Below are 144,179 nucleotides of genomic sequence, written 5' to 3' on the forward strand. Positions count from 1 at the left end.
ATCTTTTTATCTCTCATCTAATTAAGTAGATGTGTTCAGTATGACACCAGCAAAGGACTAGTTGGGATTTTCCTAGTTAGATAACCTGGATTTCAGAGTTCTTTTAGGAAAGACAAGAGGCAACAATTATTGCTTGACACCATTGGGGTTGGTCAGAGGCAAAGTAGTCTACCTGTTCTGATATTTGAAGATGGTTCAAGTTAGGGTTGAGGTTAAAGAACCAATTATAAGTGACATGCATACGGACCTGATTTGTAAGTTATACAGATGCCGTCCAATCTATATCCTTAAAGGAAATGTATTGCTAGATGTTTGCATTTGTGTATAAATATACTATTCCCTCCCCTCCTCTTTAAAATTAAGAAGCACTTTATAAGGTCAAATGTAGTGACAACTTCAAAAACCGGATTAAATATTCAAGTTGTCTTGTTACAGGCAAGAAGTAGCTGGGAGGGAATGAGTTTCAGTGGAAATCTCATTAAACTGAGGCAGAACATCGATGGGGGTGGTTCTCAAAGTTCTGCACGTTGGCAAAATAAACATAAGTATTCCTGTGAAATAGATGTGTTTGTAACATTTATTCTATCATAATTTGAAAGTGGTAATCCTTGCAGCTAATAACTGGGCCCAAGGTAGTCTTGTTCTGCAGTTGATTTGGAAAACATACACACAAAACCAGAACAAATATTTATTAGGCATTAACGCAGCACTCAGTTCTTAGCGGAGCTTTTCACCTACTTGAGTCAAGGTTAATGTATCTGTAGCAATAGCAAGAGTACAAGATAATAGAAGGTTAAGTACTAAATTACGTTATCCTTGACGTACTTTTCTTTGTACACCCTTGGAAATCTCCTCTCTCATGACTTTATCTAACAACTATGTAGGTCAGTGTTTCTCAGTCCTGAGTAATATAGAGATGGACTGCTGCAAAAATTTCTTACATTCCCTCAGTATGGAATGAAAGTATTTTTATAAGCATTTTACCAAAACATGTATTGATCTAAATATGGACACAAATCACCTTATGATTCTTAACCAACTATAAAAAAACAACTCTACAAATGAAATACAGAAAAGCTATACAGCCAATAGAATTTAAATTAATTTAGTGGCCTGGATGATGTTTTGTTGAAGCGAATGCTACCACGCAAAGCCTGAGCACGGCCCTGCCAGCTAAGGGGCAGCTTCCTTTGCTTTCAAGAGGCCTTTCTTATTATTAGTTACATGACAACTCAGCTTTCACCACTTCTGTATTCAAACTGCTGTGAAACTATCCCTTTTACACTTCCTGTGGGAATATTTTTTTTTGGCCTGTGATTTTTACAGATACGTCAGGTGTGCATTCTCTGCTTGTGATTTTTTCTCACTATTCGACAACAAAGCAGTACTATGGATTGTCAACTTGATTGAAATACAGATGAAAAGGTGAGAAATGAAATCGTGGGTGATACGTGATTTAAGGTAGCCATCCAGATGGGCCCAAATTTTCTTGTTACTTTTAAAAGATTGTCATAGATATGAAAACATGAAATCCTCCTTAAGAGATATAAAAAAATTCTCATTAAAAACTGAGGCCAGGGCTTCCCTGGTGGTGCAGTGGTTGAGAATCTGCCTGCTAATGCAGGGGACACGGGTTCGAGCCTTGGTCTGGGAAGATCCCACATGCCACAGAGCAACTAGGTCCGTGAGCCACAACTACTGAGCCTGCGCGTCTGGAGCCTGTGCTCTGCAACAAGAGGCCGCCATAGTGAGAGGCGCCTGCGCACCGCGATGAAGAGTGGCCCCCGCTTGCCACAACTAGAGAAAGCCCTCGCACAGAAACGAAGACGCAACACAGCAAAAATAAATAAATTAAATTAATAAAAACTCCTACCCCCAACATCTTCTTTAAAAAAAAAAAAAAAAAAAGGCTTCCCTGGTGGCGCAGTGGTTGAGAGTCCGCCTGCCGATGCAGGGGACACGAGTTCGTGCCCCGGTCCGGGAAGAACCCACATGCCGCGGAGCGGCTAGGCCCGTGAGCCATAGCCACTGGGCCTGCGCGTCCTAAAAAAAAAAAAAAAAAAAAAAAAAAAAACTGAGGCCAGCTGTGGCAAACACAGCTGTGCCTCCCAGACCCCGCACAAGGAAGCATTAGTGTCCCAGCCACCAGCAGATCACCTCTAGCTCTCAGTCCCTTTAGGGTTTGCTCAGCTGTAAAGAGCTGCCCACATTCAAGGACTGATGGAAGTAGCAGTATTAAAACGTGGCTATTTCATTTGAACTGAGACAACTCTGATGGGTCACGTATGCTCCAGACTCCTTATGGACTTGGCTGAGACTTTGCCAGCCTGCACTGCAGTTCCATTTTGCCCACCTGATCCTGCTTTCCCCCTCTGTCCCACTAGTTATAATCCCTAATAAATACCCCGAATGCCAAATTCCTTCTTACTGTCTGCTTCTGGAGAATCTAGTCAACTAGAGAACCCAAGAATCTCTCTGAGGACCCCCTGGAGCAGTGAGACTGCCTCTTCTGTGCCCCGATTCTTCTCTCAAGGCTCTAGTCTGAAAGTTCAGCTTCCAGTTGTTTATTCCTGCTAGCACTTCACATTCAACGGGTCCAAAGCTGATGCAGAACTGATCTCTTTAAGCTTGTGCCTCAGAACAACTTGTGGTTTTCCCCCATTTTATAATTCATTTTATGGCACCACCATCATATTCCCACAGGATCAAAACTGCAAGGTAATTTTGCTTCCTCACACACCTTGCTCTGTATACCCAGTCTATTAGTCACGCTTTGTAACATGTGAAGGACTTTACTCATTTCTCCAGGGATTCACTTTCCTCTAAACAAGGGATGCTGCTGAAATCATAATGGACAGCTTCACTTTGCTCTTGGGATATCTAGTCTCTTTAATAGTCTTGAGTTTTCCTTCCCTCTGAGTCCTCCTTTTAAGACAAAACCCGTATTTTTCTCATAAAGGCCACATACACAAAATTGCAACCCACAATCATCTACTCATTTTACAGCACAGTATATTGGCTCACATATTAAATAAGAGAATACTGCTTTGGGAGGGTGGCAGCAGACGCCACAGGCTTCACTGCTTCTCCAGCATTTAAGATTAGCGCAGCGCAGTCATTAGAACAAAACATTATTTTGTCCCAGTTTAGGATAAAATACATTCAACTTTCTTTTCCTTTTTATCTTTTTTTTTTTTTTTCCACACTGTGTGGCTTGCGGGATCTTAGTTCCCCAACTAGGGTCCTCAGCAGTGAAAGCATGGAGTCCTAACCACTGGACCGCCAGGGAATTCCCTCCTTTTTATCTTTTTTTTCCATGCGGAGCACAGGCTCCGGACGCACAGGCTCAGCGGCCATGGCTCAGGGGCCCAGCCGCTCCGTGGCATGTGGGATCCTCCCGGACCGGGGCACAAACCCGTGTCGCATCTGCAGGCGGACTCTCAACCACTGCGCCACCAGGGAAGCCCCCCTTTTTATCTTTTGTACTGGACTAAAGAGTAAAGAAAAACCAAGTCTTGATAAATGCCAAAGTAATAATTTTATAATAGAGACTAAAACGTGTGAATGTTACTGTGCAGTTTAGAAGTCTATGAAAAATACCTATTTTTTAAAGCACTCAACTCACTGAAAGATGCTGACGTTTAAAATTGAAAGTTGCGTTGTCAGTTGAAAATGAGAAATTGAGATGTTTGTGAGGGAGGAATTGTCGGGAAAGCAGTAGAACATTTCCTGCCCGTGGGTGCAGTCTTGAGGATTGGTGACAGCCATGACAAATCCAACAGCCATCACCACAGCACCAATGGGAAGCATGACACAGGACATAATCTTATCTGAGTGTGTCCTCGGTTCTTCAGACAGTTTCAGATAACATGCTGATGGGATGATAAAAATTAGGGGAGCTGCACAGAGCACACCCTGCGTATTCAAAACAAAAAATAAGATAATGTTATTGAATGGAGCGTTCCTTGGACAGTTTTAAAAAACATTTACAAAATGTATTTGTCATCATGCATGTTAAAAGTTTGATAGGTTCAGTTAAATCAAACAGAGGAAAGAAAAATAATTCCAAGAAAGACTTAGGAATAGGTTTTTCCCTTACTGATGGTATATTTACAAATGAGAAAAGCAAAATAATATAATAGTATATCAGGCTTAAATAATAATCAGAAAATAATATAAAATAAAGCAGATGGTAAGACTGACTCCTGGCAAACTCTTAAAAGTTCCCATATTTTCAGTCACATCATATTTCCTTATACTCTTCATTTCAGGGCTTCCCTGGTGGCGCAGTGGTTGAGAGTCCATCTGCCAATGCAGGGGACATGGGTTCGTGCCCCGGTCCGGGAGGATCCCACGTGCCGTGGAGCGGCTGGGCCCGTGAGCCATGGCCGCTGAGCCTGCGCATCCGGAGCCTGTGCTCCACAACGGGACAGGCCACAACAGTGAGAGGGCCCGCGTACCGCAAAAAAAAAAAATGTAACTTTTAATTTTTACAAAAACAGCAAAAGTCTGGAGAAATATCAAATGAGGGGGACAAATTATGAAGTCAGACTAGCCAGGCAGCATCTAAAAATCTGGGGAAGAATAGAAGGGACCACACTTCATGGAAAATATTTCTGCAGTCAGAGATATAAGAATGAGAAAATTCTAAGAGGTACCATATTCTAATTGAAAATATATGGACAATATAATTTTGCTATTCATAGCACATGAATACAAATGATTACCTAAAAGGTACACAGCATATAAAGGATTAGTTTTCATATGGCCAGAGTTAAATGAATTATGGATTCCTTAGGCTCCATCATGTCACTTGAAACTGACAATGTTTTTCAAGTTATAAAAAATACTGTAGAACTCAATCTGTGCTTATAATAATTATCCTTTGATTTCTATGAAATAATTTTTGAAAACAATTATATATGTACGTGTGTGTGTGTGTGTGGAGAGAGAAAGAGAGTCTCTTCTCTTCGTAGGAACAAACATGTGAAGCTACTTCATCTGGAACTGTGGAGTGTGAAAGTGCTATCAGGATGAATACTGCCACCAGCTGCTGCTAAGAAGCTGTCATCAGTCAGCATTTTCAGACTCTTCCAAACCTAACTTGCTGGGCAGTGCAAAGTAATGGGTGTTCTGTTTATGCCATAATTTTTAAGGGTTGAGAAAGTAGTGGGAAAACTGTATAGCTGATGTTTGTACTGGAAGAAGTCCAGTTGAGTATCTTGTCTTGATAGCGGTTACTTTCCTAATATTTGAGAGCTCCATCTTGCTAGAGATTGTTGTTAGGACCTAAGATCATCAGTAAAATGATAGAACAGTTCCATCTGCTCTATTCCCTATAAATGAGTCCAGCTAATTTGATCTATCTAATATAGCCTTGCCTGAGGTTACACCACTGGCTTTGGGATAATTTTTGAAATTTCTTGACAGGACATAAATACCATAACAGTTTATCAAGGAGACAAGAAAATATAGCTTTAATTATAAAGGGTGGGGGGAAGCACTAACCTTTGATAATAACACCACAGATGCCAGCGCATTTTGCAGTTTGCAAGAGGGAAATAACAAAGTGTTGAAGATCTTTACTGGCAATACAGATTGGAAAAGTATCTGAATTCTCCTACCTGAATAGAAACCTCTCATTTGATGCAAAGAAGCTGAAAACTAAATAAAAGAATGCTTATAGGGCTTCCCTGGTGGCGCAGTGGTTGGGAGTCCGCCTGCGGATGCGGGGGGCACGGGTTCGTGCCCTGGTCCGGGAAGATCCCACATGCCGCGGAGCGGCTAGCCCCGTGAGCCATGGCCGCTGAGCCTGCGCGTCCGGAGCCTGTGCTCCGCAGCGGGAGGGGCCACAAGAGTGAGAGGCCCACGTACCGCAAAAAAAAAAAAAAAAAAAGAATGCTTATACATATTGAAAATTTCTACTTTGTAATCAATTTGGACTTGTGAAATGTGTTCCTATACCTTAAAAAGAAACTCTAGCTCAGAGGTCTTTGGCAGCTTGGACTATGGCTCCCTCACTCTGTATGTGGGCTCTTGTGGGTAACTGGTTTGCTGTCCTCCTTCCAGTGTAAGCTGCACACAGTGCTTGTTGGGCTGGTTACTCCGACCACAAGCACCAGCTGCTTCATCTCTTCTCTTTGTTCTGCTGCACGTAGAAACCCATAGGACCCAATTACTGCAGATGCCTCTTCTCTCTAAGAGCAACGTCAGTGCCAAGATGCTGGATTCTTATTACCAAGAATGGAACCTACATTTATTTTATTTGTTTCTAAAATGAATCCTTTAAAATTGAGGGTGCATTTGCCTTGGAAAATATGTCGTTGTCTGCTGCCATGAAAACAATAAAATAAAAGGGAAGCTAAGTTCTAAATGGGGTTTTGCTTTTTATTAAATAACTAATATAACCCTGAATAATTTATTCTGTATTATTTTAGTTATACTAAGTAACAGCATTCCCCTAACTTTGCAAACTGAAGGTCTGATTCTATTACACATCTCATTTGTAAAGGTCCATATTCCACTTATTCTTTTTTTAAAAAATAAATTTAGTTATTTGTTTTTATTTTTGGCTGTATTAGGTCTTTGTTGCTGTGCGCGGGCTTTCTCTAGTTGTGGCGAGTTGGGGGCTACTCTTTGTTGTGGTGCGTGGGTTTCCCATCGTGGCTTCTCTTGTTGCAGAGCACGGGTTCTAGGCCCGTGGGCTTCCGTAGTTGTGGCACATGGGTTCAGCAGTTGTGGCACATGGGCTCAGTAGTTGCGGCTCGCGGGCTCTAGAGCACAGGCTCAGTAGTTGTGGCACACGGGCTTAGTTGCTCTGCAGCATGTGGGATCTTCCTGGGCCAGAGATTGAACCCGTGTCTCCTGCATTGGCAGGCAGATTCTTAACAACTGCGCCACCAGGGAAGCCCTCTACTTGTTCTTGATCCTACCACTTAAAACTAGTGTGACCTATTTAAGTGTTCATTAACAGATGAATGGATAAAGAAGGTGTGGTATCCATACACATACACACACACACAGAGAAATATTACTCAGCCATAAAAAAGAATGAAATTCTGCATTTTGCAATAACATGGATGGACCTAGAGAGTATTATGCTTAGTGAAATAAATCAGAGAAAGACAAATACTGTATGTTGCCACTTATATGTGGAATGTAAAAAATAAAACAGAGTAGTGACTATAACAATAAAGAAACAGACTCACAGATATAGAGAACAAACTAGTGGTTACCAGTGGGGAGAGGTGAAGGTGGAAAGGGCAGCATAGGGGAAGGGGATGAAGAGATATCAACTATTATATGTAAGATAGATAAGCTACAAGGATATATTATACAGCATAGGAAAATATAGCTATTATATTAACTTTAAATGGAATATAAACTATAAAAATATTGAATCACTATGTTGTACACCTGAAAGTAATCTATTATAAATCAACTATACTTTAATTAAAAAAAAAACTAGTGTGACCTATTTAATCACTCCAATCACTCTGTGCCTCAGTTTCTTCATCTATACAATTAATACAGATTAAGAGGATAATGCATGCAAAACACTTGGCACAGAGTAAATACTCCCTACATGTTAGCTCACACTGTTGTTCAGAAGGGGAACACCACATGCTTTAGCTACTTCTAAAGTGTTGCATGACGTGGCTTGCATTACTGACAGAAATGATGCTTGATCTGGCTTTATGAAACATGACAAATGCCCACACAAAACGGAGTTGAACAAAGACCTGACTATGATATTGTGCTAACCAAAATACTTTTTTTGACTGGAAAAATATGCACTCAAGTGGTCTGGAAGAGAATGGAGATCTTAGATTTTATGAATTCCTACAAAGTGCTTTAAAACTAGTGTAATTGAGTTATCAGATCATGACAATTTAACACTCTGTTTTTTATGAATGTTTATATAACCAGGTTTTAAAAAAATCTAAGGATCTAGAATCATGTTTTAAATTTTTAAAAATAGTCCTCCAAGCCAGCTCAGATCTTGACTTAATAACAGATATTCACCAGATATTATTCTTTGACTACAACACCAGAATTCTGTCTTAACCACAAAAAATGTCAACATAAGCATAACAGGGAATATTTAATGTGATTATGTGCTTATAATTTTATTGTGTGAGTGTGAGGGAGAGTCACAGTTAACAGAAAGTAATGGTCAAATTTATAAAAATATATCATTCCTGAAAAATAAGCAATATGTGTATGCTTGCTTAACTTAAAGGGAACAAAACATTCTTAGGCTATCAAAAGAGTGAGTGGCAAGGCACTTGATAAAGACATTTTCTCTCATATGACAATCCTACAATAGTCTAACAAACAAACAAACATGTGAACTCAAATGAGACATTTCACAAAATAAGAAATAACAGAGCTGGGAGTCATGCCGATCATGTCCTCAGCATAATTAGAGGGTTACCATTACTGTCAACCCCAACAATTTCTTGTAACACTTAATTTCCTGGTGCTACACTAAGAATGTCTCTTATGTCCAGGGGCATTTGTAGAAATAGTTCCTCAACTGTGCTCCCAAGGGCAATCGCCCATGCAGTAATTGGAGCACTGTGTTCTTAGCACTGTGCTATATACTGTGGAAGATGGAGGAGGCAGCTAAGTACCATTCTTGTCTCCAAAGAACTTGCACATAGGTAGGCAAGGCAAGCTTATGGACAGTCCAAACAATACATGATACAAGATAATACATAAATCAAGTTAGCACATTTAGGTAGCACTCATCCCTTCATGTAGACCAAGGTTGGAACATGAAATGATTTTGAGTGAACCTACTAGCCTTTGGCCTATGTAAAATTAGGACGTAGGTAAAAGTTACTTTTGATAATGGTCCATCTCTCCTATGAGCCTTCTTTCCATTGTTAGTGGAATAGATGTTTCCCTAGTCCCATGCGGTTTTGGGGGAGCTGCCTACTCCCTACTTTCCATATACTCTGATGCAGGAAAATTCCCAATAGTGTGTTCCTGACTGAATCTTCCACTACCTTTGCCTGGACCTTCAAATCCAAATGGCACCTGGAGGGAACAGGGTCTCGGGCACTGACAATAATACCTTCCCCTTCCCCTTCCCCTTAACTCTCAGTGGAGTGAGCAAATGATAACTTGGGATTCCATCTGAAAAGCTTGCCCTCCCTGTGGGGGCATGATTGAAAAATGCTAAGTGGTGTGGTTCTGAGTAGAAATTTCATTAGGACTGTAGAAGGGGAATATGAAAGACTCTAAAGTGGTAGATTCACTTCTATTCATGTTTCACCAAATGCCATCATTATCCTACTTCCACAAAGTAGAACCAAGGAGTCATTCTTTTTTTTTTTTTTTTTTTTGGTCACTTTTAAAAACTGACATATAGTTGACACACGATGTTAGTTTTAGGTGCACTACATAGTGAACTGACATTTACATACATTATAAAATGATCACCAGAATGAGTCTAGTAAATCATCTGTCCCCGTACAAAGTTATTACAGTACTATAGACCATATTCCTTATGCAGTATATTACATATACATGGCTTATTTCTTCTATAACTGGAAGTTTGTATCTCTTAATCTCCTTGACCTATTTCACCCCCTACCCCCTCCCCTCTGGCAACCACTCATTTGTTCTCCATATCTATGAGCCTGTTTTCATTTTTTAAAAATCTTTCTTAGATTCCACATATAAGTAAGACAATACAGTATTTGTCTTTTTCTGTGTGACTTATTTCACTTAGCATAATACATTCTGGATCCAACTATGATTTCATTTTGTTTTGCCCAAGTAGTATTCCATTGTATATACATACCACATCTTCTTTATTCATTCATCTATTGATGGACATTTAGGTTGTTTCTATATCTTGGCTACTGTAAATAATGCTGCCATGTACTTCAGGGTGCATATATATTTTCAAATTAGTGTTTTTGTTTTTCTTTGGATAAATACCCAGAAGAGGAATTGCTGGATCCCAAGAAGTCATTCTTGATGTGTCCCTCTATCCCCCTGTCCTCCCAGTTGAATTGGTTACCAAATTCTGTCAATCTTTTCTCAAAAATGTCTTTTAGGAGTCTACTTATACCTCTTTCTTCTCTTCATTGCCTATATAGCAGCTGAACTTTTATTTGTGAGATTGTAAGCTCCACGATAGCATGGATCTTTTCTGATTTCCTCCCATCCTTGTATCTCTGATGTGTGGAATACAGTATACTTGACCCTTGAATAATGTAAGGGTTAAGGGGTTTCTGAGCAGTTGAAAATCCGTGTATAACTTATAGTCAGCCCTCCACATACTTGATTCCTCCATATCTGCAGATTCAACCAACTGAGGTTCATGTAGTACATATTTATTGAAAAAAATCTGTACACAAGTGGACCTGTGCAGTTCAAACCCATGTTGTTCAAGGGTCAACTGTAATTATTCAATATATATCTGATCAACAAATAAACAAGTTAGAAAATGCACTAAATTTTAAATCTTTGTAATATTTGAACAGAAAGGAAAGGAAAATAATAATTATGGGAAAGAATAAACATAAGCCAAAGGATAAAATGAAGAATTAATATGGCTTACTCATAGGTCAAAAATAAGATCGACTAGGGCTTCCCTGGTGGCGCAGTGGTTGAGAGTCTGCCTGCCGATGCAGGGGACATGGGTTCATGCCCTGGTCCGGGAAGATCCCACATGCTGCGGAGCGGCTGGGCCCGTGAGCCATGGCCGCTGAGCCTGCGCGTCCGGAGCCTGTGCTCCGCAACGGGAGAGGCCACAACAGTGAGAGGCCCGCTTAATGCAAAAAAAAAAAAAAAAAAAAAAAAAAGATCGACTAGAGCTGAGGGCAGATTCTGGGAAGTTAACGGTAAAAACCTTTCCATAGAAGATTTGGGTTCAGATCATAAAGGCAACAGATTTTATGCTTGTTGGTAGGAAAGTGGAGATTTTTAAGCAGGATGGTGATAAATTGGAAGCAGAGCTTAAATATATGCTAGTTGAAGTAAAACGCCAGTACTAATTCAGATGTGATATGATGAGGACCTAGATTTGGGAAGCAGCAGTAGAGATTACAAAGGAAAGTCTAGAGGCAGAAAAAAATACTTCAAAGAAAAAAAGAAGAACTTGCACCAGGGTAAGTTAATGCGGGGTGTGGATATAAGTCTCTTCATTACATATTTTAATTAATCTCTCTAGACCTATCTTCACTCTGCATAGGACTTTCCAGATCCATTGAATTTATTGTTATTTTTAGTAATATGTATGTTCTACAGAAAATAGAATATGAAAAAAGCCCTTTAAACCAATACCTTAATTTCAGCACTATTGACATTTTGGATTGGATAATTCTTTGTAGTAGGGGTTACCCTGCACATTGTGGGATGGTTAGCCACATTCCTGTCCTCTACCCACTAGATACCACTAGCACCAGCCTACCCAGTTGTGGCAACTAAAAATGTCTCTAGACATTGCTAAATGTCCCCTGCAGGTGGAGAGGGAAGGGCAATATTTCGCCCACTGGAGAACCACTGCTCTAAAAATATAGTCCTATAAAGTACACAATATCATCTTTATAAATATTTACTATAATATAACAAACACATTTTCATTCCACTTTAGAAAGTGACACCTTTATTAAGGGGAAACACATCTCATGTTAAATGTAAACATTATTTTAAAAGGGATTCTTAGAATCTTTAAATGTACTTACATTGAGCTCTAAAACTATTCCAAGGCAATCGATCAGCAATGACACAAGTGTAGCCACAGTAATGATAACCACTGTTATGATAATGTGGAGAACTGACGAAAGAGTCCCACCAAAAAACACATTGGCAATTACCTGCCAAATATAAACAGATTATTTAGAGAGGGAGTCTCAGAGTTGTGCAGGACTTATTAAGAGAGTATTTTATATTATAGTAGTTAGGACTGTATAAAATACTACGAATTAGGCAATCAATCAAATCTTAAGCCAAAGCCATATGAATGAATGTTCTATCGTTTCAAAAGTATTTACACATAGACACACACACACACATATCAATAACAAGTATTCTTTGTTGAACTATTAGATAGGCAGTGGATTACATTCCAGACTCAGAACATGGCATACTAATGTGTGAATAAATATATTTCTCAAGTGTAAGAGAGACCTTGGGAAGTTACCTTATCCTTCCTCCTTGAGTCCAACAAGGTTACCACTTACACAAACTACAGATTCTATTTAGATTATTTGAATGACCTCTAAGGAAGGGGTTAGCACAATATCCTTTAATAATAATGGGTGTGTAATATCCTTTACTAACAGGGAATTAATTTCATATAATCTAAATCCTATTTGATACAAGCCAAGTCTATTTTATCTCGCCTTTCCTCAACAAAAATGGAAAAGAGTTGATTACCATTTTCCATTGATACTCAGATCAGGAAATCGATCAACAGTTACTAATTTACTGTGTCCCACAGTTTGTTATGACTTGCTAAGAGAAAATGTCTAGGAGATGATTCCTATTCTCAGAAATTAACATCCTAATTGGAGCGATCCAACCAAACTAATGAAACAAATAGTGATCAATTTTTGACAGATTAAAAAGATCAAATACAATTCAGAACTAGACAGTGATTTAGTTATCTAGATCTGATTCCCTGAGAGTAATTGGCTTTACAGTATTCCTGAAATGTGCTTGTCCTACCTTGGTTTGAGGTAGGACTTGAAACATGGGTGGGATTTAGAACAGAATTATAGACCAAGGCAACAGTGTGAAAAAGAGCAAAGAGGTAAGAACAGTAAAGATACCTATGGGGGACAAGGAGGAGACAGCCTGAATAGGGTGGTAGCTTTATGCAAAAGAACCATGAGACAAGTATTGGAAATGGTGGGAGAGGGTCAGATGCTGGGGGACCTTAATGACTGTGATAAGTAGCATTCCTAGTTGAGTAACAGCCCCCCATTGACTGGATACTGCCATAACTCTGTTAATAATTAAATGGGGATACTAATCACTCTTACTCATTTATAGTTTTACAATTGGTAATGTCCCTGCAAATATTATCTAATTTGAAGTTCATTCTTATAGATGAAGATCACTGAGTGGGGCAGGCTAGTGAGAGTATTTATTAGGCACAGACTGGCTTTGTGGCACCCTTGTACTTGGCTGGCTACTTTACCTGTGAATAGAAACAGCTTTGATTATATTTAGGCTAACTGTATATATTTGTGTGTGTGTGTATGTGTGTGTGTGTGTGCAGAAAGGAGAGAAAGAAAAAGGAAGTGAATGGGTGAGGTATATACAAAGTTCCTCTGCCTAGTATTTGCTATCATGGCAGAGATCTCTGTTCAGTTCTGTCTTCCTGTCATGGCAGCTAGAAAGGAAACACAAGTTCCAAGTACTGAAGACATAAGCTATACAGGTGGAGTGACTCTGACAGACCACGAGCAGTTCACCAGAAACCACATGAGAATGCACCATTTACTGTTGCTGATCTAGAGATCAGATTTGAACCTAAAGTACTGGGCAGAAACTAAAATAAAACCATTTCCGGCATCCAACAATAGTTGGCAAAAATTTTAAAGGCTCTTCAATTTAAAAAATATTCATCAAGTTCAGTCTACTGCTCCCTATATTTGAGGAGAGCTGGCCTATGAGTTATACATTTGTAAGTGAGGACAAGTGATAACTGCAAAGGATATACATAGTGCTGAACATGTCCTCATTCCTTTTCCTTGTGCAGTTCCCTATCTGCAGAATTAGCATAAGGTAAGCACTGGTGTGCCTCTAGAAGCCTGCCCATTAGTTAGTGTATTTGAAGCTCTGTAGGCATTTTGCTTCACACATTAGACCCATTGACATGGTGCACTGTGTAAACAGCCTCTAGGAATAGATCCTAAGACTAAGCCTTTTCAGTGTGATTCCTGAAAGAACCACTATGAAGTAGGATCATGTTTTTCTGCTAAATGGTACAGTGGATTTTTAGCTTACTGTTTAAGGGATTCCTGACAAGCCACATTATCCAATTTTACACAAAAAGAATTAGTTCTCTCTTACCTAATCTTCCTCTACAAATTCACGTGGGCTATATAACATAACTTGGAGTTGACTTTATAAGTGAAATATATCAATATAGAGATATAAGTAAATAATATACTCTCTATTATTTTATATGGTATATAAGTATAAATAGATAAATATATTTATCATAATAAACATATTTATAAACTTATGAATGAATAAAGGTTTATTTTACATTTATATAAAATAAACATTTATAAATTTATAAATATATAAATTAAATATATCTGTAAAACTAATGGTTTAAATTGACTTTTGGGTTTTCATGAAAAATAAAATATTTTAGTTTTTTAAAACTAATAAAATCCATCAAATCTGTCCTGTGGCGCCTTTAATACATGTTGACTTATAAAACATTTTAGCCAAAAAACAATTTTGTAAAACATGTTTTAAACCTTAGTACTTAATTTCTTTGTAAGAATGAGTAAAATAAAATCTTGGTTTGACTCTATTAAAGGCTGGCATTCACTTTGGAATGCAGTTGTATTAATATTTATACTTACGTTAATATAAACTAAACTATCAAACATGATTTTCAAATCCAACTTTTGAAAAAATATCTTGTAAACATTTGAATATAAATTTATCTTTAAACTGGTTAAAAGAGAGAATTTTATACATTATATTACTTGTCATGCACTTGGGAATTTGCAAAATCAAATGATTTATAAATCGCCCCAAATTAATGCAGTAGAGAGATGACCTAGGTAAAGTGTCGGAAAGAAGTTGTGCTTACCTCTCTAGTCACAAAGCATTCAATCGGGTACGTCAAAATGACAGTGACTCCATAACAAAACCTTCCAAATGTTACCAAGTCATCATTTCTGCAATAATTTTCAAATAAGTCTCCTAGAGAATAATATAAAATAGATTTATTTAATAGATACTGGGTATTTGACATAAATATCTAATAAATGAGATATTGGGTATTTATTATATAAGTGAAGCTACATAAATGTCATTTAATTTAATAGAATAGACTGCCAAATCTAAACATAAATTTTGCATTCAAAAACTATATAATTACTGATGGGTATTAAAAGTAGCACATGTTCCACTTGAAAGCAAATTCATCACTAATAGTTTTTTTTCTTACTCTCAGTGTTTGTTTTTAGAAGATTAGCCTTATATTTGTACCAAGTTCTGAAAAATACTTTTATCCATTGTCTTCTTACACCAGAATCAACTCCCTAAATTCTTGTGCACTGGTTTTATAAACTTGCTTCTGGTCTTTGTTTCTGGTAAGTAAGTGACTTCATTAAAAAAAAAAAAAAAAAAAAAGTCTTAAAATAAACAAATTTCCTTTTGAAATGTTATTCTTAGATCAAGGACAATCCTGAAAGGAACAGTAGACTAGTACATGTAAGGAGCTGAATTTCCTGTATATCACGCTATAGAGTTTAATCACAAACTCAGGGCCACAGCAAGGAAATCCAAACATACGTTATCTTCCACAGTATCTGATGAGCCCGAGGTAAATGCATTGATTCAAAACTGTGAAAATATGGTTATTTCCCAGGCAGAGTATTATATTTAATTAGTTCCAAACTAAACGATGGACCATATATACATTGAACCAATTCTTATTTAGAGACTGTATTTTCTTAGACACCTGTGAGGAAATGCAGGGATATAATGAGGGCACAGATCATGTCAGCAAAAAGTTTCCCAATATAGAAACAAAGAAGATTTGAGACTGTTTATTTCCTAAATATAACATGCTTACATTTTAAAATGTTGGTCACATTTTTTGATGAGACTGAATAGAAAATTAGATAAAAGTCACACACTACCACACTGTTTACAAAGAGAACAAAATAATAATACTTCTGTACTTTTTTCTTCATTAAAAGACTAAATGACCTGCCTCTTCCCAAGACTTACTTTAAGTGACTCTTTTCCCCTCCCCCTGTTAATTGGAGTAAATGTACATTACTTTTTAGTGTTCCTTTTGGGCAGAAGGAGATTAAACCACAAAGCAGTAGTGGCAGAGGTTCATCCAAGGTTGATTGAAAGGGTTCCAACACTCTGAGAAAAAAGGACCAAAGCTCCCTGTTCACTAACCTCCACTAAAAAACAGGCCCTGCACCTTTTCAAAAGTCACTGGGAAATTCAAGAACAATGTAGAGTTCTCACTGCCTCACAAGCTGGAGTTTATGTAATGAAAGGGAAAAGAAGCATCCAGTGTGCACAAACAAGACTAGATTTGCCTAAGGCAAAATGGCCTGAAGAAACAACCTCAGCTTATTCTAGCTTGAGTCTAAGTGTATTTTAGGGAATTACAGCTAGAAAAGAAAGAAAAAAAAAACAAAAACAGACAACCAAAAGCAAAACCAACCTGTCAGCTTTGTTATATAAAGACTTAATTATATCTGCACAATTACTAATGATAAAAACACCAGGAAGGTGTGACTAAGAAAAAGGATTTATGTCTTATAGAAAAGGCATTTAAAACCAAGGTCCTGTGCAGACTGGATCCTACGGGCTATTTGTCTTTGCAAACTATGTAGCAATAGTGATACATGGCAATGTTTTGAAACAATTTTTATCAAGATTTTCAAGGTCACTTCATTACTGCAATCTAATGGCACACACAGGTATTATATTTTTGATGGCACTGGGATTATGTTATTCATCACTCTTTTATGAAGCCATCTTCTTTATTTCTTGAGAAATCTCTCCCTATAATCATAGTCACCTGTAACCTGCATTTGGAACAATGTACCACCCACCCAAGAGTACTTCAGTGTCATCTGAAAAGTAAGCTAAGCAGAACTAGAGGCTAAGAGACAGTTTTTAATGGGCCATATGTATCCAAAATGGGGTAGACGACAAGATGGAATGGAAAGAAAATGGGACTGAAAGTTAGGCGATGTGTTTTTTACTTTGTCAGCAGCCAGCTTGGGCAAGTTACTCCGCCTCTTTGTGTTCTAGGCAGGGGGTAAAACTAGTTATTCCACTTACCTTCCTAGGGTTGTCTGAAGGTCAAATGAGATAACAGACCTGCAAAAGCTGTGAAATGCATGAATCATAGTATTTAGCAGGCTGTCAGAATACCCTAACTCTCACACTACAGAGATGAGTGAATGTAAGGGTCAAGGATGTAGAAGAGATGACCATTCATTTGTTGGGCCTGGATGAACAGAAGAAAAGAGAAGTGAGTTCAGTGTGGGGTCCTGGGATGAGAGTTGGGGTGAGGAGGGAAAGGCCTGGTTTTGTGGGAAAGATGTATTTTGTGATTAAGGCAAGAGTGAAACAACTAAGTAGAAATGTCCTGCAGGCAAGAGGCTGGAGATGAAAAGAAAGTCCTGGACTAGAGTTAAAACAATAAATATCTCCAAGAATTTGTTGAGAGAAAAAAAGCCAACTTGCTTGAGCCAGTTAATGAGGGTTGTGGGGAGAGAGGGAGAGGAGGTAGGAGAAAGTAAAGATGAATCACTCAGAGAGAAAAAAATATTAAGGGAGTGAATGACGGTATGGTAGTGCTCTTTTCTCTGCGGGAGGAAAGAATGTACAGAACTGTTAAGTGATTCAGAGAGGTCCATGAAAATCACAACCAAGATGACTGTTAGCTTTGAAGAGTGGGAGGATATTGGTGTCCTCGAAAGTGAAACTGCAGTGGACTAGTAGAGAGGGAAGATGGAACTCATGTGCTTTGAAGTGACACCATGGAAGGAGGGAGAATGGACTACAGAAGAAGCTTAGCAGTTTAAAAAGGAGAAAATTAGGAACATTAGGAGAGGCAGGAAGGTGGAAGAGAGAATAGGTTCTACTCTGAAGTAGAACATTGGGTATAATTGTAGTTAAAATGAGAAGTGATAGCACCACTCCATATGAACCCCAAAATATGTTAATACTGAATTTTTCATTTTACCTTGGGTGTAGCCAGTAAATGTCATGTATCCACATGTAGCAAAGAGAATACTGATAAATACAGAAATCAAGGTGGACACATGGATGATGCGAGACCACTTAGCTACTGTGGGTTCTTCCAAAGAACCATAAACTAAGAAGCAGTTATGGTGGCAAATAAATGCTGCAATACAAGAAAAAAAAAGCATTATTAAAGCAAGCACCATAGTTCTCCCTTTCCTTCTGAAAATTCAGAGATCTATGCTACTTTGAAATACTAATGAACTGAAGTTCAAATATACTAATTTACTAAATATGTCAGAAATAATCTTTCTAACAGATGTAGGAATGAGAAATTTCATTCACATTAGGCTTATATTTTCCTCATGTCACTCTTGATATATACCAGGCCTAGCCAACTTTCTCTCCCATTTCCCAGTGGCCTTTCCAATCTTAAAGGAAATCTAAACAACACCATATTTTCAGTCCAGGGCTTCCTTTCCCATCTGGGATATAACAGAGTAACTTTAGATGGCCAATTCACAATACTTTGTGTGCAAGGTTTTGAAGAAGTCCATAACACTTGCTAGATTTTCAAGTTAAGAAACAAGAAGACTTAAATGAGTTTTCTGCATGAGGAAGAGACTTGTCAAAATTGAAGCAAATTCTGGTGATGAGTGAGAAAAGTTTGAGCCTAATTTTATGTTGGCACAAACTGGATCATATGCTGCTAATGGGAAGTCTAAAACTTAGGACATCTGCTCTCCAGACACACAGCACTTTTTAAAAAATAAATAAATTATTTATTTATTTATTTTTGGCTGTGTTGGGTCTTTGTTGCTGTGCACAAGCTTTCTTTAGTTGTGGTGAGTGGGGGCTACTCTTCGTTGCAGTGCGCAGGCTTCTCACTGTCGTGGCTTCTCATTGTGGAGCACGGGCTCTAGGTGCGCAGGCTTCAGTAGTTGTGGCTTGCTGGCTCTAGAGCTCAGGCTCAGTAGTTGTAGTGCACGGGCTTAGTTGCTCCGCGGCATGTGGGATCTTCCCAGGCCAGGGGTCAAACCCATGTCCCTTGCATTGGCAAGCGGATTCTTAACCACTGTGCCACCAGGGAAGCCCCACAGCACTTTTTCATGGTACAGAAGACTCCATATTGAGAAAGGGCCTTGGAAACCACCTACTCACCAAACGACATTACACCAACAGCCTGAATAGCATTGGGCTTTGCAAATATCCAGGCATCTTCTGTTTTTGTTCTAGAAGAGAAATCAGTTAATTTGATGAATTAAACAAATGCAAGCATAAGCATAAAAGAAAACAAGAAATGATGTCACACTATAAATTGAACATCTTTAAGTCAGAAATTAATAAGGGGCTCCCATTCATCTTTTTAAATTGTAAATAAATTTCCCAGGAATACCAATGTTACTGTTAACCTCAGTCCTTGAAAATGCATGCCCATGACTTGGAGAGACTCTAGTTTTACATATTTAGAATGGACCACTTAACTCTGTGACTTTATCTACTTATCAATTTAACAACAAACATTTGCTATGCACTCATCATTTGAGATACTCGTTGAGGGAGATTCAAACATTAATAATGCAAAGTTCTTCCTCAGTTAATCAGTGTTGCCTTTTTTTTTTTTTTTTTTTTGGCGGTACGCGGGCCTCTCACTGTTGTGGCCTCTCCTGTTGCGGAGCACAGGCTCCGGACGCGCAGGCTCAGTGGCCATGGCTCAGAGGCCTAGCCGCTCCGTGTCATGTGGGATCTTCCCGGACGGGGGCATGAACCCATGTTCCCTGCATCGGCAGGCGGACTCCCAACCACTGCGCCACCAGGGAAGCCCTAGAAATATACGTACTTTAAATAGCTTGAATAAGTCTCTTTCCTAGTGGAATTAAAATATTTGACAACCTGTCTATAGGCAGGGATTCGTCTCCCTGTTTAACAAATCCCTGAGTAACAGTGAAGAGCACAGGCTCCAAGGTCAGACAGCCTGTGTGAACTTCTGGCCCCAGTGACCTTAGGCAAAGTACTTAACCTTTCTGTGCTTCAGTTTTGATATCTATAAAATGAGGATAATAACAATAGTACCAAATTCACTGAGTTATTGTGTAAATTAAATAAAAAAAATATGTAAAACTTTGGAAGAGGGCTTCCCTGGTGGCGCAGTGCTTGAGAGTCCGCCTGCCGATGCAGGGGACACGGGTTTGTGCCCCGGTCCGGGAAGATCCCACATGCCGCAGAGCGGCTGGGCCCGTGAGCCATGGCCGCTGAGCCTGCGCGTCCGGAGCCTGTGCTCCGCAATGGGAGAGGCCACAACAGTGAGAGGGCCGCGTACCGCAAAAACAAACAAACAAACAAACAACAACAACAAAAACTTTGGAAGAGAGCCTAGCATACAGTAAGCATTCAATAAATGGTCACTAGTATTATCAGCTTATGTATTAACATTGTTATTATTATACAGTGTCATTTAATAGAAGGTAGCAAATGTCCAAAAGTATGGCCAGCTTCCCTGAAAAAGAAAGGCTTCAGTGAGATCCAAAAAAGGCATAAGATAGAAGAGGGGGACAGGGAAGAAGGGTCCTAGAAAGCATAAAGGTATAAATCCATCTATTTCCTAAGTTTGTTATTCATTCTCAGTGTAGACACAAAAATGTCTCATCTGTTTTGTGAGTTAGTGGGATTTATGCATTATATTACTTCTTTCCATATTTGAAATGAGCATTACAGACACAAAAGAACTAAGGAGCATGCAAGGGAGGCCTCCTGCTGTTACAGTCCTTGCTGCTCAGAAACCCATAGTTTGTTGAGTGGGAGCTGCTGCCACCTGCTGCTTCCACTACTCATTGCAGTGAACATTACCAACAGCAGCATGCCTGTCAAATTCCAATGTTAATGTGGAAAAATACAAATTTCGTCCACAGTCCTTAAACATTTTTTTGAGAAAAGGCAGCACTAACAATTGTAGAAGCTTGAAGATTTTTAACTTTCTAATATGTTTTAAATGATCTACTTTCCCTGGTAGGGTATTTCCAGGTGAATAATATTTATTTTTCCTTTCAGTACAGATTGTGGTGGTGCCCTACTTTTTAACTCTTATATTAGTAATGAAAAGGTAGGAGTTTTATTTTTATTTTTCTTCTTTCATTTAAGTTGGAAAGGTTTTTCCTGGTCCATATGGTTCCTTGATATTCCTAGATAAGATGGAGTGTGAAATAGTACCTATGATGATTTTGGATTTTCTGTGTTCAGCTTAATGATGCTGATTTTATAAGATGGAAAATACCAAAAACATGTTACAGATAGGAAAAAATGTGTGTCCAAATCTAGATAAAGAGAAGGAAAGAGACATTGAATATGGTTTTCCAACCTTTTATAAATTAGCCTGGGATTGAGTTCCAGAAAAATGGTTCCAGAGAAAAAAGAAAAGAGAAAGTTTCTTGGTATATTTTATGAAATCTTGATACTCAATGTGGATGAGAAAATGAAGTTATAGACTGCTCTGACTTTAGAATATAGATGCTGAAATAGAAAATGAAATATTATCAAATGCAATCAAGCAATGTTTAAGAAAAAAGTCATGTCTAAGAAGAGTTTTTTCCAATAAGTGCAAGAGTAGTTCAGTAATAGAAAAATCTATTAGTATAAGTCATCACATTAACAGATTAATGGAGAAAAAAGCTTATGACTGATGATTTCAGAATAGGCAGAAAAGCGTACAATCCAGTATTTATTTTGACAAGCTTGCTAAGCACGCTATTATTAAAGTAGAACTTCCTTAACCTAATAAGGAATATACACCAAAACCTATAGCAAGTGACATATTTAAAAGTGAAAAGTTAGAAATATTACAATTAAAGGCAGAAACTAGATGAGGATGTTCACTATCACTGCTTTCAGAAAATACTATTGGAACTCTTAGCTAATGCAATAAAATAAGACAGTGATAAGATATGTAATCATTGGAAAGTGATAAAGTATTTGGACACAATAAAATTACATACACAGAAAATTCAGGGGAATCTACTGACAAGCTATTGGAATTAATAAGAGCATTCAGCAACTTCACTGGATACAAGCTCAATATACAAAAATTAGTAGGGTTGATGTATACAAAAAAGAACCAGTTAAAATGCGTTTTAAATGGCAGTGACAACAAAAACACTAAATATTTTTAAAGATATGCATAATATTAATGGCATGACATAATTTTATTGAAAGACAAACAAATGGAGAGATATACCATGTCCATATTTATGAATGGGAAGACTCAATATCATGTAGATGTCAATTCTCTCCAAATTAATATTTAATTTCAAAGAATAAAACATAATATCGATGGAGAGATTGTTTTAAACCTATAAAGGCAGGCTTCCCTGGTGGCGCAGTGGTTGAGAGTCTGCCTGCTGAGGCAGGGGACACGGGTTCGTGCCCCTGGTCTGGGAAGATCCCACGTGCTGCGGAGCGGCTGGGCCCGTGAGCCATTGCCGCTGAGCCTGCGCGTCCGGAGCCTGTGCTCCGCAACGGGAGAGGCCACAACAGTGAGAGGCCCGCGTACCGCAAAAACAAACAAACAAACCAACCTATAAAGGCAAAAACCATAAAGGTAAAAATTGATAAACCTGATAAAATCAATGGAAGGTAAATATTAATATAAAATATCTGTATAATAAAATAATTCATATTCAAAGTTAAAAAATAAAGAAAAGCTAAAAATTGGGAGATGAAATGTGTCTTGCATATAACCAAGAAAGGGTTATTATCCAGTGTATATTAAATGCTACTGCATATCATAATAAAAAGATATTCCAATGAACAATAGACAACAGGTAACTGACAGAAAAGGAAATGAGAATGGCCAACAAATATGCTGTATGTTGCTCACCCTCCTTCATAATTAGAAAAACTCAAATGAAATACATTAAAAAAATTTTACACCTAATTCAATAATAGCAATGTTGAGAAGTTGCTAGAACAAGATACAATTATTATGGAGGGAACTGTAAACTATAAAACAGTTTGGAGAAGATCTTGGCAATATCTAGTAAAGTTTAAGGCACTCAAAGCTTATAAGCAAACAATTACATTTCTAAATTTCTAAACCATCAGATTGTATGCTTTAAAGCAATTAAAAAGAGTCACCCAGTGCTAATTTTATCAAAATGGAAATATACTGAATACGATATTGAGGGAAAAATAGTGAGTTATATTAGAGAATGGATATTTTTTTACCATAGTGATTATTTATGTATATTTTACAAACATACTAATCAATACTAATACATAAATGCATAGTATAAGTATAGAAGCATGAACAGGAATGATTCAAACCAACTTAAGAATAATAGTTATATCTGGGAAAAGAAAAATGAATCCAACTTAAGAATTATAATTACTGCTATGGAAAGAGAAGTAAATTGACTTTTAAATATGATAGTCTATTGTTGATAAAGACTGGAAACAAATATAGAAAATTATTTCAAAAAGATTTAGCCCAATTTAAAGCTTTCTGAACTTTATATAATTATACAATATTTTCTACATGAAACCTTTTTGGATTTGAACTTAATTTTTAAGCTTAAATTTCCATAAATAGTCTACAACTGAAATTATATTCTTCCTGCTGGAAAGTCATTCAAATCATTCAATTTTCAACAAATATTTGCTGAACACTACCAATGTGGCAATCAGTGTTATGACCACTGGAAATGCTGCAGAGAAAAAGACAAAACAAAGAGGTCAAATATTTTTTATTCTGTATGATAATCTAGAATAGCAGCATACAATAGTGTGTTGGGGAGGAAGACATTTTTTGCTATTCTAGGTTCTTCTGGCTGCTCTAAGAGTTAAATTGACATGAGACAGATTAACAGGAGAAAATCAAACAGAAGTTTAATGACACGTATACATGGGAGAGACCCAGGGGAACTGAGTAACTCGCCAAAATGACCAAAGCCCTCACCTTAAATACCATCTCTTTAGCTAAAGACAAACAAGGATGTTGGGGGTAGTAGTTTGGGACTTCAAAGGGGAGGAAGGCAATTCACATGAAGATGGAAAAGTAAATGTTTGGTAAAGAAATGTCTTCTGGGGGCCATGTGGAGACATGGGACATTCAGTGGACCCTGATCTCTAGCCCTTGCCAAGTTTCTCCACCACACCTAGCACATATTCTATGCAGGTATCTCTGGTGATTGCTCTATTCCAGGAACGTCCCTTTATCTGAATTCTTTTAGGCGGTGAGGAAGAAGGTCAAAGGTACTTCCTGAGTCTTTTGGGTCTTGATTGTTTTCAGCTCGAGATAATCCACCTGCCAAAGAGACACATTTTGGCATGGCAAATTTTGCTCCCCTACAATTGTTTTCTGTGCTGATGGAAATGTTCTACATCTGTGCTGTGCAATATGGTGACCACTATACATATGTGGCTACTGAGCATTTAAAATTATGGCTAGAGTTAATTAATTTTTAATTCTATTTAATTTTATCTAATTTAAATAGTCACATGTGGGGGGAGATAAATTAGGAGTTTGGGATTAACATATATACACATTACTATATATAAAATAGGTAAAAAACAACGACCTACTGTATAGCACAGGGAACTATACTCAATATCTTGTAATAACCTATAATTGTAATAACCTATAATGGAAAAGAATCTGAAAGAGACTACATATATATTTAGATATATACATTTATATGTATAACTGAATCACTTTGCTGTAAACAACACTGTAAATTAACATTTGCAACTAACACAACATTGTCAATTAACTATACTTCAATAAAAAATCATAAAATAAAAAAAATAGTCACATGTGGCTGGTTGCTACTGTGTTGGACAACATAGATCCATTGCTACAACATAGATCCACAACATAGATCCATTGCTACTGTGTTGGAGAGGTATAGGTAACTTTTGTTGCAGAAAACCTAATTAACTTCTAATGGTCTAGAAGAGTTAAAGAAATTACTTAAAGAGGGTTTATTTTTCCTGCAGTGTAGCTTATGCTGTAAGTTTCAGCTACTATTTACCAACTGAACTTCCTGAGAGGCAAGTAGAAGAATGGAGGAGATGAGTGTAACAGTAGACAAGAAGAATACTTTGTTAACTTATAATGAACCATGGCTACTAGAGAATTTGAGAAAGAAAAAAACAAGAAGAAAAGAAAAAGAAGACAAAGAAAGCAAAAAAATAAACTGGGAGAAACAAATCAAAATTGTCATTATGAATACAGACATGGGGGAAAACACAGTACATAGTAGTCATATTGAAATATTATTAAATATGAACCAAGTAAAGACTAATCTGTTATTACAAAGTGATTAAATTATAGGATGAGCACTTTCCTTTTATTTAATTTTAAAGAATAATTCACAATAAATAACCTGTAACAGGAAATGGTTTTCAAATGATTTTTCAAAATCAAACATATTAACATACAACTCTTCAGGAGTATTTCTTTTGTACAAAGAGAGTCTAATTTTCTTCTGAAGAAACCCCAAAATAAGAACTACTCTCTGGTTTCTTTTTGTTTTGCATTCTTCTGTTGGTGCCTGTCAAAGTTCATTTCCCTGAGAACTGAAACCAACCACATTTACTGGTGTGTGTCTAGAGTTTGCAATGGAAGCCAACAGTTTTGAAGTTAGTCCACTGCAGTCGATAGCATCTCTTCAGCAACTGTTAATGTTACCTAGTAATGCATAAACCAGCTCTTTATCCCCATTTGGCTCCTACTTGCTTCTTTCATTTAATGTGATTATTTGCTGGTTATAGATAAAACTGTGATTAATATTGTCAATAGGGGACAACTAGAACAATAATGAACTTAATTTCCACTGTGAAGGAACTTTCTCTCGACTAAGGAAAAACATATGGAATACAGCGAGCTGAAATGGAAAAAGATAATGAGCTTTGGGGTCAGGCAGATTTGGATTAAAAAAATTTTTTTTTAAGAACATAAATTACCATTTTTATTTTCCAATGGTACAAAACAATTTTGTCAAAAACAATTTCCAACTTAAAATAAAGAGTAGAACAAAGTTTTCAAGTATAATTTCCAAGATTAACCCTGTACGAATGATATACGTATTTTAGAAGTTCCAATACTTGCTGGGGAATTTTTTTAAACACTAAACATCTTTGTGATTAAGGCTACTTTAATCTTATCAATTAACCTTCTAACAGCATACTGTGAGAGAACACAAGCAGATTAAAAACACCGTGCTGTTTTCTGCACAAAAGAGACCCAGGTGATGCGGTGACACGAGCATGTCTGGCCTGATCAATAACATGAAAGACTTCATCTTCAGACCAGCCGACCTGCACAGGGGGCCGCACAGACCCGTTCTCTCTCTCTCTCTTCTCTAACTTGGAACAGTAAACATTATTTTAGATCATCTTAGCAAACTAGGGGCAAGCTTACAAACCTCGAGGCTCACAGTCACTCTAGGTGGGACCTCACACACCTGGGGTGTCTGATTTCAAATAAGCCTCGGAAGACCCTCTCATGCTGACCTGCCCCTTTTGCTGCTCTCCAGACGAGAGGGTCAAGGGCCTTCTCACCCTTCTGAAGGCTGTCACCACACAGAGGCCAGCATATCTCTTGATGTCCACACAGGCGCTGGTGGACATTGCCACACAAGGGCCAAGAAGTGTGAGGCCTGGGGGAGCCCTGCTCCCTGGTTTGGAGCCTGCGGGAGCCCTGGCCCTGCCCCTCCTCCTCGCTTCCCCTCCCCTCCTCTCTTCTGGCTTTGCCCCACGCCTCCCGCATCAGGTCAGCGTGTGCTGACCGTGGTGTCTGTGTGGGCGTCCTGGTGGCCATCAGGCCTGCTCGGGGGTTGGCCAAGGTGAGTGAGGCCATGCAGGGCCACGGGTCAAACAGGTGGGCGTTGTGCACTCATGACAAGGAAAGACCTTCAAAAGAAAGTGAAACTAAAATAACAAAGAACTTCTGCCTAAGAATATTTGGCTTTAGAAGGTAAATAAAATAATTACATTTCTTAAAATATAATTTTCTGACTGACATTCCTAAATCCTACATGTACATTACTTCCTAACTGCAGATTTTCAAAAGGCAATTAATAAAAAGACAATTCGGGTCATTCTTAAATAATATGAGCATAAACTTTTTAAAGATTAGTTTATGATTTCCGGTATTTATATACACATTCTACGGAGAGATGGCTATTGAAAACAAAATAAAATAAAATAAAAACCAAAGGGGCAAATGAAGTCTCACTCCTGCAGGGAAGTAAAGCTCTTTCTGAATCAGACAGGAAAGTGAGAAATCGGACCCAGCCGTGCAATGTCTCCACCAGCGACCGTCCGAGAGCAGCGTCTACGGTCATGCCTAAGATACCTCCTTCTGCAAATAACCCTTCAGACACATTCAAAAATGGCTCACTGAGACCTAAATTAAGCTTTTAAGATTTGGTCACTTCGTGGGAAAAGCTGGTTGTGATCTGCAAATGACTATTTTCAATTCTTGACTCTCGTTTTGTTATTTTACTCCTTGTAACGGTAAACGCAAAACTTAACTTTCATCTCGGAGACAAATATAGAGCACACAGTCAAATAAATAACACAGAGAAGAGAACATTCCTCTGGGCAGTTACAAACACTCGGGGTGGGGATGCTCGGCGGTCACCATGTCAAAGCCCTCTCTCATGGCCCTGCTCTGACTGTGTCGCTCTGTGTCTCCTCTGGGGTTGGCGTGATCTGCTGGGAGGGAGGGGCTGGCGGGGTCCCCCTGCATCCAGGAGGACAGCCACTCGCGCACAGTGACCGCGTGTGCCTCCATCTGGCGCTGCAGGATTTAAATTTTAACTTTATGATATACTAGCAGGGTGACTTTGGGCAGACTACTTAATGACACTGGTCTTAGTGTTTTCTGCTGTAGAACAGAGACGATATTAATTGTATTTTGTATATCTGACACAAAGGTTATGAGAAAATGAATGAGAGAGTGTGGTATATAGTGGACAATCAGTGTTAGGTGGGACCTTCTTCTGCTCTTTTTCCCTTTCCTCATGTTATCACTAAAGTAACAATACATGTCTTAGTCTGGGTGTAAGGACCTGCAATTTCATGAAATGCAGTGTTCATCATGGTATTCATATTCTTTTAGAGAATGAAGGGACCTTGAGAAAGGTAAGCTATCTTATTTTAAATAAGCAAACGATAAATCTTGATAACAGATGATACAAATGCAACCAAACGGGCAGCCGTTTGGTTTTGATTATGGTGAGAAAGATGAAAGGATTCATTTATGCTTTAGATATTGACAGATAAATGTTCGGTATTCCATCCCACCCACCATACCCCATACAGTTTTCTGCACAGCTGGGTCTGCCAAATTAGTGCAGTTTCCAGCTGCAGAAAACCCCTTGGGTAATCTCAGGGCACGTGGAGCTGCTCACCTCACTCCAGGGTACAGCTTAGCCCAGCTATCAGTTCCCCAGCTAAGCTGTAGCTTCTCTGTGCTGATATAAATTTTGCTACAGTGGTGTGGAGACTACCACCAGTGGAAGATAATTCAATGTTTGAATAAAAGAGGGCACTCATTAAACCTTAAGATATTGGACATCTAAAATGGATAGAGAGGCAAATTGCCTGATTATTTAATCACCACTTGGATTACATCTTAGACTTGAAAGGAAAAAAAGTATAAAATTAACCTTTTACATTTTTAAGATTCTATCTATACACACATGTACATAGATTAAGGGTTATTCTTGGTGTTAAGTTACAACGACATAGAGGGAGCTAAAGATGTGAAAGAGCTAACTCACTTTGCTAAACCCCCGTGTGTAAAGGACTCAGACACACCAGAAAGCTACTCAGGATGCTCCAGCAAAAGGAGACAACAAAGAAAAAAAGAAAGATATGAGAAACTCGAAGTAGGGTGTCTAACACAAAAAAAGAGGTGAAAGGAAGTCCTAGAAAGACAATGGGGCAGCAAACTGAGAAATCACTCTATCAGAAAGGAGCAAGAGGACAAAGGCTCTGAGACTCCTCTCTAGGAAAAATAACAAGATTGGTAGATTATCTTATATGTTCGAGCATTTGGAAAAGGAGTAACAAAAATAATCAAAGTCAAAAGCTAAACTAGGAGAAAATATTTTTAAAAGACACATTTCACAAAGGACTCATTACCTCCAAAATATACAAAGAACACTTCAGACTCAACAATAAGAACACAAACAACTCAATTTAAAAATGGCCAAAGATCCACTGATGCCCTAATAGACCCCTCACCAAAGAACAGATCCTTTGAGTAAACAGGTATATGAAAAGATGCTCCAAACCATATGTCACCAGGGGAGTGCAAATGAAAACAACACTGAGATACCACTACACACCTTGAAAGAAAGAAAAAAAAAAGTACAGCCATTAGACTGGCCAAAATCTAGAACACTGACAACTCTAAATGTTGGTGAGGATGTGGAGCAATACGAACCCTCATTCTTTGCTAGTGGAAATGTAAATTGGTACAGCTACTTTGGAAGACAGTTTGATGGTTTCTTATAAAACTAAACATACTCTTATCATAGGATCCAGCAATCATATTGCTTGGTGTTTACCCAAAGAATCTGAAAACATACGATCCACACAAAAACCTGCCACACCGATGTTTATAGCAGCTTTCTTCATAATTACCAAAACTCGGAGGCCACCAAGATGGCCTTCAGAAGGTGAATGGGTAAATAAACTCTGGCACATCCAGATGATAGAATATTACTCAGTACTAAAAGGAGATGAGCTATCAAGCCATGAAAAAACAGGAACCTTAAATGCATATTACTCAGTGCAAGAAGCCATTCTGAAAAGGCTAAACTGTGGAGACAGTAAAAAGATCAGTAGTTACCAGTGGTTAGGGGTGGGGGAGAAGGGATGAATAGAGGAAACACATAGGATTTTTAGGGCAGTGAAAATACACTGTATGATAATATAGTTATAGATACATGTCATTACACATTTGTCCAAACCCACAGAATGTACAATACCAAGAGTGAACTCTAATGTAAACTATGGACTTTGGGTGATTATGATGGACTAACCTAGATTCATCAACTGCCACCAATGTACCACTCTAGTAGGGGATGTTGATAATGGGGGAGCCTAGGCATGTGTGGGGCAGGGCATTTGTGGGAAATCTCTGTATCGCTCTCTCAACTTTGCTGTGAACCTAAAACTGCTTTGAAAAAATCAAAAAATATTTTTTAAAGCTAAACTGAACATCCAACTAAACATGATTAAAAACAAAACCAAAAGCAAGTCTCAATTCTAGAAAAAATGTAACGGAAGGGAAATATAACTAACTTTGAAACTTGCTTAAGTCTTTACATATTATGATATGGAAGAAGAAGAAAAATAATTAGAAAGAGCTAAATCCTCATCTACTATATGACAACAGTGAGAATCCAGAAATAACAGTTACAAGCACATTACCTAGAAGTAAAAATGTAAATGCCAAAAGATACAGCTGAAATAGGAAAGGATTTGGTAGGAGGCAGCTCTATTTCATTAAAAGCAATTTGTAATATTTGATGTTGTAAAAATATGTGAATATTCTTTTGAGAAAAATAAATCCAAATGAAAGCAATATTGGGAAGAGGCAGGATCTTTTAAAATGTCTTACAAAACTTCAAATAAATCATGGCAACATAATGAAGGTTTATTATAAGGTTCAGATCATTTAAGAAGCAATGCTTCCAGTGTTTTAACATATTTTAATACTGACAGAAATACAGATTGGCTTGTAGCAGTTTGCAAATACTTTTACAAGAATGATTGCTTCTCTTACTCTGAAAAATCCAGACATGCTTAGTTATAAAATTTTTAGAAGCCTTTTCCTTATGTGTGCGAGGTGGGGAGGTTTTCGGGGCTTAAATTCATTTTGCAAAATCATCTCAGTTTGGGTTCTTGGATTCAGGTTTTGCAACCTATTTTGAAAGACATACTTTTCCTTATCTTTATAACAGTAGATTTGTAGTAATAAGCAAGTAGGAAGCAAGTCCCACCAACTACATCTCCAGTCTTCACAAACTGGAGAAAACAAGCTGCATAGCGATTGTTTCTGATCACCAGAACATCTGACCTCCGATCAGGAGGATCGGACACCACATGTGTCTGTTGTACCTGAGCAAACTCTTTTCAGCTAAACACAGGCACCTTCCAAATCATACAATCTCGGCAGAGCCTGCGTTTTTGTTAAGAGAGCCTTACATATTAACCTCTTCAACCAGATACATCTGGGAGTTAAGTGCTCTGGCTGGCACACAAAGGCTCCACATTTCCTGTCACACCACAAGCTATTAGTGACATAAGCAGATCTGCCCACTTCCCTAGCTCCGCATTGGCTGACAGCTCTCTGCCATTTCCTCGCTCCCAGCTCACTTTTCTTCTGAGTCTGTTCTATAGACAGCTGTGGTCCACAGGAACACATACAGCTGTTCAGGAACATTCTTCCTGGGTATCATCCTAAACATCAAAATGGATCCTTTTGTTCTTAAACGCAAGTGCTCAAGGTTTATATTAAAGTAAATGTAATTTCAGATGTGAGCTCCAGATGATGGTAGTTGACCCTTGAACAATGCAGGGCTTAGGGGCACTGACCCTCAGAGCAGTCGAAAATCCAAGTATAACCTATAGTTGACCCTCCCTATCTGAGTTTCACATTCGTGGATTCAACCAATTGTGATTGTGTAGTACTGCAGTATTTACTATTGAAAAAGAATTCCCAAATAAATGGACCCGAGCAGTTCAAATGCATGCTGTTCAAGGGTCAATTGTATTTACCACTGGGGTTCTACTTGGGTCGTACCTCTCTTCACATTATTATTATTATTATTATTGGCTGTGCCATGCGGCGTATGGGATCCCAGTTCCCTGACCAGGGATTGAACCCGTGCCTCCCTCCCTCCCCACCAATAGTACAAGTGCAGAGTCCCAACCACTGGACTGGCAGGGAATTCCCCACCTTATTATTATATGTTGTCCCTGTACAATCCTGTTCATATCAGACTCTCCTTAAACTCCAAACTTGCATTTCCAAAACTTCTTTTTCCTCTCTCTGCACCCCAAGGGTTACTCAAAACTGATGTTAAAATTAAAAACTTATTTTTTTTCCAGACCCGCTTCCTTTTTTATCCTTGTTAACAACTTAAAAGAAGCTGGGGTTTTTCCTCGATGTTCCCAAGCATTTAGTAAATGCTTACTGGATGAACAGACTTTTTCATTTTCTCCTTTTGGTGGTGAGTTCTGGACCATCTACAATTCTGGTTGTCCAAGCTGGAAACCTTGGCAACACCCTCCTCTTTTTCCTTTTCTTTTCTGCCAACCTTGCCTTTATACTGTTCCAGTTGTCTTTTGCCTGGATGCTTGCCTCCAAATAGCCTCCTCCCAGGCCTTTAACCCCCATCTATCCTCACCTCTGTGGTGCGAGAAGTCCAAAATGAAGACTCGCTGTGGTTACTGTCCTGCTGAAGAACTTTCAATGTCCTATCAACTAAAGAACAAATCCAACTTTCTTGGCACTACATGTAAAGCTTTCCTTCCATGTTGGTCTCTACCAACCTCTCTATGATCATTTCTTTGTTCACTCTAGCTGAACTTTCAACTCAGAATCACCAACATTCTAGTTACTTCCCTAACACAGAAGCTGTATAGGTGGTGGCGATGAGAGAGCAGAGGTCAGTAGATTAGGAAAGCACCATATTCGGCAGTTTTTCAAAAGAGATAATATGGAGACATGACCATTGTTAAAACTATGATAAAATATATATTTGAGGAGAAACATAAAAGCAAGATAGAGTTTTTGAGAAAATTCTCAAGGGATGCACTTTTATTTTCTTTGATAGTTCCCCCAACCAGTGGCAGTGTCCTTCTTCTCCAAGTACCTCCTGTTAACGTTAAATCTTTAGGTCATTATACACCTCACACCTCTGGGCCTCACTCATTTCTGCCAACAGTAGCTTCCCACTCCTCCCTCCTCTCCTTTTTTTTTTTTTTTTTTTTTTTGCAGTACACGGGCCTCTCACTGTTGTGTCCTCTCCCATTGCGGAGCATAGGCTCCAGACGTGCAGGCTCAGCGGCCATGGCTCACGGGCCCAGCCGCTCCGCGGCTTGCGGGATCCTCCCTAACCGGGGCATGAACCCGTGTCCCCTGCATCGGCAGGCAGACTCTCAATCACTGCGCCACCAGGGAAGCCCCCTTCTCCTTTTTTGACCCAGCTAATCCCAGTACATTGTTTTAAAAACAGCAGATCACATACTGTCTTATCTTGAAATATTACCTGCCTTCCCAGGTTGTGCTAAAGGCCCTTCCTGTTTCCATTGCGTTTTGCCATAACTCTATTAAATATTATATTGAGATTAACTGTCTATTTTCCCCATTCACAAACTATAAATATCTGAGGTCATGGACTGTGCTTTCCTCATCTTGGCAGCCTCAATACCTAGAAGAGTGACTGGCATAAGCCAGACATTTAATAAATGCTTAATAGCTGAAAGAACAGGTGACTCGATTTTTGCTCTTTGGTTGTTAATCTGTACCACAGACCAGTCTGGCTTCTAATCGGAAATAACACACAGGCGGCACATTTCACTAAGGCAGCCATTTATAAAATATAATTGACGAGCTTCCCTGGTGGCGCAGTGGTTGAAAGTCCGCCTGCCGATGCAGGGGACAAGGGTTCGTGCCCCAGTCCGGGAAGATCCCACATGCCGCGGAGTGGCTGGGCCCGTGAGCCATGGCCACTGAGCCTGTGCGTCCGGAGCCTGTGCTCCGCAACGGGAGAGGCCACAACAGTGAGAGGCCCGCGTACCGCAAAAAAAAAAAAAAAAAAAAAAAAAAATTGATGATGAGCGGGATGAGTCCTTAACACTGAGCAACCCAGGCTGCTCTTTCAGCTCCACTAACACAGGGACTGGACTGATCTTCTTGGAGAACATATTGTCTTACAGCTGTTTTTTTCTATTTTCACGCAGACTCAAGTCACATGATGGTTCTATTTGTTGCTTCATGTCAGCAATTGGTCTGGGAAAACTTAACACTAGCTCTAGCAGTGCTACAGAACAGAGTCAAATGGTATTTTAGCAAATGAGTGGGCAAATTTTGTTAGCATGGAGGCAACCTTAGGAACATTTTCTTTGCCAGAGATTGTTTTTGTATGAAATTTTTAATGTCCTAAGATCATTTTTATTATCTCATGACTTCAGTCCTCTCCAAGGAGCACCCTATATCATGAATTCCAACTTTTCAAGATCTCCTGGGGGACTTTCACTCCATCTTCTGCCTTGATCTATAACATGTTCCATATCTCCCATGGTAAAAATGGTATCTTTTAGACTTCTTACTGCCTTAAGCCACTGTTTTGTCCTGAGATTTTCATTCATTGAGGCTCTTAAAAAACAAAAGGGTTTGGTTTTTTTTTTGGTCAAATTCACTTAGATCTTAATTCTGTCTAAGCTACTTTCCACCTATATCATTTGACTGAAATGCCTGAAGGTCACCAGTAACCTCCTGTCACCTCAAGTGGACATCTGTAGTTTAAACCACGCAAAGTCTACTCCCTCTTCCTGTGGCATCATCATTGCCTTGATTTCCTTTGGGATACCTTTTCCTCTGCTCAGAGTCTATGTGCTTTAGTTGAGCTGATCCCATCTTTAGCTTCAAAGGTAGGCATGTAACATAAACATAAGCAATTCAATACAAGGCATGATCGCCATGGGTCCTCACTAGAGCCAATCAGAACTAATACTGGAAGTGAGGTTTGAGGTAAAATAAAAGAGAAAGCTCTTTCTATTTTTATGGACTTGGACTTGGACTTGAATAGATCCAAAATAGGATATGAAGCCAAAGGATAAAAAAAGAAAAACTATGATTTTGTTGACTGAGCTCCTAAATCCAACCAAACCTAATAACAGAAACAGCCTTGAACTTTATAGCTGTGTGTGTCAATAAATTCTCTCTTGCCTCAACCAGTTATGGTTCTATGGCTGTTGTCATCTGCAACAAAAAAGGCAATAATTTATTCATCATCAAAAAAAAAATCAGTGGCTGGTATTTGCCAGAACTAATCATTCGCTTTTCAAATATGCACTATTCCTTTGTCTTTACCCATTTTTTTCTGATCCTTCTTTAATCCCCTCTAGTTCCTCTTTATATATACCTATAATTGTGGAATTTCAGGGTTAGAATGAATAAGGGGTATCAAAACTAGTAGGTACTGAGATCCTTGGAAAAGGCACATTTTATATGCATAAATACCTGTTAAAAGTGTAGATACATTTTTTGAAATTATGTTTGGAACACTATACTATTGATTAAAATGCTGTAAAAGAGATGTTATATGAAGGGAGACTAGTTATAGATTTGGACTGCATGCTATCATTTCCATCCTGAATGTAAAGTATTGAATATTAATGAGGCACAGAATGAAGGTTTTCACAGTGATAATGCCTCTGATTGTAGTTTGAAAAAAATGGGAGAAATGTGTTATTGCATTTTGATACTAGCACACTTTCTGGAAAGCAATTAGATTGCCTTGCCACCTCAGTTTTTAGAAAGCAAAAGGTTAGAAAACACAATAAAACTGAGCATTATTTCCAAAAAGAAATGAAAGTCATTGGACTGTGAGATATTTGAAATCATATCAAAAAGAAGAGTTTATGGCCCTATGAGTTATGGAAAAGGAAATTGAATTGTATGTTTTATTTTTAAAACACAACCACTACAAAGGTGTTTCCATAGTAACAAGGTCAATTCCAGTCGCCATTGCAGACCTTCCTCTTTTCTGATACTGGGTTTAAAGATCTTTTTCAAATACCACTTTAAAAGTCCTATGAAAAAGTACAAGGTTTCTGATCATTCATCTGAACAAAAAAATGAGGAAAAACACACATGGAGTATTGAATTTCTCATGTTTTATGGATTATAAGCATTCGTGGCTGTCATATTTTCAGAGAAAGCCTGCCTGACTAGCTACTATGCCAGCCCCTAAACATGGAATTTGATTAGTCTGATTGTAAATCTGGACAAACAGAAGTTGTTTGCAGTAGTATTCAAACAGAAATAAAAGGCAGCACAGTATTAAAAAACACACTTCCTAAACATTTAAATATTGAAAGAGTTAACTAAATAATCCCTGTTATTAGAAAAATTTCAAAGACTCAGATAAAATATGATTATCAGCACTAGAGGAAGGTTAAAAAGATACAGGTCACATTTTGTTTATAACAGAAATAAATAGCTCTTGGCCATAAAAATCAACTCATTTAGCACCACCAGGAAGTGGCTTCTCCTTCCTCTGTATCAAGATACACTGCCTATATGACAGTCATTTGTATCATCTTATCTTCCCCACTAAACTGTGCACCCCTCAGAGTAGAGATACTTTCTCTTTGTGTTCACAATAGTATCTCACACATATTTTATATATAGAAGACACTGAAAAAAATAACTGAAGGATGAATCATGAAAAATAACGACACAACAGTAACTAAAATAACAAAATCTTTGGCCTATTTTTAGAAATGTGTCAGTTAAAATGTGTACTCATGATTTTAATCTCTTCAAACCAAGAGGCTCTAGATCCTTGTTCACAAACTCAAAACCATTAAGTAATAAATCCAGTTGCCTGACCCCTACATCAATTCCTTTAGAATCTCTGCAAGTAGGGCCCTGGCATCAGCAATTTTTTTTTTTTTCAGTACGTGGGCCTCCACTGTTGTGGCCTCTCCCGTTGCGGAGCACAGGCTCCGGACGCGTAGGCTCAGCAGCCATGGCTCACGGGCCCAGCCACTCCGCAGCATGTGGGATCTTCCCGGACTGGGGCATGAACCTGTGTCCCCTGCATCAGCAGACGGAATCTCAACCACTGCGCCACCAGGGAAGCCCTGGCATCAGCATTTTTTAAAGCTACTCAGGTAATTCTAATGTGAAGCCAGAGTTGAAAATCATTTCTTTAAACTGTTCTGCTTGGGCTCAACTGATGGCTTATTTATTTACTTCCAACTTTTAGCTGCTTGCTTTTTTTCCCCTGAATATTCCCTCATAGTACTCTATTTACCAAATCTATAACACTTTTTATTATAACTTGATTTATTCTCTACGTGATAAAGGCTTCAATTGAAATAGTTCTGGCTTATAAAAGTAAAAATTTTAAGCAAAAATTATTATTGTATTTTGTTCAATACACTTATTAGCCTTTCGTTGCTGTGAATTCAGCTTTTGAAAACCAGAGCCGAATACAGTACCAATATTATAGATGTTAAATACACCTAGTAGAATTTAATATGTGCTTTTGTGCTTTTAAGCTTACCTTTCCCAGGCCTGTAATGCCTTTTACACCCTTATCTATCTGGAAAAATTCAGATTCCTCTTTCTAAACGTCCAGATCATATTTCTCTTCCTCTAGGAAGCCTTCCTTAATTCAGACTATCAAGAACTCTCTTCTTCGGCGCTGACACTGCCCCTCATTTATGCTTCTATTTTGCACTCCTAATACTGTATTGTCATTTCTTTTTCTTTTTGTTTTTAAAATAAATCCCTCATCCATAGTTGATCGTGAACAATGTGCAGCAAGTGCCGCACAGCAAAATAGTTAGAAGCCATAGGTACTCAATAAGTGTTTACTAGATGAAGGAATAAATGGCCATATTGAAATGAACCAGGTGTACCTATCACTATCACTATGGACTGAATTGTGCTCCCCACAAAATTCATATGTTGAAGCCCCAACCCAAATTCGTGATGGTATGTGAGGATGAGGACTTTGGGAGATAATTAGGTTTAGAAGAGGTCATGAGGGTAGGACACTCTTAATGGGATTAGTGTCTTTATAAGAGGAGACACCAGAGAGCTTGCTTTCTCTCCCTCTGTCTGCCACATGAGGACACAGCAGGAAGGCAGGCATCCGCAAGTCAGGAAGAAATCCCTCACCAGAAACCAACCAAGCTGCCAGCCTCCAGAACTATGAGAAAATAAATATCTGTTGTTCATGTCACCCAGTCTGTAGTACTTTGTTCCAGCAGGCCAAACTGACTAATACAACTATGAACTGGGATTACGTTATTTGAAGAGAACATTAATATAAACATTACAGATATTTATGCTATCTCCTTTTATTGAAATCCTTAAAAAAAGTTTTTGTTTTAAAGAAAAGACCATATGAAATGTAGTTAGTCTAGATATTTCATACTTCCTTTCAAATAAGTTTAAGGCATAATTTTTGGTATTTTCCTGGTCAATTAAGAAGCCTGACATAAGTCATATATAGTGGAAGATGAAGTGATTTTGCAGAACAATGTTCAGTAGGAAAAAAATAAGTTACCTTGGGGCTGGCATTATCAATTATAGCTATTCACCAGGTTTCTTTTTTTCCTCACAGATAACAACTGAAGACCCAGCATGTTACTTGCACTATGTTAGAGATTGTCTTAAGTTAATTTTATTTGTCTTATGTAGGATAAAGAAAATATTTGAGTTGTCATGGAAACTCCATAATGTATTATTTATTAATTTATTCAACAAATAGTTATTGTGCATTGTGGGAACCCAATTTTGTGTTTAAAGCTATTTTAAGCTAGTTTCATTAAGGCATTCTCTTGGGACTGTGGATACAAACTACCCAGTCCTTATCTGATAAATCTATTCTATAATCAAAGCATAAGAACTGTGTGGTTTAGATCAGTAGACTCTCTACTTTGAATTTCACAGATAAGTAACATTTTTAAAATTTGTGGAACCAATGCCAAGTTCCCAACATTTTATTTGGCCAAATAATAATCTAAAAAACAAATAAATATCATTACCAACTATCACTATTAGTTCACAAATGACAAAGCATTTTAACACAATTAAAGAATATAATCTTAGTAGAGAATAAAGGGTGGTTTTCAAGGTGACCACATTTCATTAAATAGAGAAAAACATCCACTATATTCTTTATTCTTCTCATTTCAACCTAGACTGGTGAAAACTTTGTTAAGAACAAATCCATCTGTGAGATAGATACAGAAATTTCTACCATGTACCATTTCTCCCCCTTCTGCCATCTACCACTTCTCTACTTTGTTCCTATTTCTCACTATTCAAAATCCCGTCCTTATTTTAATTCTTTAGGCAGGCCATTAAAATAATAAGCAAACTCAGTTTAATCTCATCAGCTACTACTTAAATGTAATCATTTTCTCTCATTTTGTCAAATACTGAAGATAAATGATGCTTCTGGTACCATATAACTTTATGTTTCTGCATTTATATCATATGAACATCTGAATGATAGGTATAAATCAAATATCAACCAATGAAGCAACAAAACTTACATGTGTGGACCCAATGAAACTACCCTTGCCATTACAATTCCAAGAATCAGAGTTGTTAAAACTGTAGAAATAAGAGAGATCTGAAAAAGAAAATGTAAAGATATATGGTCAGTTTAGAAGAGAGACAATTTTATTGAAAATATTAGGTGATTCGCTTTTTACTTGAGTAAACTTATGTACAATTTTAAAAGTACAATTCTTTAGTAGTTTATTCTTACAGATTGGTATTGATAATCTAAGGCAGGTAAATTTTTATCAGATCATAGTCTTAGTTCTTTTCCCCCCAAATAGAACAAGTACCAAATATGACTATTTCATAAAGGGAAATTATGTTTTCATTTTTCTTCAGGTTTTATTTTAGTGTTGACTTGTGCTTTTTTCTGTCTATAATTGCTTCTTGCTTCTGTCGTTATCCTACCCTGCCCCTTCCTACACAACGTCCCCCCACCCACTCACACGCATTTTCGGATGCCTCTGCTTTTTCCTTGCTGCTTTCTAGCTCTACTAAGTCTAGTTTTCCTCTGTGGTTTTGTCCTTTGGTCTGTGTTTCTAGAGTCTTCTCTGCTACTTCCTCTCTCTTCTGTCACTATTTTAACTGGTTACAATATAAACTGGTCTGTGTGTATATGTGTCCTTTGCACTCTTAACATTAAATCTGTGTTCTACTCTTAATTTTTTAAATGGATAAGCACAATTTAGAAATTTTTGTCTGATAATATAAAATTGCTTTTATTTCATTTGATTGTCATTAATCTTGTTTCCTGGGTTGTTAGTTTTTAACTAGAGAGAAGGTTCTATTATAAGTCCTCTGATCCACTCAGATATTGGAAAAGAATCCGGTCACATAGCTAGAAAGTGGCCAACGGGGAACTCAGATGCTTAGCCTGACTCCAGATCAGTGTTTCTAACTACTCTGTTTTGCTCATGGGAGATTTATTTAAATACATCAATATGACATTTTTAAGGGACACTTAGGGTCAAAATGTTCAAGTATTAGTAATATGATAGAATATTAGTTTTCTTTTCATAAATGCCTTGCCTTTTGCTCTCAGAAGAAAGCATTTATGCCTACATTGAGCATGTGGAATGGAAAACAGTTCAGACATTTCAGAAAATTCACCAAAAAAGTCCCTTTTAATACACTTTAGTTTATTTCTGGATGCCTGCTATGGAATGAAGGATCATGGTCAGAAAACTCTGGAATATCATCCCCATTCTCAGCTCTACCTGGAAGAAGGGGCTTCATCACTGTGGATACACGCGAAACATCACAGTGAAAAGTAAAAATAATTAACTGTTGGATTTTTCAAAATAGAATGTAAAAACAGATGAATAACTTAAAAAGATTCTTTTTTCATCAGCATGCTTGGCATAATGAGGATGCAACACCAATAATATTCTGGGTAAAATACAAACACTTCATGAGAGTAAGGAAATAAAATGCAGCCAGATAAAGGCTAATGCATGCAGATAAGCATATGTGGTGAGTTGAATACATACTTGGTTGGTTTCATTAGAAATAAATCACCATTTCTCTTTAGCAATAAGAATCATAAATATTGGCCAAATTCTCAACAATTAATCAAATATTGACATTTAAATTCACTGGATAAAAAATGGGCACAATAGATGTTGTAACTTACAAAAACATTTTAAGCCAATGAAGTGATTCATTCTTACTTCATTAAAGTTAATATAATTTTAAATTGTTTAAATGACTATCTACAAAGAATGATAGAAAATAGACTAGATTTTTCAGTAAATAGACTTGGTTTAAATAGAGTTCTTTATATTTTCTAAAATTAAAGTGTGCTGTCCGTGTCAGAGTATCTACCTTAAAAAAAGAAAAGGAAGGACCTATTTATTTCATAGTCATCAAGTATTTAACCATCAGTTCCCCCAAATAAGATAAAATATCAAACATAGTTTACTCCAATACAATTATAAGTAAACTAAAAGAAACTAAAGATGAATACTGTAATCAAGAACTTGGCCATAGAGATAGTAGTTTGACAAAATTAATTCAGGTAACAAAGTGCATTTCTTTGCCTATTTAAAATGTAAAAATTACCTTTCCAAGTTTCGCTATATCTCGATACAAGGACAAAGGCAGAGTAAAGGCAACAGTGGAAAGCACAATAATGAAATGGTGACCAATAAGCAAGTTTTCAGGATCAACTAAAACACAATAAATATTATAAAGTGTTTATGAGTAACACCAGTGACACAAGTAGTCAAATATTTAATTTAAAAAATGACTTAATTAATACAAAGCGCTACATAAATGACAATTTTGAATAAATAAATTCCATAGAACCATGTAAAAACAGAAATAATCCACAAAAAATGTAAATACAAAATAACTTAAGGATGAACCTATAATTCAAATTATAATATTTTGCATTCATATTATTTTAGTAGCCTCTGCATCAGTTTTCCTGCTTCTTCCTTCCTTTGTCCCCTTAGTGTGTATATATATATATAGATAGATAGATAGATAGATAGATAGATATAGATATAGATATATATTTTTTTGCCATACGTGGGCCTCTCACTGTTGTGACCTCTCCTGTTGTGGAGCACAGGCTCTGGACGCACATGCTTAGCGGCCATGGCTCACGGGCCCAGCCGTTCCGCGACATGTGGGATCTTCCCAGACCGGGGCACGAACCCATGTCCCCTGCATCGGCAGGCGGACTCTCAACAACTGCCCCACCAGGGAAGCCCCCTTGGTGTATATTTTTAACCTAGAAACTACAGAGATCCTTTCCAAAGGCTAAAGACATTATGTCACTCCTTGTCCTAAACCCTCTAATGGCAAAACCCTTCATTCATAAAGTAAGCAACATGGGGACATGGTATGTTCTGTGGCTTTTTTTCCCTAACTTCTGTATTCCAGAGAGACTTGATCAGTACAACTTAAAATTTCAAACCTCAAGGTTTTGATAAAAATATTCACTATATTTTTACCCTTCTATTGAGAAAGAAGTGATTTCCCTGAAGGAAAAGAGACAAAGCAACTTTTTGGATAGGGAAGTTGTCATAGGGAAGCTGCTGAAACCTGATATTCACTGCAGACTCTTGGCTATCAAAACAAGGAAATAATAGAGAGTGTGTGTGTGTGTGTGTGTGTGTGTGTGTTTGTGTGTGTGTGATCAAATACAAACCAAATTTGTAAACATAAAATAAAACATACTTACAAGGATTTATATATATATATATATATATATATATATATATATATATATATTTAAAGCTGTGCTAATCACAGTATTCACTTTAGGAGCTATGTATCTATTCCAATGAAGACACTATTGTTTAAATTTTTAGCTCATATTGAATTCCTTCAGAGATCATATGATTATACTTTTGAAATGTCCTCAGTGGTACCAAGTCTTTGTGCATTAATTTCCGCAAAATCTAAAATCTGTAGAAGCCAAGTCTGTCAAATAAGTAAGTGAATGAGGTAAAAAACAAAAACAAAAACAAAAACAAAAAAGAGAGCTATTACTCTGAAAAGTAAGACTAGTTTTCTTATATGGCTAATAAACTAACGTACAAGGAAGTTCCAAGGTGGGAATTTCAAAATGGCATAAGTTATACACACACACACAAACACACACACGTATATACCAGAATGGAAATATTAATCGTGGGTTTTTGTTTAACTCAGTCATAACTAAACAATCATCATAACGTTGTGAGTCAAAACAATAAAACAGGAAAGTCAAGTTCCAAAACCCTTGAACTCAACTATTTACATATTTTTGGTGAACATAATATGAATTAAATTATTTGTATATCTGGTCTATTTACCCTTTCAAACTGTTTGCTCTACTAATATAGTGTTATCTTATTTATACGGATGTCTGAAGTTACATGTATCCTTAAAATTCTGGAAGTATAGATTGAAAAGGAAGGAGAAAAGGAAAGAAGGAAGCAAGTGTTGGTAGGATTATGCCTACTTGGTTGTCCCAAGAGAAAGAGACTATGCTATGTTTTCTAACATTTTCCTCATACATATGTATTACTTCTTAAATAAGAAAAAAGAAAGAATTTTTTCTAAATTAATAATGCTCCTTTGAAAAACTGAAAAAATAGCAAAGGAAACAAAAAATTCCCATGAATCTCACAATTAAAAGATAACCACAGTTTATATGTGAATATATGTTTTTTTTTCCTTATTTATGGAACTAGAAAATTTACATAATTTAGATCATATTGTATATATGGTATTATATTCTTCTCATTTTCCTTAACATTCTATCCACTCACCTAATCTCAGTTTATGAAAACAGGATTTGGAGGTTGGGGGCTACGACAGCACCTACAGATAATAGCTAACAGTGCTGGGTACACCTCCTATATGCTAGGCACTGTCTGCGTTGTCTCTCGTTTCACACCATAATTCTATGAAGCAGGTGATACTCTAATTCATAATTTAGAGATGAGGGGCTAGAACTCAGCGAGGGCATTAACCTTCTCAAGGTCACACAGCTAGCAAGTAGTGGGTCAGTGATTTGATGCTCAAATCTCCCTGGTTTCAGTTTCCACTAAACCCTGTGAGAGGAATAGGCACAATTTCCAGTTTTACATTTTGTTTTATTTTGTTGGCATGTTTCTAGGATGGGCGATCCACACACTAAGAGAAAAGGGATTTTTGTATCAATTTGAAGGATAATAACAACTATAAAGTTAGGTGACTATGAAATGGGGATTATGTGGCTTGGACGAGGAACTCTTCAAAGCAAAAAGACTCAAGATCTCTGAATTATTCAAATAGCCATGATATGGTGAAAGGATGAACAGGGAGTGGCGTTGTGGCACATGCTGAAAAGGTCTGCTTAAAATGTTCACAGCGGCTTTTTCAGAATCAAGCCAAACAGGCAACAACCCGAATGTCCCTCAACTGGATGATAGATAAAATGTTTATATCCATATAATGAAATAATCCTCAGCAATTAAAAAAAAGAACACGTTACTAATAAACCCCAAAACATGGAGAATCTCAAATGTACTATACTAAGTGAAAGAGGCCAGACCCAAAAGGCTAGCTCCTATAAGATGCCATTTATTTGACATTCTGGGAAAAGCAAAAGTAGGAAGAGAAATCAGATCAGTGGTTCTCTAAGGCTGGAGATGAGAGAAAGTTTGACTACAAAGGGGAATGAGGAAAATCTGGGGGGATAATGGAATGGTTCTGTATTTTGATTGTGGCTGTGGTTATATGACTATATGCATGTGTCAAAACTCATAGGACTATACATTTAAAAGGGTTAATTTTACTATATTAAATTATACCTTAATACAAATAATGGGGACAAAGATTAGCTTGCTTATTTAAGAAATGATGTAGCATAAACACTACATGAAAAAATGATACTACAGAGAGTTAGTGATACATAAGATATTTAAAATATAAAGTATTTTAATTATATAAATAATAATTTTTAAACAGCTAAATTAGAACTAAACTATATATAAAAGGAGATTAATACTTTAGGATCAGATTGGATCATGAATATTACTGGATATTTGAAGTCATCCAATTCCTCCACTTGCAAATATTTTATTTTTAAATTATTATGAATCACATTAACTATGAAAAACTATATAAAATAAATAGACTGACTTACCTCCAGGGATTCTTTGGAAAACTTTGCTCAAAGTATCTCCAGTTATTATGTTGTAACTTATCATAGCTAAACACATAATTAAAACAATACAGTCACCAACAAGACATCACATATTTCATCTTGAATATTTTGAAAGTAATCAGTTATCACTTCCCAAATACTGGCATAGTCTACTTTCAAATATATATTGTGATTACAAATATGTACAACTTTAAAAATAACTAGACAGCAGATTTGTGGGAGAATATCAGTTTGTATTACAAAAAGATTTTCACTTCACAAATTGATTCTTTCCAGAACATCTTTAAATAATAGTGAGTTTTGGTAGTCATTTAAAACACAATTTGTTTTGTTATTAAAGTTCAGTTTCCAAATACTCTCTAGGAACACATATTTTGCTCAAAGTGAGGAACAATAATAGAAAACTGTCAAGGCTCCAAAATATCACCTTATTTGAAAAAGTAAGATTTTGGAGAAATATATTCTTAGCTTTCTGTAGAGACATAAGAAACTAGTTTGAACAATAGCTTCTGTATTACTTATTTTGAAAATGAAGTCAATTTGGCCACTGATGAATGTTAACATTTTGCTTATTTAAGAAGTGCTGGGTGCAAACGTTAAATAGCATGTTGGCCTTGGATATGACTTCCACAAATCCTTAGGTTTTCAAAAAAATTTTAGCCTTAGAAGAAATCTATCATTCTATTTTTCATCAAACTAGGGAATCACAAGCATTAACTCAGAATCACGCTCACTTTATTTCAATGAAGTACTCAGAAAACTGACCAAAAGGAACAGAAAACAAGGGGAAAATGGCTAAAGATAAACACTTAATGTGGAAAATATTTCAACTACTAGTATTCTTTAATGACTTTAAAACTATTTTATTCAGAAATGGCCATTTATGAAAATATTTACAATATTCAATTTCACATTCATCCTTACCTATGAAAGGATACAAAAACTGTAGAACAGAGAGTAGGAGATATCCTGGAAAGCCAAAAGTTTTATTGACCAAAGACTGGTAAGTGTCTGTCCCAGAGAGGGCCCCTCCTTTTATCAATAAAACAAGGGAAAAGTCTGTGGTAAAAATAACCATTAAACAAATGTCAGATTACATTTAATACAATTTTTTTTTTTTTAGTGTTTTGACTTAAAGAAAAAAAGAACTTTAAAGAAGAGTTTAATGCTACAGTAAATTAGCATGGCAAGTCTTACTTTCTTTTCATAAAACTGTACTGTTTCCAGTTATATATTTTTCAATCGAGATGCAAATAGACTTCATATATCCATGCAATGAACTGGACAAATGAGGGTATGCAGACTAGAGTTAAAGCTTCAGTTTTCCATTTTACTTTCTTAACCTAACCAGTGTGATGACTATTAACAGGATGTGGCTCAATTGTCCAAGCAACAGAATGTAGGTAATCCAATATCTCATAGGCATTCAATGTGTGAAGACTGAGAATAAAACGTGCTGGAAGCATTCAGAACAAAAAATAGATTTAGGAGAATCAGATCATTTGTTTTATAACAAAGTACAACTAGTAACTTTGTAGTTATTATGGTTTACTTTACTATATTATTATTATAGTTAAGAGAGCACTCTAAGAATTTTTTTGTGAAATTTACATTTTAGAGATTTAAGTTCCACTTTTTTTGAAAAAAAACAGAGATGGCCAATTTTCTTTTTGTTTACTTATTTATTTATTTGGCCGCATCGTGTGGCTTGTGGGATCTTAGTACCCTGACCAGGGATTGAACCGTGCCCTTGGCAGTAAGAGCTCAGAGTCCTAACCACTGGAATGCCAGAGAATTCCCAAGTTCCGCTTTTAGTGTTGAAATTGAAGACAAAAATATACAGAAAATATATAATTAAAAGTCTCTTTCATTTAACCCAATGTTTTTTGAACACCTAGTGAATGACACTGCAGTTGTATTGGGTACACAGCTACACAGAGGGTGTGATTTTTGCCTTTTCTTTTTTCTTGCTCATGCTTCCATCACAGGTGAACTTTTTATCTAGTTATTTGGAAATGTACTAGAATACAAAGAAGAAAATACAAATCATTGCAATGTTGTTTCCACCTTGATTCCCCACCCCCAGTTCATTGAAACTTCTTTTAACAAGTTCATCAATGAGCTCCAAGTTGATAAATCCAATTGATACCTCCTAAATATTAATCATATTTGCTTTTTCAGTAGCATTTTATCCCTGTTTACCATTCCCTTGTTTCTCAACCATCCTTCCTTGGCCTTTCTGACATCACTTTCTCTTGGATTTCCTCTTATCTTCTGGGCCATTTAGTTTTTCACGTTTCTTTAACTCTCTTCAAACCTTGGATTCTTGGGCTTTTTCCTTACTCTTCAAGATGTCCTAATGTGATCCTATTCATGGTCATGCTTTCAATTTTCATAAAGATGTTAGTAACTCCCAAATTTGTACCTCCAGCCCAGATTCTTCCAAAACTCCAGATTTCTACATCTAGCTGCCTAATAAACATTTTACCTTGAAGACCTCATAGGCATCTTGATTTTAGATGTCCAAATTATAATTTATATATTTGTTCTGGAACCTGCTTCTGCATTCATATTTCTCCGAACTGTGAATAATATCGAGAGAAACTTGAGAATCACACTAGACGTCTCATTATCCATCACCTTCTATTTTCCTTTGGTCACTAAGTCCATTAACTACTGCATCATATATTATTCAACTATATCTCCTCACTTCTAGTCTCTAACCTGTTTTATTCTAGGGCTTGGGACTTTATCATTTCTTGCTCGGATTACTGCAAAAACTCCTATTAGTTCTCTCATCCACCATCCCCTCCCAACTAAGACTTTCTTGACCTCCCCCCTCTACCAGATGAATCTGACCACAGCATAAATCTGACCGTGTTTTCTGCTTAATATCCTCCAGGGGAATCCTTTGATGCCTTTGGATAAAAAAACAACACTTTTTCATTTTTTTTTTTTCAGAAAAAAACTGTTTATTAGCTGTGGGATCTGGGATGAAGGACTCTGAGTTTCATCTGTAAAGTAAGGCAATACTCCAACCTTGAAAAGTCTATGAGGATGATGATGTTTAAATGCCTACCACAATGCCTGGCATGCTATGGAGGCTAAATGAATGAGAATTCGTGCTATTTTTAGTTATCTTCTATAGGCTGCGTGTTGTGGTGGAAAAACATTGTATTTGGAGTCTGATGATAATGATGGTAACGATGATAACAACCACAAAAACACTAGCAAATACTTCACACCACTTTGTCTGCCAGACCTTTTTCTAAATGCTTTATATATATTAACATGTTTAATCATCACAACAGCCCTAAGTAGGTGCCATTATGATCCTCCATTTGATGGATGAGAAAAGTGAGGCACAGAAGCTTAAGTAAATGGCTAAATTTCACAGAGTAAAGGAGAGACAGGACTCAGACCCTGGTAGTCTAGCCCCAGAATCCATGCATTTAACCAAAATCTCAACTCTGTTGCCAGTAACTGCAGACCTTGGGCAAATCATGTTAACCTACTGGTCTCAATTTCCTCCTCCATAAAAAGTAGAACATGAATACCTACTTTATGGAGTCAGAAGGATTAAGTATAGTGGCTGCATTATGCTTAGCATCTACCCAGTCTTCAGGAAATGGTAATGATTATCATTACATGGGAGCCTTCATAAATGTCTCTGCAAACCTCTCTAACTTCACCTCTTTCCACTTACCAACATCAACCCTATACTTTAGCCAGGCTGAATCACTTACATAGTTCTCTTTTGCACTTCCACATTACCATCTGCTTAGAGTACCCTTCCATTTTCTTTGCTCACTCACATTTTTTCATAAACAGTCAGTGAAGCTGTCTTTTCCTCCCCAAAACATGTCTGCTCCTTTAAGGCTGGGTTAAATGCCAGTATCCCTATTGTCATGCACATATTTGTATTATGGTATTTTTCATGAAGTATTATAATTATGTGTGTTTTTTTCGGCCTAACATACTACATTGTGAGCTTCATGTGGGCAGGAATAATGCTATAATTGCTATAGCTATCATTGTTATAATGGCAGCAGTGTCAGTAAATATCTGTTGAATGAATCAGTGATCAATAAAGCAGGATTGCTAGGTGTCTATATATCTGATTCAAATGTAATGCGATAAATGACTTCATAAATATATTTTAAAATATTCTGCAAGCACAAATGACATAGTAATTCATCCTACATCCTTTGTTTAAAACTAGGAAAAGCTTCACAAAAGAGTTGAGTAGTGCCTTGAAGGATAAACAGGATTTCACCAGGTAGAGAAGAAAAAAAAAATGTCAAGCAGGGGGACTATTCATGGGAAGTCAGTGTGAAGGTATATTCTATATGTGGGTAATAGAATAGTCCAGAATGGCTAAAACATAAGTCCCAAGCAGGGCAGTGTCAGTGACAGGGTGAAAGAGAGGTCATATTAGTGGGAGATAAGACCAGAAATGCAGACTGTGGCCGAACCATGAAAGAATTTAAATGCAATAATTTTTTTTCTGTTGTCATTATAGAGTCTTGGAACGTTTTGACTGGGGGAATATCAGATCAGGCTGAGGTTTCATGAAGATAACTTTTGCAGTAATATGGAGGACGGATCAGAAAGCAAAAGATAGATGCTAAAGGCAGGAAAACTAAATAGCAACTTATTGGCCAAGGAAGAGAATCAGTGAGGACTGGAGTAACAGGGGGTAACCAATTTCACAGATGTTGTAAAGTTTTGGTGAAGAACTGTATGCTTGGGATGAGACTGCTGAATTGTACAACAGTTAAAAATGTATTACTTAAAAGTAACAATTTGCTAAGAATTTAGTCAATAACAAATGCTATACGGGCTATAGATAAAGCTCTCAAAAATTTTAGGAATCTCAAATATCACTATAACATTTTGATCTCCTTTTAAATGTACTGTATGCAAATTTTAGATAATCCATGAATGAGTGTACGTTATTTAACAGGAAAATTTTCTTTTACATCATTATGTATACTTGGACAATAAAAATTATTTTACTCTAATCAACAAATATGAGAACCTTAAAGTAAATTAAAATAAAATCATTTGTTGTAAATATTTACAATTCTTTCTTGTTCTCCAACATTTCACAAACATGAAAACAGAACTTAGAAACACTACTTGTTGAACTGGACATAACTCATTAAAAAGACAAAGGCCTTAAAAAGACAAAAGAATAATTGTAGAGACAAACAACTGTATAATTACAGTGTCAATTTAAAGAACAATTCAATATTATAACCCTACTTGTAGATTTTGCTCTTAAAATCCTAATTAAGGAACAAAATGAATCACAGTCTATAATTATTTTTTGTGTCTGTGTGGTCATCCTTAATTTATCAAAATTATTTAAGGATTTTCATCATGCAGCCAAATTACTGAGTAACTAATTTCTGCTGATTAGTTGCAACATATGACTTTGCAAAGGACTGCTCACAGACATTGCTGTAGGTTTATGTATAGCAAGAGAGAGTTATTCACATTATGATCTATGTATGTATAATGTGACTTGGCTTTAAGAAACTATTCATTCTCCTCAATTATTGATTGAATCCTTAGGTGATATATATTTTTAAATGCTTTCTGTCTACTGGTTTACAATGTGTGTACATGTTCATAACGCACTTAAACAAGCCATGGTTATTATGCCTGGGAGGAAATTAATTATTTGTCAGTACTGATTGACTGGAAGACAGGAAATTAAAAACGACAAGGGTAAATCCTTGAATAGGGTTTTTGAGTGTGATAAATGTGCTCATAAATAAAATACACTTTTTAAACACCAACAACTCTGAATAAGCACAGAGTCACAGATTCCACATTACTAAATTATGGGTCTTAAGCTACAAATTAAGAGCTGTAGAAGCTAAAAGCATCTTAGGTTTAGGGAGTGGTGGGTGTTGAGAAGAAAGCAAGGAGGAAGGGAGTTGAGGGCCTCTGCAGCTCTGACTTTGATATCTGCTGCATGCTTTACTTTCTTCCTCAGCCTGAGGAAAAACAGCTGAGTTACAGGCTGGTTTTGGAAGCCTGAGATTTTATGAGGGATGGCATCTTAGTCAGAGTCTCTAGAAGTAGAGCTGAGACAGAGATTCTTGGGCAAGAGATTTGAGGGAGTGCTCTTAGGAGACAGGGAGTGAAAAGATAGGGCAGGGGAACAGCTCACGAGGACTCGATCTCGGGGAGAGCAGCTGCAGCCCAAGCCCTGCAGTGGTGGCGCTCTGGAGCTCCAACTGCCCCGCACATTGGTCCCTCCCGGAGGCAAGGAGGACAGCTCTGGGGTTCCCGTTAGTCAGTCTTTGGGGAAAAGGTGGCTGGGGTTCATAACCTCACAGGAAGGTGATACTGTTAAGGCCCAGGTCGCCACTCTGGAGCAGGGGACAGCTGAGGTGTTTTGGACTACTTGGTAAAGGGCATCTGGGTGATCACACATAGCAGCCCCCTAGCAGCAACCACTGCAGTGGGTGTCTGTTTGTGATTGCTGCCTCTTCCACAGTGATACTAAGGTAGAGGAAAGACCTTGTGTTTGCCTTGAGGTGAACTGGTTGGGGGGGGGGGCGACGGGGCAGGGGTGAGAACAACAGGAAGAGAAGATGATTAGGAGTTGTAAAGCCTGCACTTAGACGGGGGAATGGGTGTGAATGAACATGTTACACGGAAAGCAGGAAGCAGAACAGAAGCAGCGATACAGAAGCACCTTATTGCTGCCCTTGAAGACAGTGGCAGGCAGGAGGCTGGGCAGGCGGGGTGAGGTGGGGAGGGTGTGGGGACCCCTGCTGGTTGAGCACCGGGCCTCTTGGTGCCACCTGCACAAACAGAGCTCAAAAAGGTTGTTCATCTGTGTGCACCTGCCCGAGGTTTTTGTGGGAAAGGAATCCCTGATGTCTGCATTTTCAGAGTACGGTCTTGGCCTTAATCAGTCTTTAAAGTGACTCCTCTATCTACCACGTTTGGCATAAAGTGAAAAGGCACATGAAAAGGATTTAGGCTTGGTAATATATAATGCTTTTCTAATCTGTTCAGAGGATTAGCAAGGAAAGTAAATCTCCTCAGACACAAATGTTTAAATTCTTTAGGATTATTTGATGTACTTTTTAATTAGGAAATTCAATTACAGGGCATGTGTGTGTGTTTGTGTAAAACAGTCATTGCACAATTTAAGTTGCAGGAATAAGCAATTACTTAGCAGTTTACCTGTAACATATGAAACCCAGAATAAAAGCAATATTCCGAGAGGAAAGCCAGCTTGCTTCATTGAATAAGGCAATCCTAGAAAAAACATAAAATGTCCACCCATCAAATTAATAAAACATATGGAAACAGAAGTTTTCCCCCAATTTCTGTATATAATAGGCTAAGTAAATTGACATATTTATATGACATAGTTGTAAACAGTGTATATGAATACTAAAATTAAATGTTAGCATATTAACACCTATTTCAGAATAAAATGTTGTAAGTTAAGGGCATGTCAAGTGAGCAAGTTTATGAGGTGGAAAAATAAGAATAAGAAAGCATCAAATGAAAAACAGATGACAGTTCACACAAATAATGTTCCCTTCAGGGTGAGGGGGACATATGACCCAGAATATGTGGAGAGTAATGACCCAGAGCTCTCCTTATGTGCTGGCCAGGAAAGCAGAGATGATAACAAGAGGATAGAAGGGTTATGAGATATGAGGAAAGACCAACCCTGGGGTCAAGATGGGCAACTCTGTAGGAAAATGAGAAGGCAAAAGTATTTTTTATAAAGCTGAAAGGAGTATGTAATGTTATTTCTTATGAATCTTTTCTGGAAATGGGCAATTTTAGATTATGGACAATGAAACATTTAAAATAAAATGTACTTAAAATAATTCCACCCAGAATATTTATTCTCTGAAAACTCTCCCCTTTCAAAAATCTGCTGAGCCTAATTAAGAAGTACTTTTTAAGTTGACATGAATCAGCTTAAAGTGTTCATATCAGGAATTAACTCTGGAATTCGGCCTACACCTCCATGGTACATGGAGGCTGAATTTCAAAAAAGTCTTTACGCCTACTTGTTACTACTTTGCCTCAGGTTCCTACAGTTTATTTACCATTTGAAAAAAAAATTGTCTGTATATGGAAAGTAAAATCAAGAAATACATCAACTTGTGAAAGTTAAGAAAAGTAACTCAATCCAGATGACTGAGACTAAAATGTCATAACTTTACAGGAAAAAGTAATATTCTCACTGAGAATATTTCTCAGTGAGAAATCCTCTCAATGAGGATTTTGTTTTGTCCTTGCTTTTTCTTAAATTGGATGTTTCAAATAACAAAAGCACTGAAAAAATAACTGCCTTTATTATTATAATGCAACACACTTAATTTTTTCAGAACTTTTCCTTTGCTTCAAATTGGGAAAATATGAGAGGCTCATTTCTTTCACTTCTGATTATTTGGCTCCTTTGTTTTAAAAAATCATTTAAAAAACCATTTCTATTTATTGGTTAAATTATATTTACAATTGATATATCATAATAAGTTTGTACTTTAAAATTTAACACTCTATAAATGGGTAAGGAGATATTACGTGGATTTGATTCTTCACGATTGTTATGTTTTCACATTAAACTTTTGTATCTCCAATATTTGCAAGTATCTGGAAGTTCTACACCTATAGAAGGTTATAGAAAGGTGATTCAAGTAACGGTTGGCCACTCCAGGAACAGGGGAAAAAGTAAATTAGGTAACATTATCACTTGACCATGCAGCCTATGAAAAAAAAATTCAGCAATCTCCCATCTGCAGCTCCACATTAATCTATCACACATGGAGGATGCTCTCAAATGTGGAAAGAGTGTGAATCACCACCCCATTTTTAGTATAAGAGAGACCGATGTGTGCACATTGTTACATTGGAAAAAAAGGAAGACTTTTATGAAAATACAATTACCAATTTTATCATTTAAGATTTTTTCCTTTAAAATTAACCTATGAATACTAGCAACATAATAAGTGTCTTAAATTTGGCCTTTTCACTGAAAATTAAAAAAAAAAAACTTACCTATTATACCAGATCCTATAATCGAGTTGACAACATTAAAAACAGCAGCAGACTGACGACAAGTTTTCCCTTTGTGCTTATGTTCAGAAACGAGGGTTTCTCTGTCATCTAGATGGCTCTATTTTAGTATATAAAAGTGCAATTAAAAAAATATTTAACTAGCTCAAAAATTCAGAAAATTGTAAGACAAATATGCAATTTAGGAGACTAACATGATATTAGTAATAATAATAAGTAATGCCAATAACGATAAGAAAATGAGGATAATAATAGAGTAACAACAATATCTAGTAATTCAAACAGAGCTTGTGAACAAACTCCATCCTAAAATGTCCTGATTACAGCTGCACCAAGTTCGTGGACTACTGCGTGAAATCCTAGTACTTTAGGATCTCTTAGGGAGCAAAGGATGTGATTTTTGTGAAATTAAAGGGGTTACATTGAAAAGTGCCCGCTATGAAAAAAAAAAAGATCAAGTCAAAATTTCTTTTTTCTCCTGGAGAACCTTCTGTGGTGCTACATCAAGACGCCGGGTGAAGGTAGCTAAACGCTGTTGCAGGGTGAACGAACGAATGACCTGCCTTCAGAACCAGCCCCAGTCTCGTTACCTGTGGTGGGATGACGGGCCGCTGCCCCTGGTAGCCCATGGCTGCACCCGGGTCCTGGGCAGGTGGAATGTTCGCGGGCGCGGGTACTCGACTCGCCGGAACAGCCTCCTCCGCGACCTCCAAGCCCGGGGTCAGCGCGCGGCGGGCGAGTTGGGTTGAAAGGCTTCGCGGGCGCCCTCGGGCCCACCTCCTGCGCGGGCTGCGCGGGCTGCGCGGGCTGCGCGGGCTGCGCGGGCTGCGCGGGCTGCGCGGGCTGCGCAGCGCGGGCTGCCGCCTCAGCTCACTTGGACGCCGCGGCCGAGGAGATTTCCCTCGGAGGTTGCGAAATACGCCTTCCTCCTGAGGCGGAGACGCTACAGGGTGTTTCTGATTCGGGCAGCCCTCTTTCCCCGCACCTTGCCTTTTTTTTTCTTTTTTTTTTAAACCTTCAGCTGCGGCCTCTCTCCCCTCGCCTCCCACCCACCCAACAGCTGCAAAGTACAATATGCTACGTCCACGCTGACTTGCTCAGATTGTACAGAGTTAAGCTGGCCTTATAGTCCATTCCCAAATTAGCTGCTCCTTGGCCGGAGTCTGACGTCCAGCTAAGAACGCACTAGCACACCTGTTCCCATGGAGCGTCTTTTCTATTGCTTCCTCCTGCTGCTCCCTACACGGATTTCCGTCAGAGCTGACAGATGAAAATGTAGGACTGTTAAATGAAAATGTGGAACTGTTAAAAAGCTTTTCTCGAGTTTTAGCAAATTTGATTACTGAGCATGCTTTGGTCAAATGTTTCCGGGTGACTTTTCAGAAAAGGAGACTTGGAGAAAGGAAAGGAAGATGGAGTCAGGTAACGAACCTTAAAAAGGTGGCGGGATGGGGTGTCAGCGGATGGGGAAGGAAAGGCACTTAGAGTATCTGAGCTACAAAGAATCTGAAATGACCATCTGTTCACCCCTCTTACATTACAGGTGAGGAAGCAGGCCCAGAGAATATTCAATCACAAAGAGACAGAATACGTAGAGAAGAGTTTCAAGGATAGTTAGAGCGGTAATATAGCACAACATCTGCTTCTCAAATAATTCAAGTGGTTCTTTTTTCATAAAGATTTATTTAAAATTATGAAGCATTTAAAAAACATAGAAAAACCTAAAGAGAACTATAAACTTCATATACTCTCCACTATCAAACTAACAAATACTAATATCTTGTCATATTTTCTTCAAATTGCGAAAATAAACAGTTAATGTCACAGCAGAAACCCCTTTGCCCTTCCGAATTCCTTTCCCTACATTGCTAGACTCATCCAATTCATGAGGTTTGTGTATATCTTTTGTATTCATGCTTTATATTTTAATTCATTCATTTGTAACCATAAACGGTATATAACAATGATTTGATTATTTTCAAGATTTACAAAGATGGTCCCATACTGCACTATTTTCCTCCTAGCATTATTGTTGTTTACCCAGTGTACTGTTTTCAAGATGTATTATATAGATTCATGCAGATACACAGTATATTCATTTTATCTGTGTCACTGTTCAGTTAACCATCCTCCTACAGAAAGACATTAAGATTGTTTCTAATTTTGTACTCTTCTGGAGCATATTAAATGACAGTTTCTCTAGAAGTAGAATTATGAGGAAGTAGTTCATGCATATTTTCAACTTAACTAAATATTTCCAAACTGGTCTACAAATTGATAGCCCCAATTATATTTCCACCAGCAGGGATGGAATTCCTGCTCTGCACTGTTAACATCAGGACTTAGTTTCTTTTTAAGTTTTGACGTTGTGATGAGCTTTAAAATGGTATATAAATATTGTATAGATTTGTATTTTCTTAATCTATAATGATGTTGAGGATCTTTTTATAATGTTTAATGAATATAATTAAATATTTTGGTTATCCTCTTTGTTAATTTCTTTTTTTTTAATCTTTTGCCCATTTGATTTGATTGTTAGTCTTTTTCTTATTGATCTGTAAGTTATTTATATATGTGGGGGGCCAACTGTATGTCAGTTACATATTTTGTACATATCTTCTTCCAGCTTCTTTCTTTTAAAATTGTGCTATTTTTTTCATGCAAAGTTTACAGTTTTGAAATATTTAAAATTAGTAATCTTAATCCTGATACAAGTACATTAAAAGAAAGAAAATTATAGCCCTTTCACTAAAAAATATAGATTCAAAATCCTTAATAAAATGTTAGTAGATTGAAACTAACAGTGTATGAAAAAGCTAACAATATTATGACCAAGTTGAGTATACCCCAAGTGTGAAAGGATGGGTTAACCCCCCAAAAACTATAATTTCCCACATTAACAGATTACAAGAGAAAACTATGTAATTGTTTTACTAGATACAGAATAAAACATTTGATAATGTTGAATTCATGATTGGAGAAAACCTCTTTGTAAATTAGAAACAGAAGACAACTTCCTTAAACTGATAAACTATAGCAGATATCTTCATTAATGGGGAAATTTTGGAAGCATTTCCATTTAACTAAGAAATGAAACAAAAATGCACATGATAATGACCCTTATTTTACATGATGTTGGAGTCCGTAGCCTAAAGCTATAAGAAGAGGAAAAGAATTTATAGGTATGAGGATTGGAAACGTAGAAATAAAGCCGTCATTTTGGGATGATGAAATTGTTTAAAAAGAAAAAATTCAACAGACTTTAAAGGAAAATATTAGAAGCAATAAGAGAATTTAGGGAGCTTAATAGATATAAGATTTGCCTGAAAATATATTAATTTTTACAGCAGCAACAAACAACTAGATATAATAATGAAAAAAGAAGCTAATTTATAATAGTGTCAAAGATTACCAAATACTTAGGAATAAATTCAACTAAAGACACACAAACTCTTCAGAGAAAACTGTAACAATCAAAAGACATTAAATAAGGCTTGAATAAATGGAGAGAAATACCAAATTCATGGATAAGTAGACTAAATATTCCAAAGATATCAATTCTGTCCAAGTTGATTTATTGATTAAAAACAATTAGTTTCACCATATTGACCAAAAACACCTGTGGTATAAATTTATAGAGCTTGTAAAAGTTTCCTTTTTTTAATCTACCAAAGAAATATATTTGATTTTTAAAAGTAGAGAGTAAAGTAGAACAGAGAATTTTTAATAAATTTTGTATTTCTACTTTCAGTGATAACTTTATAAATTTTTTCAATATATTAAATATTTGTCTGTGTATGTGACAATGGTGAATTCCTTTTTGTGAATAGAGCTCTCTGGGTGGTTTAAAACATGTTTACAAATTCTTGATACTCCTCGCATCAAGAAGTGGAGTTTCATTTCCCTTCCCTGGGTGTGGGCTGGACTCAGTGACTTGTTTCTAATAAACTGCATATGATGGAAGTGACATGTGTCATCTCTGATACTAAGTCATAAAAGTCATTGTGGTTTCTGCTTTGTTCTCTTTCAGATCACTCACTCTGGGAAAAGCCAGCTGCAATGTCATGAGGACATTCAAGGGTCTCACAGAAGAAACTGAACCCTCTGCCAATGCCATGTGAGTAAGTCATGTTGAAAAATGATCCCTTAGCCCCACTCAACCCTTCAGATGACTGAAGCCCCAGCCAACATCCCAGATGCAACCTGAGCCAGGGCCACTCAACCAACCTGCTTGCTCCTTTCTCTTCCACAAAAATGTTTACTGTTGTTTTAGACCACTAGTTGGGGTCTATTTGTTGCATGATGATAGAAAACTAAGATAGGATTTCTATACTATTTTTTTTGGTGGTTAGTTTTTATTAATTAATTTGCATTTTTGAATTTATTTTATTTTGAATAGTTTTAGGTTCACTACAACACTGAGCAGAAAGTACAGAGATTTACCATATATGCTTTGTCTCCAAACATCCATAGCCTCCCCTATGAAGAACATTCCCCACCAGAGTTGTATATTTGTTACAACTGATGAACCTACATTGACATATCATCACCCACAGTTCGTAGTTTACATTAGAGTTTACTCTTGGTGTTGTACATTCTATGGGTTTAGACAAATGTATAATGATATGTATCCACCATTATAGTATCATACAGAATAGTTTCACTGCCTTAAAAATCCTCTGTGCTCAGCTGATTTATCCCTGTCCTCCCTCCCCTAAATCCCTGGCAACCACTAATATTTTTACTGTCTCCAGAATTTACCTTTTTCTAGAATGTTGTATAGTTGAGATCATACAACATGTAGCCTTTTCAGATTGGCTTATTTCACTTAGTAATATGTATGTAAATTTCCTCCCTTTTTTTCATGGCTTGGTAACTCATTTCTTTTTTTAAAAATAAATTTATTTATTTTATTTTATTGTTTTTGGCTGTGTTGGGTCTTTGTTGCTGCACGCAGGCTTTCTCTAGATGCAGCAAGCGGGGGCTACTCTTTGTAGTGATGCGCGGGCTTCTCATTGCAGTGGCTTCTCTTGTTGCGAAGCACAGGCTCTAGGTTCTTGGGCTTCAGTAGTTGTGGCTCACGGGCTCTAGAGTGCAGACTCAGTAGTTGTGGTGCACGGGCTTAGTTGCTTCGCGGCATGTGGGATCTTCCTGGACCAGGGCTTGAACCCGGGTCTGCTGCATTGGCAGGTGGATTCTTAACCACTGTGCCACCAGGGAAGCCCCTCTCATTTCTTTTTAGCACTAAATAATGTTCCATTGTCTATACCACAGTTTATTTATCCGCTCACCCACTGAAGGACATCTTGGTTCCTTCCAAGTTTTGGCAATTTTGAATATTGATGCTATAAACATCGGTGTGTGGGTTTTTGTGTAGACATAGGTTTTCATCTCCTTTGGGTAAATACCAAGGAGTACAGTTGCTGGATCCTATGGTAAGCTTATGTTTACCTTTGTAAGAAACCACCAAACTGTCTTTCAAAGTGGCTTTTATATTGAATGGTACAATGAATGAATGAGAGTTCCTGCCAGCGTTTGGTGTTGTCAGTGTTCTACATTTTCACCATTCTAATAGTACACACATAAGCACATATGATTGAATACATCGTTGCTATTATTATTTTGAACAAACTGTTATCTGTTAGATCAATTAAGAATAAAAGAATAGGGACTTCCCTGGTGGTGCAGTGGTTAAGAATCTGCCTGCCAATGCAGGGGACACGGGTTCAATCCCTGGTCCAGGAAGATCCCACGTGCTGTGGAGCAACTAGGCCCATGCACCACAACTACTGAAGCCTGCACGCTCTAGGCCCCGCGTGCCACAACTACTGAGCCCGTCTGCTGCAACTACTGAAGCCCACATGCCTAGAGCCTGTGCTCCACAACAAGAGAAGCCACTGCAATGAGAAGCCCGCGCACTGCAACAAAGAGTAGCGCCTGCTCACAGCAACTAGAGAAAGCCCATGCACAGCAACAAAGACCCAGTGCAGCCAAAAATAAATAATAAAAAAAATTAAAATTAAAAAAAATAATAAAAGAATAAAAGTTTTTAATTTACCTTCACTCACTCCTTCCGCAACGCTCCTCTCTTGTTTATGTAGATCCAAGTTTCTGACATATCATTTTCCTTCTCTCTAAATAACTTATTTTAAAATTTTGCATAGCAGGTTTTCTGGTAACAAATTCTGTCAGCTTTTGTTTGTCTGAGAATGTCTTTATTTCTCCTTCACTTTTGAAGGATACTTTTGCAGGGTACAGAATTCTAGGTTGATAGGTTTTCTTCTCTTAGCACGTTAAAGATTTCACTTCACTTTCGTCTTGACTATATTGTCTCTGAGGAGAAGTTGGATATAATTCTTACTTTTGTTCCCCTATAAGTCAGGTGTTTGTTTTTTCCCCTGTTTTTTTTCCAGAATTTTTTCTTTATCTTTGGTTTTCTGTAGTTTGAAAATGATATTTAAGTGTAGTATTTTTTTGTATTTATCCTCTTTGGTGTTTTCTGCACTTCCTGGATCTGTGGTTTGGTGTCTGATATTAATTTGGGGAAATTTTCAGTCATTGTTTTCTCAAATATTTCTTCTGTTCCTCTCTCTTCTTCTGGTATTTCTACTGTCCATCTGTTACACCTTTTGTAGTTGTCCCACAGTTTTTGGATATTCTGTTCTGGGGTGTTTTTTTTGTTTGTTTCAGTCTTTATTTTTTTTTCTTTTCAGTTTTAGAGGTTTTTGTTTAGATATCCTCAAGCTCAGAGATTCTTTCTTCAGCCATATCTGGTCTACAAATAAGCCCATCAAGGCAGTCTTCATTTCTGTTACAGTGTTTTTTACTTGTAGCATTTTATTTTGGTTCCTTCTTAAGATTTCCATCTGTCTGCTTACACTGCCCATCTGTTCTTGCATGCTGTCTACTTTATCTATTAGAATAGTTAGCATCTTAATCGTAGTTAAAAAATTCCTGGTCTGATAATTCCGGCATCCCTCCCATATCAGAGTCTGGTTCTAATGCTTGCTCTGTCTCTTCAGACTGTTGTTTAGCTTTTAGCATGTCTTACAATTTTTTTTTTTTGATAGCCGGACATGATGTACTGGGTAAAAAGAACTGCTGTAAATAGACCTTTAGTAACATGATGATGAAGAGGAGGGAGGGGAAGCATTCTATGGTCCTATGAGTAGGTCTCAGTCTTTTAGTAAGCCTGTACCTCTGGACTGTGAACTCCACTCGTGTTTCTCAATACTCTCCTCACCCGTAGTTGGAACAGGATAATTATAGTAGGCTGGAGATGTGTATTTTCTTCCCCCAGGTCAGTTAAACTCTGATAAAACCCCAGCAGGTTAGGCTCTAGTTAAATAGTTTATCCTGAGGGCAGACTTTGTTAAGAAGTACAGAATGCTCTGGAGTGTTTAAAAATGGTTCCTTTCCCCTTCTCCTGCAGGAAGCAAGAGGAGATTTTTCTCCAGTATTTACTGTGAGAACTTGGTTGAGCTCCTGGAAGTAAAATTCACAAAAGTGCGGGGGCCCCTGATGACTAGGTACCCCTGGATTTTTTATCTCTCAGACTTGTAATGTTAAGCCTCCAGAAATTCATCAGTTACAGCTCAGGTTTCCCTAGCTGGTGCTGGTTCCCCTGGAGGTTTGTGATTCCTTGTATGTGTCTGTTGGTCTCTCTAATTTTGGGGGCAGTGGTTTGCCCTGTGACCTTACTTCTCTGAAGGGTCTCAGAAGAGTCGTTGATTTTTCAGTTTGGTTAGCTTTTTACTTGTTTTTTTTTGTTTGTTTTTGTTTTTTTGTTTTTTTTTTTGCGGTACACGGGCCTCTCACTGTTGTGGCCTCTCCCATTGCGGAGCATGGGCTCCGGACGCGCAGGCTCAGCTGTCATGGCTCACGGGCCCAGCCGCTCTGCGGCATGTGGGATCTTCCCGGACCGGGGCACGAACCCGTGTCCCCTGCATCGGCAGGCGGACTCTCAACCACTGTGCCACCAGGGAAGCCCTTTACTTGGTTTTTTAAGACAGAGTGACATATTCCAGCTTCTCATATGCTGGATCAGAAACCAAAATTTCTTTACGCTTATTTTAATGATCTTTCTTAGAGATCTTTTTTTTCTAGTTTAAAAAGTATTATTTGTTTAATTTCAAAAATACTCTATTCTCAATGAAAAACATGAAGAAGAAAGAATAGAACACATAGTCACTGGAAATCTTTCCATGCAGAGGTAAACACAGTGAGCGTTTAGAGCCTTGAAGTTTACTCAGAGTATACAGTGTTTGAAGTAGAGGATAAGTGCATGTTCACATGCAGGTAAACAGTTTTTTTTTGAGTCTGTCTTAGCCCCAGATAAAGGCCATGGAAGCCAGACTTTCAGGAGTGTTAGAGAGCCTAAATTTGAGCTTTTTATCAGATTGTATAATTATGTAAGTAGTATACTATGCTTATGTAGAATTATTACTTTTCTTCATTATTTGGTTACAGTCCAGACTAGGTCAACTCTAAGAGCACCTGGCTCTCTTAGAAATAATCGGGTAAGGCTGTATCTTGGCAGAAGTCTGAATTTACAAAGCTCTCCCTGATAGCTAACCTGACTTCTTTCTGACATTAAGGTTCAAGTTTGGATGAGACTAAAGACAACAATTTTCAACCCACATCCCCAGGGAAGTTACTTTTTCCTCAGGTTTGGAAAGGAGTCTAGAAGAGGAGTAATTTTGTTTTTTGTAAAAATGAATGCTTGATATGATCCACAGTATTAGATTATTAATTCTACTAGCATTAGTAGAGCCTTAATATGCAGAGTCTGAAACAAGATAAACCTTTCTTTTTTGTTTTTTTTAACTTTCCAAAGGTGGGGTCCTCAATCTTTAGAGGTCTGGAAGGACTGCTCAGATACTTTTGACTAAATAATCAAAGTATGTTCTTTTTAAAATGGATTTATCATCTTACAAAATCATTCTTGTAACTATATTGTATGATCTCTATATTACTCATTATCCAGGAATATCTTATTCTTGTGGTACTGTTATTATTATTGCATAGTTAAGGTACTTCGATGTTTTCTAACCTAATTATTAGAATTCTGTAAGCCACTATAATGATATTTTTGGTTAGGAGTCAGAGTGGATGGGGCACTCAGGAATGAGTTAAAATTAGTGTAACTGTAAAACCTGGTTTGCCCAAGATAGTCCTGGTTTAGGATTCTTGTTCCACTGTAATTATGAATCGCATCATTTTCGTTCTCCAAAGTGTCCCACTTTTGAGGATCAGTTACAACATCATGCTACAAAGGCACCTGCGGATAACAATATCAAAATATTTGCATAGCAATTCATAGTTTTTTTTTCCAGTGGTGTCCAAGCTGAGAAGGGATGGAAGATTTAAAAAACAAGGATTTTTGTTAATTCTTTAGTTAGTATAGCAGATTAGGAGTTGAGGGACTGAAATCAGAAGAACCTAGGGGTCATTCAAAGCTCAAGGGATCTTTGCTAGTTGCTTAACTTTTTGAGCCTTAATTTCCTTATTTGTAAAAAAGGAAAAATAACTACTTCTTTCATAGGAGTAGTTGTGGGATTAAATGAAATAACCTATTAGTGTTAGTTTCCTACAGCTGCTGTAACAAAGTACCATAAACTGGGTGACTTAAAATAACAGAAATTTATTTTCACAGTTCTGGAGGCTAGAAGTCCAAAATCAAGGTATCATCAGTGCCATGCTCCCTCTGAAACATGTAGGGGAGTCCTTTCTTGCCTCTTCCTAGCTTCTGGTGGTAGATGCATCACTTCATTACTCCATCTTCACATGGTATTCTCTCTGTGACTCTTCACTTACTGTTCCCTCTGTGTGGGTCTGTGTCCAAGTTCACCTTTTTATAAGGACACTAACCATATTGGATTAGGGTCCACCTTAATGACCTCATCTTAACTTGACTACACCTGGAAAGACCCAAATAAAGACCCAATAAGGGTCTTTATTTCCAAATAAGGTCACGTTCTAAGGTATTTGAGTTAGGATTCCAACATATCCTAATTGGAGGACAGAATTCAGCCTATAACAGTATTTTTAAAGGTTTTAGTTAATTGCTTGGCACAGAATATGCTCTCAATTAATGTTTGCTGCTGCTATATCCAAACAGAAAAATAATTTGTTAGGCTAAAATTATATATGGTAGAGGGAATTTTGGCTACTGCAGCAGAAACCATCTCTATTCTTCCACCATGACAGAGTCTCTGATTTTTGTCTGGACCATGGCCACTTAGAAAGAGGAATAAAATTCACCTTTTTACTTGCAGCTGGTTGTGGCTAAGTTAGGATCAAGAATGTAGGCAGAATATAAGTTCTTCAAGAGAAGGGTAATACCTTTACCTCTCTTTTGCTCCTTCCTGCCGGCTGGAGTACAGAGACACAATGGATGAAACTGGAGTTTTATCCTGAACCAGCCGCCTGTTGGAAACAAGGCTGAGTAACAAGATAGAAAGGATCTGGGTCCCTGCTGGTTATGCCAGATCTGGATTGTTCAGGTGATGTGAGATGGAAATAAACTTTGATCGTGTTTAAAGTACTTTTATTTGGGAGGTACCTCTGGGTACCAAGACTATCATTCTGATAGTCAGATAAGATTCATTCAATCTGGATATTTCACTATTACAACACCTAATGTGGTCCTTTAACCGAATTCCTTGTGGAAGTGATAGGAGGATTTATTGTGCTTAATTAAACTCTCTATTAATATATATATATATATATATATATATATATATATATATACAGTTTACAATTACATGCATATAAAATAAACTATAAATTGTTAGATTTTGATATTTTTAGTTTTGCCTTACTAATGAACTGGTAAGAAACCTTGGCTAATATGGCTGGGAATACGCTCTCTTCAATATGATGTGGGTCCTCTTCTGTGTATCCTGTGTTGGTCCTCTCCTTAGATCCTTAGGTGCTTGGAAAGTACTGGTTGTCCATGTCTTGTTTCAGGGTCTGCTTCACTCATCACACAGATTCTTAGTCTTTAATCATTATCCTGAGAACTGACCCAGCAAAACAGCAGCTCTGACTTTGACTTGAGTGTATGTTCAGCTTCTTCTGCTCTACTGCCTGTCCTCTCTGCATCTGTGATAGAGAATGCAATTTTAAGTCTCCATGGAAACAAATATTCCTCTTTTTTTAATTTACGATGTCTTTCTTGCATCTTTTTTAAAAAATTTATTGGAGTATAGTTGATTTACAATGTTATGTGGAAACAAATCTTTCTATTGGTAATTCAAACTCAGATTTGATCCTTCATGTTTGCAGCTCACAATATTTACCTTGTAAAATCAGAAACATTTCCCAAGCTCCAGAAGCTGGATGTGAATGGCTGTTACAGCTCAGTCCCTTCATGTCCACTGCAATGAGAATAACGTAATTCATGACAAATGTGGGCAAGCTGAGATTTATAATCAAAGAGTACCAGTTTTTATCACTTATTAATAAATATGCTCACATTTTTGGATAAGGAAGCACACTCACATTGACAGAGTTGAAGAAATGAAATTGGGTGTGTGTGCCCTTTAGTGCTTTTCCAGTCAAGGTCATCTATGAAGGTTACACTAAAATAAGTAAGGGCTCATTCACCTATGGTGATATTTCTTCTCCTTTTGTTTTCATGAAGTTTCATTTGCAATATTTTAGCCCCATGTCAGTTGAATTAAACTGAGAGAAAGGGTATCGTGTACCCCTCAAATGGGTGGATAGGAAGATCGGGGACCCTGCAAGATAGTACTCTCAACTATATCAGCTCAAGAACTTGCAGTCCTGGAGCAAAGAGTAGGGCAGAATTTTGGCAGCAGAATTGTTAGCGACAACTGTGACTCTGTATCCTCTCCCAGCTGGGGCATTGCCTTCTCCTGCATGATGTGCACCAGAAATATTCTTTCTCGCCAAGAATGGCAAGTGGGGTTAAAATCAGGAAGTGGGAGCAAAGGGACAAAAAGGAACTTTATGACTAGAGCCAGGATTGCCCATAGTGTAGAAATATGGATCCGGCCAACTTTTCCCAAATCTCCTAATCTGATTTATGTCTCCTTCTCTCTGGTCTCAGGAAATTTTATTTATTCCTAAAATACAATACCCAGTCCTTTACTTTGTGCTGTTGGTAATTTTGAACTTATCAGTGGAAATGGTAAGCTCCTTGAGGGAAAGGAAAGGATCACATTTATTTTGATCTGTTGATGATGTTGTTGTTTTTTTTTCTTCACTGAACCTAGCACAGTGATTCATACAATTGCTGCTGCTCATTAAAAATGTACCAAATGGGGCTTCCCTGGTGGCGCAGTGGTTGAGAGTCCGCCTGCCGATGCAGGGGACATGGGTTCGTGCCCCGGTCCGGGAAGATCCCACATGCTGCGGAGTGGCTAGGCCCGTGAGCCATGGCCGCTGAGCCTGCGCGTCCAGAGCCTGTGCTCCGCACTGGGAGAGGCCACAACAGTGAGAGGCCCGAGTAACGGAAAAAAAATAAAAAATAAAAAAAATGTACCAAATGGAAGAAACAATCTTGAGAGGAATCAGCTTGTAAAAAGCCTTGTTGTTAGGTGAGAATAAGTTTAATGTGGCCAGAAATAAGGACCATCAGGAGAATACTTCAGTAATGAGATTATGATGCTCATTTGCCTTGAGGGCCTCTGTGAAACTGAGAAAGTACTGACTCATCTCCATTTATTAGTGCAACCAGAATATTGGAAAAAATAAAGAAATTATGGAACAGGGTGACACAAAGTTGTGATGTAATCTTAAATATTTCCATTTAACAAACTAATGCTTTGTCTTTAACTGCAAAATACAGTGCATTGTCATTCTGTGATTCATACAATAATTATAGGATATATTAATATTTAATATATTTATTCCTAATTCATGAAAATGAAGTGGCATTTTAATGGGACATGATTTTAAAATTTATTGTGAGTGACATAATTTAACCTCTATAGTGTATCTGTAGCTGTATGTATAACTTCATTTAGAGTTAATGTCTAATTCTGAGAATTTTCAAACCTTGAAGACTCAGGCCAAATGACCCTTTCAACTACCTATGACAGGTGCTGTTTTACAAATGTTTGCTAGAAATATTTTAAATAGATGCAAAGGACATCCAAAATACTAACAGTTGAAGGCAAAAATTATCCATTCATGTTTCAAGAGGATTATCCACTCATCCTCCATAATGAGGAGAAAGAATGTACAAGGCTCCATTGTATAAGCCCACTCCTGTCACATATCTGTAAGCTCACAGGCATTGACCAGAAAAACAGTGTAGGACCCACTGGGTATGCTTACAATATTCATTTTTCGATCGTTACTAGTTACAAATAAAGTTTTTGAGTATAGCACTCTCTAGGTTCCAAAAATAAGATACATCAGCTCTGCACTTTGAAGTCAACCTTCACTAAAGGATAAATAACTTGACTAAATTGTATAAATGATGCACCAAATGAATGCAATAGATGCATTTGCTACAGCAATATAGAGGATCAAGTGATCATAAAAGGCTGGGGTGGATGGTCAGGGACATTAGAAGACTGGAAACTGATAAAATTTAACCTAGCAAAGATAAAATTTAACTCATAAACTTAATATCCTGATCTTGGATCTAAAACCCAACTACATAGGTCCATGGGGGGGGACATGTAGGTTATCTGAAACTCATTTCAAAATGAGTTTTTAGTGCTTTTGGTTAACAATAAGTTTAAAATATTTCAACAACGTCATTGAAAACAGTTTTAACCAACAGTACTTGAAACATATTACAGAGAACAACAAAAGTGGTAGTCCAGGCCATCTGTGTTGGTCATACCACACATGGACAAATGTTTTCAGCTATGGAAGCCACGATTTGGGAAATTTACAAATATGCTGTGACATTTTCAGAAGAGAGTAATCAGAATGATGAATGGTCTCATGAAGCTTTAAATAGCTGGAGAATATAAGATTCAGGGAAGTAAAGATTTACTCAATATAGGAAATGGCTTTATAATCTAATTACCTAGAGATATACTGGGATAACTTGAGTGGTAAATTTCTACTGGAGATGTTTAAACATGGGTATGACCATGGGCAGGGATGTTGCATGTTAGAGTGTGTGAGGAATGATGAAGGATAGGAAGGATGCTGGGTGTTCTTTGCTTGCAAGTAACAGAAACCTACTTAAGCTTTCTTAGGAATGAGGAGAGGTGGTTATTAGAAGAATTTACATAGTGGATTTAGGACTAGAAACTTGGCAGTGTTCCAGATAGCCCTGAATGTTTGCTTTCTGTGTTTATCATGGCCATAGTGATCTTTATTTCATGGAAATTTGGCTTCTTTCTGTGGATCTATCCAGTCCTCTCTTGAAACTGACCAGCTAGTCACTCAATTTTCCTGGGCAAATTCTGGAGGAAGTGAATTTGACAGGTTTAGCTAAATACCTTCACCTCCATTGAGCACAGCCTTTTGAGCTGTACCTCGTCCTGGGAAGTTGCCAGCCTAGAGATGAGTTTTCTTTGGGTTAGGTTCCAATCTCTTATCCAGTCAGTGGTCAGACCATTGGACTAAGTACTATGGCTTCCCTGCCAAACACTGGGGAATATGGCTGAGGAAAACAGTTTGAGCTAAAGGTGGGCCTGAACCATGACCAGTATAAATGGAAACACTACATATTTTTAAGTTTCCTCTGGAACTTGTAATTTCCCAATTCTGTGATGCAGGGTAGGATTGGAGTTGGACCTTGATCATTAAAAATAAGATAAGGGGAGGTTATGGCAATTCCTGATATGAAAAATAAGGTGGAAACATGTATTATTGGGGTAAATAATATAAAAAATAAAAAGGGTGTTTGGAGCTAGAGAAAAGCAGTTTTAGTTAGTTTTATTATTATTTCTCATTATTTTTCAATTTGTAATATTGACCTTTATACTTTCCTCCTGTTAACTGTGGAGGTACCATGTCTATACTACTAAACAAAAAGTAGAGAAGGTACTCAATTTGTCGAGATGTAAAATATTTTTTAAAAATATGAAACACTATGAATATTTCATAAAGTTAAAAATCATATGTTGTAGTAAGTGGCTTCATTCTTATTAGTGGCTGATTTCTCTACATTAAAAGTCATGTGGGAGGGCTTCCCTCGTGGCGCAGTGGTTGAGAGTCCGCCTGCCGATGAAGGGGACACGGGTTTGTGCCCCGGTCCGGGAAGATCCCACATGCTGCGGAGCGGCTGGGCCCGTGGGCCATGGCCGCTGAGCCTGCGCATCCGGAGCCTGTGCTCCACAACGGGAGAGGCCACAACAGTGAGAGGCCTGCTTACCGCAAAAAAAAAAAGTCATGTGGGAAAATGGAGTGAAAGCATGAATGAAACAAAGCATTTTTTACTTGAACCTTTTTTTAAAAAAAGGCATTTGTTTTAAATTTTAGTTCATTTTGCTTTAATTTCCCCTTCCTCAGCTGTGTTTTTTTTCTCACAGCTATTACAACCTATCTCTTTCTCAATATGAGACTGTATGATGTTTTCTAGAAAAATGTCAATGTAAACAAAGTGTCCTCTTACCACATAGCCAGTCAGGAACTCAGCCCAATTATAAAAAGAAGTTTTAAAATAGTACGGGCAAGAATGATAAGAATCTATGCATATTTGTTCTGAGTACTACTACCTTCTTCAGCTTAATGTCCAAAAGGACCTGCATTTCCCTAAGGGCCAGAAAAAGAGCAATGCAGAAGGCGGTCACATTCTCATGACCTTGCTTTGCAGGGACCTGACCCAGATGTGGTGGGAAACACAGGACAGCAAAGCCCTTACTGAGTCTTTGTATGCATGATGCTGTCCTGGCCTTAAGTGTCCCTACTACAAAGGCAGAAAAAATGGTACTTTAATAATGTAAAACATACTGCAATTAAAAAGTAAATTGTCTAAAGGGAGAACCCATGGACTTAATGATTGGAAATGTGGAATAGTAGCAACAACCAGAGTAAGTAGACATAACACTGTGTGTGTGTATATGTGTGTATGTGTGTGTGTGTGTGTGTGTGTTTTAAAATTTAATGTAAAAATCAGAGAATTTTTTTGGTATGGAGTATGTCCTATCAAAAAGTCTATAACTTTTCCCCATGGGTGACTTCTAGGGAAAAATAAGAGCAATCTGATAAGTTTAATGCATCCCTTTCCCCAAACACAAACACACACACACCCCAAATTGAAGAAAATGAAAATAAATCATGTACACTTTTGCTCTTTTCTGTCTTATTTCCCATATGGGGAATTGCCATAACCACAACCTTATCTTACTTTTAATGATCAAGGTCCACCTCCAGTCCTACCTTGCATCATGGATTTGGGGAATTACAGGTTCCAGAGGAAACTGAAAACTGTGTAGTGTTTCCATGTATACTGGTTATGGTTCAGGCCATGGCTCAGGGCCACCTTTAGCTCAAACTGTTTTCCTCAGCCATATTCCTCAGTGCTTGGCAGGGAAGCCACAGTAGCTAGTCCAATGGTCTGGTCATTGACTGGAGGAGGAATTGGAACCTAACCCAGTGGTTATCAGGCACCATAACTCTTCACTGATTCAGCTAGAGGGAAAAACAACAACATTTTTTTTTGTCATTTGTCCATTTTTCTGTACCCTAGTTGAAGATATATTTCCCTTTTAGAAATTCCTTTTGAAATAATTTTCTATTTTAAACATTATGTGACTATACATACTTGTTTTATGTAAGTCTCATTTATCAACTTCCCAAATATTTATGGGTAAAGGTAGGATTAAAAATGATGTTAAAAAATGAAATGTAAAATGCAACAAACTCTGAAATTATTATTATGCCATAATCCATTTGTGATAGGTTTCTGTTTTTTTTTTTTTTTTTTTTTTTTTTTTTGCGTTATGCAGGCCTCTCACTGTTGCCGCCTCTCCCGTTGCGGAGCACAGGCTCTGGATGCGCAGGCTCAATAGTTGTGGCTCACGGGCCTAGTTGCGCCGCGGCATGTGGGATCTTCCTGGACTGGGGCACGAACCCGTGTCCCCTGCATCAGCAGGCAGACTCTCAACCACTGCGCCACCAGGGAAGCCCCACTGACATCTTTTTATGTATGATGTGTCTGCTGATAAGATTCAAGAGAGGCAACCCCTTCACTGATTCCAGTGATAATAAAAATATTAACAGTCAGAGAAACATGGTCTTTGGTGGTTAAATGATTCATAATTCATTTTGCAAGATCCAGTGATCTAGTCCTTAAAGAAGTAGGAAGCCCAGGTCCTGGGATCAATATTGTGGGGACATCTGATCATCTAGACTTCTATGTAGTCAGTTTGGCTACACAGCATCTCTAGAGAGTTACATTTGGGGTCCAGAGGATGGTACAAATATTTAAAAACTTTTCTCATCATGTCACCAACCAGCCCTAATAGAGTCTACCTCAGGAATCTTGGAATTCTCCTTTTTTTCCTCTTTTTTTTTTATTTTTAAAAGCTTCTTCCCTCTACCAATTGTCTCAATCCATTCTTCCTTCCTCTTTCTTCCCAGAGGCTAGGTTCCAGTCTGGGTGTAGTGATGTAGAATCTTTACTGTCTCCACGCAGAAGAACTTAGGTCCTTCTTATTGTGCACAGTAGAACAAGAAAAGGCTAACTCTTCTTAACACTGTCAGCTGCTACTTACAGTCTAAATCATGTGCACAGTTTCCATATGCTCTTTTTAAGATCCTCTCTTTACCATTTTAGTTTTTAATAGCTACACACATTTTAAAGAAAGGAACAGCAGCATCTACATTTTAGCAAAACAACTCTGGTCTCAGTCGTAACTGATGGAAGCTTCATTTTCTAGGCAATCCGATTGGAACCTGTGAGGAGGTGACTGGAGGCCAGGGGATGGTTCATGGTGTTACTTTGCTTGTTTCAAAGTTGCATTGGCGTAGCAAACACTGTAATTAAAACACAACTTCATTTTTGTTTCTTGCTTCTCTGCTTCAAATTTATTCAGTAGGAAAATGTTCCCTCATTACCAAATAGTATTTCCAATAGCCCCTATGACAATTAGGTAATAGACTCTTATGGTCTCAGAACTTTACCACAAAGGTTGTTTACTCCCTCAGAAGCTCCTGGCAATCTGGCAGTCCTCATTTTAAGTGTATGCTCTGAGTTTTGAAAAAATCATACATCCTTGTAACCATCTTGCCAATCAGGATATAGAATATCCCCATCACCCCAGTGAGTTTCCTTGTACATTTTTTTTTTTTTTTTTGCGGTATGCGGGCCTTTCACTGTTGTGGCCTCTCCCGTTGTGGAGCACAGGCTCCGGGTGCGCAGGCTCAGCAGACATGGCGCATGGGCCCAGCTGCTCTGCGGCATGTGGGATCTTCCCGGACTGGGGCACGAACCCACGTCCCCTGCATCGGCAGGCGGACTCTCAATCACTGTGCCACCAGGGAAACCCCCTTGTACATTTTTATAGTCAATCCTCCTCCAGCCCTGAGCTCAGGCAACTTCTAATCTGCTTTCTGTCATTATAGATGAGATTTTTCCACTGTAAAATTTCATGCAAAGGAAATCATATAGTATGTATTCATTTGTGTCTGGCTTCACTAACTTAGGATAATGATTTTAAGATTCATTCATGTCAATGAGTGTATCATTAGTTCATTCCTTTTTATTGTTCAATAGTATTCCACTAATTGATACAGCATAATTTATCAATTTACTTGTATATTTCAGTTGTTTCCCATTTTCAGCTATTATGAATAAAGCTATTGTGACCATTCGTGTACAAGTCTTTGTATGGACAGTTGTTTTCACTTGGTGAACACTTACTGGTATTTTTGAGTAACACGGTAAATGTATGTTTAGCTTCATAAGTGATGCACAATTTTGCTCTCCCATCAGCAGTGTATGAGTGTTCCAGTTGCTCTACATCCTTCCCAATATTTGATATTGGCAGCTTTAAACTATTAGACAACCTAGTAGATATTAGTGAAACCTCATTTGATTTTAATTTGCATTTTACTGATGACTTTTATGAAGTATCTTTTAACATAGTTTGTTCAGACACAGTACCCACAGTTCAAAAGACCCTCAATAGGGAAGGGATGTGGGAACAGATATATATGTATGACTGATTCACTTTGTTATAAAGCAGAAACTAATAAAAAAAAATACAAAAAAAAAGACCCTCAATAAATTTTTGTTGAGCTTGTAATAACTGGATATAGAAAATGTCACTCACCTAAGAAATTGAGTAAAGTTTAAAGCATTCTCTGGTATTTATGAGTTATTGAGCAAGTTATGAAAGGAGAGAGCTAAAACTAATTCTCAAGAATTTAAAAGAAATTTTATGTTCTCTTCTGTCTATCAAATATGATCTCCAGGCAATTGCTCAAGGCCACATAGGTAGTGCCAGAACGAAGGTTAAAAGCCACATTTTCTCATTCTCAATTTAATTCTCTTTATATTTAAATCAGGATAAATTTAAAACATTGATTTTTTTGTAAAGCAACTATACTCCAATGAAAATTAATTAAAAACATTGATTTTTATACCATTTTATTGAATTTATGTTTTATTCAATTACTATTTTGCCACAGTTATTTCTTCCATTCATCATTGCAAACTTTAGCTCTATGATAAAAACTTAACCATCACTCAGAATTTATTGCCCTTCATGAAAATGTACTTCAGTTTTCAGATAACTTATTAAAAAATGAACCTTTAAACGTGTGTTTATTTGGGGAGACCTACATATTAGATAGTATCTTTGTTTCCTACCTTATTATTATTTTTTAAGCAATTATTTCATAAGCATTTCAGAGGTGAATTGCCTAAAAAGACAGTGCTCTGTGTATTACCCCTGAGTTCTGTAATTGCATTTAGCCTTGCCTCAGATGAGCTGTGTTTGTGCTATGTGCAGCTAACTGATAGGCTGGGACACTCCATTGCACAACCCAGGGCATCAGTCCATTTCAGTACTTTGTTAACATTAAGTAGCCATTGAGAAATGATTTGATAAAAGTCCCTGGTTTTTACACACACAAGTTCAGACAAAAAGTTGCCTGAAGTAAGATTCTATTTAGGCAAGGAAATACAGGAAATAGAGCATTATAATAAGGCTCAGATGTCAAGAACAGGAAACTCCTGTTAAGCATGTTGATTTGGCCATTTTGATGGAATTGTTTACCCCAAACCTCCTCCTTTGTATTATTCTTTAACAGAAAAAAATCTTACTTACCCTTTGAGGCATATTTTAATTATTATTCCTCTCTAACATGGCACATTACATTGACAGCTCATTTTAAGTCTGATTTTTTCTTATTCTGAAGTACTTGCTTTGTGTATGCTTTTTTTCTTCATTGAATTTTAGTGTACATTGAGAAGTGGCCTCTCAAATCACCAGCCCCACCCTGGTCCGTGGAAAAATTGTCTTCCATGAAACTGGTCCCTGGTACCAAAAAGGGTGGGGACCACTGCTTTAAAACATTTAAGAGGTATAGCTTTGGCAGTCTCTTTTGTTTAATTGCGCAGGATTTCATATTAATTTGAAAATATTTAAAACTACCTTAAATCAGCCAATGGGCTATGTTTTCTCTTTTAATTTGTATTAGTTTGATAAATATTTTGTTGAGTGTTTTCTGTGCATCAGGTGCTGAATCAGATACTAGGGATGAATAGGAAATGGGCCCAGCTACCAAGCACATCACCATGTGGCTTCAATTAAACAGAAAAAGTTTCATGGTAAATAGTAGATCCTAACAAAAGCACGCTGTGTGCTGGGACTTAAAAGCTTGCCTTTGGGTAAATGATTTAATCTCCCTGGACCTCATTTCCTCTCTGTGAAACGAAAGGGTTGAATTACATGGTATTTTACATTATCTAACATTATAAAATCATTTTACCAGAGGTGTGCTGGTCCTGGGCCCAACTGCCCTACGTTCAGTCCTTCAGTCCTCTCCTATGTACTCCGAGGGTGCAGATGATCCCCTCCAGGTGACTTTTCCAGGCTCCAGTGTTAGCTGACATCTGGCAGGATTAAGTCAGGGAGAGGCTGGCTTAAGTCAATGGTGGAAGATTGGAAGGCAGGGTAAAGAGTGGGTTTGGAGGAGAAAGAAATCAAGATCACCCCCTCCTCTTCTCAGCCTCAGATGGCTTCTCTCGTGGTTTTTTTCTCCTTCAGTGCTCCAGCCTCCACTGCATCCAGACCCACCATAGTTTCTACTTTCCATAGGGTCATCCTGGCCTCTTGGTTCCAGGAATTGCCTATTTTCCCATTATCCCTCTAGCTTAAGAAAGATAAAGCTTTCTGCTATTGCCCATTGCCAGGGTTATTTTATAGTTCCCTGTTAAAGTCTCAGTCTCACCATTCTCCATGAACCTGTGTATTTTCTATTCCTTCTTCTGTGAACATTGGAAGTGGTTTCTGTTTTTCTGGTTAGACTGTGACTAATCCGCAGTGTTTACTTCCTATTTACTTTAGAGCAGTGAAAGTGCTTTCAACAATTGAGGAAGAAACATATAAGCATGGATACATTCACTGAGCTGACCCAAACTAGTTCTTACAGTGGATGCTGGCATCAAAAATATGTTCGTTTTATGTCCCTTTTGGTTGAGTATTGAAGGAAATACAGGATCCACTTTTTTATTGAAGCCGCCAACTTGAATCTTTTGAAAGTTAAGTCCCAAGTAAATCAAGGTGTGGGAAATCTTTAAAGAAGTACTACATTAGGGGACTTCTCTGGTGGCACTGTGGTTAAGAATCTGCCTGCCAATGCAGGGGACACGGGTTCGAGCCCTGGTCCAGGAAGATTCCACATGCCATGGAGCAACTAAGCCCATGCACCACAACTACTGAGCCTGTGCTCTAGAGCCCGCGAGCCACAACTACTGAAGCCTGTGCACCTAGAGCCCAAGCTCCGCAACAAGAGGAGCCAACACAATGAGAAGCCTGCGCACCGCAATGAAGAGTAGCCCCCGCTCACCACAACTACAGAAAGTCTGTGTGCAACAATGAAGACCCAACACAGCCAAAAATAAATAAGTAAATAAATTTAAAAAAAAAGTACTACATTAGATTGTGTGCTTCTTGGTTCTTAGGGCAAATGGCTTTATTATAGCTTCTACATCGCTTAAACATGTCACTTTTCCACCAAGAGTATTAATGAAAAATAAAATTATAGTGTTAAGTGTATTAGCAGCCTAATGTTTTGGTAAAAGAAAGAGATGTAAGAAACTGTTTTAAAGACTTGGCTAAGCACTGTACTTTTCTTGCATCTATTTTATCTCCACTGTCTTTAGGTTGCTAAGATACTTTCTTCATTTCTGGCAGTTTCACCAGGAGAGGACAAAAATACAATCTGAGGTGATTTCACTTTTAAATGATACGTAGTTGTCTATTGTGGAGATTTTTAAAAATTTAATTTATTCACCAAAAAAAAGGGGATGAGATAAAAATTCACTCTATTTCTCCCCCCACTGCCCCAACTTTGGATATAGAGATAAGAAGAAGAGACATTCATGGTGATTGGATGACAAGGAAAATAATGGTATCATTGCTGATACATTGAGAATCTCATAGAGAGGAACTAGGTAGATACCCAGTGAGTAGGTCAGTGTATTTGTTTCCTGTGGCAGGTGACTTAAAACACACACTTGATGGCTTAAAACAGCACAGATTTATTTTTTATTTTTTATATTTTTTGAGAATTAAATAATTCTGTTTTTTACTGAAGTATAGTTGATTTACAATATTATACTAGTTTCAGGTGTATAACATAGTGATTCAATATTTTTATAGATTATACTCTGTTTAAAATTATTATAAAATATTGGCTATACTTCCTGTGCTGTAGCCCCATTTTAAATATCTAAATATATATTCTAAAACTTGATGGGATCTTTGGCACCAAGAAATTTAGTGAATAATTCAAAGCAACTATTATGTCATGATATCGGTGACATGGAGAGATGATCTTTCACTTCTATTTTTAAAAAGTAACCTGAGGGTATATATTGGTCCCCTCTGCTATATCAGTCAATCAGAGAACTGGTATCTTTCCATATGCAGAAATAATACATTGCTGTTTTTGTAGCTGAAAATATTAAAATTTAAATTACATTCCACCCTGCTGTCAAGATTGTATTAACCAAACTTAAATATACAAAAAATGACAGTACAATAAAATACTAATAAAATCACTAAGCTCCTCTTATTTCATATATGTGGAGAGAGGGTTGAATTTAATGCTTGAATCTCCCTGGTCAAACTTGTCTGAATGTCCTAACATTTGTAGAAAAGCAGCACAGATTTATTAATTCACAATTCTGGAGGCCAGAAGTCTGAAATCAGTATCACTGGACTTAAACCAAGCTGTCAGCGGGGCCACATTCCCTTTGGAGGCCAAAGGGGAGAATTTATTCCTTAACTTTTCTAGCTCTAGTGGCTGCTGGCATTCCTTGGCTTGTGGCCATACCACTTCAATCTCTGCCCTAGGGTCCCATTGCTTTCTCCTCTTGTGCGGTAAAATTTCCTTCTGCCTTCCTCTTATAAAAAGACCTGTGATGGGCCTCCCTGGTGGCGCAGTGGTTAAGAGTCCGCCTGCCGATGCAGGGGATACGGGTTCGTGCCCTGGTCTGGGAGGATCCCATATGCCGCGGAGCGGCTGGGCCCGTGAGCCATGGCCGCTGGGCCTGCGCATCCGGAGCCTGTGCTCCGCAACGGGAGAGGCCACAACAGTGAGAGGCCCGCATACCGCAAAAAGAAAAAAAAAAAAAAAAAAAGACCTGTGATCATATTTAGGGTCCACCTGAATAATCCAGGATAATCTTTACATCTCAAGACACTTTATCACATCTGCATAGAACTTTTTGCCATGTATGGTAACACTCACAGTTTCAGGGTATTAGGATTGGGACATATTTGGAGACCTTTATTCAGTCTAGTATAGTCAGGTAAAGTGTGTAAAGAGGCTGGTGTGACTTTTATTTACATGTGGTCTCTAAGAGTCTTATGAGACAGCAACCAAATCGGGGATAGCTCCTATCTTTAGGGCTAAGGTCTTTTAAGGATTGGAGAATACTGATTACTTCTAAACATCCTGAGTTTCATGATGGATGTGAAAAGAATAAACCCTTTGGGGTGGATGAGTAAAAATGCTACTTTATTAAAACTGATAGAGGCACTTTAATATTTGTTCTGTGGATGTTGTGGAAAAGTGTGCATCCTCTTTATAATATCAAGTTTAATTATGCCTATCACTGATATTTTGTAATTCTTCTTGTAAATCTTTTTTTTAAATAAATTTATTTATTTTATTTATTTATTTTTGGCTGCATTGGGTCTTCATTGCTGCACGCGGGCTTTCTCTAGTTGCGATGAGCGGGGGCTAGTCTTCGTTGCAGTGCGCAGGCTTGTCATTGCGGTGGCTTCTCTTGTTGCCAAGCATGGGCTCTAGGCGTGTGGGCTTCAGTAGTTGTGGCACGCAGGCTCTAGAGCGCAGGCTCAGTAGTTGTGATGCACAGGCTTAGTTGCTCCGCGGCATGTGGGATCTTCCTGGACCAGGGCTCGAACCCGTGCCCCTTGCATTGGCAGGCGGATTCTCAACCACTGCACCACCAGGGAAGCCCTTCTTGTAATTCTTATAATTCTTCTTGAAATTGTTTCATCTCCTTGATCTACTTGTTAAAAGTTATGTTAAATTTTAAGTAAATTTTTCTTTCTTAATAATTTATATTTTATGTATTTCTATGCTATATGTATTGTTCACAATTACTATATTTTTATTGTGCATTATAACTTTTATAGATATATAATTTTTTCTTATTTCATATTTTTGGCCATGATACATGACACTTTGATTCTAATATTTTTACTTCTCTGCTTCTCTGACTTTTAAATATTTATTTTGACTGAAGAAACTTTCTGAACCTCTTTGAAACCCAGGGAAATTTCCAACATTTCTTTCTGAATTTGTTTATATGTATGCTTCCTGTAATTAACAATGACTTCAATTTTACCTTTTGATCCAATCTGACGATTTTCCTCTTAAGCCATTTACATTTACTATGGCAAATGATTTATGGTTTTATTTTGCCATTTTATTTATTTATTTATTTATTTATTTATTTATTGGCCATGCCACGTGGCTTGCAGGATCTTAGTTCCCCGACCACGGATTAAACCCAGGCCATGGCAGTGACAGTGCTGAGTCCTAACCACTGGACCACTAGGGAATTCCTGTTGCCATTTTATTTTATAATTTATGGTTTATACTTATTGTTTCTTCTCACCTGTGCATTATGTGTCATTGAAAATTATCTTTTTCCTATTACTTATTTTTTCCTACAAGTATTTGTAGAATGTGCATTTGTCCCATTTCTGTTCTACTGTGTTAGCTGTATAATTTACACATATTTTCTACATATTACATAAATGTATAATTTTTATATATAAACAGCCTAATATATATATATGTAATTTTAAACCAATGACAAGAATATAAGATTACTCTTAATTGTCCTGTATAACATGAGACTCATAAAGTTCTTTCTTTCCCCTTTTTCCTCCCTCAAAACACGTATTACACTACCAAATGTAAAATAGATAGCTAGTGGGAAGCAGCCGCATAGCACAGGGAGATCAGCTCCGTGCTTTGTGACCACCTAGAGGGCTGGGATAGGGAGGGTGGGAGGGAGCCACAAGAGGGAGGGCATATGAGGATATATGTATACATATAGCTGATTCACTGTTATACAGCAGCAACTAACACAACAATGTAAATACTCCAATAAAGATGTTAAAAAATAAATAAAATAAATAAAAAAGTAAAATAAAAACACCAAAAAAAGCCACAAAAACATGTATTAATTATTTTATTTAGATCAAATTCTTTGACATTAAGAATTTCTTTTCTTAATATCATGTATTCTCTTTCCCAAGAAATATTTTTATAATTATGTAACACAGTTGTGTTAAAAACTATTGATTACATATTAATGCTAATTTTAATGGGTGCATTACATGTTACCAATTTTTAAATATCATATAACCTCTTGAGATTTTATAATTTTTATTTGTTCTTTTAGTCAGCTATAGTAGTTTTTCAAGTATTACATATTAATGCTAATTTTAATGGGTGCATTACATGTTACCAATTTTTAAATTTCATATAACCTCTCGAGATTTTATAATTTTTATTTGTTCTTTTAGTCAGTTATAGTAGTTTTTCAAGTATCAAGTACTTTTTTTTCCAAGAAGTGTCAAAGGATCTTTGCTTTTCTGGTTTCTAATAAAAGTTTAACTAGCTTCAGGTTTTTTTTTTTTTTTTTTTTTTTTTTTTTTACTATAAATCATTTCTCTGCAAAACTCAGTAGAACAGTATTATTCAAATAATGATTCTTGGGCCATCTGCCTCAGAATCTACAAAAATACGGTCCAGGAATCTGTATTTTAAATAAGGTTTCAAAGTAATTTCAAATTTTAAAAGCTATTTGCATAGAGTTTGCTCTAGTCACTACTGAAATTTAGTATTATAAAAAGAAAGTGTAATATCAACTTGAATTATTTTCCCCTTTGTGTATTGTTTGTAGTTTCTGCCTATAGGAATTTTCATTATCCTTGAAAGCTGTAAATATCAAATATATTTGTAGCTGTGGGTTACATTACATTGATTTTGCCTGATTGGCCCTTTTAAAATAGAAACAGGTATTTCTTTGGTTTAGCATAATTTCCCTCTATTTCTTCTTGATTGTTACTTTCTTCAACTTCTTCCTTCATGTATGTGTATCAGATCTCTTCAATTTAGTGAGCACATCTATCATTTTTTAAAACTTTTTATTTTGAGGTAATTACAGATTCACAGTATATTGCAAAAATGGTAGAGAGAAATCTTCTGTATGCTTCATCCATATTCCCTCAATGGTTACACCTTACATAACTATATTACAATATCAAAACAGGAATCTAATACCATGTTAAATGCCATTTTATCACATACATAGATTTGTGTAAGCACAAATGTATAGTTAAATGCCATTTTATCACATACATAGATTTGTGCAAGCACAATCACAATCAAGATATAGAACTATTCCACCTACACAAAGATCTCCTTCCCTTTATAGTCACACTCCTTACCCCTTACTATCCCTAGTACCTGGAAACTGTTAGCCTGATCTCAATAGCTATAACTTTGTAATTTGAGAATAAGTGAAATCAAATAGTATGTGACTTTTTGAGATTGGCTTCACTCATCATAAAGCCCTTGGGATCCATCTAAGTTGTTGTATGTATCAATAGTTCATTCCTTTTCATTGCTGAGTAGTATTCCTGGGTGCAGATGTTCCACAATGTGTTTAGCAAGTCTCTTAATTTCTTTATTATCTTCAACTATTAATAATTTTCTTTTCCTTTTAGTTCTGGAAAAATTTCCAAAGTTGATTTTATAAATTATCTCTTTCTCCCTATTTTAAAGGAGTTAATTTACTGTTTTTTGTTTCTATGGGCTTTCTAAATTTGATATGCACATTTTTGCCCTTATGAAACTACTCTTAATGATCTCAGATTTTTCTCTTTAAATAGATTTAATGACTCAAATCTTTGTAATAATTAATATGACTATATTGCTGATAATATAAATTATAATTTTTAAAGTGTTTTTATGTTTCATCCAGGCAATATAGTGGAGTGGCTTAAAAGCATGGCTCTGGACTCAGACTTCTCTGTACAAATCCAAAGTCCCTTGTTAAAGTTGGAACACCTTTTGATCAGAGCCAGCTGTGATCGTATTTGCTGCTAAGTGGATTAATGAGACTGAAGTCCACTAGACAAAAGAGAGATGGCTACTCAGTGAGGTGAGTAAATATAAACATCAGGTGGGCAAGTGATCACCACCTAGGTTATTTAAAACTCTGTTGCTTGTCTTTTGTTATCTGAAGGTTTGGTAAGTCATTCTTCAACCTGTACCACTCAGAATTAACTGTAATCCATGACTGGAATGATTATATTTGAAATCAGAACCTGGATGTATGCAGCGTGAATAGGGGTGTTTGAGAGGATGAGTATTTTATATTATGAGAAAACATTGCATGGGGAAGAAAAAATACACACTTGTCCTAGGATAGTGATATGGCACCAGAGTCATTTCCCCCCCAATTTTTTCATTGTGTTAAAATACACATAACATAAAATTTACCATCTTTACCATTTTAAAGTGTACAGTTCATTGGTATTAAGCACATTCATATTGTTCTGCAAACATCACCAACATTCATCTTTGGAACATTTTTCATTTTACAAAACTGAAACTCTTACCCTTTAAACAATAACTCCCCATTCTCCTCTCCCCCAGCCCCTGGCAACCACCACTCTTAATATCTCTATAAATTTGACTACTCCAGGTAAGTCATATAAGTATTATAAAATCATACAGTAACTTCTTTTCATGATTGGCTTATTTCACTGTACACAATGTCCTAAAGTTTCATCCATGTTGCAGCATGTGTCAGAATTCTCATACTTGTTAAGGCTGAGTAATATTCTATTGTATGTATAGACCACATTTTTAAATTCATTCATCCATTGATGAACATTTGGGTTGCTTCCACCTTTTATCCATTGTGAATAATGCTGCAATGATAGAGTCATTTTAAAATGTGGATTTAGAGCATTTTTTTCTGATGGAAATATGCTAAAGATAAATTAACCATCACAAGAGCATAAATTGTGAATCTCTACAAATGAGCTGGAACCAGAAGTTCTAGTCTGAAAGCATGAGTTGTAGGAGCTCATGGAATTAAATAATAACTTATATTGGTCAAAGTGTCACCTACCAAGAAGATGATCTTATGGTGTAGGAACACCAATTGTTTAGCTATAAAATGTTTGGTCATCATGACTTTTAGGACTAAACTTTGGTAAGGTCTCCCATAAACTTTCGGGATTCCTGGAACCCATCCTTCATCCAGCAGTCACCTTCATGTTGTACATATCCTGAGCATGAAGTTACTCAAGTTACTCAAGTGAACACTTGAAGGTTTGAAGAAAAACAAAACAAAGCAAAACTAAAACTACTGGGAGTGAGGAAAGAGATTCATGGCTCAGGCAAGGACTTCCCAAATGAAACACACAATGGGTGAATGCAATGACTTTAGGGGGAAATGACAATGACAATAAAGCCTATCTAAGAGGGGGACCATTGTTGCTAATTTTGGATGAATTCAAGATTGCATTAAGACTGGACTACACTGAAGTTTTCAGGTAGGGCCAGGCATGTAACCTTTGCTTCTGGGTTTCAGGACTGTTGATGGCATAGAACTGAAACTAAGAATAGATCTGTGGTTGACAATGATTTGCTTTTTTCTCTCTAATCTTGTTAAATGACTGGGTTTCCCTTCAAGTTACACCACCAAAGCTTTGCTGGGATCTTAATTATTAGATGTACGCTTTTGTATATTCCTGCTTTATCACAGTGTTAGTTCAGTATTATGTGGGTGAATTTAGGGAAGAAGTGGGCAGAGTCTGCATCAGTCCTGGCCAATGAAAAAAGGATCATCTTGCTAAAATGTTTTAAGCATCTACCCTGACCCCAAATGAAATTTGCTGTCAATATCCAAAAGGAGCACAGAGATGCATTGATATTTCTGTTATTAAACATCCCTTAGATCTCAGCTGACTATATGGGCTGATTTTCTTAAGCAATTCTGGGAGGGGAACTGTCATTTTGGAGAACTGTGTGTTTAACTTCCATTAATAATACAAAGGGAGAGAATTTATTTGAGAACAGTGTTGAATTTTTAGAGGTCCAAAGATATCTTTGTGGAGAAAGCATTTGCTCTATTAAATCTCCATTAGGTAAACTCATATTTTAGGGGAGCGGTAAGAGAAAATTTCTGCAAGTGTTTAAGCCTAGGAAAATGAGAGAGCGGAGATACAAAATGGGGTTGTATGAACTAGGGGTGGTATATGAGAGGAGAAGTGAGAACCAGAGAAAAGCTCTCAGTGAGTGGGAGAGGTAGGGAATGAAAGGGAACTACCATAAAGAAATGCAGGGGATCAGCCAGATTAAAACTGCTGAAAAATAAGTTTCAAGGAAAAGGAAGACATTAGTGGCGTCAAATATTGATTAAAATTGACTGAGATGAAGATGGAGAAAATGTTACTGGACTCGAGAGTTAGATTATTAGTAACAGTCTTCATGAGCAAGTTTCAAAAGAGTTGTAGGAATGGAAACCAGGGAGTAAGGGAATTATGGAAATTGAGGAAAGATGTGAAGGGTCAGTATCTTTGCAAATATTTGCATGTGATGAGACTGATGAAGATGAAACTATAATTTAAGATAGCATCAAGCAACCATCTCACGTTGGCTTATGGAGACTTGGGCATGTTTGTAGGAACAGGTGTATTAAAAATAGAAAAAAATTAGAAGAGTAAAGAAAATTAGAACTGATAGCTGAATGATAAATAATAAACTCTTAGTTTACTAAATATATTTGGTTTATATTAATTGTAGAATTTTCCTGGTGAATGTTGTTACACATTATGTAATATTGTGCTATTTTCTTTTTTCAAGTTTTCCTCTTACAAGGTAAATTCACCAAAGCTTCTTTCTGATTTATTTGTGATGGAAATTGAGTTATTAATTTGTTCAGGTTAGAATAAGGACAAAAAAACTCTGTGATAGAAATTTTATAGAGGTAGGCCACCATTTGCTGGAGGAATCCAGCCACATAGCCTTCTCTATAATCTTGATAAATCTCTTGGAAAAATAGCTGTTGTCCCAAAGTAAAATTTGAACTTCAGTCCACATTCCTGTATATTAAACATATTTGTTCAATACACTATCATATTTAGTTTGTAAATAGAATTAACAGTTTATATTTAAAAATCCTGTCCTACAGGAATACTTGTACAGGGCATTTAAAAATGGATAATTTAAAAATATCTTTAGTTCTGAAACATATACATACTGATTTGTTATATATAAAAGGAAATTCTCCTTCATAATTATATCTTGCTCATACTTAAAGTTTTTGTGTTTTTTGATGATGTAGCCCTGGATGGCTATGGAATTTCAGGCCAGGTGTCTTAGGAAATGGCAAAATTTGGGATGCTTTTTTTCTCTGGGCCAGACCTTCTTATTACAACAAAAGAGAAAGTACAGTGCACTGAGGAAGAGACTGTACAAAGGGTTTCAGTTTCCCCTTCTTTCCTACAAAATGCAACGCCCTGCCATACTCAGGTATTTCATGCACTGCTCCTGCGTTTTCTGTGAAGTGAGGAATCTCCAGTTATCTGAATAATCTAGATCCCTAAAATTGGTTGAGTAGCCTAGGCCACTCCAGCTTTTTAAGCAGAGAGGGTCCACTACCTACAGCCAGGTTCTGACAGTAAGAATGGGTGGCTCTTCTAAAGGGGAAGTTTCAATCCTTATTACTTTTCTCAGGACAGAAATTGTGGTCCAATGATGATATCCAATCACGATTATCTTACCTCATTTAGGGTAGGTCAAGGTAATACTCGTTGTGACTCTAAGAAGCACATTTTTCTGTTTGATGCAAACTTCAGAAAGCAAGAAGGAGGGAGTCACTTTGGTCGTCGTGCGTTCCAGCGTGTCCTTGGTGAGGCCCGCGTTAAGGGAGTGCTCTGGGATGTACGGAGCGCATTTAAAGACAGGTTGGGCTCGGGCTTTCAGAGGGGTCTCCTTGGGCAGGCCTGGCCCCTCCTCTCACGTTCGCCCGGACCTGAGCCCCCGCCTTCAGCGAGGTCGTAGGTGCGGCAAGAGGCGTCTACGGGTTCTGTCAGGCACGTGCTTCCCTGTTCGGAAGCCTCTGCCTTTAGTCCATGAGGACATGAATATCCACTGTTTCAGCCAGGTTGCTCAGGCCCCTGTACCTTCTGGTTATCATTAAGGTAGTGATCCTGCCGTGTTCGTAAAAAAATGAACAAACCTGACTCTGAAGACTTCTGAACAGAGGTAGAGAACGGGTGGAAAGACCTGGTGGACGCTCTCTGGATGCATCTCCCAACTCGGTTCAGCCGATCAGAGGAGCAATCTCTAGGTCACAGCTGGACCTGGAGGACCCGTGGCCCCAGCACACGCGAGCAGAGCAGGCCAGGCCGCCCCCAGGAGGCCCCTGAAGCCTCCTGGGACAAACTTGTCCTTGGACGCCCTCATCCAGCCCAGGACCCTCTCGTTCGTGCGGGCCTCACCAAGCCAGGATGGGACTGACCCCCACGAAAGTGGAACCGCTCTGGGAGACACAGACTCGGTGCCGGAAGGACAGACTGAACCGCTTGCGTCACTTCCGTTCCCTGCCTCGGAGAGTAGGGGCGGGGCTTCGAGCATCAGCCAGGTTACACCACTTCACACAAGTTGTATGTAGTTCCCTCCAGAGTGGATGCGGATGGGCCTTTGGCTCGGCTAAGCACGGCAACTGGGGACAGGGTCAGGCCAAAGGGACGAGGTAGAGGCTAGAAACAGTGTTGTACACGGGGCCACGGGCCGAAGACTCTGCCCACACCCAGGGGCGGGGCTGCGGGACCAGGCCCAGGGCGGGGTTTAGAGGATGGAAGGGCAAGACTGGGGTTGAGGGTCTACCCCATAGGATGTTTTCCCACCACCTATCCAGCTTCCTAGACCCTTTATAGGGATTCTCCAATATTGAAAAGCCTGCTCATCCTTGAAGTGGTGGTCCATTCAGTCAATTCTGTTTTTAGGCCTTTGTTTCCCCTGATTGCTTTTTATTTATATGGACACCATGCTAAAGTCTAATAGTGGATGCCTTTGCGATTTCAATGTACAGATATATTCTGTAAATTTGAAAAATTGTTTTCTCTTCAGATACATACTTCTGAGTTTGTTTTTCATATCTAACAATATAGGCTAGGACTTTCCCTACCATGTTAAAATAGCGCTGATACTAGGCATTTTTCACCTGCTCAGGAATGGTACTAAAGTTTCCTGATAATCTTGTTTATTGTGTCAGTGAGTGGCCTTTGAGAGTTAATAAAAATTAAAAAAACCCTCATTTACTAACACATTTTATGAGGCATGTTCCCATACATTATTAAAAGTGTTTACATCTAAAAAAAAAAAAAAGAAAGAAAGAAATCATAATCTCTCATCTTAGAAGTCTTTTTCACAGGGAAGTTGCCAACATCACATGATCTCCTTTCTTGTGGTAATATGCATAGTGTGTCTTCAGTGAAGACACTCAGGTGGCTGCAATAACTTGCTTAAGATTGACTCTGGTGCATCTTTGAGGAGGACAGATTGTACATGGTGCTGCTGGATGACCTTAGACTATAATGAGATTTCCTGAGAGATTATTTTAATACTGGGATTAAAAATTGCCTACAAAAATCCACAGAATGAATAATTTATGGAGGAATAAACAGAAGTTAAATATAATTTTAAAATTATATTTTTCAGCTTATTACCATGACATGCGTGTAATTAAGGAATAGGACTTGGATCTATGGCATGAAGGAGATAGCTTCCTACTTTGTTAAGAGATACCTAAACTGTTTGGACAACCTTAACAGTTCCCTCTCTACCCATAACCTATGCCCCAGTGTCCTTATAAAAGTTGAGAGTTCTGTCTTTTATTTTTTGGGCTTTCTTGTTCTGGAATGATATAACAACTTCCTTCCATCACATTATAAATATCTTTATCTACCAATTTCCTTCAGATGGATTTCTCTGCTTCAAGCTCCTTCAGTTGTATTTCTCTATCTCAGCATCCTATTTGCTCATCAAATAGGACAGGTAAGTAGCCATATACGGAACCCTTGGCTTTTGCTGAGATGAGATTTAAGACAGGAGAAATAGGAAAGCTAGTTTGCTACTCAGAGGGAGGGTGATGTGTTCAGTTTGCAGACAGAAAGGTTTAGATGTCCTGCAGGCAACTGTGGAGGTATTGGAATTCAGGCTTAGGTGAGAGGTTAGGTTTGGGAAATCAATTGTGTAGTCATTAGTAGGAAATGATCATTGGCATTAGAAGGCAGGAGCAGTAGGCCAACAGAATGTAAGTGAATTGATATTGGGACTGAGGACTGAATCTTGCAGCAAAAAAGAGGAAGAAGAGGTACTGAAGGAGAGGCAGAAGCCAGATAGAAAAGCAGGACATGCTTGTCACTGCCCTTTCATGGTGGGCCTTCACAGTCACCATGACTTCAGGTTTAGATTTGTGATGTGATCTCCAAGTGAGATCACACCACGGTATTTTGTGAGTATGTATTAAAACTTTGAATTTAATAACAGCACACATTTAAAACATACCAAATTGTTTGGACAATTAAAAAATGGAAGTGGTTTGGACTCCTGCTAACCAATGATTATCTTGGGAGGAAAATCATGAGACTGTTCTGGGAATGGGTGATCAAAGATATCAGAAGTGTTCAATGTTGAAGAGAAACCAGAGAGAATAAGAACTGAGAAAAGATCATGGTATTCACCAAGAAGATCACCGGAGTTCCTTAAGAGAGAGGTCCGTGTATTGTGGTAAAAGGAAGTCAAGGAATTAGTAGATGGTAAGAAAATGGCGCTGGTCTCAAACATACTTTAGAAGAGAGATTGGCAGTTAAAATTGCACGTGTGTGTGTGTGTTGATCTGTATATGTTCTGTGTGAGGGGGGACACTTTCCCTTAGTTTGTTCATTTTCGCCTCTTATGCCCTATCTCTTACAATACCTCCTGATCTCTAGGGAACTGGAATCCTGGCTGAAAAGCAAGCCTGTTGTCTAGTTGTCACACTGCCCAAGCAGAGCACAACACTGAGTTTTTTATTCACACCGTAGTGCTGAAAGGCAGAGGTAGATACAAAAAACTACCCTGGAGTCTGTTGTATTATGACCAAGTCAAGTTATCTATAGCTTTCCAGAAAATGGGAGTTGAGCTTAGAGGAATGGGGCCAAAGAGCAGGAAGCTTCAAACAACCCGCAGTGGAGGGAACGAGTGGGGTCTTGTGTGGAGAAGCCTGGAGCCAAGTCTAAATGCCTGCTGTAGACTCCACACTTTCCCAGCTGGCTCCTTCAAGGGCAAGGAGGGGTCATTTAAACAGTCTGAACCAGGCAGGCTTTTAATAATGTTACATGTTATTGCATCACAACCACCACCATCACCGATCATTCACAGAGCACCTGAACCAGAAACAGTGCCTGAGCTAAGGGTAGTAGGGTGAGGAACCTGTTGCAACCTTCTCAAGTTTTCTACTCCTCTGCTTTTGTGCTCAAGCACCTGCATAATCCTTGTAGGGACTACAGAAGTAGCAGGCAGAGCCAGTGTCCATTTCTGCTGTCAACGGACTACAGTAGTGATCCTAGGCTTGATTTGGAGTTGTTCTTGCCTTTCTGATTTTAAAAAAAATAGCTGTGCACTGTGGCCTCTGAACCAGTATTTGTATTTGTGCAATGAATCGTATTTTTTTCTCTCCTTAAATAAGGCTGATTGTTCTACCCTCTATCACATATCCATCTGTCCATTCCTCATTCATTCCTCATTCATTCAAACATTTATTAAGTACTCCCCAAGTGCCATGCCCATCCTAGAGGGCACAAAAAGACTAAAAATATTCTTTGCCAGCAGGACACAAGACATGTATAGATGTTGAATCAAGTCTGACTGGAATTCGGATCAGGGAAAGAACACATCTGGCTGGGAACAACAAGAGATAGGTTCTGGTACATTTTCTATTGAATAGTTAGTCTAAATAGTTCTCTATGTGGTAAGGATTGGACCAGAATTTAAGATAATTGGACTTTAAGTCAAATTTGGACTCCTTGCAGGAAAAATCTGCTTATATGCTGTCATGGTAATTAGAGTGTTGGGCCCCATTTTGAAACACTTTAATCCGGTCTGATTCAGAATTTCATTTCTTGAAGGGTTTACTTGTATCACATCAAAGTGCTCTAGTCCTTTAAATTGCAAACCCTTTTAAAACCTGAATACTGCTCTGTGCCTAGGCCTCAGCTGCTATTGAATAATGAGTAAGGGACAATGAAAGTTTTCATCAGTTTTGTACATTGACCACTAGAGGGTAGCATTTTACTTCTTTTAAGATTTGCTCTACAAAATGCTGAGCTGTATCTGGAGGGCTTTGTGGTGTGGAAGGTCTTCAGATGAAACCCACCACTCCCCGACTGATATTCAAAGAGCAGAAGAAATAATTCTATGTGACTTTTACCAATACTTAGGCAGAAAACCAAATAATTAGACCAAGTTGTTAGTCTTCATGGTTGAGAAGTTATCATGACATTTAAAATCGAAATTCATAATTACAGAGCCGCATCAAGATGATTTGCTCTTAAAGTACATTTTTGATGTACTTTTTCTGGTCTATATCATCACCCTCTGGGGTGGGGGACCTTCTAAATGCCCTTCAAATATGCTACATACAAAAATGTGTATATATCACAAAATCTCTTGGCTGTGACACCAGTGCAGGTTCCACTTCCCTTTCACCATGCCTTGCTGGTGGACCCCACATACGAGCTTCTTCTTCTGTCATCCTTACTACACTTGTCTACTTTCTGTTACCATTTTGTAACTCCTCGTTTAGTATATACATATATATACATATATATATATATATATATATATATATATATATATATATATATATATATTTTTTTTTTTTTTGCGGTATGCGGGCCTCTCATTGTTGTGGCCTCTCCCGTTGCGGAGCACAGGCTCCGTATGCGCAGGCTCAGCGGCCATGGCTCACGGGCCCAGCCGCTCCGCGGCATGTGGGATCTTCCCGGACCGGGGCACGAACTTGCGTCCCCTGCATCGGCAGGCAGACTCTCAACCACTGCGCCACCAGGGAAGCCCTAGTATATTTTCATGTGTGTTTGCCTTGTATGTGTTATCTCCTCAATTAGATTGTAAGCTCCTTGAGGATAGGAACTATGTTTTATATTTCTCTTTGATACCCTACAGTGTTCAGGATAAGGCACAGAAGACATGCTCAATGAAAATCTCCTGAATGAAGTGAAAAGAAGGGTGATACCAGCAAGACAAGCAAAAAGTTAGATGGGGAATTACCTGAAGGGCATCTTTGGGACCCTATAATTATATAGTAGACCTTCAATTTCATTCCTAGAGCCTGTTCTTGCCTCTCTATATCACTTTCTAATTTTCCTGTTTTTTGTCTCACTTCATCAGGACACAAATCCGAACATTAATGTGGAGACTAGTCCCTGAAACATAACTGCAAGATTTCTTGTAAATTACTAAAGACAATGTCCTATACTCCATTTCCTTTGTCCTTACACATAGCCAATCTTTTTTCTTTTTTAAAATTAATTAATTTATTTTTGGCCGTGTTGGGTCTTCGTTGCTGCCCGCGGGCTTTCTCTAGTTGTGGCGAGCAGGGGCTACTCTTCGTTGTGGTGCTCAGGCTTCTCACTGTGGTGGCTTCTTTTGTTGTGGAACATGGGCTCTAGGTGCACAGGCTCAGTAGTTGTAGCGCACGGGCTTAGTTGCTCCACAGCATGTGGGATCTTCTGGGACCAGGGATCGAACCCGTGTCCCCTGCATTGGCTGGCAGATTCTTAACCACTGTGACACTAGGGAAGTCTCCATAGCCAATATTAATGATGGAAATTTATTGGTCAGAGTTCCTGTGGAGTTCACAAGCGAGGTATTTCAGGTGACATTGTTTCTTAGAAACCTAATCCTTTTGGAGGGAGTCCATGATGAGGAAAGTGGATGTAGTTTTCTCTTTCCTGAATTTTCTAACTCTTAATTTTGCCACTAAACACAAGTTTAACTTGATACTGCACTTTCATATTCTAATACAGTCCCTTTGGTGGTCTTATGGAAGATACACTGGATGACTTGTAGTTGGAGAAGGTAATTAGGAAGGCAGAGAATAGTTTAAAAATTACTGTTGAATTTCTCCAAGGAAATTCAATTTAAGAGCCTAACCAAGGAAAAGAAGAAAAGCATAGAGGAATTTTAAGAGGGCAAAACTCTCAGGATCAAGTGATCAATTGAATATGGAAGGCGAGAAGGAGGGAAGACACTAGGATAACTTCCAGATTCTTGAATGGTCTAAGGAACCATTATAAGTATAGGGGTTAGAGGAGGAAGCATAGATCCAGAGCAAAGTAAAAGAGTCTGCGTTTATCATGAACTATCTGTGAGACATCTAAGTGGAGATGTCAGGAGGGCACAGGAGGTCAGAATGTAGAATATGGAGAGAGATCTGGGCCACAGATGCAGAGTTGGGACCCATCAGTGTGTGTGTGATGGTAGAAGCTCCAAGTGGGTAAGAGATTGCCGACATTAATGGACTAATTATGAAACTTCAGGGAAAACCAGCATTCCATGGGGCAAGGAAAGGAAGATGAGCCAGGAAAGCAAACAGGCTCAGACTGTTGTCATGGATGCCAAGGGAGAATATAGATTCAAGAAGAGTTTAAAAAACTCCTCTTGAATTCAAAAGTTTAAAAAATTTAACTTTTTTTTAAGTTTAATTTAATTTAATTTTATTTTATTTTATTTTTATTTATTTATTTTTTTCTTTTTGCGGTATGCGGGCCTCTCACTGTTGTGGCCTCTGCCGTTGCGGAGCACAGGCTCCGGATGCGCAGGCCCAGCGGCCATGGCTCACGGGCCCAGCTGCTCCGCGGCATATGGGATCCTCCCAGACCGGGGCACGAACCCGTATCCCCTGCATCGGCAGGCGGACTCTCAACCACTGCGCCACCAGGGAGGCCCTAATTTTATTTTTGTCTGCGTTGCGTCTTTGTGCTGCACACGGGCTTTCTCTAGTTGAGGTGAGTGGTGGCTTCTCTTGTGGAGCACGGGCTCTAGGGTGTGTGGGCTTCAGTAGTTGTGGTACACGGGCTCAGTAGTTGTGGCTCATGGACTCTAGAGTGCAGGCTCAGTAGTTGTGGTGCACAGGCTTAGTTGCTCCAGGGCATATGGAATCTTCCCGGACCAGGGATTGAACCCGTGTCCCTTGCACTGGCAGGCGGATTCTTAACCACTGCGCCACCAGGGAAGTTCTATCATCTTCTTTTAACAAGTGGAAGATTTCCAGGATAAATAAAGGAAAAACAGTAGCATCTCCCTACTCCAGTGTCTCCAGTCTTACCCCCGCAACCTCCTGAGGTAATCAACTTAATATATGCTGTATATCTTTCCAGCATTGTTCTTGGCACACATAAACATATATAAATATATGTTTCTTTGCCTGAAAAATAATAGTAGAAAAACACGTCACTAAGATGTATTTCATAGCTTATAGACATATAAATCTCTTCAGTTTTAATTTTTATCACCATAAACAATACTTCAGTAAAAATCATTATAGAAATACCACTACATAATAATGCCGTTTTTTTTCTTTCTGTCAGATACATTAAAAAAAATAGAATTTGGGGGTCAAAATTATGTGAAGTTTAAAAAATTTTTTTAAACTTTTATAAAATTTATTTAATTTTATTTTTGGCTGAGTCGGATCTTAGTTGCTCTTTGAGGGATCTTCGTTGCTGCATGCAAGATCTTTTGTTGCAGCATGCAGGCTTCTCTCTAGTTGAGGTGCACGGGCTTAGTTACCCCACCGTGTGTGGGATATTAGTTCCCCAACCAGGGATCAAACCCGTGTACCCTGCATTGGAAGGTGGTTTCTTAACTACTGGACCACCAGGGAAGTCCCATGAAGTTTTAATTTTAATAGATAATTCTTGATTTCTTTCTAAAATGTTTGCGATAACTTAGACTCCCAGCATTGATGTAAAAGAATGTTGGTTTCCCTGCATCCTTGACAGCACTGGGGTTACCTTTTTCTTTTCTTTTTTTTTTAAATTGAGAATGTGAAGACTGAAAAATGATGCTGTTTTTGTTATTTTGAATTTTTAAAAATTTTACTGACATGGAATGACAAAAATGAATTCTACTGAGGAGAAATGGAGAGTTTCTGTTCAGTAGGTATAGCGTTTTGGTAATGCAAGATGAAAAGTTCTAGAGATCTACTGTATAACAGTGTGCATATAATTAGCAATACCGTACTGTACACTTAAAAATTTTTAAGGAAGTAGATTTCATGTTATGTGTTTTTTACCACAATCAAGAATATTGCTATTGACATCTTTTCAAATGATTGGTCTATATATCTTTTTCTATGAATTTAAAGCTTTTGTCTTTGCCAATTTTTGAGTTCTTATCAACTCTTTTGGCTGTATACATTTTCCACAGTCTATAGGTTACCCATAGATTCTGCTTATGGTAATATAGCCAGATATAACTATCTTTTTTCTTTAATGGATGGTTGGTTTTCTGTCTTGCTTATGAAGTTTTTTGTTTGTTTGTTTGTTTTTTGTGGTATGCAGGCCTCTGATTATTGTGGCCTCTCCCGTTGCGGAGCACAGGCTCCGGACACGCAAGCTCAGCGGCCATGGCTCACGGGCCTAGCAGCTCCGCGGCATGTGGGATCTTCCCGGACCGGGGCACGAACCCGTGTCCCCTGCATCAGCAGGAGGACTCTCAACCACTGCGCCACTAGGGAAGCCCCCGCTTATGAAGATTTTTATCAAGGGTTTTCTTCTGATATTTTTAGCATTATATTAAAAATATTTAATTAACCTGGAATTTAAAAAATATAAAAGAGTCTAAATTTGTATTTTTTTATGTGGGTTTCTAATTGAGTAGTACTGAATTAAGTAATTTTTTCATACATAAAGTTCTCAGGTGTATTTGGATATAATGTAGATTCTCTGTTCTGTTCTACAAATTTATTCCAGTACTACTTTCCTAATTATAGTAGCTTCATAGTAAATTTTAATGTTTGTGGAATTATGCTACATGTATTTATTAATTTGGAATGGTTATAATATGGATATAATATGATGTAATATATTATTGTTTTCTTTATATAGCCCTTGTACCTTTCTAGGAACTTCACACTTCTGTTGTTATGAGAATGTTTTGATTTAATTTTCATTTCTATCTGTATTAATGATAAAAAAGTAAAACTATTGATTGTAGCATATTTATTTTGTATGCCCCTTATCAAATTTTCTTATTAATTCTAATGCTTTTCAATAGACTTTCTTGGGTTTTCTAGCTACATAATAGTCTCATCTGCAAGTATAGATGATTTTGTTTCTTCCAACATTCATAGCAAATATTTTACTTTTTTATACTATTGCAATTGTTAGAAAGTCCAAACAAATTTTAAATAATCATAGTCCTAGTAAGTATTCCAACATTATTCTGGACTTTAATAAAAATGGTTTCAGGATTTTCTTTTTTCTGTTTGTTTCTTTTAGTCTTTAGCATATTTAATTTCATCTTAATCATATTTTACTTAGAGTTCTTTACACAGGAATAACTGTAGGAATTTCCAGTTGACTTTTTATAGGTCATATACCTTTTGCTTGTATTTGTATATGTGATGTTACATATTCCAATTATGAACAATAGTTTTATTGCTAATAGAAATTCTACTTTATCATCATATCAGGCTTCTAACATACTGTTGAATTGACTTGTTATTACTTCATTTATAATTTAGCCTCCAAATTTTAAGAGACATCGATCAACCCATATGTTATCAGGATTTAGATGATGGCAGGGGAGGACACGGAGTTTGTGTCTCCTCACAACTAGGGCTCTTACCAGACGCTGGTGGGGTACCTTGGTGCCCAAGGAGATGGGAGGAATCCCTGAGCGACTGGGTAGGATGTGGGGGGGAGTGAGGGGGGAGGAGAAGTGGAGGCTGGACAGGACCGGCACCCACCCTTGAGGGGTGGCTGGGAGTGGGGAGGGGTTCCCATGCCTGGAGGGACCCTCGGGGACTTGGAGGATCGGGGGGAGCATGCCTAGCATTTCCCCTGCCCAGTTGGGCCCTGGGAAGCCTGCTGGGCTCCCAGCAGGCCTGGTCCTCTGTTCTCCGGGACCCTCTCCGGCCTCATGGGCCTTAGGGGCATGGGAGGGAGGGAGGAGAGGGGGGAAAGGAGAAGAAGCAAACGGTGGGGGGGGGACCCTCCAGGACTGGAGGATCAGGGGAGGCACGGTGGGTGTTTTCCCCACCCACTTAAGCCCTGGGAAGACTGCTGAGCTACTGGGCCTGGTCCTCAGCCCTCTGAGCCCCCCACCAGCTGCAGGGGTCCTAGGGGCATAGGAGGGAGGAAGGAGGGGGGAGGAGGAGAGGCTGACGGTGGGGGGGGACCTCCAGGACCAAGGGATCAGGGGAAGCCCCCACCCACTCGGCCCCAGGAAGCCTGTTGGGCTTCCAGGTCTGGTCTCCTGCCTTCCAGGGCCCCGTCCTGCTGTGTGGGTCCTAGGGACATAGGAGGGAGTGGAGGGGGGGAAGAAGAAGAGAGGCCAGTGGGGTGGGGCCCTCCAGGATGGAGGATCAAGGGAGCACACGCTTAGCTTTTCCCCTGCCCATTTGGGCCCAGTGAGCCTGCTGTGGTCCTGGACCTGGTCCTCAGCCCTCCAAGGCCAGAGGTACTCCTGGGCCCCTCCTGCTGCGTTGAGCCTAAGCCCCAATCCCTAAACCCCCAGGGCCTTTTCTGACCCTGTGGGTCCTAAGCATAGGCCCCAACCACCACCTAGACCCAGTCCCTGCCTAAGCCCTGCCCTCCACAGCCAGGGCCTTTTCTGTTTTTTTTCTTTTTTTTCTCTCTTTTTTTTTTTTTTTTACTATTGTGGTTCTGTTTTACCTTCCGGTTGTTGTTTCATCTGTATTTTTATTTTTTTTATTCTTTCTAACATATCTGTTAGTTTTCTAATCTTATTTTATTTTTTACTCTTTGTTATTGTTCTGCTCCTTTTTTTCTTTTTCTTTTTTTTTTTTTTTTTTTTGCTGCCCCATGCAGCTTGTGGGATCTTGGTTCATGAGCCAGGGGTCAGGCCTGAGCTCCTCCAGTAGGAGCTCTGAGTCTGAACCACTGGACTAACAGAGAACCTGAGACCTCAGGGAATATTCATTGGAATGAGGCCTCCCAGAGGTCCTCATCTCGGCAGCAAGACCCAGCTCTACCCAACAGCCTACAAACTCCAGTCCTAGAAGCCTCAGGTCAAACCACCAGTAAGACAGGAACACAATCCCACCCATCAAAAAAAAAAATGAGATGACAAAAAGAATATGTCACAGATGAAGGAGTAAGGTAAAAACCTACAAGAACAAATAAAGGAAGAGGAAATAGGCAACCTACCTGGGAAAGAATTCAGAGTAATGATAGTAAAGATGATCGAGAATCTCGGAAATAGAATGGAGGCACGGATTGAGAAAATACAAGAAATGTTTAACAAAGATCTAGAAGAACTAAAGAACAAACAAACAGAGATGAACAACACTATAACTGAAATGAAAAATACACTAGAAGGGGGGACTTCCGGGTAAGATGGCGGAAGAGTAAGACGCAGAGATCACCTTCCTCCCCACAGATACACCAGAAATACAGCTACACGTGCAACAACTCCTACAGAACAACTACTGAACGCTGGTAGAAGACCCCAGACCTCCCAAAAGGCAAGAAACTCCCCACATACCTGGGTAGGGCAAAGCAGAGAGATTCCCGCAGAGAGGAGCGGTGCCGAGCGGCACTCACCAGCCCGAGAGGCTTGTCTGCTCCCCCGCCAGGGCGGGTGGCGCTGGAGCTGAGGCTCGGGCTTCGGTCAGAGCGCAGGGAGAGGACTGGGACTGGCGGCGAGAACTCAGCCTGAAGGGGGCTAATGTGCCACAGCTAGCCGGGAGGGAGTCCGGGAAAACTCTGGAGCTGCCGAAGAGGCAGGAGACTTTTTCTTCCCTCTTGGTTTCCTGGTGCGCGAGGAGAGGGGATTAAGAGCGCCGCGTAAAGGAGCTCCAGAGACGGGCGCGAGTCGCGGCTGAAAGCGCGGAGCCCAGAGACGGGCGTGGGACGCTGGGGCTGCTGCTGCCGCCGCCAAGAAGCCTGTGTGCGAGCGCAGGACACTGTCCACACCGCCCTTCCGGGAGCCTGTGCAGCCTGCCACTGCCGGGGTCCCGGGATCCAGGGGCGGCTTCCCTGGGAGAACGCACGGCGCGCCTCGGGCTGGTGCAACGTCACGCCGACCTCTGCCGCTGCAGGCACGCCCCGCAGTCCGTGCCCCTCCCTCCCGCCCGGCCTGAGTGAGCCAGAGTCCCCGAAGAGGCTGCTCCTTTAACCCTGTCCTGTCTGAGCGAAGAACAGACGCCCTCCGGCGACCTACACGCAGAGGCGGGGCCAAATCCAAAGCTGAGACCCAGGAGCTGTGAGAACAAAGAAGAGAAAGGGAAACCTCTCCCAGCAGCCTCAGAAGCAGCGGATTAAAGCTCCACAATCAACTTCATGTACCCTGCATCTGTGGAATACATGAATAGACAACAAATCATCCCAAATTGAGGAGCCAGGAGTCAGTGCTGTGCCTCTGAGGTGGGAGAGCGAACTTCAGGACACTGGTCCACAAGAGACCTCCCAGCTCCACATACTATCAAACGGCGAAAATCTTCCAGAGATCTCCATCTCAACACCAGCACCCAGCTTCACTCAACGACCAGCAAGCTACAGTGCTGGACACCCTATGCCAAACAACTAGCAAGACAGGAACACAACACCACCCATTAGCAGAGAGGCTGCCTCAAATCATAAAAAGTCCGCAAACACCCCAAAACACACCACCAGACGTGGACCTGCCCACCAGAAAGACAAGATCCAGCCTCATCCACCAGAACACAGGCAGTAGTCCCCTCCACCAAGAAGCCTACACAACCCACTAAACCAACCTTAGCCACTGGGGACAGACACCAAAAACAACGGGAACTACGAACCTGCAGCCTGCAAAGAGGAGACCCCAAACACAGTAACATAAGCAAAATGAGAAGACAGAAAAACACACAGCAGGAGAAGGAGCAAGATAAAAACCCACCAGACCTAACAAATGAAGAGGTAATAGGCAGTCTATCTGAAAAAGAATTCAGAATAATGATGGTAAAGATGATCCAAAATCTTGGAAATAGAATAGACAAAATGCAAGAAACAGTTAACAAGGACCTAGAAGAACTAAAGACGAATCAAGCATCGATTAAAAACACAATAAATGAAATAAAAAATACTCTAGATGGGATCAATAGCAGAATAACTGAGGCAGAAGAACGGATAAGTGAGGTGGAAGATAAAATAGTGGAAATAACTGCTGCACAGCAAAATAAAGAAAAAAGAATGAAAAGAACAGAGGACAGTCTCAGAGACCTCTGGGACAACATTAAGCGCACCAACATTCGAATTATAGGGGTTCCAGAAGAAGAAGAGAAAAAGAAAGGGACTGAGAAAATATTTGAAGAGATTATAGTTGAAAACTTCCCTAATATGGGAAAGGAAATAGTTAATCAAGTCCAGGAGGCACAGAGAGTCCCATACAGAATAAATCCAAGGAGAAATACGCCAAGACACATATTAATCAAACTGTCAAAAATTAAACACAAAGAAATCATATTAAAAGCAGCAAGGCAAAAACAACAAATAACACACAAGGGAATCCCCATCAGGATAACAGCTGATCTCTCAGCAGAAACTCTACAAGCCAGAAGGGAGTGGCAGGACATACTTAAAGTGATGAAGGAGAAAAACCTGCAACCAAGATTACTCTACCCAGCAAGGATCTCATTCAGATTTGATGGAGAAATTAAAACCTTTACAGACAAGCAAAAGCTGAGAGAGTTCAGCACCACCAAACCAGCTTTACAACAAATGCTAAAGGAACTTCTCTAGGCAAGAAACACAACAGAAGGAAAAGAACTACAATAACGAACCCAAAGCAATTAAGAAAATGGGAATAGGAACATACATATCAATAATTACCTTAAATGTAAATGGACTAAATGCTCCCACCAAAAGACACAGACTGGCTGAATGGATACAAAAACAAGACCCATATATATGCTGTCTACAAGAGACCCACTTCAGACCTAGAGATACATACAGACTGAAAGTAAGGGGATGGAAAAAGATATTCCATGCAAATGGAAACCAAAAGAAAGCTGGAGTAGCAATTCTCATATCAGACAAAATAGACTTTAAAATAAAGACTACTGGAAGAGACAAAGAAGGACACTACATAATGATCAAGGGATCAATCCAAGAAGAAGATATAACAATTGTAAATATTTATGCACCAAACATAGGAGCACCTCAATACATAAGGGAAATATTAACAGCCATAAAAGGAGAAATCGACAGTAACACAATCATAGTAGGGGACTTTAACACCCCACTTTCACCAATGGACAGGTCATCCAAAATGAAAATAAATAAGGAAACACAAGCTTTAAATGATACATTAAACAAGATGGACTTAATTGATATTTATAGGACATTCCATCCAAAAACAACAGAATACACATTTTTCTCAAGTGCTCATGGAACATTCTCCAGGATAGATCATATCTTGGGTCACAAATCAAGCCTTGGTAAATTTAAGAAAATTGAAATTGTATCAAGTATCTTTTCCGACCACAATGCTATGAGACTAGATATCAATTACAGGAAAAAAGCTGTAAAACATACAAACACATGGAGGCTAAACAATACACTACTTAATAACGAAGTGATCACTGAAGAAATCAAAGAGGAAATTAAAAAATACCTAGAAACAAATGACAATGGAGACACGACGACCCAAAACCTATGGGATGCAGCAAAAGCAGTTCTAAGAGGGAAGTTTATGGCAATACAATCACACCTTAAGAAACAGGAAATATCTCGAATAAACAACCTAACCTTGCACCTAAAGCAATTAGAGAAAGAAGAACAAAAACATCCCAAAGTTAGCAGAAGGAAAGAAATCATAAAAATCAGATCAGAAATAAATGAAAAAGAAATGAAGGAAACGATAGCAAAGATCAATAAAACTAAAAGCTGGTTCTTTGAGAAGATAAACAAAATTGATAAACCATTAGCCAGACTCATCAAGAAAAAAAGGGAGAAGACTCAAATCAATAGAATTAGAAATGAAAAAGGAGAAGTAACAACTGACACTGCAGAAATACAAAAGATCATGAGAGATTACTATAAGCAACTCTATGCCAATAAAATGGACAACCTGGAAGAAATGGACAAATTCTTAGAAATGCACAACCTGCCAAGACTGACTCAGGAAGAAATCGAAAATATGAATAGCCCAATCACAAGCACTGAAATTGAAACTGTGATTAAAAATCTTCCAACAAACAAAAGCCCAGGACCAGATGGCTTCACAGGCGAATTCTATCAAGCATTTAGAGAAGAGCTAACACCTATCCTTCTCAAACTCTTCCAAAATATAGCAGAGGAAGGAACACTCCCAAACTCATTCTACAAGGCCACCATCACCTTGATACCAAAACCAGACAAGGATGTCACAAAGAAAGAAAACTACAGGCCAATATCACTGATGAACATAGATGCAAAAATCCTCAACAAAATACTAGCAAACAGAATCCAACAGCACATTAAAAGGATCATACACCATGATCAAGTGGGGTTTATTCCAGGAATGCAAGGATTCTTCAATATACGCAAATCAATCAATGTGATACACCATATTAACAAGTTGAAGGAGAAAAACCATATGATCATCTCAATAGATGCAGAGAAAGCTTTTGACAAAATTCAACACCCATTTATGATAAAAACCCTGCAGAAAGTACGCATAGAGGGAACTTTCCTCAACATAATAAAGGCCATATATGACAAACCCACAGCCAGCATCGTCCTCAATGGTGAAAAACTGAAACCATTTCCACTAAGATCAGGAACAAGACAAGGTTGCCCACTCTCACCACTCTTATTCAACATAGTTTTGGAAGTTTTAGCCACAGCAATCAGAGAAGAAAAGGAAATAAAAGGAATCCAAATGGGAAAAGAAGAAGTAAAGCTGTCACTGTTTGCAGATGACATGATACTATACATAGAGAATCCTAAAGATGCTACCAGAAAACTACTAGAGCTAATCAATGAATTTGGTAAAGTTGCAGGATACAAAATTAATGCACAGAAATCTCTGGCATTCCTATATACTAATGATGAAAAATCTGAAAGTGAAATCAAGGAAACACTCCCATTTACCATTGCAACAAAAAGAATAAAATATCTAGGAATAAACCTACCTAAGGAGACAAAAGACCTGTATGCAGAAAATTATAAGACACTGATGAAAGAAATTAAAGATGATACAAATAGATGGAGAGATGTACCATGTTCTTGGATTGGAAGAATCAACATTGTGAAAATGACTCTACTACCCAAAGCAATCTACAGATTCAATGCAATCCCTATCAAACTACCAATGGCATTTTTCACAGAACTAGAACAAAAAATTTCACAATTTGTATGGAAACACAAAAGACCCCGAATAGCCAAAGCAATCTTGAGAACGAAAAATGGAGCTGGAGGAATCAGGCTCCCTGACTTCAGACTATACTACAAAGCTACAGTAATCAAGACAGTATGGTACTGGCACAAAAACAGAAAGATAGATCAATGGAACAGGATAGAAAGCCCAGAGTTAAACCCACGGACATATGGTCACCTTATCTTTGATAAAGGAGGCAGGAATGTACAGTGGAGAAAGGACAGTCTCTTCAATAAGTGGTGCTGGGAAAACTGGACAGGGACATGTAAAAGTATGAGATTAGATCACTCCCTAACACCATACACAAAAATTAGCTCAAAATGGATTAAAGACCTAAATGTAAGGCCAGACACTATCAAACTCCTAGAGGAAAACATAGGCAGAACACTCTATGACATAAATCACAGCAAGATCCTTTTTGACCCATCTCCTAGAGAAATGGAAATAAAGACAAAAATAAACACATGGGACCTAATGAAACTTCAAAGCTTTTGCACAGCAAAGGAAACCATAAACAAGACCAAAAGACAACCCTCAGAATGGGAGAAAATATTTGCAAATGAAGCAACTGACAAAGGATTAATCTCCAAAATTTATAAGCAGCTCATGCAGCTCAATAGCAAAAAAACAAACAACCCAATCCAAAAATGGGCAGAAGACCTAAATAGACATTTCTCCACAGAAGATATACAGACAGCCAACAAACACATGAAAGGATGCTCAACATCTTTACTCATTAGAGAAATGCAAATCAAAACTACAATGAGATATCATCTCACACCAGTCAGAATGGCCATCATCAAAAAATCTAGAAACAATAAATGCTGGAGAGGGTGTGGAAAAAAGGGAACACTCTTGCACTGCTGGTGGGAATGTGAATTGGTACAGCCACTATGGAGAACAGTATGGAGGTTCCTTAAAAAACTACAAATAGAACTACCATATGACCCAGCAATCCCACTACTGGGCATATACCCTGAGAAAACCATAATTCAAAAAGAGACATGTACCAAAATGTTCATAGCAGCCCTATTTACAATAGCCCGGAGATGGAAACAACCTAAGTGTCCATCATCGGATGAATGGATAAAGAAGATGTGGCACATATATACAATGGAATATTACTCAGCCATAAAAAGAAATGAAATTGAGCTATTTGTAATGAGGTGGATGGACCTAGAGTCTGTCATACAGAGTGAAGTAAGTCAGAAAGAGAAATACAAATACTGTATGCTGACACATATATATGGAATTTAAGAAAAAAATGTCATCAAGAACATAGGGGTAAGACAGGAATAAAGACACAGACCTACTAGAGCATGGACTTGAGGATATGGGGAGGGGGAAGGGTAAGCTGTGACAAAGTGAAAGAGCGGCATGGACATATATACACTACCAAATGTAAGGTAGATAGCTAGTGGGAAGCAGCCGCATAGCACAGGGAGATCAGCTCGGTTCTTTGTGACCGCCTGGAGGGGTGGGATAGGGAGGGTGGGAGGGAGACGCAAAAGGGAGGGGATATGGGAACATATGTATATGTATAACTGATTAAATTTGTAAAATAAAAAAAATATATATATAAAAAAAAAATACACTAGAAGGAATCAATAACAGAATAACTGAGGCAGAAGAATGAATAAGTGAGCTGGAAGACAGAATGGTGGAAATAACTGTCGAGGAGCAGAATAAAGAAAAAAGAATGAAAAGAAATGAAGACAATCTCAGAGACCTCTGGGACAGCACTAAATGCACCAACATTTGAATTATAGGGGTCCCAGAAGAAGTTAAAGAAAGAATCTGAGAAAATATTCAAAGAGATTATAGTGGAAAATTTCCCTAATATGAGGAAGGAAATAGTCACTCAAGTCCAGGAAGTGCAGAGTATCCCATACAGGAGAAACCCTAGGAGAAACACACCTTTGATTAAGATACATATTAATCAAACTAACAAAAATTAAATTCAAGAAAAAATATTAAAAGCAGCAAGGGAAAAGCAAAAAATAACATACAAAGGAATCCCGATAAGGTTATCAGCAGATTTTTCAGCAGAAACTCTGCAGGCCAGAAGGGAGTGGCAGGATATGCTTAAAGTGATGAAAGAGAAAAACCTACAACCAAGATTAACCAGTAAAGATCTCATTCAGATTTGACAGAGAAATCAAAAGCTTTACAGACAAGCAAAAGCTAAGAGAATTCAGCACCACCAAACCAGCTTTACAACAAATGCTAAAGGAACTTCTCTAGGCAGGAAACACAAGAGAAGAAAAAGACCCACAAAAACAAACCCAAAACAATTAAGAAAATGGTAATAGTAACATACATGTAGATAATAACCTTGAATGTAAATGGATTAAATGCGCCACCAGAAGACACAGACTGGCTGAATGGATACAAAAACAAGACCCATATATATGCTGTATACAAGAGACCTACTTCAGACCTAGGGACACATACAGACTGAAAGTGAAGTGATGGAAAAAGATATTCCATGCAAATGGAAATCAAAAGAAAGCTGGAGTAGCAATACTCATATAAGATAAAATAGACTTTGAAATAAAAACTATTACAAGAGATAAGGAAGAACACTACATAATGATCAAATGGTCAATCCAAGAAGAAGATATAACAATTATAAATGTTTATGCATCCAGCATAGGAGCACCTCAATACATAAGGCAAACGCTAACAACCATCAAAGGGGAAATTGAGAACACAATAATAGTAGGGGACTTTAACACCCCACTTACACCAATGGACAGATCATCCAAACAGAAAATAAATAAGGAAACACAAGCTTTAAATGACACAATAGACCAGGTAGATTTAATTGATATTTTTAGGACATTCCACCTGCAGTGGCAGAATACACTATCTTCTCAAGTGCACATAGATCATTCTTCAGGATAGATCACATCTTGGGTCACAAATCAAGCCATGGAAAATTTAAGGAAATTGAAATCTTATTAAGCATCTTTTCTGACCACAACACTATGAGATTGGAAATCAATTACAGGAAAAAAAAAATGGTAAAAACCACAAATACATGAAGGCTAAACAGTGTGCTACTAAATAACCAAGAGATCACTGAAGAAATCAGAGAAGAAGAAAAAATACATAGAAACAAATGACAATAAAAACACAATGACCCAAAACCTATGGGATGCAGCAAAAGCAGTTCTAAGAGGGAAGTTTACAGCAATTCAATCTCACCTCAAAAAAACAAGAAAAATCTCAAATAAGCAATATAACCTTACACTTAAAGCAACTAGAAAAAGAAGAATGAAGAAAACCCAAAATCAGTAGAAGGAAAGAAATCATAATGGTCAGAACAGAAATAAATGAAATAGAAATGAAGAAAACAATAGTAAAGATCAATAAAAATAAAAGTTGGTTCTTTGAGAAGATAAACAAAATTGATAAACCTTAAGCAGACTCATCAAGAAAAAAAAAGGGAGAAGACACAAATCAATAAAATTAGAAATGAAAAAGGAGAAATCACAACTGACACTGCAGAAATAAAAAGGATTATAAGAGACTACTACAAACAACTATATGCCAATAAAATGGACAATCAAAAAGAAATGGACAAATTCTTGGAAAGGTACGATTTTCAAGACTGAACCAGGAAGAATTAGAAAATATAAACAGACCTATCACACATAATGATATTGAAACTGTAATTAAAAATCTTCCAACAAACAAAAGTCTAGGACCAGACGGCTTCACAGGCGAATTCTATCAAACATTTAGAAAAGAGCTAGCACTGATCCTTCTCAAACTCTTCCAAAAAATTGCAGAGGGAGGAACACTCCCAAATTCGTTCTATGAGGTCACCGTCACCCTGATATCAAAACCAGACAAAGATATCACAAAAAAAGAAAATTATAGACCAATATCACTGATGAACACAGATGCAAAAATCCTGAACAAAATACTAGTAGAATCCAGCAACACATTAAAAAGATCATACACCATGATCAAGTGGGATTTATCCCAGGAATGCAAGGATTCTTCAGTATGCACAAATCAATCAATGTGATACACCATATTAACAAATTAAGGAATAAAAACCATATGATCATCTCAATAGATGCAGAAAAACTTTTGACAAGATACAACACCCAGTTATGTTAAAAACTCTCCAGAAAATGAGAAACAATAACAGCAAACCCACAGCAAACATCATTCTCAATGGTGAAAAATTGAAAGCATTTCCACTAAGATCAAGAATGAGACAAGGATGTCCACTCTTGCCACTCTTGTTCAACATAGTTTTGGAAGTCCTAGCCGTGGCAATCAGAGAAGAAAAAGAAATAAAAGGAATCAGGGCTTCCCTGGTGGTGCAGTGGTTAAGAATCTGCCTGCCAATGCAGGGGACACGGGTTTGAGCCCTGGTCTGGGAAGATCCCACATGCCGCAGAGTAACTAAGCCTGTGCCCCACAACTACTGAGCCTGCCTTTAGAGCCCACGAGCCACAACTACTGAAGTCCACAAGCCTAGAGCCCATGCTCTGCAACAAGATGAGCCACTGTAATGAGAAGCCCGCACATCACAATGAAGAGTAGGCCCTGCTCACCGCAACTAGAGAAAGCCCATGCTCAGCAACGAAGACCCAGTGCAGCCAAAAATTTAAAAAAAGAAAGAAAGAAAAGGAATCCAAACTAGAAAAGAAGAAGTAAAACTGTCACTGTTTGCAGATGATGATACTATACATAGAGAATCCTAAAGATGAAAATAGAAAATAGAAAACTATTAGAACTAATCAATGAATTTGGTAAGGTTGCAGGATACAAAATTAATGCACAGAAATCTCTTGCATTCCTATACACTAATAACAAAAAATAAGAAAGAGAAATTAAGGAAACAATCCTATTTACCATCACAACAAAAAGAATAAAATACCTAGAAATAAACCTACCTAAGGAGGCAAAATATTTGTACTCAGAAAACTATGAAACACTGATGAAGGAAATCAGAGATGACATAAACAGATGGAGAAATAGACCACAGTCTTGGATTGGAAGAATCAACATTGTTAAAATGACTATACTACTCAAAGCAATCTACAGATTCAATGCAATCCCTATCAAACGACCAATGACATCCTTCACAGAATTAGAGCAAAAAATCTTACAATTCGTATGGAAACACAAAAGACCCCAAATAGCCAAAGCAATCTTGAGAAAGAAAAACGGAGTTGGAGGAATCAGGCTGCCCAATTTCAAACTATACCACAAAGCTACAGTAATCAAGACAGTATGGTACTGGCACAAAAACAGAAATATAGTTCCGTGGTACAGGATAGAAAGCCCAGAGACAAACCCATGCACATATGGTCACCTAATTTATGACAAAGAAGGCAAGAACATACAATGGAGAAAAGACAGCCTCTTCAATAAGTGGTGCTGGGAAAACTGGACAGCTACATGTAAAAGAATGAAATTAGAACACTCCCTAACACCATATACAAAAATAAACTCCAAATGGATTAAAGACCTAAATGTAAGACCAGACACTATAAAACTCTTAGAGAAAAACATAGCAAAAATACTCTTTGACATAAACCACAGTAAGATATTTTTTGACCCAACTCCTAGAGTAATGAAAATAAAAACAAAAATAAACAAATGGGACCCATTAAACTTAAAAGCTTTTGCACAGCAAAGAAAAACTTAAACAAGATAAAAAGACAACCCTCAGAATGGGAGAAAATAATTGCAAATGAAGCAACTGACAAAGGATTAATTTCCAAAATATACAAGCATCTCATGAAGCTCAATATCAAAAGACAAACAACCCAATTAAAAAATGGGGGAAGACCTAAATAGACATTTCACCAAAGACATACAGATGGCCAAGAGGCACATGAAAAGATGCTCAGCATCACTAATTATTAAAGAAATGCAAATCAAAACTACAATGAAGTATTACCTCACACCAGTCAGAATGACCATCATCAAAAAATCTACAAACAATAAATGCTGGAGAGGGTGTGGAGAAAAGGGAACCCTTTTGCACTGTTGGTGGGAATGTAAATTGATACAGCCACTATGGAGTACAGTATGGAAGTTCCTTAAAAAACTAAAAATAGCACTACCCTATGACCCAGCAATCCCACTACTTGGCATATACCCTGAAATAACCATAATTCAAAAAGACACATGTACCCCAATGTTCATTGCAACACTATTTACAATAGCCAGGACATGGAAACTACCTAAATGTCCAATGATAGATGAATGGGTAAAGAAGATGTGGTATATATATACAATGGAATATTACTCAGCCATAAAAAGGAATGAAATTGGGTCATTTGTAGAGATGTCAATGTACCTGGAGTCTGCCATACAGAGTGAAGTGAGCCAGAAAGGGAAAAACAAATATCGTATATTAATGCATATGTGTGGAATGTAGAAAAATGGTACAGATGAACCTATTTGTAGGGCAGGAATAGAGACATAGATGTAGAGAACAGACATGTGGACATGGGGAGGATGGGGAGGGTGGGACGAATTGGGAGATTAAGTTTGACGTAGATACACGACCGTGTGTAAAATGGATATTTAGTGGGAACCTGCTGTATTAGTACAGGGAGCTCAGCTTGGTGCTCTGTGATGACCTAGATGGGTGGGATAGTGGAGTGGGAGGGAGGTCCAAGAGGGAGGGGATACAGGTATACATATAGCTGATTCACTTCATCGTACAGCAGAAACTAATACAACATTGTAAAGCAATTTTACTCCAATAAAATAAAATAAAATAAAAACTGTGTTATCAGGATTTAAAAATTTTGCTTATCATATCTTCATAAAATAAATTGGGGGAATTTATTTTTTCTGTTGTATGGAATAGTTTAACTAGAAGGCAGATTATCTGATCTTTAAGATTTTAATATGTGGCTTATTTAAATCAAATTGTTTTATCATGCTAAAAAGAATGTGGAGGGATATTACATTTGCTAGAATAAAATTTTTTCAAATTTTACTTCCGTCTTAAAAAGCATATAGGGCAGAATAAAAAGGAGCATGCTTATGTATTCTAAGGAAGCTCTAAGCACCAGAGAATTCTCACAAGGCAGTTTTGTGGGAAAAGTGAATAATAACAACCCAAATGAAGACAATTCATACCACCATAATTCTCTTTACTTAAAAAAGTCTTTAAAATGGGGAGCTAAGGAAATTAAACCTACAGGGAAAGTTTTAGATTGTTCAAATATGGGGCTAAACCCATGCATATTTTATTATAAGCACAGAGTTGTAGACATTAATGCTTCATTTGGGATACGAGGAGAGAGTGAAAATGACTTCTAGCTAGGTCCATTCCACTGAGACTGATAAAAAGTTATTTATTTATGAAATATCTACATCACTGACTATACAAAACGACCCATTCATAATTGGCCCATTTTCCAAGACCATATATATGTCAGCATAAATGTATATTTTAGATCCCTTGCCCTATTCACCCAGTTTGATTTCAATAGCACCTCTTTTGCCTTTTGTTTAATTAAAAGTTAATTATCCTGCAAGCAAGTCCCAGGACTCTTATCTAGGAAATGCTGCCTCATTTATTTTTTTCCTTTGCCTTGACCAATTAAAACTTCTGGATTCCACTGAAATTTTTATATGATGAATAATTATTTTGCATAATCTAGGGGCAAGGTGTATTCTGGTAACAATTGTTTTTTCAAAGCTATTCCCTGAATAGTCTCTGCCATTCTGTAAGAATAATGCTGTTCTAATAATAAATGTTTGAATTGATAGTGTCCATCTCTTCAATATCAGGAAGCAAAAAATTTTGTGAAGCAAAGATATTAACACAGTCCAACAAGCAATTTAATTTCTGAACAATCAGCATAAAGGAAAGTGAGACATTCCATACACAGTCTTCATAATTTCTCTGAAGCAGTATATCCTAAAGGAATGTGCACATATACACTTTTTTTTTTTTTTTTGCGGTACGCGGGCCTCTCACTGTTGTGGCCTCTCCCGTTGCGGAGCACAGGCTCCGGACGCGCAGGCTCAGCAGCCATGGCTCACGGGCCCAGCCACTCCGCGGCATGTGGGATCTTCCTGGACCGGGGCACGAACCCGTGTCCCCTGCATCGGTAGGCGGACTCTCAACCACTGCGCCACCAGGGAAGCCCAAGGAATGTGCACATATACACTTTTGAGAAAAATTTGTGAGCAAGGGATGAATAAAGAGTCTGTGCATGTCAAGTGCTCAGGGAGAAAAGATCGTGTATCCTATATTGTTTAGATATGTAATAAAACTAATTACGTAGAATTACAGAGACCAGCAGAATCCCTGAACACTCCCCGTGCACCAATTTTTGAGTTTTTGATACTGAAATGTAGGCAATAAAGTTTATTTTTTTAGTGTGAACCTTTAAATTTTTATTAATTAATTAATTTTTGGCTGCGTTGGGTCTTCGTTGCTGTGCGAGGGATTTTCTCTAGTGGTGAGTGAGGGCTATTTTTCATTACGGTGCGAGGGCAGTGGCTTCTCTTGTTGCAGAGCATGGGCTCTAGGCACATGGGGTTCAGTAGTTGTGGCATGCAGCCTCAGTAGTTGTGGCGCACGGGCTCAGTAGTTGTGTCGCACGGGCTTAGTTGCTCCGCGGCATGTGGGATCTTCCTGGACCAGGGTTCGAACCCGTGTCCCCTGCATTGGCAGGCAGATTCTTAACCACTGCACCACTAGGGAAGTCCTGGTAATAAAGTTTTAATTAGAGAGATTATATGAAAGTGTGTTTGTTGTAGATCATGACCATAGAATGAGAAAAAACAGATGCAGATAAGGGAGGCGTAAGATGAGTGTGGAAGTGAAAGGCAAGTCTCAGAGAAAAAGAGTAGAAATTTTAAAAGATTAAGAGATCAGGGCTTCCCTGGTGGCGCAGTGGTTGAGAGTCCGCCTGCCGATGCAGGGGACACGGGTTTGTGCCCCAGTCTGGGAAAATCCCACATGCCGCGGAGCGGCTGGGCCCGTGAGCCATGGCCGTTGGGCCTGTGCGTCCGGAGCCTGTGCTCCGCAACAGGAGAGGCCACAACAGTGAGAGGCCCATATACCGCCAAAAAAAAAAAAAAAAAAAAAAAAGATTAAGAGATCAAAGGAAGAGAATATGTAACTACGGAAAATTAATTTAAAAATTATTAGGTTGTACGACATCTTTTTCTGTCTTCTGAGGGGCGTTTTTTAAAAATGCAGAGATACTTCGAAAAATTGTTTTTTTCTATTACTATTTAGCTTTTCTATTAGTATTCAGTTTTAAGTGTAAGCATAGATTTAATTGCTCAACATGTCTGTAGATAAGTTTTGTGTTGTTTTTGAGAAGGAACCAGTATGTTACTGAGATCAGCTAAATTTTCTTAATTTTGACTCTAGCTTGAAGGTAAAACATTTTTTAGAGTGGTGTTGATACATTGTGTTACACAGAGGGGCTCACCTTTCTATTTCTCTATTATTATTTCTATATTGTTTATATCATATTAACAAAATTGACAACACTCTATATTAATGATTGGTTTTTTCAACACTTGACTGTTTAAGATACTTTCACATTTCTATAATTCTATCATATTTATAATACTTCAAGTCAGTCTGGTAAGAAATTATATAAACTATATAAATTAACATCCTTAATTGCACACTAATGAGCTTAGCTTCTTTTGAAGGCTTTTTGTTCTGGACAGGACTGTGGAGTTGCTTGTGTTTAAAAAAAAAAAAGCCTCTGCAAATCGGGAAAGATTGAGGCTTGCTAATATGGAACCCAGATCTAGTTGCTTAAAAAAGAAAAGTATGTAGGAAGAGCCTATAATTTTCATTACTATCTTTGGGCTTGGAGAAATGCCCGGGTTAGTGACAAAGGGAATTTGGAGGAAGACTAAATCTACCACATTGTAAGACAGAAAATGGAAAATCTGATGGATAGCTTCATTTAAAACATAAGCCATGTAAAATCTTCGAGAGTTAAGGTAGTAATAGCAGCATTTCCATTGATTTTTTTTCCAAATTGAAATATTACTATGATTTAACAATTTAAATTATTTTGAAAGTTAGCAGCAATGCAGCTGTAAGCCATTAACTACAGTCAAACCCATTATGAATTTCCTTCTTGGGCCAGTTTTCACATACTCCTGCAACCTAATCTTGAAACCTTATTGTCTTCTCTGATTTTTATTATTTCTTTGAAGCACAGTTTCTCTTGCATCCATCCCTTCTTTTTTTCAGGGGCTATTTTATGATGTCTAGGGCATTGCTTCTCACATTTTAATGTACACATACATTCTCTGAGGATTTTATTAAAATCCAGATCTGACTCCATAGGTCTGGGGTGGGGCCTGGGAGTTTGCATTTTAACAAGTTCCCAGGTGATGCCTATGCTGTTGGCCTGTGGGTCATACTTTGAGTAGCAGGGCTCTCCAGGATACTACAATAGCCTCCTATGTGATGATCACTAGATTGATCTTTCTATAGAACTTTTGAAATCTTCCTTCGCTGGAAAACATTCACAGGTCTGCCAAATCTAGTTTAAAGCCAAAAGTAAGTCATTTGCCAACCTTCATAATTCTGACACAACTTTTTAACTTTATCCGCCACCATTCCCTTTCAAGAATGTTGAGTTTTAGTCAAACCAGTCAAATTTTCTTTCTCTGCTGAGGTTCCAGTTTCACCTAATGGGTGGATCTAGCAGGAATACTGACTCTTTGACCCCCACCTCCCAATCCACCCCAGAAGAACAGGGAGAGAAAAACAGAGGGAACTGTGGGAAGCCCCTGACTTGAGGGATGGGGAAAAGGGAGATGTTTTGAACTCATGTAGGATGATAGCTTTGCCCAGGGGAAGGAGGCAGCCTAGCCTGTCTGCAAGAGGCTCTAAAGCTTCTCCTTCCATTTCTTTGGGATAATGCAATACCCCGGCTCTGTAACTGCAAATTCAACCCTGGGCTTAGGTATCCCCAGCAGGGCAAGTAGGGCAGTGTAGACGCCTAGTGCTTGTGGGAAGCTGACCTCAGGGCTTTCCATACTTATTCCTCCCTAAGCCTTGTGATTGGGGGAGTACAATTTCTTACATTTGTGAGGTGAGGAGTAATTAACTGGCTTTCTGGTATAATCTTCGTTAGATTTAATTAGCAATGTTCTACCTGCTTTATAAAAAAGAGTTTGGAGGTATTCTTTCTTTTTCTATGTTCTGGAATAATTTAAGCATAATCAGAATTATCTGGTCTTTGAGCGTTTGGTAGAATTCTCTTGTGAAGCCATCTGGGTCTATTGCCTGCTCAATAGGGTAGTTTTTTGATAATTTTTCTATTTTTTTCCAATGGAAATTAGTCTATTTGAGCTACCTATATTTAATGGGATCAATTTTGATCAATTAAACTTACTAGGAAATTTGTATTTCATCTCTGTATTATTGGCACTGAGTTGTACAAAATAGGCTCTTAAATATTTAAATTCCCTCTCTATCAGTGGTTATATCTTATTGTATACATTTATGCCTCCTATCCTATTCCTAAATAAGTTAGCAAGTGGTTTCCCCCACAAAGCCCAGCATTATCATTTATCAATTCTAATAATTTCTGCTTTTATTACTTTCTTGTGCTTTCTTATGGTTTACAATGTCTGTTTGCATGTTTTTCCTAGAATTTCAGGTTGGGATTTAAATTCATTAATTTTTATTATTTTATTTTTATTGATATAACTGTTAAAGGCTATGAATTTCCCTCTGATCATAGCTTAAATTATATCTCATTTATTATACTTTTATTATCACCTTTTAAAAAAGAAATTCTGCAGTTTAACCTAGCATTTCCCTTTTTACCAAAGAGATTTTTAGTGGAGAGTTTTTACATTTTCAGCTGGAAAAGACATTAAAAATTTTTGTCATTAATTTCTATTTATATTGTATTCTGATTAGAGAATATTGTTTGAATTATTTATACTTTTATGGAAATTACTGAGGGTTTCTATGTGATATATGGTCAATTTATGTGAATGTTCTATATGCACTTGAGAAGAAAATATGTAAATTATTATTGGTAGTAAAATTAAATCTAGATTCACAGGATCTACCTTATTCATACATAATATGAAAAATGGTATCATTCCTTGTTCTTTGTCCACTTGGTTTTCTTGGCCTGGGAATGATACAGTAAGCTCTCATTATTATTACTGAGTTTTTGACCATTTCTTTTGGCATTTCCTGGAGTTTCTGTTTTATGAAGGTTGTTGTGGTGTTCATGAGTATTTAAAAATATTATCATCATTATAAATTTGACCTTTATCATTTTAGCATGCCCTTCCTTGCCTCGTTTAATACTTTTGGGGCTGATTTAAGCCTTGTTTAATATCAAGATTGTCAACCTTGCGTTTCTGTTAGCCTGAAAAAATTTTTGTCCATCCCTTTATTTTTAGCATTCCTGAATCTCTGTTTCACGTGTGTCTATTGCATGTAGCACAGAATTGGGTTCTACTTTGTGAGTCAATTTCAAAATCTCTTTAATAGTTAAATTAATCTCATTTTCATATATTGGTATGACTAAGACGTTTGGTTTCAACCCATTGTTTTTTATATTTACTGTATATACTTATTGTTATAATTTCTATGTTTCTCCATGTGGTCTGTTTCTTTGCTTTTTTTGAGGGGGCTGGAGTGAGCAGAGTGTTCAGTTTGGTGTTTAGGAAAGTTTGTATTTTTTCTAGTGGTTACACTTCTACTATTTAGTTTGTCACCTGAAAATGATACCCTTTTATTACTATATGATATTCAGTGAATGTGTTTCTTTTTTTTCCCTCCCATTTCTTTAGTTATACTTTAAAATTTTACCAAAATATGTAACAGTTACATACTATTCTTTCACCTTTTCTCCACCTTTGTTGTAGTCTTAGATCTACCATTAAATATATATATTATATATATTCAGTGCTCACCATAAGTCCTTTTTCTAGTTTCCCAATTCATATCTGGCGGGCTGAAACTTCCCCTCTAGTAGATCCTAAGGATGGACTCATGAGTACTGTGTTCTCTGGGTTGTTCCATGTTTAAAATTATTTTCTATCACCTTGATTCTCTGTGTGCAGAGGTGAGAGATTTGAGTGGTTTGCTGGGATTCTTAGTTCTAGAATGCCTTATCCTGTTGTAGCACTTTTTGGAGAGGCCAGTTGGTATACATTCTGGTTCTGATCCTCTTTGGTTTCTTAGTTTTCCTTAATTTCTAATCCTTGCTCCTCCTTTACCACCAAGCCTCCAAGGGATGCCTCCGCCACCCCACCACCAGGTTCCCTGCCTCCACCCCAGAGCCCATACTTTCCCAAACTGCTGTCTCTGCTCCTGTGCACTTTTCTGTCCCTTCCTGTCAATTCTTCAGGAGTCAATGCTCTGACCCCCCAGGTCTCAGCCCTGTTCTAAGTATTTCTGCAGTCCAGGCAGAGCTTTCTCCTTCTGGGAGTGATTTATATCTTTTAGGGTTTGTTGCTAGTGGGCCCCACTGCCCTCTCCACGCTTTTGCCCTGGCCTGAGCCCTGGCGTGGTTCTACAGCTTTGGAGGTTTATTCCTTGTTTACATTGTAAATGGAAGTTTGTCACATTCTCTGTCTCCTGATTGTGCTGTAGGCATGGGTTACCAACGGTCCAGTGGTTTTATTTGCTCCCTTTTTGAATCTGTGTGGTCTTTGGAGAATGTGAGCAGAGATTTGAATTTAGGTGGTCACCATCACCCTATGGGAACTCAAAGGGCAATGGCTAACACTTTTTTATTTCAGTAATTTTAGCCCAACAGTATTGTAAGAAATTTTAGGGCACATCTAATACAGTTTCAGGCATATAGTAAGTGATAATTAAGCATCCGATAAATTCATTAGTAGATTTTATAATTCATTTTAGCAAAAGAGATTATGGAGGAACTAGTCTAATCTTTAGAATAAAATAATCATGTTTTTCTTGTCTAAATTTTATTAGTTGCTGACTCAGTGACTTAATTGTTGCCAGTTTACCAGTGATAAAATGTGGAAAACCCACAGCAATTGTTTCATTTATTTGGACACAATTCTGAGAGACAAAGTGAGTTGAGGCCACAACAGGATAGAAAGCATTGTGGTAAAGATGATTTTTCCCTAATAATGCATAATGTTAAATTAAACTTTTAGGTAAAGAAAAGAATAAGCTCTGTAATTGTATTTGCTTTGATTTTAAAAAATTCACATATACTAAGTTCTCTATTCTAGCTACTTGGAAGGATGTCATGTAAGAAAAAAAATACTTGAAAAATCCATGGAATCTTGCCAATGATCTTGATCAAGAAATGTTGGCAGACTGAAGGAGGTGTCTGATAAAGTAAATGTTGCCAAATAATTTCAATATTTATAGTAGATGGTTTTCTTAAACTTAATTGTGTAGCCCTGTGATGACAAAAATAGGGTAACTCAGACAAGATGAATGAATTAGTACCACTTTCAGGGGACAGAAAGGGCAGTGGCTCCCATCTTTCTCTAGAGCAGAACTTTCTGTGGTGATGAACCTACTCCATATCTGTGCCATCCAGTGATAGCTACTAGCCACATGTGTCAAATAGACCAAGGAACTAAAATTATAACTTGCCTATTTTAATGAATTTATGTAGCCACTTTTGTTCATGGCTACCGTACTGGACACTGCAGGTATCCAGAGAGACATTTGTGAGCTCAGACTTGAAAGGATATCTAATTTGGGGGAGAGAAAAAGAACAAAAGAGGAATTTGGGTCACATGAGGAAGTGGGGGTTATCTCTATCTATATAGTGTCAACAGAAAAAAATGCACAACTTGCAAGTTGAGAATTGTGTTTTATTCGGCGGACAGAACTGGGGACTTAAGCCCGGGATACTGCTGCCTCTCAGATCGCTCTGAGGGACTGTTCTGAAGAGGCAGGGGAGAGCCAGGCTATATAGGGGTTTTTGCAATAAATACCAGGTAGTCAGAACACCAAAGGATTACTGTTTTTGTTTGTTTGTTTGTTTTTAATTTATTTATTTTATTTGCATATTTTTGGCTGTGTTTGGTCTTTGTTGCTGCGTGTGGGTTTTCTCTAGTAGTGGCGAGCGGGGGCTACTTGTCGTTGCGGTGCGCAGGCTTCTCATTGCGGTGGCTTCTCTTGTTGCAGAGCACGGGCTCTAGGCGCACAGGCTTCAGTAGTTGTGGCACACGGGCTCAGCAGTTGTGGCTCACAGGCTCTAGAGCACAGGCTCGGTAGTTGTGGTGCATGGGCTTAGCTGCTCCGCGGCACGTGGGATCTTCCCGGACCAGGGCTCAAACCCGTGTCCCCTGCATTGGCAGGCGGATTCTTAACCACCGCGCCACCAGGGAAGTCCAGGATTACTGTTAGTTAAAGAAAAACTGATATCTCAAGTTAAGGAATTTATTGCTTTTCTATGTATGAGAAGATGCAAGAGTCTGGGCTCCCTGAAATCATTCCTTTGATGCGCACCTCAGTTATCTGGGGCCAGTATGCTGAGTGTCCTCAGGGCGCACTGTTGGGAGTGGGTGGTTGAGGGATGTAATCTCTGCAACATCCTTTGTTTACTGATTTGGCAGGCAATATTTTTTTCATTGATACTATCTATCCATCTCTCTGTCTGTCATCTGTCTGAGGTAGAAAGAGAATGACTACTTTTCATGGGGGAAAAAAAGCAAATGCTGTTTTCCGCTCTCAGGTGAGCCCAGAACTACCTATTGCAAAGTGTCAAGTATCTTAAGCTATTGCACCACTATTTTATATCAGGCTATGTTATACATCTTTATGCTCAACTCTATTGTTCCCTGATTATTATTTCATGTTAGTGAAGTCCATACATAGGCTATCACTTGGTAAGTTGAAGATTTTGAATACTAAGCTAAGAAACACATATACACATCCAACCCATTCCCACATTTGTCCTGCTGTTAAGCCAAGAGCTATATGGAAATATGTTAACCAAATCCATGATTTACTGGTTTGTTGGGTTGCTTGAGGCGTAGGTTCTTGGATTCAGGACCCAGGCTGCCTGGGTGTCAGTCCTGGACTCTATTTATTATGGTGTGACTCTTGGAGGCATACTTAAACTTTTCCATAGGTTTCACCAGGAGGTAGTTATGAAGATTAAATAAACTCATATTTGTAAATTGTATAGAGTAGTGCCTTGCACTGTTTATTTTAACAAATTAAATTAAAATTTAAATAAAAAGTTAGATGTTACCAATATTAATGACATTTTCTCACTCATCAGATCTCATTCAAATATCTGCCACATGGTGGACATCGGAAGATCCCATCAGGTAGCTGGCCAGGTTGGTGCTGGTTTTGCAGGCTTCAAATCTGATGCTTGGCCTCCACATTCAAGGTCTCAATATGGTAGCACAAACTCTGTTGCTCTCAACCCCCAGGCAGAGAGAACGGCAGAAATGTTGAGGCTTTTAGTGAGATGAATTTGAAATAACTGCACATAAGAAAAATATGTTGTCTAACTTTGCCATGAGATACCTTCCAATTTAGCAATCCCAAGACAGATCTGTTTGCAAAATGTGAATAGGTACCCAGGTTAGGCTGATAGAGTACTCAATATTCTGTTGCTGAGGATCTAAGCCTATTCATGAGTTCCTATTTTTAGAGTGTGCAAGAATGAATCAGAGACCTATGATTCATTATTAATGATTGTGAAATAACACTGTTGGATGACAGAAAATAGAAAGTTTTAATAACAGCTGCTTTGAGGATTACTTTTAACAAACACATAAAAGGATTTTTGAAGTTATATTTTACCTCTTGGAACATTACTTGTTTTGAAGTATTTTTTCCTAAATGTCTATGGTTTAGTCCTATCTTGAAAGGAAAGGACCTTGGCAATGAGAAACTCTGAATAGATTAATTACAGCTCTTTATTTATCAGCATGCAAACTAAATTCTTAAAATTTGTGAATGTCTGACAGCCTGTCAGATTAAAATAATTTTTTTTTAATTTTCGGCTTGGCTTTCAGTGTCTATAGTAACAAGTAATATTGATCATTTAGTATGCCAAGGCTCTGTTCTCTCTGGGTTAGATTGGTGAGAAAACTCAGGGGTAGAAAAGTTAAATACTTGGTCAGAGTCATACAGGTAGTAAGGGATGGATTTGATTGTGAGCAGTTTGACTCAAAAGCCCTCACTCTAACATAGATTTATTTTCTGGTTCACATTAAAGACCCCTCATATATCACTAAGCAACGACATGGACAAATTATATCTTGTATGTATTTCATTTTTCCATGTCTTACTATAGCCATTCATGTGTTTAACAAATACTGAGCACACACTAGGCTAATAATAGGTACACTTGAGCATTTATTCCTTTTTTTTTTTTTTTTTTTTGCGGTACGCGGGCTTCTCACTGTTGTGGCCTCTCCCGTTGCAGAGCACAGGCTCCAGACGCGCAGGCTTAGCAGCCATGGCTCACGGGCCCAGCTGCTCCGTGGCATGTGGGATCTTCCCAGACCGGGGCACGAACCCGCGTCTCCTGCATCGGCAGGCGGACTCTCAACCACTGTGCCACCAGGGAAGCCCTGAGCATTTATTCCTAATGGTTTAAATGTATCATCTTATTTAATTCTTGCAGCAACCCCAGGCCATAGCTTAGAGACCTACTGGGTACCAGATGTTGCTGATATAGGCATTGAAGATAAGCGATGTTCCAGGAGACAAAATATTCTCTGTTTTCTTGGAGCTTATGGTCTAGTGGGGAGAGACTGACAATAAAAAAAATAAGCAAGTGAAGTGTGAAGTGTGATAAATTGATATGAACAGCTCATGTTCCTATATTTAATAACATCTAGAGGAGGTCTTTAGTTAGAATAAGGATAGTGAAAGAATTTGTTGAGATGGATTGAACACACACTTGTAAGAACTTTGGGTGTTTTCTATACAAGTTAACTTAGGTACATACACACCCACTCACACACATACACACTGAAAAAAACTATGACTCTTTGCATGAAAATCTTTAACAGTGTTTGTAATTCACTAAGGTGGTGGTAATTTGTTATAGCAGCAATAAGAAACAAGTACATTTACCTAAAAATAAACCATGAAAAGACTTAGCAGAGCCATTTAAAGAGTAAGACAAATATATTCACATAATTCTGCATTTGCTCTCTCACTTTTTTAAAGCTGTGTGTAGAATTGACACAGAAGAAGGAGAATAAAACAGCTTGTGGTGAATAATGTACTTGTCTCATGAGCCCACAACACTCTGACCTCTTGTTCCTTCATTGCATCGTTTTCTTTGAGTCTGATCCTCTTGCCTCACTTTTATAAGGGCCCCTGTAGTTATATTGGATCCACCAGGATAATCCAGGATAATCTCTCCACCTCAAAATATTTAGTTTAATCACATCTGCAAAGTCTCTTTTATCATGTAAGGTAACATAGTCACAAATTCCAGGAATTAGGGTGTAGGCATCTTTGGGAGGCTGTTGCTATGCCTACACACTAATGCCCTTCTTCTGTTAGGTGCTACTGATCTTTGAGCTGGGATGTAGCTATCTTGGTCCAGAGATTTAATTTCTAACCACAGAATTATGAATACTAGTCTTTGCTTAAATATTTATTAATGAATAGGGTTTAGCTCTTTTTATTTATTCATAAGTTCATGCCTTCATTTAATCAATAAACTGAGTCTATTTATTTTGCTGAAAGTGTGCTTCTTTCCAAGAAATTCTGTAAAATGTTAGCTGATTATTTTACACAGATACAAATTGCTACAAGTTTCAGAGGTGAAATAATTGTTATTGTTACTAGAGTTATTTGCTGTTTAATGATGGGGTATTGATTTTTTCTTTTTTCATGGGAAGAGTTTAATGCTTGGAGTCTCATCTAAAAGCAGATTTCTCTATTAGGTAGTACTGTGAGACTGTCCATGAAATCATCATCAAACATCGCTTCTCAGCAAGAAATTCATGAGTATTATCGTTTCACTGCTTCGTGTCCAATATTCTAAAGGTGGCGGTAGGCTTTCCCCGGGAAGGATGATGTGGCTCAGGGAAAAAAATGAAAGCATCATTCAGCACTTTTTTTCCTTCCAAATGTAGAGAAAGGACTATGCCTTTTAAGAATTATCACACTGTAGTAGCCATCTTTAAATCATAAAATGCCTATTCACCCACAATCAGCCTCATTCTCAAAAAGAGGTTCATAGAATTTTATGACTAGAAGAAAAATAAGAGATTACTTGTTCTGTTTTTTTTTTTTTTTTTTTTTTTTTTTTTGGTACAAATGAGGACTCCGAGACCCAGAGAGGAAGTGACTTGCCCAAGGCTAAACAATTAATTAGAGCTACACTAGGACTAGACTCAATTTAATTCTTCTGACTTTCTGAAGAGAATTCTTTTGAGCATATTTCCATTAAGAAATATGTGTTGAACATTCCTGTAAAAATGTGGCTGTAAGTGTTAGCACAATGCTGCAAAAGAAGTGACTTCTTGAAGACCCCTTGTCTTGTTCTTGTTTTTCTTTCTCTTTGACTATTGCAAAATATTGCACTCTGCTAGTCTCTTAGCTATAATGACCAACAGAAATATGGTACCTGCTTTTGGAGGCTCTGGGTAAAGTCATGAGAAGTGCAACTGAAATGTAAGTTAGTACACAGAAGAACCAAATGAGTGATGCTGGGCTTCCCTAAGAGAGTCACCAGTGAAAGTTATGGAGAAAATAAGAAATAAACCTTGACAATCAATGATATGTCATGACATAAGTGGCGACAGCTCGGGGAGGCTGGAACGCATAAAGAAAAGAGTTTGGCTAGACAGGGACAGAGGAGTGAAGAGATTTAGGTGAGTATACAGCTGAATTAAGGCCAAGTCCCCCATTTTGACCTGATTCTAACTTTCAGTATCCAGTATCTCTCTTTTCTTTTAAATTGATTTTATTGAAGTATAGTTGACTTACAATGTTGTGTTAATTTCTGCTATATAGCAAAGTGATTCAGTTCATATACATATATCTATAACTATATCTCTATACACACACATTCTTTTTTCATATTCTTTTCCATTATGGTTTATCACAGGATACTGAATAGAGCTCCCTGTGCTATGCGGTAGGATCTTGTAGTTTATCCATTCTCTATATAATAGAGTATCCAGCACCTCTTCTTCATTATCCTTCTCTGTAGTCACTGAAGATGTTTAAGTGGAGAAGTGACATTATTGAAGCAGTCCCTTATGATATGTAATTTGCCAAACTGTGCTGAGCGTTATGGAGTAGAGAGTGTCCAGATGCAGGGTGACCAGTTCGGAGGTTAACGAAAGTGTCTAGCCCCAAATTATTGAAGACAGTGGGAACTTCAACCACAGAATCTATGAGACACCTGTGGTCTGCACCCTTCCTCTCCTAAAACAATAGCGGGACTCTTCCTCCTCTAATCAAAGGCCGATCTCTCCTGTATTCTCGACACCATTCTTTCCCACTTCCTCAAGAACCTTTCTTGTCATCTCTTTTCTCTATCCTCTATCCTTCCTTTCCCCCTCATTATTGGTCCCTTTCTTTCAACATTCTCAAATCTCTCTTCTCTGAAAAGCAAAATTTCCTCTCATCTATAGCTCTGCCTTTTTTTCATTACCGCTCAGGTTTTTCAAAGTTTCGAAGAAGTATCGAGGCTCACTGCTTAAGTCTGCTCAATTATATAAAATCAAACAGGTTACACTTTGCTGTACACTTGAAACTGACACAACATTGTAAATGAACTATACTTCAACTAAAAACAAAAACAAAAAACAAACAGGTTACTTTGCATTTCCTAACTTTTAAATAAATTAACAAATAACTCCAGTCTGGGTTTTATTCCCACTTCTTGTATACAACTCTCCCTGCTAAGGTCACCAGTGCCCTCCAGAAGTCACAGTCCAGCCACACTGTTTTCTGTCCTGACTTGCCTCACCTCTGAACAGGCTTCAGCATGGTTTATGGCTCATCCTATCTGGAAACATTTTCTTCTTCTGGTTTCTATAATACCTCATTCTCCTCATTTTCCTCATTCTTGAGTCTCAGTCCTTCTTTTCTTGTTAATCAAGCCTGTTTCCCCAAGCAATCACATTCTTTCTAACCACTTCTATTACCATCTGTTCAGTGACAGGTCCCTAATCTATACCTCAGGCCACGATCCTTTGTTTGAGCTCTAAGACATGCATATCCATTTGCTTAAGCAACAAATCCACTTCAACGTCTCAGAGGATCTCAAACAACCGTTCAAAACTGAACTCGTGATATTTATCTGCATATCTCTTTTCCCAAGTATTTCAGTAAACTGGCCACCATAACCAACTTTTTTTTTTGGTACACGGGCCTCTCACTGTTGTGGCCTCTCCCGTTACGGAGCACAGGCTCCGGACGCGCAGGCTCAGCGGCCATGGCTCACGGGCCCAGCCGCTCCGTGGCATGTGGGATCTTCCCGGACCGGGGCACGAACCCGCGTCCCCTGCATCGGCAGGCGGACTCTCAACCACTGCGCCACCAGGGAAGCCCCATAACCAACTTTTTCATGTTAGAAACCTGGGTAATCACAGATAGTTCTTGACACTTCTCCTCCTCTACTCGCTGGCATACAGTCAATCACTGAGTCAAGCTGATTCTGATTTCTAAATCTCTTAACTCTGCCCCCTTACTCCATTTCTCATGCTGCCACTTTAGTTTCGTCAACCTTCACCTCTCACTTGAGCCATTGCAATTGGCTCCTAATGATCTGCTCACTAAACAAGCTCTCTTCCACCTACAATCCACTTTCCACATAACTGCTGTAGCATTACTGTAAAAGCCCATGACACCCACCAGTAATTAAGCGAATTTGGAGAGGACGTGATTGGTTACTACTCCCCATCCTTCTGCCATTCTTAAACAGAGGTGGGGTAAAGTTTTTATCTTTCATTGGAGAGGCCCAAACAAGACGGCAAGGCCCACTGAGGAAATTTCAGGAACTCCTACTTTGGGAAGTGGATAAGGAACTTCCACTCCCCCAGTTTTCTCCAGTCCTATTTCCCTAGATGGTATCAGCAAAACAAAAGATTTCTGATATTGCTGCTACTGTCTTAGAAATCCCTTCCAAAGCACTCAGAATCATCCCTACCAGTATTTAACCTAGAATGGGCAACTGCCACTAGATGGTGCCAAAAAGCGGCTAGGATGCACACCCCACCCAATTTGGAGGAATTTGGGCAGCTCTTCTGCACTCCAATGACTGACAGCCTACTGTCCTTGTGGCTGATCCAGGTCACTTCATTCACCTAACCATAACAAAACTCCATATGTAATAGCAGTGGAAAATTCTGGACCACACTTACTCTGTTATGGAAAGGCATTAGTGTATTTTATAAACCCAAATCAGAATGTGTCACTTCCCTTGTTAAAATTTTTCCACAGATTTTTCCCCCCCTCTGAGGATAAATTTCTAATCACATGGGTTCTAAGGCTCGCTTTTCATCTCAACTGTAATACTCATGGGGAACAGGCAGTAGGCGTGAGTGTGTGATCCACCTGCCTATAAGACTATAGGGAATGGTGGGGGCCTGGGGCTTCTGAAGCTGTATTTCCTATCTAAAGGTATTCAGAGTCGATTAAAAATAAAACAGAGTAAACTGTAAATATGCCAAAGGAGAGGAAAAACCTGCCCTCCTCTCTCCTCTGCCTATGCTGCAGTTTCATGAATATGTCAAGCTCCTTCCTACCTCAGAGTTTAAGAACTGACCATTCTCTCTGCCTGGAATGCTTTCCTTCTTCTTTCTACCAGATTAACAATCTCTTGTCTTATAAATATTAGCTTAAAAATCACTTCATCATGGAAACCTATTCCTTTTGTACTCCTGACTCAAATTCGATTCCATCTCCCTGTTACAGAATACTTATCCTCTTAGAATGTTTTCAAAATTATGATTATCTAATATCTATCTTTTCCTCCCCATCCATCCACCCATCCATCTGCTGAATCATCCATTCAATATATCTTTCCTAAGCATCTATTTTCACCAGGAATCTTCAATCTATTGTAAGCAAGCCCATGGCAGGGTTCGTAGCATTGACTGGTTGGAAAATGGATACAGAGGAAAGAGGAAAGGGGATTCAAAAAAAGCTTTTGAGTGTTAAGCCTGGAAAAGTGACAAGAATACTCCCCAAGAATATAGAACATTCGGGATGGAAGCAGGTTTTAAGGCAAGGGGAATCATCCTTTTATATCAAGATTGTGTTGAGACATTCAAAGATTAGTGTCTAGTATACAGAGAAGCTGGAGGACCATTTGAGAATCATCTGCAGAAGTGTGATCTATGGAGCTATGACAATATTTACAATCTGTAAGGCACAGAATAGAAATAAAGAAGAAAGAACTGGCATATTTGAAGGAAATTCCAGGAAAGTTAGCTCAGGAAGAATTTTTTTTCACATTTTCTATGTAATACAAGTTAACAAAGATAGCTTTCTTTTTTTTTAAAGGAAATAGCTCAAGTAAAATAAGAAGGTTAAAGTCCCTGGTGTATACCATTCCACTAGCAAAGAATGGTGTAACACTTCTAAGGTGGAAAAAAACCCCAGTAAGGTTTAGTTCTTGGCTGAGCAATAATTGTTCTGTAATTGTACAAGTTGAAACCTTAATTAGCCAATTAAATCTTGCTTTCCTCATCCTTACTATTATCTAAATATATATATTTTGAGATGTTGGAAAAACTCTCCTCTCTATGAAACAAGCCCTGAAAATATTATTCGACAGAAACCCATCTGCATAATGATTGAGTCACAACAAATCCAGATTCCTGGAATCTGTGAGAAAGGCTTGTGCTTGTCACGTCATCCCTGCCCGAGGACCTGGCAGGTTTCTCGGAGGACAGATTTTCTGTGCTGCTATACTCCATCAACCCGCATGAGGGCAGCAGAGGGGCAGAGTAGATGCTCACCCTGAAGAGCAAATCAGAGAAACCTGAAGCTCTCTAATTTTGGGCGTAGCGTTTTCAGAAACACCCCTTCAAAAATTAAATCGCATGTTTTATCTTTTTAAACAATCGTAGTCGGTCGATTTGCCTACTTTTCTCCTTTAAAAGAAAAATCGGACCTGTGTCCAGGAATAGCTAAGTACCTGTGAACACAGGCATTTGCAAGCAGTGTTTGCTCAGAATACATTTCCTAATTTTTCTTGGGTAGTTACAATTTGAAAAAAGATTTACTTAATAAATACTCAATGATACCATCCTATATCCTTAAGAATAATTATTTTGAGCACAGTCCAAGCCCTGTCTCCTGTTTGGAGACACATGGAAGCACATTTCAATGAAACACAGTTTGTCTAAAAGATTGGTGAAGAGCAACAGCTTTTGTATTAGATTTGTGAACTGTCTCTGGCTGTATCCTAGGTTGTAACAGAAAGTTATTGGATCAGTTTGACTCATAACTGAAAACTAGTGAATATTGAACTATAAAGATAGAGGTTAACCTAGTCTCCCTGCCATAGGATCCCTATCTTGAGAATGTCTTTGTTCTCTCAGCCAGATGCCTTTTCCCCATCCCCATCCCACCTCACTTTCCAGCCATTCCATTCTTTTGCCTGACTAAATCCTCCAGACTCGTCAGGTCACAGTAGAGGTACTCTCTCCAGGCAGCCTGCCCCGCTGCTTCTCACTGTTCTTGGCAATTGCGTGCCTCTCCCATTTCCTCCCATGGAGCCCTGTAAGCTCCAATGGGAACTATGTCTTTTTCCTAATTTTATCTCCAGCACCTAGCACTGAGTACTTAGTAGGGACCCAATTTAAGAAAAGAATACTTAGAATCTTTATCAAGGAGGTGGGAATAAAGGGTAAGAGGAGCAGAGGACTCTTCACACTGTGAAGGAGAGATTAAAAGAGGATTTGCTGCCCTGCATATTGTAGGGCAGGGGTGGGGAACGTAACATTTGAAGCCAAAGCAAAGCTGATGGAGAGCAGTTCTTTTCAGCAAACATTTGGAAGTCAGGTAAGATCAGATAGATCCAAGGCCCGTAACTAGTCAGGTAGTTAGTCATACGATTCAATACTGATGAGAGTCAGGGGCTAAAAAGAAATAAAAGCGTGTTTGTGAAAATGCCTTGTGTAGTGCTAAGCACCGAGGAGTGAGCACTGTGTCATCTGTTTAAAAACAAAAGAAGAAGCTTAGACCTTGTAGTGATCTTAGCAAAACTCTTCCCCTGTAGCTTTCTGGTTATTAAGGTGGTTCTCTCAAGGGCATCAGTTTGTGCTAGAGGTCATTGCAACGCGATGGGGAAAGAAAGAGAGAGAGCTCTTTCTGGAGAGGACTCAGCTTGCCTTCTTAGCATCTTGTTGCTAGGCAATGGCTCTGCCGGTGAAAGCTCATCTCCCTCTTCAAAGGTGGAGTGAGGTCTTGTTGAGGGAAATGCAGTTTGTATAAACTGGGCCATATGCAAACAGTATTTTGCTCTAATCCTCAAAATTGCCTTATCCTATAAGGAAGACAAATAATTCTTACTTAAAATCCTGTTACTTAGCAACCAGATACTATAACTCCTCTCTTTTTGTTGTGAAGCAATATACTTCCTTTTTAATCTTATTCATTTATTTTTACCTTTCCACCCATATGCCTTTCCAAATTGATTTAATGAGATTCAGCAGGGCATTGTTTTGTGATAGTATTTCCCTAGACTGCTGAATTAATTTCCATTTGAAAAATTACTTTGGGTCTGCAGCTTCTAGCCAGTGCCTAGCATATTGCTTTTAGTGCGTATTACACTATGATAAAATATAATGGGTTGTCAATGCGAGGGCCAGTATTTAAAGAATTGGTTGTTTTAAGGGGAAGTGTAAACAGGTCAGTGCTATTTGTATATATCTGAAAAACCTACACATGGCTTACTAGACTCTAAAATTTCAAAAATCAATTTAGAATATATTCAATCAATATAGAAATCTTTCTCAGAACTGCAAAATATCCATCAGACTCTAAGAGCCTTTTGTATTAACCTTTCAATATTTCAAATTGTTGGTCATTTTAGAGCAAAATTTGCAATTTGCTTTTATTCTCATCTCAAAATAATGTTACAAACTTTTGGGAGCTAGTGGCCAATTAACATAGCCACATATTTATATTTTTTTAATTCTGGAAGACTTCTGAGTTGTAAATAGAGAAATTTTAACTTAAAAGCAAGGAGTTTTAAAATTCTTTTCTAATAGTTATTGTTTGAATTGCCTAGTAGATTCTTGTGTTCATTACAAACCTTTTTTAAAAAAATTCCACCCTGAAGACTTTGTTATTGAACCATGTATTTTTGCCCAACGTGCAGCAAGTCAACCTGAGACGTCAAGGTTTGCAGCAGAGGGAGGGTTTATTCCCAAGACAGCCAAGCAAGATGGGATAACAAGTCTCAAATCAGCCTCCTGAAAGGCAAGGGCCTTGGGATACTTATGGGAAAAAGAAGCAGGGTGGCCTAAGGCATGGGAAAAAATGATTGGAGATAAGAAAAAAGGTGAGGTAATTGTCGTTCTGTGCAGGTGCAACTAAGGTACATGCTTCTTCATGGGAAGCATGTTCAGAAAATAGCTGTGTTAGTATGTTCTGAGGGTGGAGTTTTTGGCCCTCTGACGTCAAAAAGTCACTGATCAGACACTTGTGCATGCCCAGCTGGAGGGTCAGTGGTCCCAACCAGTCTTAACTGGTTTGAGATCAAACTGGACTGACTCCAAGTTCCTGAAAAACAACTTGAGCAAACATCTTAAGACTCTTGTGTCAGACATACTATCTATAGGGGCAGTAAAGGGGTCTTCTTACTTATTGTTTAGGCTATGTGACACTTAGAGGATATACAAATTTTTGTATAAACAATTAAAGTGAGCTGGATCAGTGAAGGCAGGTTACTGTTTATTGCTTATTAAGCAAGTGGAAGGGAGGTGGGCCCTTCCACACCATGGTCTCTAGTCTTCCCCAGGAAGATCAGTGGCTCCACTGTGACATCTGCTTCTCTGTCACATGCCTGCGACTGCGGGGAACAGACTGTCCCTTCAGATGGGACAGCCTCCTGGAACAGCCTGGAAGGCCACAGCGCCCCTTGTTACAGCATCGACAGATATCAACAGGGCCTTCTACTGGGGACCATCTATTGGAGGACTTGCTGAAGGAACAGGCTTTGTTTATTTGGTCTGGGACTCAGTCAACCAGAGTGACCTTCAGGTGGCAGGTGATATAGTTTAATGGATCTTACTGATGACTACCCGCAGTTTCAGTTTGACATCTGATTGCCATCCAACACTGATAATTCTGATTAGAAGTTGGAAAACTTGAATCCTTGAGTGAGTTTAGGGAGGTTGAAAGGATTTCCTGTGCCATTTGACTTTTTAATTTCCTGAAACAGCTTAAACAAAAAAGGGTTTGTGCGTGGTGGAGCTGAACAACCCGACACCAGGGTCTGCAATGCCACCAGAATGCTTTTTCTCCCTCTCTCAATTCTGCTTCTCTCATCATGTTTCATCCTCTTTCACATTATCCCTGTGTCTGTTTCCGTGATTTCTGGTAGCTTCCTGGACCATATGTTCCTAGTTTAAAAAGAAATTTATCAATGTTTTTATACTAAGAAAGGACTGAAGAAGGTAATCTTGAGTCACATACTTCTTCAAAAACCAAATCCTGTGGCCATAAAGTTAGAGAAATGCAAGAAAATAATAACTCCAAATTTCTGAAAAGGAGGGGTGGGGTGGGGGAAGAATGATGGTGTTGTTGATAGCAAGGAGAGGAGTACTAAGCAAAGAAAACTAAAAGTAATCACAACCCCATCACTTGCCATGTACTTCAGGAAAAAGATCGCTTAGATGTACTTTGGTTTATGACAGGCTCACCATCTCATGGGACAGCAGGTTTATAAGCTGATACCTTTAAGGCAGTGTCACTCATGCAGCAATAAAAGCTTTCACAGGGCTCTCTAGGATCGTTGAGAAGGTGAACCAGCTTGCCTAGGGATATGGAGCTATGAAGTAAGAGGAACTATGCTTGGTGAGCTATGGAGATGGTTGTTACCAAGAAAGCCTTTGCAGTGATACTTACGTTTACATTGAATCTTGAATAATGTGTAAGAATATGCCAGGCGAACAAAGGAAGCAGACATTTAGGCAAATGAAACAGCAAAGACAAAAAGAACATGGTATGTTTATGAAGTGTTAGCCATTCAATACGGATCAAGCCATGAGTACATGGTGGGACTTGCTGGGAGACATCAGCAAAGAGAAGCAGGAACAGTATCACAGAGAGCCTTTGGGGCCATGATAAGGTGTTCAGTTTATCTTGTATGTGAAAAGAAATCATGAGAGATTTTAAGTTGAATATAAAACATCTGGTTAGGCATTTATATAGGTAAGTGAACATTACTGTGGATCAATATTTAAAATGAAAATGGAAAATACACTGGAGCCCTCATTTTAAACCTGCCTGGGGATATATGGAAGTGGACCCCACAGTCCAAACACCTTAATAACTATTAGTTTAAAGCAGTGCCTCCAATCTTTTCAAGATGCTGCATAGAAAACATTAATATTTATACAGCAAATAGATAGCCTGAGGAGGATGTTTCTAGCCAGGGATACAGCCTAGGAGTCCTGGCTGCTCTAGGCCCCCATCTATCAGCTGTAAGAGGTGAAGAGATAGATCCATCTCCTAAGATGGTAACCCATTTGCTTCACGCTAGTTGAGGAACTCTAGTGGAGAGATCTGCATAGAGTGGGGACATATTTTTCTAGAGCAGTGATTGCTCGCTTTGACAGGAAGTGCAAATAATGATAGAGTCATTGATGGCAGTGAATTAAGATGGGAAGTGTTTTGGGGGGAGGGGCAAATTGAGAGATTGGGATTGACATATACACACCACTATATATAAAATAACTAATATATATAAGATAACTAATAAGGACCTACTGTATAACATAGGGAACTCTACTCAATACTCTATAATGGCCTATATGGGAAAAGAATCTAAAAAACAGTGGATATATGTATATGTATAACTGATTCATTTTGCTGTACACCTGAAACTAACACAACATTGTAAATCAACTATACTCCAATAAAAATTTTTTTAAAAAAAGGAAAATATTTAACCCCTTAAAACCTTTCAAGATGTCGCATTCGGTGTTCTTGTTTATTTTTTTAATTAAAATTTTTATTTTCTTTTATTCTATTTTAATAAACAGGAATTTTTATAAAGAAAAAGTTCTTTAGAGAAAAATGGATTGTTCTGTCTTCCTGCCCAGAGCTCATGGGTGCTCGCTGGAGTTTTCTTCTCAAGCAGAAGGGCAGCACCCTCCTCGGTCAACATAGCAGGACCTAGACGGGGGAGAGGTGGGGCCTTAGGGAAAGTGGTGGGCCAGGCTCTGACCCTGAAGTTACGTGGTGGCACAGGCTGCTCTCCTCCCACCTGCAGCAGGATCCCACTCCCGCCCCCCTTGCCCAGCCCCACTGACGTGGCTGCTCCTGCTGAGGGAGGCTAGCTTGGTGCTCTGTGGTTTCTGCTAGGACCAAGGGCTACATGGTGCACTACCCTGCTACTGGTAGATGTGGAACTGGGGATCCAGTGTTGGGGTGTTAAGAGAAGCCAGTGACCTATAGGTACTTTCAGTTGGAAAAAAATATGTGAATTATACAAATGTATTATTTTAATGGGAACTTTTTATATGATTTTATCTGTTATTTCTAGTTTAAGTATGTACCATAATTACCTCCCTGCAATGGTTTTATTTTTCATTTTGCCATTATTTTTCAGATTTTCTAAATAGTATACCCATCTTACATATCAAACAGAGATATAGTCAGAGAAATGTTCCAAACAAATAGGTCTTTGAACTAAACTCAGATATTTGCATTGAATATGCTGCTTAAAATTCATTTATTCAGTCTCTAAGGTGGTTTAGTGTGGTGGTATGGATATGAAATTTGTCAGTTTTCTAAAGTGCAGCTAGAAAAGTTCTGAATTTATGATGTTTATAATAGTTTTACTGGCAATAGATATGCATCAGTAAGCATATTACAAAAACCACTTGAATTTTTATTACATTTATTTATTAGAAAGATTATAGCTCTACTGACCACAATTAACCTATGAGTCTTTCTCTGCTCTTTTTCTTTATTTAAAAAAAATTTACTTATATACCAATCCATTTAATTATAAGAAAAGAGAATTAAAGCCTTTATCATAGACTTATGATTTATGTCGTATTTGTGGTTGAGGTACTGAGAACTCAATTAATGGAAACTTCATGTTAGTGAAATGAAAAAGTTGGAGAGAATGCTTCCACCCTTGCCAGGGGAATAAAACCTAGGAATGGTATTAGGAAGTAAGGATCTTTATATAACACACCTTGATACTCAAAGTTAGACATCTGCACATGATTCCCAAGGAGAGGAGATTTCATCAGAAGATCATTAGAGTGGCAGTGCTATATGTACAGGTGAATTAGAAAAAAGTACAGTTATTTTAGAAGTAGCCTATAGACTGAATTGTAGGGAATGTAAAGGAAATGGCAGTAGTTAATAGCACTGTGCCTCTGATTATGATGAACCTTTAACTTGAATTTGTTTTGGAATCTGCATGCATAATGTTGCTAAGGCAAGTGTTTTACTTGTCATGGCAGAGATGAAAATGTCCTGTTAGATCATCTCCTGCCAATGCAAAATAGACTCCTGAAGTCTGCTTATGAGGGCTTTGTCCATACTGCTATAATACTATTGGGTCAAACTTAATAGTGTTGGAAAAATATATTTTAATGTAGCAGGTAGTTATTCTGATTCGACTGTCCCATTAAAAAGCAGCAGTAGAGTCAAATATCACCATTATGATTTTCAGATAACCCAATGGCATAGGAGGTGACTCAGCAGAAGTGTCAAAACCAAAAGCTGCCTGCTATGTCTGATAAACTCAATGCTCAGAGTGCTTCACAAATCTTTGATGTTATTTAGGTTGCTATGTAAATTATCTAGCCCAGCATGTTTAAAGAGTCACTATGCAGCAACAGTAAAGATCAAAAGCAGTATGAGTTGTTATTCTATTGAACTTCAAAGACTAATCGAAAATCATGAAGAAAGTTAAATGAGAAGTATTTTATATTTAATACCAGGAACTCTTGAAAAATATAGAGCATAATGTCTTGGCTGAACTAGGGACACTCTAGTGGATTCTTGCTTAAAATTTCTCCAACTAGTTCTCACCGCAGCCTCTCATGACTTCTCAAAACCTATGGAGATGCAGATAAAGAGGGATTCTCTCACTACCTACAAAGACACAAAGAGGAATTCTAACTATGCAATCACAATATGAAGCTGAAACTTAACCTATCTACCAAAATCTGAGAGTTTTCAATAACTGCAAGAATCATAAAAGAGATTTTAAAGTACAGATAATATACTTTTAATCTTATGCTGTTTTATTATGATTTTATCTAGTCGAAAGGAGTAGAAAAATGATATTTTTTTCTCCTTCAGGTTACCTTGTCACCTTTTCCCTCCACACACACACTTCAGAAGGTCTGAACCAACAAAAACCTAGGGCAAAACTGAACTATTATTTTGCTCTCCCCTCCACCCACAAACACACATCTACACGTGGTAAAGGCAGTCGAAGGGATATGAGGCAGAAGGAGGCTGGTGGTGTATCAAGCGGCAGTAGCATGTGGCATTCTGGCAGCCGTGCCCCGCGCAAGTCAAGTACTGCAGAGAGCATGCCCAGAGCCATGGTATCGACCCTTTCTGTGGCCTGTTGTGCTCCTGGGTTCACTGCAAAGAGGATCTGAGAGCTAGTGAGTGAGAGTAGTAGAAGGTCCCACTTCAGGGCAGAGGAACCTCACTGGATTAAAAGCTGCTAGTATTTTGAGAGTGGGGCTAAGCATGTATTTATTTTCTTGCCGTAATATTGTAGACCATAGAGAGAGATTATATCAGGACAAGTTGGACAAAGTTTAATTCACTCATTTGCTGTCAGTAAACGCTTTCTATCAATAAATGTTGAGAGTCTAGGGCTTCCCTGGTGGCGCAGTGGTTGGGAGTCCGCCTGCTGATGCGGGGGACATGGCTTCGTGCCCCGGTTTGGGAGGATCCCACATGCCGTGGAGCGGCTGGGCCCGTGAGCCATGGCCGCTGGGTCTGCGTGCGGAGCCTGTGCTCCGCAACGGGAGAGGCCACAACAGTGAGAGGTCCACATACCACCACCAAAAAAAAAAAAAAAAAAAAAAAAAAATGTTGAGAGTCTAGACAGGCATGACTTAGTGTTGAGTAATTGAAAGGAAAAATATCCACCTTGGAGATAATGAAAAATTACCTGGGAAAGAAAGACCCAGGGGGTTAAAAATGTTGTCCTAAGAATTAGATTTTAGAAAAATGATTGGCATCCTTGATACAATGCCATATATATATCTATACACACACACACACACATATATAGTTTATATAATAAAAGCTGAGATGATAGTTCAATATCTGGATTAAAATTCGTGCTGGAGACTGCAAAAGACAGATTGGACATTGCAGAAAATTGAATCAGTAACATGAACAACAATGAGTAGCTCTCTCAGAATATAGAGGAAAGAGGCAAAGTAATGAAAAAGACAAGGAGAACAATCATAGTTATGAAGAGCCAAAAACGTAAAATCAATCTCAAAATTATACATGTTCTGAGGAGGAGACTAGAATAATAAGATCAGAAGCACCAAAGATAATTGATGAAAAATGTCCTCGGTTGATAATGCTGGTTGAAATAGTTCTCTATGTTCCAGGCAAAAATCAGTACAAAGAAATGTATAGGTAGGCATATCTTGGTAATTAAAAAAACTCAAATAGAGTTATAAAATATTTCAAAAGCATTGAGGTCTTAAAAGGTAACTTTCTTTGTAACAGGATAAAAATCATGATGACATCAGATGACTCCTCTGCTATATAGGAAGACTCCTCTGCTATGTAGGAAGATAATAAAATCAGCAGCTTGGGCTTCCCTGGTGGCGCAGTGGTTGAGAATCCACCTGCCAATGCAGGGGACACGGGTTTGAGCCCTGGTCCAGGAAGATCCCACATGCCTCAGAGCAACTAGGCCCGTGAGCCACAACTACTGAGCCTGCACACTAGAGCCATCGAGGCACAACTACTGAGCCCCGTGTGCCTAGAGCCCGTGCTCTGCAACAAGAGGAGCCACCGCAATGAGAAGCCCACACACTGCAACGAAGAGTAGCCCCTGCTCGCCACAACTAGAGAGAAGCCCACATGCAGCAACAAAGACCCAACGCAGCCAAAAATAGAAATAAATCAATAAATAAATTTATAAAAAAAACCCCAGCAACTTGTACTAATTTTCTGTAAAATTTATAGGGAAAGATATTGTAATTCAAGGATTTAATATAAAACCAATTCTTTCATGAATAAAGACAGTAAAAGTAATTTTTACATTAGCAAATTCTCAGAAAATACATTACCCATATGTTTCTAAAGTAACATGAAAATATACATTAGTGAACCAAAAGGCAAATAAAAATTAAGAATTTTAAAATGAGAGTTGTCATATAAAGAGTATTTAGGGCCCTGCCCTTACTTTTTATAAACCTCAAATTTAGTAATCTCTTGGAATTCAGTGTTTACGGGTGGATTTGGAGTTTGGGTTACCTTAGCTTTTCCATACTTCCCACAGCTCTTTTCAATCCCATAATAACACCAGGAAATATGAAGTTCTTGAAACATTCATTTACAAGTAGTTCAGAAGAGCTGCTTTAATAACACAGTTTAACCACACTGAAACCAGACTGTCTGGGTTAAGTCCAGTTGCTGAAAATTTGTTTCCATGAGAAACTTACCTATCTGTGCCCTAGTTTCCTTATCTGCATAATGGGAGTAATAATAGTACCTGTGTTATAGAGTTATAAGGATTAATCAACATACAATGTTAGCTATTATTTCAGTTTTTTAAAAAATTTATTTGTTTATTTTTGGCTGCGTTGGGTCTTCATTGCTGCACATGGGCTTTCTCTAGTTGTGGCAAGCGGGGGCCACTCTTCGTTGTGCGAGGGCTTCTCATTGCGGTGTCTTCTCCTGCTGTGGAGCATGGCCTCCAGGCTCACGGGCTTCAGTAGCTGTGGCACGTGGGCCTCAGCAGTTGTGGCCCACAGGCTCTAGAGCACAAGCTCAGCAGCTGTGGCACACAGGCCCAGTTGCTCTGCGGCATGTGGGATCCTCCTGGACCAGGGATTGAACCCGTGTCCCCTGCATTGGCAGGCAGATTCTTATCCACTGCACCACCAGGGAAACCCCTTATTTCAGGTTTTGAAATAACATTTCCTATTATATATTTTACATGTGTAAATTGGAGAAATGAATAAAAAACATAACAATCTTCTCTGATGGAAATAGAATATAGTATACTGATTATACTGTGTAATACAGACCAGGTATAAAACATGAATCCTTTTCTGCCACTTTTTAGTAGTGTGAATTTGCACAAGTTACTGAGTCTCTCTGAGCGTCAATTTTTTTCATCTGTATAATGGAGTAAATAATATTTAATGTAGAGGTAGGGTGTCCAGCACATCCTGGTTTGCTCTGGATGTTTCCAGGTTCTACATCTCAAGTTCCACTTCCTGAAAATTCCTCAGTCCAGACAAACTGGGACCAGCGGTCACTCTATTATAGGGTTGTTAAGATCTCACAAGTGCTTAGAATATGATATTAAAACATAGGTATTCAATAAATATTTTCTATTATTTATAGTCTTTTTGTAATAAGTCTTCAAAATCTGGTGTGTATCTTACACTTATAGCACATAATTTATAGTTACCACATTTCAAGTATTCAGTAACCACCGATGGCTTGTGGCTACCATGTTGGACAACACAGCTTTACACTAATGCTAGAATAAGTTGAAGAAGATAGGTACCTCCCCCAAATTGGTTCTTTTCTATCTACCAAGAAGATGGTGATAGTTTTTCTCTTATTTCATATACTCAAAATTTCCAAATCCATGATTTCTTTTGTGAAGTCATATATTGCAGTTAAGTGATGAAATAAAAGGATGTCAGTTTATCTCATATATGGGATTATCCACCACATTGACAAATAACTTGGTATATATATAAGGTTTTATTCAACCACTTTCTGAGAGTAACCAGGCCAAAATGCATTGGGCTAGGAAAGCCTGTGGCTTATTCCATTTTATTGCTCACTTATTTTTATGTGGTTTAAACTTAGCCAATATTTACAAATTATTCTCGGCTAGAGAGCAGCTTTAATATTTGATCATTCTTTTTTGTCTGAAAATAATTTTTTGCCCAATAAATTGTTAACAACAACAAGAAATACAGAACTGTGGTAGTTAAAGTTTAATGCTTCCAAATTTTTATATCAATGTCTACATCCCAGACAACTATGAGTAGATCATAGGAGATATTTGTTTTGTGACCCTAATGGATATCAGAAACTTGTCAAGCTTTTCTCAGTCACTGCTAAAGTTTAGACATTCTGCCTTAGACTTATGGACCCTATATAGATTATATAGTCAATAATATTATAATTAAACAGTGAAATGAAGCCAATTAGATTTTAGCTTCCTCTACTACTGAGTCCCAGTTAGAAAATGAAAATAAGATAGCAATAGCCTTTCAAATTTTTTTCTTAATATCCTATAGCCTCTAATTATACCCACTGAATTAAACTAGGAGAAGTAGCTCAAACTAGACTCAGCCTTTTCTAAATATTTCGGAACTTGTTCAGTGAAAACCAATCCAAAATCTGTTCTCTGGTTATTTTAGAAAAAAGCTAGGAGGTAGATGTTGAGACCATCTGGCCTGGGGTGGCAAGTTCCAGCTCAGATACCAACCCTAATTGATTATTAGTGGCTGTATGTAAGGCTGTGCTAAGGAGAACTGTGAGGTCTGGTACAGCTCTCTGTAAAAGATGACTAAAGTGGGAGGACATATGGGCATCCTTACCTCTCATTAACAGCAATCCTCACAGAAAGGGAGCTTCTTGCCCAGTAGGGGAAAGGTGAGAGATGTGCAATCATTATCTCAGCAGACTGTCTGGAGCTGCAGGCAGTATTGCGTGAAAAACTGGGTCAGCCAGATACTAAGCCTAAAGGAGAATTTTGCTGTTCGAATTCTGCAAAAAGAGGTAGAATCCTGGTGCAAATGCTCACAGGGACCATTCTTAGGGAAGCAGCTTGCCTGAGCAGACTATAAGTGCCAGCATGTTTGTTTAGTGGTCACCAGTGGGCATTAGCAGAACATGGAAGGATGATGCCAAAGAAGATCAATTTAAAAAAGTGGAAATCTCTTAAAATACATATGGAAAAGACAAAGTAAATATTCTAAAATCAATTTTACTGGAGAGTAGTTTATATCTGGATCTTCTTATGAAGAAATTTTTTTTGATGTGCAATAATAGAATGTAAGGACTAGAAGTAATTTTTCTAAATCCAACCTCATCATTTAACAAATACATAAATGGTCCAGGGAAGACGGGTGAACTCCAAGGTCCAAGAGTTTATGTGTATCAGAACTGTGTCCAGAATAAGGTCTCCTGGTTCAAATGGGGTATTTCATTTCAGTAAGGGATCAGGATCTGAGCATCAGAGGCCTGCTAGGACCCCTTAAATATTATTCATTTCATTTTACTTCCCATAGATAGAAGTTTCCTAAAATTGTTTTCGACAGGTAGCTTTTTATTGTCTTTAAAGAGCCCTAGGATATTTCATAATTTCTAGCACCTCAATATAAAAGGGAAGTAATTTTTTTAATCTCTTACCCATCTTCCACTTCACTCCTTTCCTTGAACCACTTTTTTTTAGCAAACATAATCTAGTAATATCTTTAATCCATTCCCTCATCTTTTTTTTTTTTTTTTTTTTGTGGTACGCGGGCCTCTCACTGCGGTGGCCTCTCCCGTTGTGGAGCACAGGCTCCGGATGCGCAGGCTCAGCGGCCATGTCTCACAGGCCCAGCCGCTCCACGGCATGTGGGATCTTCCCGGACCGGGGCACGAACCCGCATCCCCTGCATCGGCAGGCGGACTCTCAACCACTGCGCCACCTGGGAAGCCCTATTACCTCATCTTTTTAAATATATAAATGGTTTCGATAGAGTCATATTTTAGGTAAGGAAAATCCATAACTAGTAAAAATTGTCTGTTTGTAACATATAATTTAGACCTCTCTTTATTCTATTGCACTTAACATCTAGTAACTGGATGACTCAGTGGGGGAGAAAATAAATATTAATTATAATTATATGTAAAATTCAGTTTGGGGAGTGCTATAAAATATCTTGCTTTTAGCCAAAAGATAATATGTTTATTTATTCGCTAAACATTTTGTACTAGGTACTGGGTACAGTGGAAAGTTGAACACAAAATGTCCATAATGTACTCATATTTTGAGGGTAGGAATACACAAATAAAACTTAAAAATGATATAGTTTATATAAATAATGTAGATAAAATGCTACTGGAGTACAGAAAATATAGTCCAGGAAGACCTCATGGATGAGATGACATTTGAAGCTTCTGAGAACTTCCAAGGTAGACAAGACACTGCAGTGAAAGGGCAAAAGCAAGGAGATGTAATGCTATGTGCCACTTTTAAGGAACAGTGAATAGCCCACAATGACTAAAGTACAGGGGGTATAGGATGAGGTGACAGAAGATGATTCTAGAGAAGTGTATTGTATACTAGAAATATATCCTTAAGACATGGACAGTCATCAGAATTTTTTAAATAGGGAAGTGGTGTAGTAAGATCTGTATTTACAAAGATAGTACTTGTGGCCGCATGGAGCATAGATTACAAAGGAGAGACAGACTGCAGGCTGCAGGGAAATGAAGCGGGGAGATTTAAGGAGCAAGGCATTACCCAGGGGAGGGGCCCCATGGTCTCTCATATAAGCTTCACTCTTTCTTGTTCTCTTTCTACTGATTCACTTTACTTATACATCATCCTGATTCCTTAAAGCAGCTTACGAGGTTTGTCATGATCTGGCCCCTGCCTACCTTTCATGGCTTGACCCACCCTGCTCTTCCAATTCCTCACGGAACTCCAGCATGCCGTGCATCCTTCCACTCTACTCATGTTACAAACTCCTGATCTCAGAGCTTTTACACATCTAGTGTCTCCTGCCTAAACTGTTCACTCTCTCCCTTTGCTCGGCCAACTATTTTTTATGTTGCAGCTTCGAGTTATTTCCTTGAAAGATTCCTCTCCTATAGTCCTTTCCCTCAAAACACACAGGCATGTGTGTACAAACATACACACCTACAGTCCTTTTACGTTCCTCCTTGTCCTCTGCTTTGCAGCAAGGTCAGATAAAAGGAAAGCCTAGCCTAAACTTTGAAAATAATTATTTGTGTGCTTGTTTGCTTATTGTCAGTCTCCTTCACCAGAAAAGGTTTTAGACTGTGCTTATGTTTTTTCACTGCTTTATGTGCTCAGTAAATGTTTTTGAATAATTGAACATGGTTATTCTTCTATGGGCTACATAACATTATTGCCCACCGCCAACTAGCTGTAGTCTTTCTATCTGTTAGACAGAGAAAGAGGGAGAGAGAAGAGAAAGGTTCTGATTGATTTAGTTATCCTTGCATCAGGTTTTCTAACCTGACGATGGAGTGGCAAGGTCATTGGGTGTGTGATGCTCACTCAGCAGGAGCTGTGGGCATTGACAGATTTTGTGATACTGGACATGACATGGAAGATACCCCAAAGTATATTTAACATGTTAGTAACCAGATAAGAGGAGGTGAGAAATTTATATATAGATATATAGAGGACATTTAAGAACAAAAAGCAAACTATACAGATGGAGAATGACTTTCCAGGCAAAAATATAGGCTCAAAATTATTTGGATTCTATTTAATGACTAGCTGTAAATCGATAGGATAATGCCGTCATTTGAAATATGTTAATAGGAGGATTTTATGTACCGACATTCCATACTGGTCATTTACCATAATGCATCTATTCTAGGCTTCTCTCCTTTACCTACAAATGGTAGAAGAGAGAAAGACTAGTAGAGGCAAATAATAGAAATTAATACTGTGAAAACTGGACTTATTAGAATAACTCAGAAGAATACTGAGGAAAGTTATCCCTTTTTGATTTAAAAAAGTTATTATGCACATAATATCAATCCAACTGTTTTAGTTATTACTAACGAACAAGAGCAAATAACTTTAAATCCTTACAATTATTAACAAGATCATAAGCATGTGGGTAAGGACCCTATTATGTGTTCATCGTTATTGCCTCTATGCCTAACACAGTTTTTGGCAAATAGGGAATGCTGAATTAATGTAAGTTGAGTGAATGAATGAAGGTGTTAGTTATATAGTGCTCATATGCATATACTTCTATGGAAATAATACCAAACAGAATAGCTAATATTTGAATATTTATAATATAAGGAACTGTCCTAGAATGTTTATACATATAAACAAATGAATATTTATAAAACTTATTTAAAATGTAGGTTTTAGAATTTTTCACGTATGGTGAGGCCAACAGATCAGGAGAAAAGATAGCTTGTTACCCACAGTTCCCAAGAGGAGGGGGCTCACCACACCACTCAGGGCCATGTGGGACAGCACCAGGATCAGTCAAGGGGCAAAACAGGTGATAGGAGCACATGGACAACAGCCTTTATTGTGGTTTTCACCGGAAGGAATGGAGAAGGCGGCTAAATAAACTGAGTGGGTTTAGGGTCAGATAGTTTGAATAATTTCAGCAAACTCTGGGCTATAGGGGTAGTTCTTAGTTGTTCAGTGCCTGATCCTTCAGTGATTTCGAGCAGACAGTGTCCCTGACTCTGGGAGCCTGATAAAAAGCTGGGTGGAGGTATGGACTCTGGGTGGGTGGGTTTGCATATCAGAGTTGTGTTCACAGGCAAATTGCTTGCTATCTTTAGGAATTACCTAACCCTGGGAGACTTGGTCCCTCTCTGAGTCGACAAGGTCCCAATATGTCGAAGCATCATAAAATAACAGGAAAAAAAAAAAACCCACGATTAAATCACAACCTCCTAAGGTAAAAATTATTATGCAAAATTTCAGATGAGCGTGGAGGCATGGAGAGGTTAAGTAACTTTCCCAAGGGAGCATAACTAGTAAATGATCAAGCTGGATTCAAAGCAGATAGTATGGTTTCAGAGACTCAGTTCTTTAGTATCATACTGTACTTCCCATGTACATAGTGAGCAATTATCAAATAAGACAAAAAAAAAAAATTTTGGTGAGAGGTGGATATGTCATTACATCAGGGAGAACTTTTTTTTTTTTTTTTTTTTTTTTTTTAGTGATGACTCAATTTATTAATCATGACGTCATAATAATTTTTTTTTTTTTGGTTTTATTTTTATTTTATTTTATTTTTTTTTTATTTTACAAATTTAATCAGTTATACATATACATATGTTCCCATATCCCCTCCCTTTTGCATCTCCCTCCCACCCTCCCTATCCCACCCCTCCAGGCGGTCACAAAGAACCGAGCTGATCTCCCTGTGCTATGCGGCTGCTTCCCACTAGCTATCTACCTTACATTTGGTAGTGTATATATGTCCATGCCGCTCTTTCACTTTGTCACAGCTTACCCTTCCCCCTCCCCATATCCTCAAGTCCATGCTCTAGTAGGTCTGTGTCTTTATTCATCAGGGAGAACTTTAACTTTCTTTTTTCTCTTTTAAGAAAGACTTCATAGATGATGGGTTTCTGCTTGTTTTTTTTTTTGTTGTTGTTGTTTGTTTGTTTTTTGCGGTACGTGGGCCTCTCACTGTTGTGGCCTCTCCCATTGAGGAGCACAGGCTCCGGACGTGCAGGCTCAGCAGCCATGGCTCACGGGCCTAGCCGCTCTGCGGCATGTGGTATCTTCCCGGACAGGGGCATGAACCCGTGTCCCCTGCATCGGCAGGCAGACTCTCAACCACTGCGCCACCAGGGAAGCCCCTCTGCTTGTTTTTAAAATGAGAAGAAAGAGGGACACAATAAAGGCTATATTTCTATCTTCTCTATTACTTCCTCCATTGAATTGTGATTTTTTTTTACATGAGTTTCTATGTTAGATATTGTATTGGCCTTGTATGGCAGAGACTTATTTACCTTAGCATTGGGTTGACCAAAAGGTTCATTTGAGTTTTTCTATAAGATGCTACGGAAAAACCTGAACAAACTTTTGGCCAACCCAATATCTTCCCAATACCTGCCATATAATAGCATTGTACCAGAATGTGTTAAATATGGAAACTCTGGTGGTAGAGTAGTTACATGGATAGGTAGATGATGACATAATGATAGATACACACAAGACAGATAGATACAAAGTGCAGGATTTTTGACGACAGTGGCCTTGACCTGGGCTGCTCTGAACTCCATGTTCTAAACTCAAATTTCTTCCTTATATAATAGCTCAGAAAGTACTATCTGCATGAAATAGACACTTTAGAGAGGCTGAGACTAGCTCCTGACTGCACTTCGGTTATTCAGTAACCCAACATACTCCCCAGATCATTGTTCCCGTGATCTTTATTCATTAGTTATACAACTGGGAGCTAAAGGTTAGAGTGGCCCAGCTGTACTGAGGCCAAGCTCAAAGAACTCAGAGAGATCATGATGGGAGACAGTTAAATATTTAAAGGTAATAAGAGGAACAAGGATTAGGATTGCAATAAAATGCCATTAAACTTTAAAAAAAATCAAATCCGCAAATTTCTCTGTAGGGTTGGTGGTTCATTTTACATCCCTTGATCTGTAGGATGAGATTTGTTGCTCATGGGAGAATACTTCATCAAGCAAACTAGAGTTAATTGCATCTAGCCATTTTAGATTGTGAAATGAATGCACATTGAATATTAGACTGTTCATATCACAGTCTTTTGCAGAAA

At 38.2% G+C, this 144,179-nt stretch overlaps 1 protein-coding gene across 2 annotated transcripts; it reads right to left on the reverse strand.

Annotated features, from left to right (window-relative positions):
• Positions 1–3,621: 3,621 nt before the first annotated feature.
• Positions 3,622–54,616, reverse strand: SLC38A11 (solute carrier family 38 member 11). Of its 2 annotated transcripts, XM_060107085.1 has the most exons (12): positions 54,578–54,616; positions 53,970–54,087; positions 52,131–52,205; positions 45,843–45,977; positions 44,898–44,963; positions 41,333–41,439; positions 39,262–39,341; positions 19,102–19,172; positions 17,942–18,103; positions 14,804–14,916; positions 11,706–11,837; positions 3,622–3,915 (listed from the first exon to the last, which is right to left on the reverse strand). In XM_060107085.1, the coding sequence occupies exons 1-12, from the start codon at positions 54,614–54,616 to the stop codon at positions 3,622–3,624; spliced, it is 1,392 nt and encodes a 463-aa protein (XP_059963068.1). The 2 variants fall into 2 exon arrangements, with proteins under 2 accessions (XP_059963068.1, XP_059963069.1); XM_060107086.1 differs by lacking the exons at positions 44,898–44,963; positions 53,970–54,087; positions 54,578–54,616 and having other exon boundaries at positions 52,131–52,191.
• Between the last annotated feature and the right edge of the window lie 89,563 nt (positions 54,617–144,179).

The sequence above is a fragment of the Mesoplodon densirostris genome, chromosome 8 (assembly GCF_025265405.1).
Source record: "Mesoplodon densirostris isolate mMesDen1 chromosome 8, mMesDen1 primary haplotype, whole genome shotgun sequence".
In the NCBI taxonomy this organism is placed as follows: Eukaryota; Metazoa; Chordata; class Mammalia; order Artiodactyla; family Ziphiidae; genus Mesoplodon; species Mesoplodon densirostris.

What these genes read in the sequence shown, in the direction of transcription:
- SLC38A11 (XM_060107085.1), bottom strand. Translation starts at nt 54,616, where the DNA reads ATGGGCTACCAGGGGCAGCGGCCCGTCATCCCACCACAG. An exon ending in GTTTTTGTATCCTTTCATAG is followed by an intron (nt 44,964 to 45,842) that starts GTAAGGATGAAT and finishes TTATGTGTTTAG; the next exon opens with CTATGATAAGTTACAACATA. An exon ending in ATTTACTGGCTACACCCAAG is followed by an intron (nt 14,917 to 17,941) that starts GTAAAATGAAAA and finishes ATTATTCTCTAG; the next exon opens with GAGACTTATTTGAAAATTAT.